General features: G+C 42.7%; 6 protein-coding genes across 7 annotated transcripts; 1 reads left to right on the top strand and 5 right to left on the bottom strand.

The window, feature by feature from the left end:
• Positions 1 to 7,730: 7,730 nt before the first annotated feature.
• Positions 7,731 to 23,431, bottom strand: wnt8b (wingless-type MMTV integration site family, member 8b; the record flags this gene model as incomplete). The annotated part of the gene is made up of 6 exons (XM_080781665.1): positions 7,731 to 8,462; positions 9,819 to 9,961; positions 11,017 to 11,142; positions 19,313 to 19,451; positions 22,325 to 22,358; positions 23,361 to 23,431. The coding sequence occupies 6 exons, from the start codon at positions 23,429 to 23,431 to the stop codon at positions 7,893 to 7,895; spliced, it is 1,083 nt and encodes a 360-aa protein (XP_080637791.1). The 3' UTR covers positions 7,731 to 7,892.
• Positions 23,432 to 26,808: 3,377 nt separating this feature from the next.
• On the bottom strand, positions 26,809 to 36,094 carry scdb (stearoyl-CoA desaturase b). Its single transcript, XM_080782215.1, has 6 exons — positions 35,827 to 36,094; positions 35,051 to 35,329; positions 33,276 to 33,406; positions 32,688 to 32,893; positions 30,099 to 30,331; positions 26,809 to 28,934 (listed from the first exon to the last, which is right to left on the bottom strand). Exons 2-6 carry the CDS (start codon positions 35,310 to 35,312, stop codon positions 28,735 to 28,737), a joined length of 1,032 nt encoding a protein of 343 aa, XP_080638341.1. The 5' UTR covers positions 35,313 to 35,329; positions 35,827 to 36,094; the 3' UTR covers positions 26,809 to 28,734.
• Positions 36,095 to 41,976: 5,882 nt separating this feature from the next.
• trmt2b (tRNA methyltransferase 2 homolog B) lies at positions 41,977 to 45,260 on the bottom strand. Its single transcript, XM_080781672.1, has 2 exons — positions 43,833 to 45,260; positions 41,977 to 43,346 (listed from the first exon to the last, which is right to left on the bottom strand). The coding sequence occupies exons 1-2, from the start codon at positions 44,721 to 44,723 to the stop codon at positions 42,720 to 42,722; spliced, it is 1,518 nt and encodes a 505-aa protein (XP_080637798.1). The 5' UTR covers positions 44,724 to 45,260; the 3' UTR covers positions 41,977 to 42,719.
• A 215-nt stretch (positions 45,261 to 45,475) lies between these two features.
• Positions 45,476 to 51,791, top strand: dnajb12a (DnaJ heat shock protein family (Hsp40) member B12a). Its single transcript, XM_080781649.1, has 9 exons — positions 45,476 to 45,692; positions 46,470 to 46,626; positions 47,477 to 47,622; positions 47,716 to 47,892; positions 48,340 to 48,425; positions 48,676 to 48,785; positions 49,925 to 50,097; positions 50,540 to 50,682; positions 50,931 to 51,791. Exons 1-8 carry the CDS (start codon positions 45,560 to 45,562, stop codon positions 50,659 to 50,661), a joined length of 1,104 nt encoding a protein of 367 aa, XP_080637775.1. The 5' UTR covers positions 45,476 to 45,559; the 3' UTR covers positions 50,662 to 50,682; positions 50,931 to 51,791.
• Positions 51,792 to 52,520: 729 nt separating this feature from the next.
• On the bottom strand, positions 52,521 to 54,554 carry LOC308327857 (DNA damage-inducible transcript 4 protein-like). Its single transcript, XM_080781425.1, has 2 exons — positions 54,307 to 54,554; positions 52,521 to 53,611 (listed from the first exon to the last, which is right to left on the bottom strand). Exons 1-2 carry the CDS (start codon positions 54,488 to 54,490, stop codon positions 53,085 to 53,087), a joined length of 711 nt encoding a protein of 236 aa, XP_080637551.1. The 5' UTR covers positions 54,491 to 54,554; the 3' UTR covers positions 52,521 to 53,084.
• Positions 54,555 to 62,639: 8,085 nt separating this feature from the next.
• On the bottom strand, positions 62,640 to 116,935 carry spock2 (SPARC (osteonectin), cwcv and kazal like domains proteoglycan 2). 2 transcript variants are annotated; one of them, XM_080781551.1, is made up of 10 exons: positions 116,563 to 116,935; positions 92,667 to 92,706; positions 80,922 to 81,036; positions 78,164 to 78,269; positions 73,998 to 74,112; positions 73,013 to 73,153; positions 72,419 to 72,640; positions 69,056 to 69,118; positions 65,783 to 65,914; positions 62,640 to 64,353 (listed from the first exon to the last, which is right to left on the bottom strand). In XM_080781551.1, the coding sequence occupies exons 1-10, from the start codon at positions 116,812 to 116,814 to the stop codon at positions 64,205 to 64,207; spliced, it is 1,335 nt and encodes a 444-aa protein (XP_080637677.1). In that variant the 5' UTR covers positions 116,815 to 116,935; the 3' UTR covers positions 62,640 to 64,204. The 2 variants fall into 2 exon arrangements, with proteins under 2 accessions (XP_080637677.1, XP_080637678.1); XM_080781552.1 differs by having other exon boundaries at positions 72,419 to 72,637.
• Positions 116,936 to 123,992: the final 7,057 nt, after the last annotated feature.

The raw sequence follows: 123,992 nt of genomic DNA, 5'->3' as shown, positions 1-123,992 counted from the left end.
TCCCAAACAGTACTGGACACATTTTTATGTGTCCCTTTATTCTTTGTTTCCTATATATACATAATTTCGTTTTTAATTATTTCAAGGCATTTTCAAAAGACATTACCCCAAAAAGCAAAAAACAATGGGAACTAAATTCAATATTTTTTTCCAGTAATTTCATGAAGAAATCAAAGAAAAAACATTTGAAAATAGCCATATCTACAAGCTCACAACGTGGTGGGAAGCGACGCGTTGTGAGCTTCTAGATCTGCTATTTTCACTAGTTTGGGTCTTTTGGGTCATGGGCTAAAAACTGTGGGAAAATCCACTGTTCTACACCACAGCATTGACAGACATGTCCTCACTTTTCACGTGGTGCATAATTTGTTTTGCAACGCGATTATTTCAGTGTATCAGAAGTAGCAGATCTATGTACAAGGTCGAATTCCAAGCTTGTTGATCTGCTACTTCTGATGCTTTTATGTGACACTGTAGTATGATCAAGGCCGTCCATTTGGACATAAGAGGCAACGATATTAGATATCTGTATAACAGCGGTTCTGTTAATAAGTTTAGTATTGTTATGTAGTATTGTTTTATCACAGTTTTATCCTTGTGACAATAGATCTCTTGAATCTACTTTAACCTTTTAATTTCAAGGACCCCCATAACTAAAGGCCCCTTTTCCAAGAAAATAACTTTGCTTTGCTGCATCTTCCACCTGAATGAAGTGACATATGCCCACCTTGGTTCCCACTTCAGGGCAAGAAGAAGAAGTATTTTTGCGGTTCCAGGTCCAAACCACCTGATTCGAACTCTGAGATAGGAAACAATTACTTTGGAAAAAATAACGGAACCGATTCAACCCCAGTGGAAAAGCGAAGTAGAGAGACTCTTACAACCTGTGTGTGTTTAATGTACGTCCACACCTGGTTGGATTGGACTTTCCATAACCTTTGTTGGATTGGACTTTCCATAACCTTTGTTGGATTGGACTTTCCATAACCTTTGTTGGATTGAACTTTCCATAACCTTTTATATAGCTCCATAAAATTTGATATACCGGTTGTTAATTACTTAATTGTGTCTGGGTAGCTCAGTCGGTAGAGCTCTCGCCTTGACCACAAGTTCATGGGTTCTATCCTGGGCACTGGTGCCAACTCAGCATATGAGTCATGGCTTGGGTGCAGAAAGTCACCTACCATCAGGTCCCAGTACTTACTGTAGTAAGTACTGGGACCTGATGGTAGGTGTGGCGCTCCACCTCAGCATCCATCTCCCAGGGGTCTAGCGCATTGTAAAGGGTATACCGACAATAACCACTCCCTGTTTGCTGGTAATTGGGATAGCACTTAGACATTACTGGTAAAGGTATAAGGACCAGGAGGATATAGTGTTTTTTTATTATTACTTTTTTTTTTCACAAGTCTATCAGGTTTCATTATGGCTCTCCCAGACCTGGTCTGTCTGTACAGTGTGTGTCTGTAAGGTGAAACTTGCGGTTCCACAGCAGGTGGCATGATGGGAGCCCGCTCTGGAGCCGTCTCTGGCGTTCTTTGCTGTGGAGAAGAACCTCCCACGGTACCACTTATCGGTGAGGACAGAGGTATCAGATGCTGACGATTTTGTCTCACCACCCCTTGAGGTATAGATCCACCAAGTAGGATCTCGGTGTGAAGTGGCTCTGGAGCACTGTTCCAGATTACTTTGCATCAAAGACAACAAGAGCTTTGGCACGGTGACGCCTGTTGTATCTTTCAACATCTGCCCTCGCCTTCTCCTTCCAAGCGAATGCGGTGCTGTCTGGCAGTGCAGTTGGCGCAGTGGCAAAGTGAGTTTAACGGAATCAGATATTGTCACAGTGAGCCAAGGGGGGGTAGGACCCAAATGCAGGACAGCGAGGCAGACGAGCTCAAATGCAAACAGTTTATTAATTCAACAAAGCTCTCACAGTCACAAGGAACTGAAAAGACAGGGGAGTATAAATACACACAGGGATAACAGGGCACAGGTGAACAAAACTTAAAATCAAGACAGGGATTGGCTAAGAGACTAACAGAACACAGGTGGAGCAAACTAATAATCACAGGTGGTGAGACAAGGCAGGAAAACAGTAACAAGGCATACAGGAAACAATACTACAAAATAAAAGCACACAAGGACAGAAAACATTAACCAAAACTAGGAACAAGGACCACTAGGGACCACGGATTGTGACAGATATAAGACTTTTCCTGTTTGGATGTATGGGCCGTCAAGACCCGAAAGTAGTTTTTTTGACACGTGGATCTGGAACTTCACGTGGCCATCCTGTGACGTCAGTAATTTATGATGTTATGTTTAAAACATATGTTTTATGATGGTACATTATTTATAAAACATATGTTTTATGATTGTATGAAGTTGGTATGACTGCACACACACACACACACGGCACTCAACTCAATGTGTACACAGTAGCCTACACACACATCACTCACACGCCACTCAATGTGTATGTACACACACACACACACACACACACACACACACACACACACAGTCTTATAGAGTGCCATGCCATACAAAAATAAATCAGATATTTTCAGAGGGGGGGTCTGCGTCCTTGACACATGACAATGTTTGAGAATCACAGACCTATATTACAGAAGTGAGACAGCCGTGAGAGAAAGTCCTGCCCTTTGGCGGTCTAATCTTCACCCCTCGTCCCTCTCTCTCTCTCTCTCTCTCTCTCTCTCTCTCCAGCACCCTGGCCTTCATGCTTCAGTACAAACTGGACCTGGCAGCCGCAGCACCCCCCACCCTGACCCCCACTGGGCTTCACATGGAGGGGAGACGGAAGTTCAGACCCCTCGGTCGGAGGTCGTGTCACTCTCTGAGCGAGGTAGGGGTGGTGGTGGGGGTCCGGGAACTGCGGTCGATCCTGCTGTTCTGTTGGTTGTTCGAGAGTCGTTCGACAGCTCTCTCATGTTTGATGTTGCACGCACATGACTGTGAGAGTGCAGGTGTGGGCGTAGGCTCATGTTCATGCAGAGAGTAAACGTCCTTCAGTGTGTGTGTGTGTGTGTGTGTGTGTGTGTGTGTGTGTGTGTGTGTGTGTGTGTGTGTGTGTGTGTGTGTGTGTGTGTGTGTGTGCGTGCGTGCGTGTGTGTGTGTGGGGAAAATGTGCAGGTGTGAAGATGTAGGCTACTGTGTAAATGTCTGTTTGTCTATCTATTTATGGGTGTGCGTGTGTGCATAGGAAAATGCAAGGTAATATGTTTTACATACTGAAAAACTGGTGTTTCCTGTGGTTTTCATATTAACATTCTGTTCTGCACACATGACACGCCTCAGCATTCTATAATCATCGTATCGGTCGTATCATAAATACTTATGGGATTTGGTAAGATGTAAAGTAAACTTTATACCCTTTATCTTATCAATCTCTCCCACACCAAAAGAAATTGGTAAGATATAAAGTGGCCTATAAACTTTATACCCTTTATCTTATCAATCTCTCCCACGCCACAAAACCTCAAGATGAACCCATAATGGGTCTGAGTTAACTGTTTAGCCTGTTGATTAGACAGATTATCTTGTGTGAAATGAGTATCGATCTGATATATACATGGCATAAAAGAGAGAACGGAATAATGAAATAAGCAAGGTGAATTGAAAAGAAAAAAGCCTTTGTGGTGCACTTGAGAATAGTTTTCCACAACTCGGTTCCCTTTGCAATGCATGGGCCCACAGCTGGAGGTGCAAAAATATTCATTTACACAAGTATTGTACCTAAAGTACGGTTTTGATGTCCATATTGCAATGATTCATACATCTACTCCACTATAACATGCAGGCAAATATTGTACTTTTTACTTTTTACGTATGTGTATATTTAGATTATTATTACAAAACACACGTTGACCTGCTAACCTATTTTATAAAGATTTTCACAAATCTTTCCAAATTTCAAAATGGGACATTCTGCATAAGGAGTGCTTTATACTTTAGGTATAGGCTACGTTTTGATGCCAATACTTTCTCAAGTAACATTTTGAATGGAGTAAAACAGTAACTCTGAGTACACTGCACTGCAGCTCATGTGCCACATGCTCATGACTATACAAGCCTGGCATTATAGGGCCCATAATATAGGTCAAATACATAAGAGAGAGAGAGAGAGAGAGAGACACAGAGAGAGAGAGAGAGAGAGAGAGAGAGAGAGAGAGAAATTGCCCCTCCTTTGTTCCCGATAAAAGATTTCTCTGTTCCTGATTAAAAAAAAAGAATTGATCCTGGCGGGCATATACACCACAAATAGTGTCACAGGTGTGTCTGTCTGTTGGATTCTAAGTGGTCCAAAACGTGAACACGTCACGAGAGAGGCACGTGGCCGCGAGTGACACACAAGTGCTGTATCAGCAGTATTGGCCCTGGAACAGCAGGTTTCTGTCTGTTCCGCTGTGTCGAGATAGGGGCATATGGGTGTTCTATGCTCACTGTACTGTACTGTGAGACAGACAGACACTAGTGGTGGCTGCATGGCAGTGGACTGGAGGCTATCATTGTGTTTATCCGGACAGTGTGGTTAAATGCTCAATGTCAAATATGTGTTATTAGGTAAACCATGGACCTCACCTAGCATATCAGTCTAAACAATATTCCAAATAATAATCGGTACATTGAAACTATATGATTATACAAGGTAAACACAAAACATTGTGGTCAAGAAAAACAAGCCTGAATTGAAATATCTCCATCCATCCATCCATCCATAACCGCTTATCCAGACTCGGGTCGTGGGGGCAACAGTTCCAGCAGAGAGCTCCAGACTTCCCTCTCCATTAGTTCAGTGTAAATTAAATAGCGTTTTACCTACAGTATAAGTATACATAAAAAATTGTGAGATAAATGTGTTAACAACTTAAACCCTTATATACTGTGACCGGAGTCCCCCAAGGCTCTATACCAGGATCCCCCCCCCCCTCCCTGAGCTTGTAAATCTGCTATTTTTGCTGAATGTTTGCCCCATAATAGGGACACTAAGGTTCAAGTGGTTGTAAGAATAAACAATCTTCATGATTCCACCTCTTTAAGTGTTGTACAGATTATTTCAGTGTGCTGGTGGTTCCAATGCTGTTGCTACACAGCAGAACTAGGCCACGGCACAACCCCCACCCACCACCCCATCTCAGAAAGGGGGACTTTTGATTATGATCATTATTTGATAAATAAGATGTCAACAAGGTGTTTCCTTGACACTTTATTAAGTGAAAAGGAGGAAGGTGAAGAAATGAACGCCCCCCCCCCCCCCCCCCCCACCCCGGCGTTCTCAATGGGATCGCTAATCTCTTCTTTCATGTGCCATCTCATCTGGAGGGCCCGTGTTGCTTTCGCCGGCCATGTGCCGCCGCTGCTGTGGCCTATAGCCCTGCACTTCTCACTCGCAGGTGGGGTGGTGGATATCCTGGCAAGCAAGCGTTTGTTTATAAAACCCACTTGTTTTGGGCACAATACTTGAACTAACTTCCATTGAGGGAACAGTGTGAATCTGTGCGAGGCCTTTTCCCAAAGCCCTTTGGAAAGGCGACGGCCCATTGAGAGCGAGAGGAGAGGGGATTACCTTCCCTTCGACAGCGGTGCATTTCCGAGGGAGCTGATTAGCTTCGGCATTCATTGTTAAATCGAGCAAAGGAAGGCTCTAGTGGAGTGAAAGGATCCAAATAGGTGGGCCCAGAAATAAAACAGCCGCAGGAAGCCCCTAGCTGCTCAAGGCAGCCCCGAAAGTTTTCCCAACACTTCTAACCCCCCCTCCCCCCCCCCCCCCCCCCACTCCTGAGGCTGGAGTTTTTGCGTGAAAAAGGAGATTAGCATACAAAATTAGAGGCGGGATGATTTTTTTTCTTTTTTTCTGTAAGGGGCAACTTGCCTCATGCCCTACATACCCCCCCCCCCCCTCCCCCGAGCCACCCACCCCCTACCCTGTCTGGACAAAGTTAATTAAACTAGTATTAAACAGTAAAGAAACTTCCAAGCGCTTTGGGAGTTAGGTGGCGGTGGGGGTGGCAGGGGGGTTGGGGGCTCTTTGAGGATTACAAAGATGAGGGAGAGAAAAGGAGGTATTTGAAGAGGCGAAATTGAGAAAGGCACGATGGAAGGCAGACGAAAAGATTTCTCTTTCTTGTTACTTTGCCCCCGGGGGAATCCCGTCCCTAATGGGATCAATGCTGTGTCTGTATTGTTTACTGGGTCCCGTCAGTGATTACTGTCTCTAAGAATGTGTCAGGGCATGTGTTTTTAAAACTGTTTTTATTCCAAGGTACATGCATTTAGAGGCCACGGACCACCACAACTCTGAGGGTGTACAAATGGAACCAAATGGACCAAATGGATGTACATTCTCTGAGTTAGAAACCTGTAAGGTCAAATTGGTTCCTACTTCCTATAAATGGTTTAGCTGGAGACACCCTGGAACCCCCTCCAAGGACCCCTGGTGGTCCCCGGACCCCACTTTGAGAACCACTGTGTTAAAGGACGATGAGATCGACTGAGGCTCTTCATATGTAAAAACTGTTCTTCGCTTACGGCCGGAGGACATAATCGAACACGTTTATTGTTCATCTTTAATTACATTTTTTGTTTTATAGAAAAGAAAAACTAAAGCAAAAACTAAGGAACAACTGTGCAATAAATTAACAATATACAGTACAAAGTGCTTCATTTTGTATATACAATTAAATACATCCATGGGGCCGAGATAGTCAGGGAAAGTCAAAGGGTTGCGGAGCACCGAAAACCAGTTAAAAAAAAAAAGAAAGAAACACCCTCAAAGGTACAGATTGACAGCGATGCTAAGCAGTGGTTTTCAACCCTTTTCATATCAGGGTCCATTATTTATTTGGCATTTGAGTCACGGACCACCATTTGATGAGATTTGGCCTCTCAGACACAAAACGTATATTTTGTTATCGGATAAGATTTTGTCCACAATTCCATGTTGTAGTGATGATGCAGATGTGGTACAAATTCTTCCACATTCTCTAATTGTGTAGATGTCTTGTAAATGTTCTTCTTGTAAAAGATGTTTAACAATAATTTAAAGAGCGTAAAATGAAACCAAATGGAAACTTATAGGGCTCCATTTTCGTCACCGCTAAACCCCTTATCTCTAAACTTCTTTGCCTTTTTTACTATTTTGAAAAACATTTTTGAATAGTTCAACTAGCCAATCTACATTGACGTTGTGAGCTTGTAGACTGGCCATTTTAACTATTCAAAAATATTTTGCAAAATAGTAAAAAGGTAAAAAAAGGCAAAGAAGTTTAGGGATAAGGGGTTTAGCGGCGACGGAAATGGAGCCCTTACACTCTCAAGAGTAAAAGATCTATAAGAGTTAATTTGGTTACCAACTCTTTCCATCATTTAGCTGGGGAGCACCTGGAACCCCCTCAAGGACCACTGGTGGTCCCTGGACCACTGGTTGAGAACCACTGCTAAACAGATATCAATGTACTCAAAAGTCATTTTAGAAATCAATTATGCCGATGATACTCAGGCTTCGCTATTAAGAAACCCATTTATTTTTTTTACTGCATGAGAATAAATAAAATGTAGTGTGTAGTAATCCAAGTTTGATAAATATTATTTTAAATGTTCAATGACTTTTTTCAAAATATTATTGTAACAAGTAAAAAAATATAGTTTTAAATATATTCAGACCGGTATTCTGAAAGATAACAAAAAATCGTATACTCTATAATGTAGTGTTATGCACCACGCCCTGCCATTACGCAAAACTGAGTCTAGTTAAGACGAATTTGAAAATGCATGTTTGTCCAAAACGCAAAAGATGGACAACAAGGCGCTTGCCAAGGCACATGGTAGTAAAAGTGAAGTGGAATCTACATGCGGGTGATGATGGTGGTAGCTTAGTGCTTCTTCCTCAGTCTGAGGGTCTTCTTGCGGCTGCCAGAACTCTCGTTCCTTCCCTTCTGACCGCCTTTCTTCACACAGAAATACTTGGTCACCGTCTTGCTGCACTGCTCGCACTTTACCGCGCAGCACCAGTGGAACTTACAGTTGCAGCTCGACACCATCTCGGCCTTGCGCTCCTCCACCGCCAGCCCGCACTCCCCGCACAGCCGCTTGCAGCTGCGCTTCTCCCACTTGCTCAGGCTCTTGCCTTTCTTGAGGCACTCACGGCCCTCCGTGCCGGGCAGGCCCAGAGTTCGGTTTTCCAGGCAGTAGTCGGGTGAGTCCTCCAGGTGGACCAGCTCCTTGCGAGAGATGAGACTGAAGGTCTCGGCGATGGCCCCCCGGCTGGCCGCGCTGTTCCCCGCTCCGCGGAGGAGGTCCACCTTCAGGGCCCGCTGGTACTTCTCCTTCAGGTAGTTGCCCACTTCCCGGAACTCTGGGAGCTGCAGCCAGCAGGTCTGTGTGGTGCAGCTTCCCGACACGCCGTGGCACTTACATGTCCGTTGCATGGTCCCCTTCACAGCCTGGACGTGGGAGGAGGAACAGACAGGGGGGAAATATGGAAAGACTTGTTTCATTCTGGTATATTTGGCCGTTGGCAGTTTACAGCGTTTGAAGCCCATCACATTTTGCACAGAAAGGCCACGAGATGCTTTGTCCGTTGATTGACGTGTTGTCAAATTCACTAATTGCATGCTCAGGGTGTTCCACTTAAAGCCTAAAAGGATGAATACGGTTAAAGACAGAAATATGGGGTTCAAGGTTTACATTCCTGAATTCCTTTGCCAGCTATTGTTGTGTCCATGTTGTTTCCTGACTTTGCCTAACACAAAACAGCTGTCAGTTGAAAAGGAGCGTTTCTTTTCGGCGAGGGGGTGAACTTTATGTCGAGATGAGGCTGAATCAAAGTTTCACATTGAGTACTATTGTCTCCCAGAAGAAAAAGGAGTATTTATTTAGCGTGTCCATTATCAACGTGTTTTCTACTGGGAGAAGACCCAATAGAGAGTCCCACTGAGTGGACAAATGTAAAAGGTTTTTTTTCCCCCCGTCTCTTTCTCTCCCCATTTTTTCTGTTACAATGATGCTCCAGGTGCCATGGGGATCCTGGAGCCCAACAGGAGGGCACACAGGCTGGGTAAACAAAGAGCACTTCAGCTGCATGCCTGTGGTCCCCTCAGACTCCTCTAGGGCCAAACAAAGACCAACATAAATGTGGGATCCGTATTGTAAGAATAAAACTAAACACTTTATTTAAAAAAAGAAAAGAAGAAGAACACAGCATAATGCAGGACACTGTGCAATGTCTGGCTCCCCAGGAGCTCTAATTAAGCTCGCACCAGTGATCCTGAGATTCTCAAGTTGAAGTATTGTCGTAAAGGGCATTCATCGTCGGTAAATAGGCCCTTCTGGTACACCGAACACACTGTTGTTATTGCGGACGAGTGGCACCTCACTTATTGGGAGGTGAAAGGGACGCTTGGGTGGCACACTCAGTAATTCTGAGCAGGGGAAAAATGATTCAAAAGGTACTTTACATTGTGAATTCAGCCGGGGTTCCGAGAGAGAGACAGATTTGCTTGAACCACAAGAGACCTCATGGTCACTCCACTGGTAGAACCCGCTACAGATATGGATACTGTGATGTGGTTATGGATCAGCTCTAAAATTATTCTGAAATTCAGTACCGTCCGAGCCAAACAGGCCTAGTCAGGGAGGCCCTTAATAAAATAGTGCCTGCATGTTGACTGTTTGCGTTGTGTGTGTGTGTGTGTGTGTGTGTGTGTGTGTGTGTGTGTGTGTGTGTGTGTGTGTGTGTGTGTGTGTGTGTGTGTGTGCGTGCGTGCGTGTGTGCGTGCGTGCGCCCCTGAGCACGGTACCTTGCGTCCGGCTTCATTGTTGTGGAGATTCATGGCCGCCCGTGCGTCTTGCCCGGTCTCCAAAGCGTCCACAAACTGCTTGGAGATCACCTCACCGAAGCCCACATTGTCACTGCAGCCTCCCCACAGCCACCCATGACCGCCTGGACGAGTGGAAAAGAATGAACCATATACAAACATGAATATTTCTCCTGCATGAAGTAAGTAGTCATGAGGAGGATGCATCGAATCAACGTGTGAACATGTGCATACTCAGCCCCAGAACTACAGATACTACGTACTCCTTGTCAAATATTACTCAACTTTAAGTGAAAGTTGCTCAGTCAAATTTGTACTTGAGTTAAAGTAACCTACTGTACTGAAGTTTAAAAAAACACAAAGTGTTCAAAAGTACATGCTTTAGAAAGAAATACTACAGTAGGCTATGATGGATAATTTTGAATTATTAAGACATTAAATGTTTGTGGATGTCGTAATCATATGCCCTATGACTTAATCAGGTGTCTTTGTATCTTCATGTCACACTGTCCCACTGATTTTAGCCAGCGTCAGCGTGTAGATAAAGAATTGTTTTTCTCCCATTTGCCACAGATTACATGTGTATCTGTGAAAACTGTTGTTTGAACCCTGTAGCAAGGCAGACTTCATGGTTTTCCCAATCTTGATTAAAATGCTATATTAACCGTGTCCATTTGGTGACACGGGGAGAGACATTTTGTAATTGCAGGCTGTATGTGGATTCATTCTTTGTGCTCTCCGAACTAAAGTGAACTGGCTGAAACATCATAAGCTCCTGACTGGAAAATCATTCATGTGGACTCATCTATTCTTTTGGTATTTAAAGGTATTTTTCTAAAAGTATTTTACTTTTCTGTACTCTGATTACTTTAACAAGTATTTTTTACATTTAAGGAGTTTCTTGCTCTGCTATCGAAGATAAAATATATACAGTCCTTTCTAATTAGCATTATTAATTACCTTAATTAGTAATTTATCCATTAGGCTATTCAACAGCACAAATCACAACGTCCATTTTCGTATTAGATGACCTTTCAGGTGACTAAAATACGACAAAAACTAAATGACATAGTATTCAAATACTACGACTAACACTACATCAACATGTGCTGTCAAAATCGACACTGAACGTAAGACATAAGCATCTTAAAAACAACACGCGTGCTGTGGCTCTTCTCACCGCGCTGCCCATTCCTGGTGTCATCACAGCCACAGTTGTCAAAGTCCCCCAGGCTGCAGTTCCTGGTGAGGGTGTACATCACCCCGGCTGAGCTGATGGCATGCACAAACGCTGTTTCCCGGTTCGCTGGAACACAGATACATATAACCTTTATTCAACCAGTAAAACATGCCTGACTACTCTACCAAACACCACTCAAGTGGGAGTCACTTAAAGATGGAGTGCCACAATTTCTTTCCACCCTAAAACATGATCATCAGGTATCCTGCTACCCTAATAGACAGGGGTGCATGAGCACCTGGCCGTTCATTCGTGCTCTATCTCCGACCAAGCCACACTTCCACCACACATCTCTCTATGCAAAATAAAACCTGCACACTCCCACAAAAGACATAGACTACATTGCATTCGCCAAAAATGTCTTCTTTACTGTTTAAATATTACTTTTCTGAAACACGCTATTCTTGCTCAACCTCAACAGCCTACGTCAGAATCGTCATGTTGGCGTCTACTACGCCAACTACGTTCACTTAATGGGGCCAGTCCTTCACAGTGACACACGCGTTACATCAACCACGCGACCGGGATGGTTTCTACCTCTCAATGTCGTGCCTACTCTACACTGCCATCCCAAGTCCCCTCCCCCTTTCACTGCTCCTGTGTGTGACCTGTGAACTACTCTCTGACTGCACTGTGGCTTGATTTATATGTGCGAGGTGGAAATGTAATGCACATAAATTAATTATAGGTCCAGCAAGCAAATCATGATTGTCTGTTTGTGCTCAATAGGTCACCATCACATTCCGATTTTAGGTGTTGTGTTTTTTATGACATTTATTTTGGCCAGTAGTTTCATATCTATCCTTTTCCCTTTCACCAACACAGACCATGCTAACGGTGTTAGCGCGTTAGCATCACACAGCTTACAGCGTCAGTGTTGCATGAATACTTTCAACCATGACAATGCCGACTACTTTTGCTACACACACTTCCCAAGGATTATGGAGATGTCTTTATTTATTTTTTAAGGTTGAGAAATGAAATAATTATGGTCGTTTCTAATCTCAGCATTTCACAAGAGAAAGACGTGGATGCCTTTCGCTGCTGTTGCCATGTCTCATAGAAACAAGTAAATAGGTCTATAAAAATAATCCCAAAACAAGCGCATATAACAGGGGTCTGTAACCTATTTTAAATGAAGTGCCATGTTTTCATTTTCTAGATAGTCAGTCAGCCACAAGCTCACATCACAACAATAATCCATGTAATAATCACAATAACAATACTAATAATAATAATCATAATAATAATAATAATAACAATAAACTTCTTTGTAAACTCACTCATTTACAAACAAGCTCACATCAGAACAATAATGCATGTAATAATAATAACAATAATAATAATAATCATTATAAGAAAAACAACAATAACAACACTAACAACAGTACAGTACAGTACAGTAAAGACGTACAGTAAAGTACAGTACAGAGGACAACATTACAGTACAGTGCAATACTAAGGAGTGCAGTACAGTATCCTGCTACCCTAATAGACAGGGGTACATAAGCACAGTGGCCGTTTATCCAACAGCTTTCTCCGACCGAACCACACTTTTACCACACATCTCTATATGCAAAATAAATTCGCCACACTCCCAGAATACATATAGGCTACATTTAATTGAAAGAAATGTCTTAATTACTCTATAAATATTGTTTTACATCACCACACGATCCCATGGGACAACTTTCTGTGACGTCAAAATCGTCATGTTTGCCAAACTCTCCACCAGCACAGAGCCTCCTCCCCCTTTCACTGCTCCTCTGTGCTGTGTGTGACCGACCCACTGTACTACTAAACGGACTCGCCCACTCTACAAACAACAACAACGTGAACAACAAAGTGAACAAACAAGACTCATGCTTGCCACCGCCAACAACTGGACTGGAATACATCATGCCACGACGAAAACGCTCCGCACTTTCTCAATACACGCCACACGCCAAACGTTTGCGAGCCAGTCACGCAAAAGAAACCAAAACAGGTCATCACAGCATGTTGCATGCGTGTGCTTCTCAGCTTCTCCAAACATTTGCCTGTGCGTGCTTCTGTGCGTGCTTAATCATTTGCACGCCCGTGCATCGTTTGTTCTTTCTGTGCTTTTCCCAAATCACATCATGTGTGTGTGTGTGTGTGTGTGTAAACATTTGCCTGTGCGTGCTTAATCGCTTGCACGCCCGTGCATCGTTTGTTCTTTCAGTGCTTTCCCCAAATCACATCGTGTGTGTGTGTGTGGCGCGTCGCCCTCCAGCTGCAATTGCGAGTGTGCGCAGATTTGAACCCAAACTCACGCACTATCCATGCACATTATTAATACTCGCCTATATTTACTACATCGCCCTGTGTGTGTGTGTGTGTGTGTGTGTGTGTGTGTGTGTGTCGCGTCGCCCTATACAATGCTGTAACGCCGTGCATTCTGTGCTTGCGTGCGCATTTCCCAAATCTCAGTGATTTATCCACACATCGCTCTGTGTGTGTGTGTGTGTGTGTGTGTGTGTGTGTGTCGCGTCGCCCTCCAGCTGCAATTGCGAGTGTGCGCTGAGTTTACAAACACAGCTGAAACATGAAGTGGAATCTTTTGTTTGTGTAAAAAAAAAAGGGAATATCAACAAAACATATCTGTTTATTGTACACAATGCAATATTGAATGCAATGATATGGTGTGTCCTGTAAGCCCATGTGGGCTGGGCGCCTTTGGTGCATGACACAAAAATAAAGAAATCTATCTATCGGGTGCATCCCTCCATTCCGACATGCTGCCATTCCGACATCCCCCCATTCCGACATGCCCCCATTCCGACATGTTGCCATTCCGACTTCCCCCCATTCCGACACATTTTAGTCCCACCATTCCGACACATTTTAGTCCCACCATTCCGACAGTCCGCAAATCTTAAATGTATTTTCAAGGCAATTTTTTAAGGGGTGTGTAGCAACTGTAAATAATGTAATAATCAGCTCATAATGTAATTAAAAGACGAGCACATAACTTAATAGATTTTTCTATAATGTAATAATGTGTTACATTAAGAACCTCCACATAGGCGACTCATACTGTGATAAAACTTCATAATGCAATAATGTCTTTATAATATATGAGCTGATTATTACATTATGAGTTTTATTACATTTTAGTCATATTGACCATGATACTGACATGACACTGACATGATACTGACCATGATACTGACATGATACTGACCATGACACTGACCATGACACTGACATGACACTGACCATGACACTAACATGATACTGACCATGACACTGACCATGACACTGACATGACACTGACCATGACACTGACATGGTACTGACCATGATACTGACCATGACACTGACATGATACTGACCATGATACTGACCATGACACTGACCATGACACTGACCATGACACTGAGACATGATACTGACATGACACTGACCATGACACTGACATGATACTGACCATGACACTGACCATGACACTGACATGATACTGACATGACACTGACCATGACACTGACATGATACTGACCATGATACTGACGATGACACTGACATGATACTGACATGACACTGACATGACACTGACCATGACACTGACATGACACTGACATGACACTGACATGACACTGACATGACACTGACCATGACACTGACATGATACTGACCGTGATACTGACCATGACACTGACATGATACTGACCATGATACTGACATGACACTGACCATGACACTGACCATGACACTGACCATGACACTGACATGATACTGACCATGATACTGACCATGACACTGACATGATACTGACCATGATACTGACATGACACTGACCATGACACTGACCATGACACTGACCATGACACTTAGACATGATACTGACATGACACTGACCATGACACTGACCATGACACTGACATAATACTGACCATGACACTGACCATGACACTGACATGACACTGACCATGACACTGACATGATACTGACCATGACACTGACCATGACACTGACATGACACTGACATGATACTGACCATGATACTGACATGACACTGACCATGACACTGACATGACACTGACATGATACTGACCATGATACTGACATGACACTGACCATGACACTGACCATGACACTGACATGATACTGACAACACTGACCATGACACTGACATGATACTGACCATGATACTGACCATGACACTGACATGATACTGACATACTGTATAGGCCTATCATCTTCAGAAATAATCAAATATAAGCAGGATAAACCATTTGTACTACTATAATCAATAAAAAATAAATAAATAATAATAAATAATAATATTTATATTAATATAAATAATAATAAATAATAAATAATAATAAATAAATAGTTGTAAACCATGTCATAATGGTCAGTATCATGTCAGTGTCATGTCAGTGTCATGTCAGTGTCATGGTCAGTATCATGTCAGTGTCATGGTCAGTGTCATGTCAGTGTCATGGTCAGTATCATGTCAGTGTCATGGTCAGTGTCATGGTCAGTATCATGTCAGTGTCATGGTCAGTGTCATGTCAGTGTCATGTCAGTGTCATGGTCAGTGTCATGGTCAGTATCATGTCAGTGTCATGTCAGTATCATGTCTCAGTGTCATGGTCAGTGTCATGGTCAGTGTCATGTCAGTGTCATGTCAGTGTCATGGTCAGTGTCATGTCAGTATCATGGTCAGTATCATGTCTCAGTGTCATGGTCAGTGTTTATATTCATATAAATAATAATAAATAAATAAATAAAATAAATAAAATAAATAAAATAAATAAAATAAATAAAATAAATAAAATAAATAAAATAAATAAAATAAATAAAATAAATAAAATAAATAAAATAAATAAAATAAATAAAATAAATAAAATAAATAAAATAAATAAAATAAATATAAATATAAATATAAATATAAATATAAATATAAATATAAATAATAATATTTATATAAATAATAAATAAATAGTGATCTGTCGGAATGCTGGGACTTTTTCTGCCACGGGTCCCTGTCGGAATGGTGGGACTTTTTCTGCCACGGGTCCCTGTCGGAATGGTGGGACTTTTTCCTGTCGGAATGGTGGAATGTTTAAAAATATGGAGCATACCACCATTCCGACAATTAGAAGTCAATGTAGGAGTGGCAGCATGTCAGAATGGAGAGTGAACACCCTATCTATCTATCTATTCAGGCCCATTCAATTAATCTATCACTACATTAGTTGCCTGTTCAAACTAAACTGTAACGCCCTTTATCATGGTATCCCCCAATCCGCTCTCAGACGACTCCAACTGGTACAAAATGCTGCTGCCCGCCTCCTCACCAGTACCAAAAAATATGACCACATCACACCAGTCTTAATTTCACTTCATTGGCTCCCCATTAAACAGAGAATCGATTTCAAGATTATTTTATTCACCTTCAAATCCCTCAACGGCCTGGCCCCCCCATATATGGCCCAACTCATCCATCAATACTACCCCACCAGAGCTCTGAGGTCTGCGGACCAGTCATTGCTGACCGTGCCAACGTCACGCACCCTCAGAACAAGAGGTGACCGCGCATTTGCGGTGGCAGCCCCTAAGCTCTGGAACAACCTCCCCCCCCATATTAGAGCCGCTCAATCTATCAATATATTCAAATCCCTTCTCAAAACGCACCTTTTTTCCCTTGCTTTTAATGTGAACTGATTTTAAACTTTTTAGCCACTGCATATTATTTGAATTTGTTTATTGTTGTTTTTGTTGTAAAGCACTTTGGTCAACTTCGGTTGTTTTATATGTGCTATATAAATAAAGTTTTGATTGATTGATTGATTGAAACTACACTTTATGAAATCATTGTTGCAGCCTACACACATATATTCAGGCCCATTCAGAACACATTTCCCAAATCTCAGTGATTTATCCACACATCGCTCTGTGTGTGTGTGTGTTGCCGTGTGTGTGTGTCGCGTCGCCCTCCAGCTGCAATTGCGAGTGTGCGCTGTGTGCAGGGCACATTACTGAGTTTAAAAACACAGCTGAAACATGAAGTGGAGTCTGTCAACTCCCGCTATTTCGTTCTTCCCATATTGCGCTGCAACGACACTGGGATGAGGCCCCCGAAGGGGGCCGAAATTCTAGTTATTATAATATAAGGAGGAAGAACTTTTTTCAAAACGTGTACAGTATGTGTTCAAATCATGCTTTTATGTGGACACGCCCACCAGTTCATTAAGTATGCTTGGTTTGCCTGGTGGGTGGTGTCAAGGGTTCAGCCTCCAGGAAGAAACCCTAAATAAGTTAATACACCATTGCACATAAAAACGACTCCAGGGTGTCTAATGAAGTACTGTCACCTCATAGACACATGAGAAACTGGAAAAACTACACTCCATCTTTAAGCCCAAACCACACCAACTTGCATCTACATGCATTTATTGATTTAACAGATTTCTAAACCACAGTGCTCCTTATATGGTCATTGGGACTGATGTGGCTAATTTATACACTGTAACGGTTGAAGAATATGTAATGACAAAGAACTGTCTCAAGTGGTCTTTATTACACCTATACGTGGATGTTATTTGACAGATGTGCTCGTGGCAAGATCTTCAAGCAACATAGAGATGAGAAAGCAGAACACAAGTATATTGTCTAAGTTCAACCCACTTCAGACAGAGAGAGAGGGGGGGGAGGGTAGAGGAGGTACAGATCAAGAGAGAGAGTGAGACAGGCAGAGAGGTGAGGGGGAGAAGAGAAGAGGAAGGAGAATGCAGGGAGGACCCCAACGCTATCTGTGCGCAAAGACCTTGACACGTTTCCCAGAGTCAGGGAGAAAAACATTAATATAATTGCACAAATAATGATCAACCGAGAGGAATAGTAAATCTTAGTGAATATAATTGGTTGAAGAAACGCACAGAACCAAAACAAAGTAAGACAAGCCCTCGAATAGCCATCAAGTCAACATGACTTGAACTCAAGGGGCCCTGTGGGTGCTACATGAAACAAACACAGTAGTATAGATGCAGGACATGCCAGGGGCGTGTGCAGTGCACTTATTTTTTACAGTATATTTATTCTCCTTGCAAGGAAAATAAATCAGCATAATTGCAAAGCTTTGGTTTGTCAATTCTGTCCACCTATAGCCCTCATCAAAACGAACTATTTTACACACAACAACCAAATAAATATGCCTAGTACAATAAAGTATGTTTTGCATTTGGGGTATATGTAATGTATACATATGTGTTACTATAAACTAAAAGGTATAGTAGTAAAGGACCATTAGGATTGGTCATGGATAGGCCTACTTGTTGTTGTAAGTGTTGGTAATTGAGCCATATATCTTTATGACACCCTCATCAACCCCGTAACACAATCCATTATCGTTTAGTCGTGCATCAAATCTACTGATATGCACTTGTTCTCATGTAGTGCATAACTTTTTCATGACCTACATTTGAAAATATTTTCTGCCACTCACTGCCACGAGAGAAGATTTTTGTTGTGTTGTTTTTCCACAAAAAAAAAATATATATATATATTTGTTTATGGCTTTTGTACCTTTATTGATAGTTACAGTGAAGACAGACAGGAAAGAGGGCGAGAGAGAAGGGGGAAGACATGCCGCAAAGGTAGTCATTAACGGGACTCGAACACGCGGCACGCTGTCAGGCAAGAGCCTACTGTATATGTGGTTTTTTTGCAACCCCCCGAAGGACCCCCCTTTGAGAACCTGTGCCGTAATGAACACTGGAGTGAGGGGCGCCCCCTGCAGCTGCCACATGACGTCACTGCTTAAAGCAAACAAAAGTCCATAGACTTGGCGTTTAATGTTTTGATGTTTAATTTACGTCATAATTAGCGGAATTAGTTTTGCCATCGTCCATGGCAAAACTTGAGACGGACAGGGACAAAAAAGGAAAATCAAGTAAGTGGTCCCCGGAACTTCCAGACACGCAGGAACACGCACTGTACTGTACTTTACTGTACTGTACTGTACTGAAACACCTGGAATCATCATATATACAGTTAATATGTATGTGTGTGTGTTAGGCTGCACAACAGTGACACTCAGTTCAGCTCAGACACAGGTAGCCAGCCAGCCAGGCACACACAAAGATGCTCAGACACAGGTAGCCAGCCAGCGCCAGCCAGGCACACACAAAGCTACTTAAGAAAGTGGTTGCACCACTTAAACATCTGAAGAAAAAAGAATGACTTAGTCAAGTGAAGAGTCTCTCACCGCTGCGCAGGCTGCTGTGTGTGGACAGCTGCAGGGCTCTCTCTGGGCAGTTCCATCGGTCCCATGCGAACTGGTGCTTGCATTCTTCTATGCCGCTCTGCGCCCCCGCTGCCACGCTGCTGGAGTAGATCAGGTACGCCTACCACAGAGGAGGAAGGTGTTTAGATCAGTGCTGCCTGCCTTTAAACAGCCCAATTACACTAACACAGTATATACTGTATCAAGCTGATAATTATTATTTTATTTCGTAAATAATGCCCTGCTTGATCATACTACAGTGTCATACAAAAGCATCAAAAGTGGCAGATCTGTAATCTGTATGATTATAGATCAGATCTGTAAGCTTGTAGATCTGCTACTTTTGCTATTTCAGAATTTGAGTCCTGTAAAAGTAACGGTTTTGGATATGTGAGGTTTCCACCCGATACTGCCGACAGAGACAATATACAGTAGATATATGTAGACTCAAAAAGAGTGGTCTGTAGACAATCACAGCCTGGAATTCACAGTGCTGATATCCACGGGCCCGGACACGGTTCCTAACTATCAACCATTTTGCTGGGAACCTCCTGGAATGCCCTAATTGCGAGAGCAGTTAAAAACAGCAGCGAGGAGCTAAAGATGGAAGAAAACACTGTAGGATGCACAGAAAAATAATCCAGATGCACTCATTTAAGTTATTAGGCCTATTCCTCAAACCAAGTAAACACGGTTTGTGGTCAACAGAAAATATGTCACTCCCACATCTCTCTGCCCATATGACCATGCACGGGTGACAAATTATAAGCGTCCCAGCTACGGTGAACCTAATGCCAGAGCAGAACCTAATGCCAGAGCAGTTACACTAAGAAAAATCACACCCGTGTGAAGTGAGATCATCTAATTCTGGCCGATCACAATTTGCGTCCTCACTTTTCCGTCTTCACTTCTCTGTCCTCACTTTTTAATCCTCAATACGTACTTTGCTCAGCTAATCAAATCATTGCTATGGTGTGCTCAGCCAATCAAATCATCGCTATGGGGTACACACAAACAGACAAAGCAGGGGCCAGCGCCCCATAACAAGTGAATTCATCAATCATGAGTCTTCAATTTGTCTGAACAGTCTGATTGGTGTAGAACTAATACATTTGTTTGCAACACCTGTTGGTCCCCACCATGGCAGGACTACATTTGAAACGCATGAATAGGCCTATACTTTGAATTGAATAATAAAAAATAAAATAAAAACACACAAGACTGTATACAAAAGTCACATATAGCTCCTACATCCTAGCCCCTATAATTCGTCTTTAGGACAAAAACATAAAAAATGTCCTTAGCTTAATAAAAAATATTTTCCACCCTCACAGTGTGTGACAGGTGTCAGTCTATGAAGGTCAAAGGTCAGCTGGACATATGCTGCTCCCTGTAGAAGGCAAACCTCGGTGGTATGGCCACATTTGCACTCCAAGGACTACAATGCAAATTAGCTAAAGCGTTTTTTGTGTTCTATCCTTTTGACAGATAGGTTAGAATACCTTTATAAAAGTGCCATAAAGTTCATCCAGTACCTATGCTATCTCAAGTCCCTGCAAGTTGATTTTCATACCGTACTGAAATGAATGGAACCGAGTGGCTTCATTGAAAACAAACTACGTGTTGTGAATGTATAGTTGACCCTTATGATTTGGTGGACTCTAACTAAGGGAGGTGAGTGAGGTTTCAGTTGAGTCGCATGCAAACAGAACAAGATGACACTGCAGGCCAGGCAGTATCACACAAAAAGTTCAGAAGTTTATTACACAAGACACGCAGGGATTTCCAGTATTGGACACATGACGTGACCAGAAGATATGAGACAACAAGGACAAGAACAGAATGAGTAGGAACAGAACATGCATCTGGTATCGTTGAGCACAGACGTCAGTCTATCTGATAAATGAGTTGAATTCCATGGCATCTAATGTATCAGTATGTGCGATGAGAGAGATTCAACGCATATACGTACTGGGTCGGTCAGATAAAGGTCAAGTCCCCTAATCATGACATTACGGTATTCTTTGGGAATTGGTTGGTAGTATAACTTGAGTCGTAGTCAATGGCATAAACATGCGATACCACCAGTATGGCCCTAGCTCTCTCTCTCTCTCCCCGTTGGCCCTGTCATTTGGGCTCTTCTTCAGACTGTGTGAACGACGACACAAACTAATACGTCTCAAGTGTACTGTTGGGGGGGGGGGAGATGGAGGCCGGAGTACCACCTCTTTCACAGGGGGCTGCTTCCCCTAATGATGACCACCCACTACAGCCGCGTCTACCCCTCTATCGCCTCTCATGGCTCTTTACACACTCCATCTCGGAGACACGCAGAGCCTGACGGAGGTCAAGTGTGTGAGAGGCACAAGGGGAATCACAAAGGACCAAGAATATCATTGATATATCATTAACGCCATTGTGGCCAGTGGTGGACAAACTAAGTACTCAACCCCTAGTACTTGAGTCAAAATACAGATACTCCTCCTGGTCATGTTACTCTACCACAAGTTGAAAGTTACTCGGCAACAAAATGCCTTCTAAATCAGCAGTTCTCACACTTAGAAATAAGTGTCGAAAATAGCGGATGTACAAGGTCGCAGTGTGGCACAAAGTTGCGCGTTGCTGTTTAGCCTATCTGATATTTTTGAATAGCCAAAGTAAAATTCTAAAATGATACAGATCCTTTCCCGGTTTTAATGGGTTAAGTATCCGAAGGTGCATGCTTTCAGAAATGCCTAGATAGATAGTATTCAAAAGCACAAATTACAAAGTAATTTTTCTGCGCGGTGAGCTTGTAAGACAATTTCATTTTGTATGTCCGTGCACATATAGGGGCCCATATGCATACCAATTTGGGGGTGCTTAATTGTCTCGACAGGATTTTATTTATTTTTAGAAAAGAACCACTGTGTTATACAGGACACCCATATAGGAAAGTTGTTCTTGCGTTCTTTTTGGGGAAGGGGATAAAAGATCAAAAGAATGCTGGCTTACCTTGGGTCCAGTCATCAAGAAATTATTCACTGACCTGGAAAAGGAGACAGCTTATTAAGTCAGGAAATGAAGTGTCCCTTCACAGGACTGAGGAATGCCCCTGTCTGCTTGCGCCCCAACATCTCTCATTAGTGCACTTAATAACAATTTAACTTTGTGTCATCACTGTGGACGACTGTGAATCTAAAACCATAAGGAAAACTTAAATGACCACAGCTAGAGGCCAAGTGCAGAGTCAAACTACGCTTTCATGTGATTTAAAATATGGGTTTCAATTATTTCTAATGCAAATAAAGAATAACACAACATGCATTCTAACTAAAATACACCCAAATAATTGGATAGATATTTATACAGACAGATCGATCCTGCAGGAGAAATTCAGTTGTCACAGCATGGCCCATGGCCGCAGTAAGCTAAGCTTCAAGAAGTCAAAAGATAGTAATAATTGCATATCAGCAATACAATAATAGCATAATTAACTACAGCGCATATTAATATTATGTAATAATTTGTTTTGTATTAGAAAATAATAAAACTTAATAAAACATGTACAATATATAATAATATAGATATTATATAGCTTGACTCTTACTCTTACATGTGCCTTACTTACCTGTGTGTCACTCTCCCTGCTGCTATGACACCTGGATTTCCCCACAGGGATTTGATTTTATCTTATAGGGTAACAAGCATTTCCCAGAAAGACGCTGTATAATATTTTATTACAGTTCAATTGTTAGTTTGCTCCATAACAACTCATCCTATCCTATTCTAAGTACTATGAGGTCACAATTAAGTCATATTGGGCTGTTGCCATACTTTGTGTAACATTTAAATGATAATTAAATAAGGGGGAAATAGTAGGGTCCATGCAACAATTTTAAAAGGAGAATCATTTAGGTCTATATAACTCCTTTAACTTATTTTCTACATCCCAGTTCATTCTAAATTTGCCATTGCCGTGAAATGCACTGGGGCTGGGGGGTGGGATAAAACATGTTATAGGCTAAGGATTTAAAATGCGAAAACTTACCAGCTACAACAACACCTCATGTGCGTCAACAGAATGAAAACGTAATAGAAAGTCTCCACGTGAAGGAACATCCTGACAGGTAGATGGATGGAATGAATGAATGGCGGGCAGCAACTCTATCCTCGCAGACTGACGGTCGACAGGACACTGAGCTATACCTACATATGAAACCTCACCCAGGGCTATACCCAAAGAGTCTGAACCCTCATTCGAGGAGAAGAGAAAGGGGGGGCTTCTGAAATGGACCCCATTCTCGTCCCCAACAAGAGATTATCTGCTTAATTAAAGATTTTCCCCCCTTCCGACTCTCTCGGCCAATCAGAACTATTGCACCGAGGAGGGACTGAAGTGATCAAAGAAGGCACCCTGGGCCTTGAGCCGCGGCCGGTGGAACCGGTGGCCTTTCCTCCTCCGAGGAGCAAAGGAAGATCCGCTTAATCCTTATGTGAAACTGTAACACTGATCTCTTTGCATTTTCAAGCCGGTGAAAAGTTTATTTAGGTAATACATTATACTCTTCATGTTGAAAGATGTGTTAACTGATTGCTTGGGGATTAGTAGTACAAGTTTGTTCCTTCCTGGATCATGATTTGTTGTTTTGATTAGCGGCAACAAAAAGGACACAGAGCAGTGGCTCTCGAACATTTTCATGTCAAGAACCTGAAGGGTTTGCCACGCGTTTATAGATTGGCTATTTTCAAATAGCCGAACCTCCTAAAGGACCTCAGAGGGTCCCCGGGCCCCACTTTGAGAACCACTCAAAGTTTTAGAGGGAATTAACATTGGGTTGGGTAAAGCAAATGTGTGATTAAATTCATGTTACCATCCTCTAAAAGATTACACTTAAATTAATTAAATCTTTGAGTACCGTATGTTGTCTAATAAGCATTGCACTAGGCCCGAGGCCACATCCATCTCACTGTTGTTGGTACTAAACATTGCTGGTGTGAAACTGCAGGGCTGTCACCCTTTCACTGCATCTCAAACCAAGGGAAATGGCTTCCACCATAACTCATTGCAAAGTGACTCTGATCTGATACTGAAATCGGGCAATCCATAATGAGACAATTATCAGTTAACAATTTACAGTTTAATCAAATGATTGATTTTGCGAAACGTTTTATGGCAATGCAGTGTTTTCTATTATGAAATTGCTTTAACAGACCCTTGAAAATGAGTTGTTGAAAAAGAATCACAGGCCTCATTCCTTCACACACCGGAAAGGAGTCAAACGTTTATCCAGGTTAATTTACTCTCAAAATAATAGGCATCGACACTGCATACAATATATTTACATTTCAACTACATAAAAGTCATAATGATGAATAAAAGTAAATGCACTCAATCTAATATAACCCTCATCAGAAAACTGATTTGACTAGATTGACAGCTAATGATTGATCAGATTATTGGGTGTTTGCATCACTAAGTCAGATGGGTCCCTACCTCACTTTGGTTTTAGCTTTATTACTAAATAACCCTGTGACCTCTAGGTGCCTTTCCTTTGGAATCCGTGCATCTTCTCGTGTGCAAATTAGGATTAGGGTGATTAAGGAGGCTTCCGTGAAGGATGTTTTTGGATTAAGGAAACACCAAGAGGAATGACAAATAGCCTAGAGGTTTATTCTAAAACTGTAAAATATTCAGTCAAAACAATCTAAATCATGCAATATAGCATAAACTACGTTTGCATCATACAAGAAAGACATTGCAAAAAGTTACACAAATCAATTTGCTGACAGATGAATACTTATATTCTTAGTTTAGATATACTAGGTTGGCTAGTATTTCCTTCCGATAGCTGATTTGCTGGTTTGTACCTAATGCAATATAGATAATTATAGGTTTCTAATGTTTCAAATGTTATATATGCCATTATGTAATGTCACATCTCAAACTCAAATATACGATCAGGGGCTCCACTCAGAAATATACCAGTTTGGCAACCGTTTCTAACCTACTTTGCGGTAGTATTTTCTACGTAGTCATTCGCCATCAGAATTATGAATTATATACACCGACATAACAATGTCAGCAGTGTGTTCATAACAGGCGAGCAGGATGTGGCTTCTTCAGTAGACTGAAGCATTCTGACAACACCAGACCACAAGTGCGTGACAGTGTGGTGGGAAGTAGCCAAGTACATTTACTCAACACAACAGCTATTTTCGAAAGGTTGACACATTTTGAATAAATTGCAAAATGGGACATTCTGTATTATTTTGCTTTTGGTATGTGCTTCAAGTGTATTTTGATGCCAATACGTTTGTGCTTTTAGTCAAACCTTTTAACAGAGTACTTTTTGCTTTCAAGATAATTTCTACATTAGTGGTATAGCTTCTTCCAGCACTGAGGGGTGTGCGTGTGTGTGTGTGTGTGTGAGAGACCACAGTGGGTTGTGACATGCCTTGGAGAGGATGGTCTGACAGTCAGCAGCCAATGGTGAGAAGGCTGAATGATGTCACCCCTGGGTTCTACAGAGATCCAGTTGTCCCGACAGTGCTGTGGTGCGACTGCAAAGCTTAGTGTCGAATTTGACAGCAATTTATTTTTTTGTCCGTTTAGAAATCAGTCTTTTGAATACAATTAATTTAGTTTGTCATGTTTCAGTCATCTGAAAGGTTTGAGTTAGTCTAGGTTTAGCCAATTAAATATAAGATTTTAGTCGACGCAATTGGCCGATTTTACACTTGGTCGCATGCTGAACACAGCAGATTCACAAGCTCACGTGTCGCAGCACATAAAATGTATTTTTCTACTGAACCAACATTTTAGTCCATTTTATTTGCTGACGAAATTATCACTAGCCTATGTTTAGTCTTATAGTCTAGTTTGTCAGTGAAAAAAAAATGTAGTCAAAGAAATAAACACTGCGCAGAGGATGCTAGTTTGACGTCTAAACGGCACGTCTTTCCACATTTACAAAGATCTACCAAGGATACATTACATAATAATTCATAACTAACCCAGTAAAAGAAAAAAGAGTCACCAGTAGATGGTGCAAGGGGGAGACATGCTCAGATTGTGGATAAGATAAGGACCAACAATGCAAGTGTTTATGCCTGTGCCCTGTGGGCATTGCATAGCACGGAGCCGTTTTACGACATTGTGTAACGTGTATGATAACGGCAGCTCTGCATGCCAAGAACCTGCCTTCAGGGTGCGCATTCCTGAGACAAATAAGATCAAAGACAAACTTCTCTAGGTCAAGGGACAGACAGTCATGAATAACCCTTCACCTAGAGAGATTGGTCGTCTTGATGCCGTCATGCTAATCAAGTTGTGTGCTAAATTCATGCCAACATGTACAGACGGATCAAAGTCATGCCAAGGAAGTAAGGAACATGCCGTGTTATTTTTTAGATTCCAAAACAAATTGACTAAAGCATTATGCCATTATAAAAGCCATGTATAGTAAACACAATTAGACATAAAGTTCAACTAAGGCAACGGTACAAAAATGGAATCAGAATCCATTTTTTATTCAGTTTAGGAATAGAGAGTATATTAGAGAAATGCCAACAAATGACAGCAAAACATACTTTCCTACAAATAGAAAATTTGGTTTATTCACGGAACATACAGTGGGTAAAACATTCCTTGAAAAAAAAATGTGCCAGTTTTTTTCTTTTCTTTTTTTAAGGCATTCAAACTTCAAGAAGTTAACACTGTAAAAAGTAATTGCACTGAAAAAGAGAGCAAGTGTGACAAATATTACAATGTCATTAATGAGATATACCAACAAGTTTGGATCATTTCCCCCCACCCCAGAGAAAAATATCTACCAACTTTATGCAAAAAAAGTAAATTCGTCACAATTGAGAATTTCAGATTCTACGTGTGATCTCTGATCCCATTCAGTATGTTATGAGGGCCATCAGTTATTCTCGTTTCTTCCATACAGTAAAGACAGTAACAACAAACAGCCAAGTTCTATGCTCTTTGTGTCCATGCGTCCATGCCCCCCCTCCCCCAACCCACATCCTTTCACAGGATGTCCGTTCTTAAACCCTGAAAGTCAGAATTTGCACTTTGATATCCGACGGACACGCAAGTGGAAAAAGTTAATTACCCTCATAAGGCATTTTGGCAAAGAGTCCTGGCTAACGTTGCGATTATTTACCATAAGACAACACGCACGGTAAATGCACCTGCTATAAATGTCTCGATGGCCTTATCTCGAGGGAGAGGGACAACAAGAGAGCCAACCACACCCATCTCCTTTTCAAACTGCAAGTAAGAAAATACAAAAGCAAATCTTTCCTTTCTTTCCCCCCCCCGCCCGCCCCATCGAGGCCGAGGAGTCCCGTTGTTTCCGTGTTTTCAGTGCAGAGGTGAAAGAGGGTGGATGAATACCCGGCACTTCAGATTATTATTTAGCTGAAGTCACAGGAGAAATCTCACTACACTCAAACAGAGGTGTAAAAATTGTGTTAAAAAAATAAACACAAATTACAAGATTCCAGAGAACGTGATCTCTCTGGCCAAGGTGTTGTTTAACGAGTGTCTTCTTACCTAGAGGTTGACTACCATGTAGTCACTAGTCATCATCGCTAAAATATACGTGCAGCAGGTCTGCAGTCACCAAGTGTTGTCTGGTATTATGATCAATGGTGTGACAGCTCAACGGTAGACTGGCTGTCTGGATGTTGTTGGCTGTCCAAAAAAAGAAAAAAAGAAGCAGTGCAGCTTTGTGGTTTAACAAGACTGCCGCTTCTAACAAAGATTATAAAGAAAACCTAATGAATAAATATCAGGATCATCTCCACCAAAGCGCTACTAATATCATTTGACACGTTAGAGCAAAAAAAGAAAAAAAAAAAAAAAAAAAAAAAAAAGGCTGGCTGGCCTAATTGAACAGACACGTTGATTAAACCTCACCCGCGTCACAATACAAAAAAACCTCACCACTACTAACATTTTATCTAATCAAAGTGCCAATGGGGATTGATGAATAAATAGCACATGAATAAATAGGTTAATATTTCTAATCGCTCTTTGACACACAGGCCACAGGCTATTTGGTTGGCATGTTCTGCTGGTTTTCATACTAGGGCCTGTTGGATGTTATGGCAGGTAATATAAAGCTGTGCTTACTTGTTCGGCCAGGTTACTGACTGAGACGAATGGTCGGTGAAGTCGTTTCAAAACATAAACACACTTTGTGGGGAAAAAAGGCCTAAAGACCGTTTGGAGCCAATATTAGTCCAAGAACAGGTTTTCAACTCACGAAAGAAAAAGGAGAAGATATGAGCCATGATGACCGCCACCACGCCACCACTGCCTTACCAAACTGCTGCCATTGCCATTTCTTGTTGCTACGTTCTTTCTTGGTTTGACCGGTCGGTATCTTAGTCCGTGGCTTCAGAGTAGCTCAGCCGCTTTTGTGGCTCCCGTCGCCCGTCCTCTTCTTCCGGGACATGATCAGCTCCTTGGAAACCTTTTTCCGGTCGGTCGCCAGACCCAGGAAGCACATGAGATCAATAAAGGCAGCGGTGATATTCAGCTTGTAGCCGAACTCGCTGGTGGCATAGTCATAGGGGAATGTATGGTGGTAGTTGTGGAAGCCTTCCCCTGCAAGTAAGAACAGACAAAGATGGATATAATTTTTTCTGCAAGTTGTATAACCAAAACATAATAATGCATCATATCATAATTTAAAATGTCATCATGAATCATCGTAAGCTAAGAACAGCACTATAGAGTGCCATGTCTACAAAAAATGTTACATAAGTTGAGCATTTGCATATGCCTGGTCGTCGAGGCTAGGGCAAGTGCTAAGATGGAGGAATCGGCAACCATTTGAGAGAAACACTTAATTGATCTTTTTTTCTTCATAAGTGCATGTGGTTGGATAATTTGGTTCTTGGAGAGCTTATTGAAATAGAAAATGGCATCTCAAAGCCCATCTCTGGAAAATAGGTACACAGTGCACACATAATTTCAAAGCAGACTGTTCTGTGTCCATACTAAAACCAGGATCTCCAGCACAAAGTAAACATTAGCCACTGGATTAGCAAGTTCCGCTCCACTATGAATGACAGGACACTGCTTCAGCTTTGTACAGTCCCGTCCACTGGACACGGCAATTATTAATCAATATTAAATATTTGAAAGGAAACAACTTTCAACCTGAAATCCCTATTTTCGGCATGTATAGGCAAAAACTCATCAAAAATGATGAAATATCCCATTACAACAAGTTCACAATACATTGCGAGTAACGACACGTTCTGAGCTTATAGATAGTCTATAGAGTGTCGCAGTCCCGCCCCCTTTCATGATGTCAGGCCCAGGAAATAGTTTCCAATGCATTTTTCCCATAGACATTTCAAAACGTATTTATTTAAAGACGTTATAAGCGTCGTACAAAGCCAACTCTTTTCGTGACAAATCATGACAACAAACAATATTTTGGACCAAACAAATAAGTGTTTTCTTCTTTCTAATTATTTGTTCAGCCCGAAAAATTGTGTTTGTTTTCATGATTTGTCACGACAAGAGTTGGCTTTGTCCTTGGCGTAAACGTCTTTAAATAAATACTTTCTGAAAAGTCTATGAGTCTTTTCCGGGTCTCTCGAGGGGGCGGGACTGCAACGCTCTATTTCCGCCACACACGTATAAAAATAGGGCTAACATTTTAAGTTTAAATCTTCACAAGCAAGTCTTGGCATACAGTTCTGCCAACAATAACCTTTAATAAAGAGGTTTCTTCTAACAAAACATGTCCCTCCTTACCCACGGCGCTGAACGCAACAAAGGCGTTCTCCCTGGGGTTGATGGTTTGGTCGTAAGGCCGGTTTCCCCACATGTGAGCGGCGCTGTTGACCAACCAGGTGGCGTTGAGGACCATGCAGTACCTCAGGAGACAGGGGACGAAGTAAGCTACCGCCAGGGACTCACCCCAGAAGTACCAGGGCACCACCGTGGGCACCCCGAAACATATGAGGAGCACAGAGAGTTTGTAGTGGCTGAGGAGAGGGGGATAATACAAACCTACAATTTAGGCATTCATCCAAAGCGAGTTACAGTAGGCAAGGCCAACACATGGTAAAACAAAGAAATAGTCATCAAGGATCATAACTAAGTAAGCTAAGAACCCAAGTCCAATAGTAGAATATGTACAATGAGTCTACACAATGACAATATCTAACACAATATCTACATCTAAATGACATACTTTTAGCCGTTGCATACTCCTACAAGGTTATCAAGGGTAGTGCAAGGTGAAGGCATTTGTATTAGTTATCAGATTTAGCGCAGGTAAGAATTTCAGCAATGCATGTCTGCATCTCCCGGACGATCAGGACTTTTGTAACGTCATTTTGTCGTCATGCGCATCCAAAAATATTTATTTATTCCTCCCACAAAGGAAGAGCTGACCTTTGGTCTAGACTCCACACGCTGGATTACCATACCTTACATTAGTACTTCCCTTTTAACGATGTGGCTTTACCCATGTTTTTTTAAATCTCGCTTCATGGCAGCACATTTATGGAAAAACACTTGCAGATGATGATAATGTTCCAAACATCATGTAGATACCAGCTACTACATACTATCTGTGTACAGTATGTATATTGAGAAAGCCCGGAGGGGCGAAACGTTGTCATAAAAAGGACGGGGGAACAGAAATATATCGTGTAGTCACTTTTTGGGTCCAGCACCGTATTCGGAAACTGGGATGTGCATATCGTTTTCCTTCTTTACAGTATGTATATCCATCTTTTTTATTTGACCCATTTCTATCTGTCACCTCTTAAAAATCGACCTATCAAGAAAACTACTAAATGGAGCGCACAAGGGAAAAACACATGTAAACCTGTGACCATAAAGCTTATTCTGATTATGTATCAAAAGGCAAATGTATAAATCCAGCACAACTACAGAGCAAGCTTAATTTTCTCCTGGCTTGTTCAATTAAGTGCATACGTCTTGTGAAATAAATTAAAAATATCAAACTAAGAGTGTAGGAAAATGGAAAATAAAGACCATTGGGACTGAGAGTAAAGTCTTAAAGGGATATTTAACTTTAAAAAAAAACTGCATTTCATCATCTACTTATGTAAACACCCCAGACAGTTTTTAAGTTGCTTGATTCAGTATTTAGATATTCATTTTAGCTGCCCCACCCCCTTCCTATTCAAACCGATTATAACTTAAAACTCCATTTTAACCATGATAGATTCATCAAAAACACCAGTCAACAGAAAAAAAAGTTTGTGTTTTCGATTAATCTATCATGGTTAAAATGGAGTTTGAAGCTATAATGGGTTTGTATAGGAAGGGGGCGGGGCAGTTAAAATTAATATCAAATATGAAAATACTGAATCGAGCAACTTAAGAACTGCCCAGGGTGTTCACATAAGCCTGATGGACGATGAAATGACCAAAAGTATTTTTGAAAGTGAAATATCCCTTTAAGTAAAAACTAAATGTACTGCAAGCTTTAAAAAGTTAAATTAGGTCATTACATGTGTTAAACTAGACCCTCTGATAAAACTGCTGTTGGGTGTCGACAAGCCCCAATCCACTGAGAATAGCAATGCAGACTGCTTTGGACTGCATCCAAAGGAAAAGACCTGTTGACAAAACGGCCAATGACTGTTCACTGTCTGAACATGGTGTGATGTGCTGCCTGGCACAGAAGGCAGGCCTTATCAGTGGATCTGTGACCTAGACAACAACTTCCTTGCCAGTGCAGATACATCTGTCATGTCAACATGTGCCACAGAATAGTTAAAGTTTAACCCGTTCAACTTATGCAATTAAAAAAAAAAAATCTATATATATATATAACTCTGCAAAAAGCCTAATAATTTCTATTGTCTAGACAGGTTTAATTCAATTTTGTTCATGTGCAATATGGCACATTGTAAAAAAAATAAAAGGAATTGGGTTGACTAAATATTCATGTAAATCATCGAATTGTTAATTTGTAATGGGATGGCATTCACAAAGTTATTGTGTGCCATGTAATGAAAGACCAGAGCCGTTAAGGGCTTTGAAAAGAATAACCAGAGCCGTTACGGGTTCAGGTTTAATGTAACGTCTCTCCAGCCTCCTGGGAACCGTTCATGGAGAATGAACTACACAAAGTCAAATGTCCCTTTTCTGGGCATGTCAATGCCCAGAAAAGGGACATTTCCCCGGGGGAAAAAGTTCCTCGTAGATACACACACGTAAAGCTTGTAGGTTGGGTATTTTTGGCGAAGAGATTTCTGTGTGTGTGTGCGATGAAGCCTAAGTATAGAACCCCAGGAGACCCTGGTCAACAAAGTATATAGAGTTTAAAACAGATGCTTGGAGTCATGCTCCTTTGCTCACTTTCTCTGAAACATGACCACTTCGTCCGCCTTAAGGTCTGTCAGCTCCAGCTTGCGGCCTTTCTCGATGACGTCGGGATGCTTGCGGACCAGCAGCCAGCCCACGTGAGAGAAGAAGAAGCCCCGTACGGCATTATGGGGGTCCGCGTCCGTCTCTGAGAACTTGTGGTGTACGCGGTGGTCCCTGGCCCACTCGTAGATGTCATTCTACACACACAAAAAAAGAGGATTACATAACACATTATATATGGCCATTGTAATGGCCAAAAGCAGATTCTGACTACTAGATAAAGCAGGCAAAAGGATTAAATGTACATCACTCAGATTAAATGGCTTCTTTGAAATCATAATTTGCACATGTGCTTATGCCAATAGTGCTGTGCAATGTGGCTAGCACTGTTGGCATAAGTGATTGGATCTCTCACTCTTTTTAATCAAACAATATATTACTACAAAATTAGACTGGTTTCAAATTCCTGATAGACTTGCACATATATTTCTGCAAAGGGACAAAAATAACACATGTCCCTTTCTTTATCACTCTGAACAATGGGACACTTGTTTTTCATGTCTCTATAGTAGTCTATACCTGGAAGGCCATGGAGTTGGCGAGAGCCAAGAACACTCGCAGAGGATAGGTAGCTTTGTAGGATCGGTGGCTCCAGAGCCTGTGTGCACCGGCGGTGATGCCCAGAGCACTGATGAGGAAGCACGCAGCAGCTGTAAAAAGAAAGCGAGGGGAAAGGACTTAGACACAGTTACAGACGAGCAGGGAAATCCCCTGTAACAAGATGCTGCGCACACACACACGCACACAATTACTAACATACCAGTCAATGGAAATGTATTACACAATGTTAACCACACACACACGCACACACTTAGTGAAAATATATGCACCCATTTGTCAAAGAAAGAGCATATTTAGAAGCTCACAACGCTGCCATTTTTAAACAATATCCCCTATAGACGAAGCCAGGGAGCAGCGTCCTGGCGGGCGCACCCATTACTGAGGCCCAGGGGTACCATTAAGCGCAGCTTTATGTTGCGTTCACACGGGCAGACTAAACGATGCGGTCTACCATTCATTGTCAAAGGACGCCAGCGACAGGACATTGTAGCTGCTCCAAATCAACTCACAACACGCCTTTGCATCATTTCATCTGCCCGTGTGAACGCACCATTACACCTCAGCACTGATTAGATACACCTGGCCTACAGGGCAGTGAGGGCATTGCTCCATGGATGAGTCTATAATGGGGTGGCTGACTAAGGAGGTAAAGTGGCCGCTTGGGAATCGGAAGTTTCCCGGTTCGATCTCCCGGATCCCCCTGTGTTACTGTCAAAAGTGTCCTCAAGCAAGGTACTGACTGAAACCCTAAATTGCTCCCGATGAGCAGGTGGGACTTGGTTCCTCTGCCGTGGTGTGTGTGAATGCAAAGCACATTGTAAAGAACCTTTGAGAAATAATGACATTATTCCATAATGACATTATGTGCTCCAGGTCAAAAAGTGGCTAATCCAACACCCAAAGACATGGCTGTCTGCTGGTTTTATCCACTGGACCGAGTGTTGGGGGGAGGGGGGGGGAGTTGTTTACGAACAGAGAGATATGTTCCAGTGGGAAGAGAGATGTACGTCTACTCTCTCACAACTTGTTCTCAAAAGTGCTGAATGTGTTTCTATGTTGCCGAGCCCACAGCACTGCCAAGGATGTGAGAACCGGGGGCAAAGGACGTTCTGTTTGCAGTGCCATGCAGCTCACAATGGGATGTCTATTGGAATGGTGATTGTGCTTTGTCTGCCCCAGTGAAATAATATGCAGTTCAGCATTGCAAAGAGAGGGGGAAATTATGCAAGTGCACCACAATAGAAACAAAGTTGAGACTGTTTATATAATTGAAGTCATGCTCCCAACAGTCTAACTATATTCACTGGGTTGAAATTCGAATTATTCTGAAAGTTTGGCATCTGCTAGTTTGTTTTTTTGCACTCATCCCAGCTAACTTAGGCTATCACATGAATTACATCTCAAATAGGTCAAGTTAGAGGACTTAGTTCCTCTCGTGGGTAGACTCAAAATCTGTATATGCCCGTTTGCACTGAACAAGTGAACAATCCCAGTACTAGTGGCCCATATTCAAACACGATTCCAAACGCCAGCAAGTCTGCACCTACTTTGCAATCATCACACTAGATCAGCACATTCTGTTCTTCTGTGTGTTTTTTTCCCTGGGCTGCCCAGCAGCGATGCAAAGGGAATTGTCAGAGTGAAAGAGGGGGAAAAACCCCCAATAAAATGCAGCGTAAGTTCTTCAGGCTTACTTTGAGTTCAGTTTTTATAGGAATTACTTTTTAACTTACACCAGGCAAGGGTTAACGCCTTTGCGGAAGGGACCCACGTCACTCCATAGAGCGCGGCACTGTGCAAGATGGACATCAGGATGATATTCCTCCACACCAGCCTCATCGGCGGCTTGGGCCCTAGCTTCTCCTTATACGTGTCGTCAAAAACATCGTCGCGAACCGTGGTTGTTGAATTTGTCACCGTGGTGGCGTCTCCATTCTGCTGTTTGTGCGACTGCTGCTTGTTGGCATTGTGGTCCCTGGTCTCAGTTTCCGTCATTTTTTAAAGAGAAGATTCTGGTGGCGCAGCAGCAAAGAAAAAGACATAGGGTTTAATCAGACAAATGAAAGACAAATATATCAATGTATTATTAGCGCGTGTAATCATGCACGTAAATTAAATCAATAAAAAACGCCCCAAAAGTTCAAGTTCGACAGCTGGAATTACAGTTGCAGCCAGCAACGGTTCTTTTTTTTAATGTTGCCCTCGGGCTGTACAGTGTAACGCTACGTTAAACAAAACCGTTGCTTTAACAAAATACTCAAGTCAAAACCAGGCCCACCTAAAAAATATCCGATCTCCAAGCTCACTGCGCCTAGGGTAAGCGACGCGGTGTGAGCTTGGAGATCGGCGCAACTATAGCTAGCAAAGCGAGCATTACACAACTTGGTTGGGGGAAGGAAAAAAAAGAGGAAGGGAGGGTTCGGCTGCCATACGACACATACGGTTAAATAATACAACATACATGAGGTCGCTACAAAGACACATCTGTACATGAAAAATAGAGACTCACCGTCTTTTACGCGTCGATTCAACCCGGCTTTCAGACGATTACGCACGGCGTTAAGAGTCCAAAGCAACCCCGTCCGTGTGACAGTCGGTGATAATGAATGGAAGATGTTTTTTTTTTAATGCAACGCTCGTGATGTTTAGCTCGAGTCCCACTCCCCGGCTGGCTGGCTTGCTGCTTGGCTTTGGCTGGTAGTTAGGTTTAGGTTCAGCCTCCTATACCTCAAAAAGCTTCTCTCCGATTCTCCTCTTCCGACGTCGTTTTAAAGCAATTGGTCGAGGGCAAATTGATGCCATGCGCCCCGGCGGTCTGATTGGCTGAGCCGCTTATCTGATGTTGTACGTTTCGCCATCCTGCTGGATGATGTGGTGAAAGTTAACGTCCCATCCCTCCCCGTGTCTGCTACCTTCTACCGCTATGTTTGTTTGATCAACATCATCATCATCATGATGGCAAGACTTTTTCTGAGTTTAATACGTGACGGTGAGCTCATACACACACAGCACTGTACTGTCACTGCTGTGGTGGAAAAAGAGCTCAATGTTTTACACAAGTATCAATACGGCAATGTAGAAATCATATTACATAAGTATCAATAATCACTCAGAATCATACAAAGTAGGCCCTGACTAGTTTTAAACTAAAGTTTTATTTTTGTACTAGTGGAGCAACAGTACAATATTTGTAATATTTGTATGTAGTGGAGTAGAAGTAAAAGTACTTGAGAAAAAGTACTTGGTTACTTACAGCACTGGAGTTGTGCATGAGCTCAATCATGCAGCACTGTCAGTGGTGGAAGAACTCCATGATTTACTTTTAGGCCTACGTATTGGCATCAAATTATACTCAAAAGTACCAAAAGCCTCCTCATTATGCAGAATGTTCCATTTCACAGCTATTCAAATGTATAAAATTAATACGAATCTTTAGAAAATAGACCTACAAGCGCATTGTGAGCTTGAACGAAATGCATATAGGATTTTGTAATAATAATCAAAATCTACAAAGTAACTACACCGGTAGTTAGTTTTAGTGGAGTAAAAGTACAATTATTTGCCTCTGAGATGTAGTGGGGTAGAAGTAAAAGCAGGCTACTGAAAATTGGATATACTCCAGTAAGGTAAAATTAAAAACAAATACCTCAAGTGTATTAAGTACAGTACTTGAGTAAATGTACTCAGTTACGTTATTACACCATTGGAGTTAGGTGAGCTAGCACTGTGAAGAAGCTGTGTCATCATAATCTTTGGTAAGTCAAAAACCCCCAGGTGACGTGTCATCTCTGTAAAATAATGCATGTCACTGGGATGACAACGTGTAGACGTTTTGTTTGCCGATGGGTTCACAGATTGCGTGTAATGTAGCAATTAACCAGTCAATCAATCAATGAAAATAGATTTCTGGGTGTATTACTGAACCACAAAATCTGCTGGAAACCCCATATAAGCTATGTAAGAACAAAGCTTAAACGGAGCATTGCAGTTCTAGGGAAAACCAAATACATTTTGGATCATAAATCACTATATATATTATATTGCTCGCTTGTCCTACCATATCTCAATTACTGTGTAGAAATTTGGGGAAACACCTATGAAAGTAATCTAAAACCACTATGCATCCTGCAATAAAAAGCAATCAGAATAGTTAACAAGGCAGGATATCTGGATCACACTAATACAATCTTTTTACAATCACATATCATGAAGTTTATGGACCTTGTTGAATACAAGACTGCACTAATTATGTTTAGAGCAAGGAAAATCTTTTACCAGGTAATGTACAAAACATGTTCAGTGATAGAGATTGATAGAGAGAGGGTTATAATTTAAGACGAGAACTTAATTTCAAAGTACACTGTGTTAAGTGGCAATCCAGCCCGTTGTGGGCCTAAGGTTTATACTTCACCCTACTCCTTTTCGGACATTGTTGGAGTATTTTCTTTTTTGTCTCAGTTTTGTTTTAATGTATTCATTCATTCATTCATTCATTCATTCATTCAAAAACATGTATCCTAAAGGTGGCAATCAATCAAGAGGCTAATGATAGCAGTAGTGGTTCTCAAAGTGGGGTCCTTGAGGGAGGGGTTCCAGGGGGGTATACAAGAAGAGTAGGGGCCCCTAAATATTGTGGGCACCTCAATGTGAAATTGACATTTGTTTTATTTTAACCAAAAAAAAAGAAATAAAGAATAAATGTATTATTTGAATGGAATGCGTGTGTCGAATTTGACATAGACTTGGTGCATTTAAAGTTTATAATTATCAGACCAAAGTTTACCCTTCAATGTCTTGCTTATGCCCCAAAAATGACAGGCTATCCACAGGTGTTTCTAGAAATATTCTCTTATCTCTCTTATCTGAATCTGAATCACTGAATCAATACATGATGTTGCTTTAGAGTAAAGTCCAATAAATGATTGTTACAAGAGTAGAGGTATTCTGAAGCAATCAGGATGCACTATGTTGAGAGTCATAGTCTTTCAAAGTTCAACACAGGTATTGCATGATATTACCTGAGGTCAGCCAGACATACAAGTCATGCACTGTACCTACCTAGCTGGCCAAAACAGATAATACTTTATGTCCTTACCAAGGTTTGGGCCCGTGCCTATGCAGCTTTTCCAAAGATTGAAACCCTGCTTGGCCAGGGGAGATACTGCACTCATGAGCTTTGTACATTACTACTTCTCACCTAGACACACTGTTCGACACACAATGGTCGAAACATCTCCAAGCTCTCCATCCACTGCGGATGCGAGCGAGTTAAAATATATTGTATTTTTATTTATTTAAAAGAAAATATATATAAATGATATATACGATACACCTTTATTTACCCAGGGTAGATTTGCTGAGCACTTGACACTTGACTAGTGGCTCTATTTCCTGCTTCACATTCACTAACACACACACACACACACACACACACACACTTGATTACAGCTTTTATGGTCATCAGACATGCATGTCTAGCCGGTTGATATCAACCATGTCATATAGGGTCATGTAGATTATCATTATGAGAGGAGTGTGTGCGATGCTAATCAGGTCATAAAGCCAACGATTAAATATGATTGCCCAGAACGGCCTGGCAAAACATGTCGTCAACATTATAGGACATCCGAACCCTGCCACGCCGTTATGGACATTGGCCTTGAGCAAGAGTTCAGCGGTTTAATGATGACAATGAGATATACAGACCGGGATGAGAGATTAACCAACCCACAGTGTTGTTAAAAATAATTCTATTAAAAATGTGTCAAAAAGGATAAAGATAAGCTCACAGCTCACATACTGCATCGCGAATCTATCAGCTCAATGTTAAAAATGTCAGCACTTGCGCAGGAAACCGGGTTCAAATCAGGGGTATAAGAGTGCTGCTTTAAAGTGATTCATTTTGATGCTGTATTACCGATCTGGTCTCCCCTTGGAGAAACACTGTTCTAACTTTACGTTCATTAAAAATGAACAGTGACAAGGAAGGGAGCGTGGCTGAGGTGTGGTGTCTTCAAGAAAGCCTAGGAGGGCGGCGAGGGCCCTGTGCATGTTCAATCCTGTTTTAATACCTATACACTGTAGTGCATGTACTGTATTATGCCTGCTTGTGTGTCTATTCATATCTACTGTGTTTTCATGAGTGTAATTCCATTTTTTTCCACGCCGTTGCTTCAGATGATCTGTTTACAATAAAACTTCTGTGGCCTGCACTTCTGTAAAAGTGCATTTGCACTTTACTGTGGCTAGCTACTGTATATATATACACGTTGTTTTTTACACATTTCCATTTAAACATAACATAACAAACATAATCCCTTCATTACAATAAGAAAGTACAGAGGACATATTTACGTTCTCAAACTTTACTACCGGTATTTAAGTAAAAAAATTGGCCAGATATCCATTGACATAGCAACAGATCAGTTAACTAACCAGGGGTCCTTGAGGGGGTTCCAGGTGGTCTCCAGCTAAATGGCACTCCATTTGCACACTCAGCGTTATGGGGTCTGTGGCCTCTAATGCAATACCAAACTGGAATACATTTTAAAAAAAGGACCACTGAACTGCCTCAAGCCGATGATTACATCAATTTAATTCTTGGGAAAGACGCATTGTTGTACATTTTGAGTCAATGCAATGTTAAATTGCTGTTCAATTACCGTTTGCCTGGTATCCTATTGATTGATTCATATCTTAATTGACAACATTTTCATACATAAACATACCTGTACGTTTGTAGTTTGCAGCATAAATCACAACAATTATATGTATTATAATATTTTTCATTGTGATCCTTTAATCCTTGTTACTCGACCTCTGCTTATTTACCCTGGGGGTTGTTGACCAGGGCTTATGCTATTTATCTTGACACGTTGTCTCCGAAATGAAACATAGGACCCAGTCTTCACCTTGCCTGGAGATGGCTATCATATTCCCAATGCATGTGCTCATGGGTTTTAGCCTCTGACGTCAGCAGATAATGGCATTAGTTGAATACCTCCACAATACGATACATCTGGTGATAAATTACAATCAGATGGAGCAGCAGCAGAGTGGAGCTCACCTGATCATGCATCTCTGACGGGCCTATGTCTGCAGTGTATGGGTCACTAAGTACATGTACTTAAGTATTGTACTAAAGTACAGTTTTGGTGGTACTTTATACTTTACTTGAGTATTGGCATTTCTCAATACTTTATGCTCCACTACACCACCGCAGAGGCAAATGTTGTGCTACAAGTTACGTTGTAGACTTTGAAGGCAGGATGCCGTGTCGCCTAAAAACAATAGTATTTCTACATGGTGGTATTGCAACTTTTACTTTCTTCCACCACTGCTGACAGGCCTAGTAGTGTCTGACCCAAGGCCATGAAGTTGCAAGAATTCAGTCCAAGAAAGTGTCCCCATGGCCCCCACCTGCATCTCATTCCTTTCCAAAAAAGACACTCTGTTGACTGTTCAATCTGCTCTGCCAGGCACAGCAGCACATGGTTTGGGGCCTAGACGACACTAGACCATCATTGTCATCCCATTACCTCATTCCAGAAGGGAAAAAAGGGAAAATCTCAAGACAAGGCCACCATATTGCAACATATAGTAATAACTGCCCATAAACGGTGGTAACCCCTCAGACACAAAACGATGCTGTCATAACCTACAGTACTCTGTCTGAACTGAAGTAAACTGAACCCAAAATATGAGACCACCATTATGTAATTGTGCAACAGTGAAGTAAAGGTTTAGCTGGAGCAGATTAAATAGCACAAAAAATACCACCATCTATTGGACAAATGCTACTACTGCAGTGTAAAGAAATTAAGAAGAAGATAATAAGAAAAGAAAGATAATAATGTTTCTTTTTAACCACACAAGTGCCATATTGTCATAAACGGTGTGATCTACACCTGGTGTGTCATTATAGGCATATAATGACACACCGGGTTCAAAGTTTGGTTTGACATCCAGCATACAGTAGGTGTTCTGGATTACTAATTGACCGTGTGGGGAAAAAAAAAAACATACTGTAGTACCTTTTGTTCTAGGACTAGCCATTACGTAACATATAGCAGGGCCTGCAGAGAGGTGCCCAAACCCCAGAAAAGGGCATGTGTGCGGACGTAGGGCACGTGATTTTTGAGGTGGCCTTTTTGTGGTGGTCCTTTTCACACACCGGAAATGGCACGAGGAAGTTCTTGAGAATCTCAAGAGTTACATTATTGTTAAACATCTGCATGTCTACACAATTAGAGAAGTCTACAGAATTCTACACATTTAGAGAATGTAGAAGAATTGCTATTTTGATCAACGCTTGCCTGTTATCTCTCCTATGGTACCACATCAACACAGCATGGAATTACAGACAAAATCTTATTCAACGATGACAAAATATTCGGTGTAGTTTTGGGTCTGAGGCTAAATTAAATGGTAGTCCGTGGCTCAATTGCCGAATAAATAATGGACCTTGATATGAAAAAGGTTGAAAACCACTGATGTAAAGCACGTCAAATTGCCTTGTTGGAATGTGCTTTACAAATAAACTTGTCATCCCATTATTTAAATCCAGAAAATAGGTAGTAATAATAATAATAATAATAATGGGTAAAAGGTTGCAAGTTGCAACACATAGTGTAACGTAACGACACATAAACTGTGGCAACTGTGACAAAAGTATGCCTGTCATACTCTGAACCAGAAAGTCTGCCATTGGTTCTGCAATGCTGTTATTTGTTTATTTTATTTGCAAATGGTCTCCACCCAGTATTAGCACATTCACTGGATTAAGATATCAGTAGGCGGAGATCTCTGTCTGGGATTGGGGCATATAGACATACATCTATGCTGGGGCAGATCAAATGGCACCATCTACTGTTCAAACATCACTACTGCAGTGAGAGAAAAATGATATCCGTGAGTTACTTACATATAACGGGTCTGTCATCCCTCCTGAATCCTGCAGGAGTCTTCTGGCAGACTGACTCCTCATCTCCTGGCAGACCCCTGGATTGGTATCAAACTCCACAAATTCACCAGAACAAAGGAAATTACTTCTATGTTAAAACGTTTCTGGGGAAGGACCTAGACCTAACTTATAACCACTTAAGCCCTTTTATACTAACTACATCTGATCATACACTGTGTCACATGGGGAACATAGGCAGTCCACAAGTAGATCTTTAAGACCCCCTCCACCCCCTTTATTCTTGAAAATAAATAAATTGAAAATCTTTGTTTTGAAGATTTTCTTTAATGATAAATTATGTATTGTGTGGTGTGACTGGTGTCATATTGTCACAGTTTATTTGGTAGAGTATATAGTGAACTTTTGCAGGCAAAAGTTTTCCACCCCTGATTCTGTTTAGTACATAGTCATGAATTCCTCCTGCAGTACAGAAGACTTTGCTATCTCTCAAAGAGCAACACCAGTTCACAGTGCGGTGTATGTGGAAACATATCCACCGGCACGGCCACTCTTGGGGAGAAGGCCTCCCCTGTGAGCTTCCTGCGTGGGTCCGGAGCACAACACAGCTCCATGAAGTTCCTCATGGCCTCTCCCTCCGGCTTACACGAGATGTAGACCAGTCTGCGAATGGCAGGCTGGTTCCGCAGAGCTCGGACCACGCGGTGGTGCAGACCGGCTCGGGCGGGGTTCACCACGGCTGTGAGGCCTCCTCCGTCCACCGTCGAGCTAAACAGAGGAGAGGTGAGCCCAGGGACGACAACCTCCGCTTTTCCAGCGAGAAACTCGCAGTTGTGCACGTTATTTAGGGCAGCGTTGTGCCGCGCGTCCTCCACCGCCTGTTCGATGAGCTCTACTCCGACGACCCTGTGCACTCGAGGAGACATGGTAATGCCAATGGCTCCTGTGCCACAGCAGATGTCCAGGAGAGTACCTCCTTGCCGTGCCTTTCCTCCCGTGTCTGCCTCGGGGAAGCACATGTCTCCAATAGCACTGTAGAGCAGCTCAGCTGCTCCCCGGTTCACCTGGAAAAAGGCGTCAGGAGAGATGCGGAACTTGAATCCCAGAACCTGTTGAATGACAGTACAACATGAGAGTAGGATAACTCTAAATGGTTGTCATTTCTTATCAGGGGCAGTCTGATAAGAGGCAAAAAAAGTTATCCTACAAGATTAAAAAGAGAGAGAGACAGAGACAATACCATTTATATGCTTTCACTAATAAAGACAAGACTAAAATAATACTTGTGTTTGACAACAATAACTACTAACAAAAATGTCCTAATGTTACTTCCAACTTCTATGAAGTTGGAACAGGAAGTTTCAGCGCTTTTCAGCGTTATACAAAATTAGTTACAACAAAGAAGGCTTTGTGCTAAAAGGTTACATTTCTATGCATGCTGCCGTGCCAACTAAATGAAAGTGCCCGAAAACAACTGTTCAGCTAGTGAAATTGTTGCTGGTCACTCTGAAGTACCAATATACAAAGTCAAATACTTTTACTGGATGTATCTGTATGTGTGCCATATGTTTTCTCTTGGAGGTGACTGTTGTTACCTCTTCGTATATGTGTGGCTGCCCGTGCAGAAGCTGGTACGGCGACTGCTCATGACTACAGCGGGTCATGGAGCTCTCCTGGAAGTACAGTGAGTGTAGCGGACAGGCCGCTCCGGGACCCTGGGTGAAGTAATCCACCAGGGCAGCTTTGTGAACGTCCCTCTCCGCTGGAGCCAGTGTCTGTGGGTGAAAGTACACTATGGCCATGGTGTGGCCCTCTGCGTTGCTCCTCACTGTGATCTCCCTCCAGTGGCCACCTTCGTGGAACAAGATGCAGGGTTGGAGTGGAGACAGGCGGATGAAGTCTTGGTAACACCTGGCCACCAGTTTGTGTTTCTCTGGCATGTTGAGGAGGTGATGGTTGCTGCTGACGCAAACAATGTTTTGCTTCCTGCCAGTGCCAACGTAATGGCCGACTGTCTTTGGGTTCCCATCGGCTCCAAGGTTGACAGAGAAACTGGACTTGTTGCGGTATCCTTCCCTGACTGGTGATGGTAGAATGGTCTGGACAGGGAAAGGCAGTTTAGGGCCCATAGTTAATGGTAATGAAGATAGCTGGGAGGAGGGGGTTCCTTTGGACAGCTGGTCAGAGAGGTGACACAGGACCTTTTCCACGTGCTTTTGTTTTAACTCAAGCTGTTCATCGTAGCTTAGTCTCCATAATGGGGTGACGACATCAGCCAGCCTTTCTTCCCAGGACAGGTGCTCATTTGATGGAGGCCTTGTCTTCTTTTTTCTCCAGTTTTTCTTTGACAGGGACTTGGCCTGGTCAGTTGAAACGGTAGAACCAACACTCTCAGCTGACAAACAGACTCTTGCCAGGAGGGAGCATTGAAGAAGCTCACGTTTGACGACCAGGAATGGTCTTTTATATGCCATCGTTAAAGCCATATATAATGATTACAACTGACTTGCCGTCTTGAGATTATGATATAATATGATATATAATATTTGTTAGAGACTCTCTGTTGCCTTAGCGGGAGAACATGTGTATCTATCTGGACTGTAAGGTAGATGATTTAGGTTCACTTGAATCCTATAGTTAGTATTTCTCGGATAGTCCATAATTAGATTAGATTCTTACTTACGTCATCATTCCTTATAATGTGGCGTCATCATGCTGTGACCGTGTGACGTCACGCTTTAATGCTGGGCCTCGTTCCCTGGCAACAATATTATTTTAATATTTCTTTATGTTCGCCTGACTCAAAATGACGAATCTTTAATTTTTCACCTGAAGACCTTGAGAGGGCTGAAAGGGGGGAAATGCCTGGTCTAAATGCAGCGCGTCCTTCTTCTGCTGTAGTAACTACTAAATCAAGAGACTCATAGTCATTTAGTGTAATCATATTTCAGGATTATAGTGGTAAACTAGGATTATGGGAGCTGAAGGGTAACAACAACAAAGCAGTGTCACCTCTAGATTTAATCTCCAGATAATAAGTGAGCTGAATGAAACTGGATAAACATGCACTTTCACGCGAACAGGAAGTCAACACACGATGGGGGGGAGGGTAACAGATCACAAGCCCACATAGCGTCGCAGAAGTGACGCTCTGTGGGCTTTTAGATCTGCTATTTCTTTTAAGTTAGCGTCGCGTTGAGATGACGTCACTTCTAAACGTCATCTTCCAGCGCCCGGGTAACGAGTAAACAGTTCCGCTGCCAGGCTGAGACTCGAGAGCGAGTCTAGAGAGAGAATCTGGCCTGGGAGAGTCGGAGTCGCGATGGAATCAAACAAGGACGAGGCGGAGCGGTGCATCAAGATCGCTCTCGTCGCGATCTGCAGCCAGCAGCCGGACAAAGCCAGGAGGTTCCTGGAGAAAGCGGAGCGGCTGTTTCCCACAGATAAGGCCAAGAGTACGTCGAGTTTATTTCATCATGGGGTTTATTTTGGTCTCTTGGGCCACCGATCGAGGCGAGCGACGCCTGCCTGTACTGCCAGAGCATAGCAGCAGAGCCCCAAACGAGCTAACGTTAGCATAACTTCTTATCGAATGGATACAGACAGTTGCTGCGACACTGACAGCTGCTATTTGGAGTTCCCCTCCCCCACCATCTCGTTGATTATCTTCATTTTCTTGTTTAATGGTTTGGTGCTGTTTATTTTTGGGTATATATTATATATCATATATGTCATGTTTAGCTACAGAGTGGCTAGTACTTGTACCGTTAGCTCTGCTAGCCGACAGCTGAGCTGGCTACAGGATAGGTGGGCACCTGTCCTTTTTGGACATCTGTCTGGGCACAAGACACCTCAATGTAAAATTGCCTATTTTGTCCAACCACAATGTCTTTAAGTAATGTATGTGAGTGAACAGGCATGGTACATCATTACCAGACTTACTTTTATCTTCCAACTTGTTTATTCCCCAAAATTAGTGGTTATACAGGTTTTGTAGCAATTACCGGTAGTTTAAGTATGTTCTAATCATTGTATTTGTATACTTTACTTTTAACATTTTAGTTGGACAAAATAGCCAATTCTTTTACATCAAGGTGCCCAGATGTCCAAATTGCCCACCTATGCTGTTACCGCTGAGGAGGATACGACTGGGGCTTGGTCGTCGTTGTTTCTTTAGCGTGCAAGAGCTGCAAACCTCTGATGCGAAAAACACTTCCCTTTGGTGTTCACAGACCTCCTGGAGTCGTTGTCACAGAACGGAAAGCCACCTGACGAGGACGACAGCAGCGCATCAATGAACGGAGATGGACCCAAGATGAGACACCGCGATCCACCTGCAGGAGAGACAGCCAAACCTTACACCTCAGACCAGCTGGATGCTGTCAAAAAGTCAGTATGAAAACGTATACAAGTCAACAAGACATGTATATATGTAGCATAGTGTCTCACAACCTCAGCCTGATGGCCTAAAAGTATAATATCTCCCCCGAATCACAGGTATATCCCTTTGGCTTAGTAGTGCTTTCCCGGTTGTTTCACGCACACATACACACACACCACGATTTTCAACCCTAGATTTCTTTATATTGGGTTCAATCTAGAGTTGCAATGATCAAATTTACGGTACATTTCCGATCTGCTTGTATTAAACATTAAACTCACCAATATTGCAGCTGTAGGGCAAGCTTGAATTATCCTCTTTCAATCTGCAAGACATTTGTTTCATTTGATCAATAGGCTGTCAATGGAAGGTATTGTAACTAGATTCATCCCATTATTTTAAAAAATCTAGTGTTGCAAATTGCGACTAGTGACATTACACTGTTATCTCTACATTCTACGTGTGTGATTATTTGCTCTTCACTCTGGACAAGAGAGGCTGACAAATTGTATACAATCATGCAGAATCCAGCCTTGGATGGCGAGATTAAGATTATAATGTGCATGTTGATTTCACAATGGCAGTAGTGACAAGTTATCGACTGGTAGAATTTAAAGTGCTATATCTCAATTCATTTCGTGATAAGATTTTGTTTGTATTTGTGCTGCCAGAGGGATGTGGGGGGGAAAGAATATATATGTCAATTGTTGAAAATACTTGTGTAATATAAAGAAAATTAATAAACATATGTTAAAAAAAAAGTGCTATATCAGCTCTGCAAGTTGTTAACGGTTAATGTTCAGAAATTATACCCGCCTCCCCAAAATAGATTCTAATGTCGGTTTCTTTTGTTTGTAGAATAAAGAGTTGCAAGGATTACTATGAAATTCTTGGAGTTGAAAAGGCTGCATCTGAGGAGGACCTTAAGAAGGCCTACAGAAAGTTGGCTCTGAAGTTCCATCCAGATAAAAACCATGCACCAGGAGCTACAGAAGCATTCAAAGGTATTTTGAAATTGACATTTCTCCGTTGCTATAGAATGGTATGCACTGCGTAAAAGAAATGGCCCAAAACTATTTGTTTCTGTGATGTTTCAGCTATTGGAAATGCCTACGCTGTATTGAGTAACACAGAGAAACGACGACAGTATGACCAGTATGGAGAGGAACGCGCTAACCCCAACAGACAGAGACAACAGCAGCGCCAAGAGTTCGAAGCTGACATCTCTCCAGAAGACCTCTTCAACATGTTCTTTGGAGGAGGATTCCCATCAAGTGTGTAGTCGAACATATATTTTATAATTTCAAAGATTAATACCAGAAGTGGACATAAGACATGGGCTTTTTTCCAGACTTTTTGATTCATATGCATTGGATAATTTGATATGCATTAGGCCACAGACCACCATAGTCTCTGTACCTCCGGGATGCCATTTCTATTTTATTTTTTTGACCCGCTGCAGGGGATTGTGGGAGGTGAACACGCCTTTTTCAATCTGACTGGTTTTTTTTTAAGCCTAATTCATATTCCGTAGAATGAGTTTTGAGTAGTTTTGAGCCTTGCATCGCAGCACGTTGTTTGCTCTAAGAACTGATCTTCAAGCTAAACAATGCATTGCAGCAAGTGGTTGGCTTGAAGATCGGTTATTTTTAGAAGGACACCGTTGGTTTCAACATAGCATCCTATTATTTGATTTGCATACATACCTTTCTTTTCCTCAGGCAATGTACACGTTTACAGAAATGGCAGAATGCATTTTGGCCATCAGGCGAGAGGCCAAGGCGAGAGGCGAGAACAACAGAGAGAAGTAAGTTCAACCTGTAATATGTAAACATTCATTATAAAATGCCACCATCATTCCACTCCACTTACAACCTGACGTCCCTATGATGGGTGAACAAGCTCACAACATGTCAGGATGCGACATTTGTGAGCTTGCAACATTTGTGAGCTTGTACGTTGGCTTTTTTTCCAGCATTTCCTGAAGTATAAAATGGGGCTTACGGGGTTAATTTGTGTCTGTTTATGAAATTGCTGTGATATGTTGTTTGCTGCAGGGCGGTCTGGCTCTGTTCGTCCAGTTGATGCCCATCCTCATTCTCATCGTGGTTTCTGCACTCAGCCAAATGATGGTGGCACAGCCCCCCTACAGCCTTAGCTACCGCCCGTAAGTGCAAACTCACTCGTTTATTCCAGGGTTTCTGCGCGTTATTAAAAAGTATTAACTCAGTTTTGCCAAACATTTAAGCCAGGCCTTCAAAAGCTTTTCGAAGGTCTGAGATGTGAATTGGTAGTGTTAAATTGTTTGCTTTCCAAAAAGAAAGCAAATGTGATTGGCAACTTAGAACGTATTTGCTTAGGTATGATTTAGGTTGTGCATTTTTCCACAAGCAAATTAATGTACAATGGCTGCCTCATTCCCTCTTTCACCATAACCTTTAGGAACTTTAGGAAGTCTTTAGCTTTAGTCGTCTTTGTTGATTGGTGTTTTGTGATTGTGTGTACTTGGGTTAGTTTGTATTGTGCATGGTCGGTTGAGTCTCCCCAAGCCATCATTGTTTGGAGAAAAAACAAAGTGCTAAGCTGGCCAAGAAAAGAGGAAAGACCATTGTTGTTTAAGAAGACAAAAACGGATGCACTGTATCTCTCACATCAACAGGTCATGTATGTCATGTATGACATACATGACATGTATGTCATTTATGTAGGTCATGCATATAATATATCTTCAGTAAAACTTTAAATTTGTACTTGCTTGTAGGTGCTCAGGGTTTCCTTCCTATACAAGCCAAACGCCCTTAATCTTGACTAAAACCACCCGAACTGGTATAAATCACCTTGTTAACATGCAACAACAGTACCTGAAAGTTGGCAACCTTGTACTGGCATTGCTATGGCATCAGTCATAGCAATGCCAGTTGCATCGTATAGCCGATGCCATTTAATAAAATGTAATTTTTACCAATTGTGTATGGTAGTATATGGAGGATTGATTCAATTCATCCCCTGAGCAAGCAGTCAGGCTTTAGTAGTGCAAAAATCAACCGGTTTAAAATTCAGGGTGGAAGAGGAAGGTTACTGTACATAGTGCAGCTTTAAATGTCCACTGTGGTATTAACTCATTAAAAATGTGTTCAAAATCTGTCTAACCTCATGTACTTTCTGCTTATTATGCTACTGTAGATATGTGTCTATATGTAGATATATACGTCTACATAGTACATACACCCACTGACGTACACCTGTAAACCTGTGATGTTGACAATAGAGCTGACACTGATTCTCTTTCACTCATTTGTGGCTCAGGTCAGTGGGTCATATTCACAAGAGGCATACGCCTGCCCTGAGGGTGCCTTTCTATGTGAGCGACCGTTTCAATGAAGAATACGCCGGAAGTAACTTAAGGAATGTTGAGAAAAGTGTGGAGGAGGACTACATCGGCAACCTTAGAAACAACTGTTGGAAGGAGAAGCAACAGAGTGAGTATTCCTGTACCACGGCACAGTTTTCTTTCATACTTTTTGTTGTGTTGGAAAAACGGATCTCTTGGTACAGCTTTTTTGTCCAACTTCCAAAACTGTTACTTTTCAGGAAATGGGGGAAAGAAAACCTACGTTCTTATTAAGCTCTTATTAATACCTTTTTGATTGGTAAAATATTTATAAATCCCACAGACTTAATCACTTAAGCCTGACATCCCCATTTTATTTTTTCATAGTTACAAAATGTTTCTAAAATAGCAGAGTCTTTCCTGCATGACTGAACTTCTCACCCTATCTCTAAGGGAGATGCCAGCCAAGAAAACTAATTTCGGCTGCTTGTATTCGTGACCTTATTCTTTCGGTCATGACCCACACTTCATGAGCATTGATTTGCTTGTGTAATTAGGCTCATTATTGCTTAAAATGCTCTTCTTTGCAGAGGAAGGATTACTGTACCGCGCCCGTTACTTTGGAGATTCTGACTTGTACCAAAGGGCACAGAGAATGGGAACGCCTAGCTGTTCTAGACTCTCAGAGATTCAGGTTATACTCCATGGTTAGATGTCACTGGCACACAAATGGGTGAGTTGTTGCAATGATTTAATGTAAAGCATTTGGCTACTGTGCATCATTTATTTCAGGATGCCAAGCTTGATGCCAATATAATTCACTACACTGATGTTTTTGCACAACCCTTTTTTAACCATAATTTACAGAATATTTTATAATGTTAGGAGCATGTGACAGATAAATTAAAGTCTTTGAATTTGAGCCCATGTAGAATTACTGCTGCGTTATTGTGCCACTGACACTAATTTCCTTTTTAATAGGTTCTCTGGTACTTGAATCTTAACCGGAAGAAATCTGTCAGAGCCCCACACTCAAATTGGAGCAAATTTACTGCAGCACCACCAAGAACATCAGAAATGCCTTACCCCCCCACGGTGGGCAACACATCACAGCAGGGAACCTCTCTGTAGATTGACTTCCTTGTAAAACAGTGGTTCTCAATTTTTTTTTTCTTTTTTCCTTTATTCAATTTCAAAGACAACCCATAACTCTGATAGTGTACGAATATAACCACACGGTCCGTTTGGTTACTTTTGTGCGTTTGCAGAGTTAAGAGACATGTATGGGTCCACTTGGAACCTGCCCCTTCAAGGACTCCCCTGAGGGGGTCCCTGGAGAACCACTGACTGTAGAACTCCGAGAAGGCTCGAGTCGACAGCTGGTATTTTCTCTAACACTTAGTGTCTTCAAAGATGGTAGCAGTTCAGGGGGAGTCGCAGCTGAGAGCATAAGGGCATAGTTGTCTTTTTTTTATGGTAAATGCAAAGCTGCTACGTGTTACCATTCTCTCTCCCCCAAATCCTTTGTTTTCCTGAATACTTTGAGAAACCTCAAGGGCCTTCTCATAGAGATTATCTGAGCCACTGACGAAGTGTGTAATTTTTATAGTTCATACCATGTGTAAATATTAAAAACTTACTTTTAACAGTTGCGGGATCTAACATGAGCAGATATCAGATATCATTTATCTTTTTAATTTAATCGTTATCCTGTGGATTTTGCTTGTAGCCTGTTTTGGATTAAGAAGCAGTGGAAATTATTGCACAGAACTAAAGTGAAACCATATTTATTAAATTAATCCTGCTAAAAGCTGTTTGTGTTTTTTATGAGTCATGTTTTCTAACTTTTATAGTTATAAAACTCTTGATTCGACATGGTAGACAATTGTTGACATTAAAAATGACAAGAATGGCTTACTCAAAATATTTTATTTGTTCAAGTTTTATGCCAGTACAAAAAGCACTGTCGTTAGCACATTGTTATGAATAGCAAATAGGACCGTCCAGGGTTCAGAATTTGCATTCAACAACTAATCAATGCATTAAGTCACACACACAAGTACCATCCCATATTTCTCCATGTGAAAATATTTAAAGATTACATTTTTTCACAGGCTCATACATGAATGTGCAGTTAAAAGGTTTGTAGCTGCCATTAAGACGTAGAAAGTTACTTCAACAGAAAACTAACATGGAAACATACAGTACATTTGTTTTGGTTTTCGGTAATCAGCAATACACATGTCTTTCCCCCCCCCCCCACTGACCATGGGCTCATCAAGCCACATAATCCTTGTCTGCAGTGCTGCTGATGCTGAAACGTTTGTTATGCCAGATGGTCCGTGTCAATTACGTTCAACCTACTGTTGAAAGTGCTTGATCGACAACACACCTAGATCCGTATCCCCCCCCCCCCCCCCCCCCCCCCCCCCGATACGATATGGGCTATAGCCCATGGTCCAAAATGATGAGAAACGAGGATAACTTTTTTTTCCAAAATTTAAAAAAACATGGGCTATAACCCATCGTTTTATTCATTTTTGTCAATTTGCAATTTCCGCAATTTTTGCTAATGTTTCTCATCCTCCGCAACACTCCGTAATTTGCTAATGTTTCTCATCCTCCGCAACACTCAATTTTTCCATAACGGGAATACATGCACACAATCCATAACACATCAAAACAGTACTTGGATGTTCTACTTAATTCAAAGTAGCAATATCACAACGCAGACATACTCTGTTACAAGTTTAAAAAAAAGTGTTCAAAAGTACTGGCATTGAAATTTTAAGTACCGTCCAAAAGTACTAATTATGCAGAAAGTTTATACTCAAGTAGTAATTGAGTATATGTACTTAGTCAATTTCAGTCACCTTGGTCTATATAACATCAAATCGATATAAGACACATAATTGAAGAGCTTGTCTTCAGTGCTGCTGGTTTAGATAAAGTGATTTAACATTCGTTTTACTAGACAGTCCACATCAGATTCAAGTGTTTAACCGCTTTAACCCCAGCATCCATAATATGGGGGGGGGGGCATTAGCCAAAACCCCTAACCCTATTTTTGGCAAAGAGATTTGGTGTTGATGGATAAAAAGCAGTTCTAAGTCTAGAGATGGTTCAAGTGCTCCATCAACAACACTCCTCAATCACTAGCTCCCCTGAGCAGTACAGTTTCCTTTTTATAGCCCTGAAGCCAGGACTGAGTGTGAGTGTGTTTTTATGCCTCGAAAAGACAGAAGAACCCTGGGTTTGCGGCTGCACCGGGGACTTTTTGCCCTTGAAGAGTTTCTGAACCTTGTGCCACAGCCCGGCTTCGGGCCTCAGCACCAGGGTTATGTGGAAGGTAGGCACCAGGCTGGCATCCACGGCGATTTCTTCAATATGGCACGGGTCCATGTTATCCCCCTGCTCCACGCATAGGTCGATGTGCGCCCCCCTGAGGCCGCACGGCTCACTGTCAGCCAGGTGCAGTAGTTCCTCCCTGATGTGCTGCAGTAACAGGTCAGGTAAGAGGAGTTTGGGGCAGCAGCCCATAATGTTGAGACGTGATTCGTCTCTGAGGCGTTGTGCTATGGTCGCCACAACCTCCGTAGCCAAAGTCTCTTCCAGAGGATGGCAGAGATAAGTGCTCTCTGACACCGATGTGTCCATGGAACCTAAAATAAAGAACACACACGTTAATCAAATCCTCAGTACAGTTAAGGACTCGTAAGGGTCCATTTGGACCCCTGGACTGGTCGTATGACATTTCTTTAGTTAAAACAGGTTTATAAAAAGAAGTAGATGGTAAAGCTCTCATACATAGTAATCGAGGCCTTAGTGTTTGTTCATTAACAGGGGTCTCTCAGAGTTATATAGGGGTCCCCCCCATCTCTTGCAGAAAATACATTCAGGAGGATTGCCAGTTTCAGCCAATCAGGACACACTTTCATTGCGTGCCAGTTCCCATTTTGTCATTTCTCTGAGTCATCACTTCCAATCTCATGTGCTAGTAGCCTACTCATGATGAAATTGGTAACACAAACTGAAAAATAAAATGCATTTTCTGTTTACTATAAAGAACCAGAGAGACCCTACTGATCAAACATATTAATGGTAATGGATATCTACTATCAGAATCTTTTAACACTTCAAATAGAATTGTTAATTCTAAAATAAATTATGCATGCATATTGCAGTTGATCAGAATAATGCAAATTATGTTTATTTTTTTTATATATATCTGACAGTCTGAGTGAAAGAGTGGGCTGAACATTCCCTATATGCCAGTGTTACTCTTGTGCAAAACATGATAACTTTTGCCCTGCCTAAACAACAGACAAATGCCGAGTCTCTTTGTGCAACAACTCACCAGTTTCACTGTATTGGTCCGAGTCCAGGCTGTGCCTGGAGCCCTTGTTGTTCAGGTCAGTCAGCTTCTGGAAGAGAACATTTCCCCAGGACAAGCGCGTTGATGAACCGCCGTGATGATGACCCTCCACCGGGGAGGGAGGAAAAGTGCTGCCATCCATGGAGTTGTCGCAAGAAAAAGACATTTTGATACAAAATGTAACAGCGCTTACTGTAGGCTACGACAGGACCACACCAGACCAGCTGGGAAAAGAGACAGTGGCTGGCAACACAATGGAACAATGCGTTAAATACCCAAGCCGAGAGACTCCTCCCAGTGCATATCCTGGCCAATGAGAGTGTGCCCAGCGTCCTACACTGCCTAGTAACATTTTTTGGGGGTCCATAATTTGTACACGCCACGGACAATACGTGCGGCGACGCCGACCCTCCTCCTCCACAGTCCACACCAACCAACCCCCACCACCACCACAATTCTCTCTCTCTCTCTCTCTCTCTCTCTCGCACTGTCGCACATAGTACTTCAAAGGGGTTTTATTGGCATGAGAAAACATAGAAAGCATTCGTTTTCACACTGCCAAAGAAAGCAGATATGAAACAAAGCAAACAAATCTATCACACACACTTTGAAGAACTATAGCCTACCCCCAAACTACTCCGATCGGTGTCCTAAATCCAAACCGATCCAAACTAGTAGGCTACCCAATAGCAGCTCCAGTTTTGACAAAGTGCGTCAAACTATTTTTCTCAAGAAAGGACAAAACACTTTTTGTCGTCATTAATAGCTAGGCTACCCACTGACATCTAGAAAATTACTTTCGTAAAGTCCCTGATGGAAGTCTCAAACTCTCAAAATGTAATCATCGGGAACATCTAGAACTGAACAGTACTGTGCACCACAATCAGCTTTTGCTTTATCAAATACCCTCCTGTGCTTGTCTTTGCAAACTGCTAATAAACTATTCAATCATTCAATCACGTATAGCCTACCCTACTTGACTGCTTCAAAGCTGGGCTATTCATGTTTGACAGATCTGTGCGCATTGCAATGACATGTAGTTAATTGATAGATTGACCACACGATATTGTCCACTCGATATAAGGAAGGTATTAAGTTATTATGATGAATTGAACATGGTGGGCCCTATATTGTGTAATACGTTATGGTGTCGTCCACAGTTCTGTATTGAGTTGCGCTTGAAATGTACTGTAATTCTCCAATCTGTTAATACATTCATCAATCAATCAAGATAGACTGCCTACAGGTTAATACAAAAAACTGCAAAAAAAAAAAAGGGAGGGCTTTTTCCTGGAGGCTGACTATAGGCTATTGCATTAATAATTCAACTGAAAATGCTAAGATTCCTGGACATTTGCATGCATGTCCACTTTGTCCAGTGGACATTGCACATTTCTGCAGTAGGCTTAGGGTGAATCCAGGACGGCTGGCCAATGTGTTGAGTACGTGCACGCATGCACGGGCCCCAGTTTTAGAGTCAGGTTACAGGTTAGCACCCCAGGCCATAACTCACCATGACACGTAGCCTAGTAGGCTACGTATCCGTTTGAGTAGTGAGCATGTTCTGGCAGACAGTGGCTGCTCAAACAAAAGTTTTTCCAATGATGACTGACTAGGGGCCTATACAGTGGAAAATTCCAATGCTCCTCCAAAATTGATTTACTTAGAAGTAGACGATGCCAGTTTTCAGTTCATGGTCTATTATCAAAAATGGATTAGGTCTGCCTACAAAGTTAAGCCTACAAGAAAATACTAGGCTATATGTACAATTGTAAATGCTATGTTGTTGTTTTTCAATCCTCGTCTCTAGATGATTTGTTTTGTTTTACTGTAACCAAAATTATGCAAAATAAAAAGAAAGAAATAAAGTCAGACTCAAAATGCAGTAAATGGTAAAAAATCTGCCAATGAATCCCTCAAAGGTGTAATACAATGCATCGCCAGGAGATGGCGTCAGTGAATCAGCTACTGTGTGTGTGTGTGTGTGTGTGTGTGTGTGTGTGTGTGTGTGTGTGTGTGTGTGTGTGTGTGTGTGTGTGTGTGTGACTGCGTGCGCGTGCAACTTTGCAAGTGTGTGTGTGTTTGTGTGTGTGTGTGTGTGTGTGTGTGTGTGTGTGTGTGTGTGTGCGCGTGTGTGCGTGTGTGTGTGTGAGAAGTGCTTTTACGTAAATACTCTTTATTTATTATTCATCCACAGGCTTTGGCTTTCCCTAAGGCAGTTAATTACATAAAGCCTTGCATCGATTCAGTACATGTTACATTTTGTAATAAGTGCTATCAATGATCACAGCTGCCTTCTCTGTTCACTTCATAGCATGCTTTTTTCAATCTGGAGATGGAATGGAGATCTCTCACGTTGGCTTGAATAGTTTTGTCTGGGGTAAAAGTTAATTTAGTTAATGAAAAAATGTGGGAGATATTCAGGGTCAGTGTCATTATCATTTCGCCTCGATTACGATCAATGAAGGATCACTTAAAAATATATAGTGAAAACATCTGATCTACAAGTTCACAATGCCACATAATGCAATGCATTGCAGTGATTTATGTGTTATTATTTTTGCAGTTTGCAGAATTACAGTACATTTCAAGCACAACTCAATACAAAGACTGTTAACTGTGAGTGGATGACCCAATAAAGCATTACACTTGTTTACAAGAGGGTCCACCTTGTTAAATTCATCAAAACATTTAGAGACTTACAAATACACTTCTATAATATAGAAGTGTATTTGTATTTCTATAGTCTAAGCTATATTATAGCCAAAGAACAGAACAGGAATTCATCATAAAATTCATCATTGTAACAGTGGTAATAAGTGGATAACCCGTAGCACTTGCCTTAGCCCCTTAGATAGCATTTTATGTCGACTTAGATAGTATTTTAGACAGACTTATAGCTCGTTACGTAGACAGCACTAAAATTGCATTTTATGTAGTCATAGCACTTTATAGTACACATGTATATTGTATAATATAGTATAGTATGTATAGTTGAAATAGATACTCCACTATTACGTTCTTAGTTTATACACGATTGACGATTCATGATAACTACTTTTTATATATGTTTGTTTTTGCTTAAATGTAAGTCGCTCTGGATCAACAGCGTCTGCTAAATGCCAAAATTGTAAATTGTAACCAGACAAATCCATTAAGTCGATGATAAGAAATCCATTATAATGTTTTCATGTTGATTTGTTGATATAAAAAGGCAATTTGATTAACCTACATGAGCAACATTAAGTCGGTTATTGGTGCTAAATATTGGTTTTGATATATTTTCGGTTAATTGCCCAGCTGAGCCTTAGGCAAATCATTAATTGTAACCTGTCATACAAAAGAGTTAATACTATGTGACAGCTCTTGTGTTCTACAATTCAAAGGGAACTAGGAGAGCTGTTAGGCTAGCCTGCCTCGGGCTATGTAAGACATGAATAATACATTTATCACCAAATGGTTGCTTAAGTATGGACCCAACCCTCCAACCCTCCCCCCCACAGGAACTTACATTAATCAGAGGTGCTTGGTAGTAAAACACAGAGTAATTTGTCTCACAGTGGTATGGAGATAATGAGGGAAACCAATTATCTCTATACGTGAAGTAATTGAGATTTTTACTTTTAAAATGTTCAAAACTAAACTGAAATACCGGTAAGCCCTTTTATTGGAAAAAATACTAAAGTATTGTGAATAATCTTATCACAAATCTTCTCAGATACCAAGAGCGACACATCAATGTGTAAAATGTTTGAGGACCGACTGGTCAGTAGTATTTCTGCCATGTTCTTGGTTTCTCCTCCTGTAGGTTATAAATACACTGACTAAACCACTCTTTCATGTCAAGGACCCCCAAATTGACACTAATTATCCTGCAGACCCCCATTTGAAAAGACATGCCAGGGACCCCCATAAGAGAATATACTTTTACGGCTCTAGCAGTGATTCTCAACCTGTTTAATTTCAAGGACCCCCAGTTTGACATGCATTAGTCTAGTACGGACCCCCATTTAATGGCATTTCTATCTCTGGGACCCCCAATTTAGATTGTAAAATCAATGTTAATTTAACTCTGAGATAACTCTGAGACAAATGTTCCATTTGTACACTCATAAGGGTCCATTTGGTTCCAAAATCCAAACTATCATTTAGCTGGGGACCCCCTGGAACTCCCTCAGGAACCCCTGGGCGTCCCCGGACCCCACTTTGGGAACCACTGGACTAAACAAACAAGGTTAATGAACAGGATAATCCAGGATTCACTTTAAAGATAATTCAGTCGTAACTAAAAACGGTCTACTCTCTCAAACTTCCTGGCTGCTCACACGGCATAATTTCCAAATTAATTAATTAGTCAAACTGGTAACACGTTATTATTTAAAATTCTTATAAAGGAAGTACAGAGATGACACCAGGCAATGTCACACGAAGTTCTGAAGGTCATTAAACTCATGGACAATACATTAACTAGCAATTGTCACTTAATGTGACTAGGTGTTATGAGAGATAAGAGATATAGTAATGAACAGAAAGTGACAAGTACACACGTCAGGTTTACTACTTGGATGAGTTGCATCTCGTATCTTTGGGCATACAGTGTCTGATAAAAGTATATCAGTATGCTAACGTGGATGAGAGTGAATCAGCCCAAAGTGACCACAGGGTCACAACTCACAAGTATCAAATGCATACATAGATGAGAGTGAATCAGTGCAAACAGATAAGGTTTAGGGCACGCCAAGCCTAAAATCATAACACCAATATGTATGCATACAGAACAATGGAGTGTAATCTATTATTAGTAGTACAGTATACAGAGTGATGAGTTTGTTACGGTAAAATGTGATGGTGTGTATCACATTTTAAATGTACTGTCACTGCAAAGGGTTCATTCTAAGGCTAAAAAAAGGAAAAACGTATTCATTACATCTTATGTTATCCATCCAGGTTTTTGAATAGAGCAGTCACAATCTATAATAATGATCGGTGGAATAATTGTGGTCCAGTTTTCATTCAATAGGCAGCTTCACCCCATTTGACTTCATTTGGAGAAAAAAATAAGTAGTGCTTGGACGTTCTACTTTGTTTTTATATAAAATTACACTAGAGAGACCTGAGTCCCAGCAGCCCAGCAGGTGATGAATCTCTTTCAGAAAGTTCAGGTGCCCATAATGCACTCCGAGATATCCATATCCTGGAACATGACAAGACAAATGGCACTCTTTCCAAATGCATAGTTTACATAACATGTGGTTTTATTCTAAAATGAGGCTTTAAAAGTTTGATATCGTCTTCTTTACTGGGCCCACCACTTCTGAGCTCATGGAAGAATTAATGTTCTCAACAGTTCCGACAAAAAGTAATTCCAGGGTCGGTTTGGTTAATTGTGCTCATAAAACAAAACAGATGTAATAAATGTCACATTGCGGATGATACTGCGCTTCTTTTCCCCCCGTAACTGAACACTTTTAGCCCCCCAAAAAAGTGGCCTTTAAAGAATCGATCTAATGCAAGCCCTGAAGAGTCCAATTACTCCACATTAAGCCTAAATGCACGTCTAAATCCAAAGTTGCTGTGTAAAGTGTTGGTGCTTTGATAGAGAACAGCAGATCTCAGCAGGATTTTCCAAACATCACGGTTTCTCCTGTCCCCCGTGGGAGTGAATATCCTTTTCTGCCTCCCTTAGCAATAAATCAAACCCTAAATGGAACACTGTCCCAACTCCAACTTCGGGAGACACAGACTCAGACACACACAATGGCAAAGATAGACACTGTTCTCTGCTCTGTCTGTGCTAAAGGGCTTTCAGATAAAGATGCAGCTCAAATGACTGAGGTGCTGCAGGCAGGGTGCCAACACATTTAGAGATGGACTGAAACTTTAGTCTCCTTTTAGGGGAGAAAAAAAGAAGCCTTTCATAGCTGCTGTCACAGCTTGGTTGGCAGCTTGGTTGGTTTGATGAAACGTGAGAAAAACATGATATATAATGCTGATATCACAGCGTTGCTCGCACTAAAGTGGTCCAAGTGGTAGAAATTGGGTTGCATATGCCTACTATCGCTGCCAGGTCAGGAAATATGTCCAAATATCAATGTCGATAATCTTTATCTGTTGCTTCTGTGACAAAATCTCAAAATCACATATGAAAGCTGCTATTTATCCTCATACTCGTTTTTATATTTATCCTCATACTCGTTTTTGTACTGTAGCATTGAGGCTGCAAGCCAAACAAAACAACAATACAATAGAACAACAAACTGCGTGGGTAGAGAAGGCTGTGGTCACTGAGCAAGACACTGAACCCCCTAACTGCTGCCCGGGTGCCTTATCCCAATGGTCACCTTGTGACTGGTCACTGAGCAAGACACTGAACCCCCTAACTGCTGCCCGGGTGCCTTATCCCACTGGTTCCCAAACAGTGAGTCGGGACCCATTCGCGGGTCACAGACCAATTATTTTGGGTCACGGCTCGAGTAAAAATCCCAATAAAAAACAATACCGTAATATTTAAAAAGATTTCCTCCGGGGAGGAGTTATTAATGGCAATCACTACTCCTAGGATGGATACATGCAGTGGGGGAAAAAATCCTCATGTGCAAATGTACTCTGGCAAAACCCCAAACAACAAATCTTAGGCTTGTCTTAGGCTACTGTACAGGTTTAGTGATTCTCAAACAATTTAATCTACAAGATCACAATAACATGTGTCACCTTGTGAGCTTGTAGATCTGCAGTTTTTGAATAGCCATTAGCCAACATATAAAAAAGGGTTAAAGTGATTTAAAACATTGAGAACCACTGATTTACATCACCACAATAAAAAGTATGGGGAAAACAGTAAAATGGTTCAAAACCTTAAATGAGCCTGACACAGATGACTGACAGCAGTGATATTATGTGTAATTCCATGAGTAATGTATTACAGAGCTGACTTACCATCACGTCTTCAGGGAGATGGAAGGGGTGAGGAGAGTATTAGGCTGTGGGAGAGCTGGCAGTCAACGCATGCACAGATGAACAGCAAAGTGGCCACCAATTCTACTGACATGGCTGAGCAGGGATGTGTCAGCAATAGCAAACTGGCTCTCGCCATTCAGTGGCACTACAGACTCTAAGAATAATGGGTTAATGTGTTTTTGATTTTGTTTTAAATTAGTTTCTGTTCTACTTGTCATGTCTCCCCAAACAGCCATTAGAACTGTATGGAGCTGAAATGACATGGCTGCATGGTACTCAAATCAAAGCATTACCAGCTATATGGTCAGCCTGCTTTGGACAATGTTTATGTTATTAGCACTAACCCTAACCCATAGGCTTTTAAGGTAAGACTTTAATCGTTTCACAAATTCTCTTGGTTTTGGAGAACAGAATTGGGGCTGTTCCCACAACAAAGTATTAGGATAACTTATTCTAATGCTAGGAACCAGAGCTAGGCTGAGGTATGCAATTACACCTGGCCTGAGGCAAAATAATTAGACATGCAGAGCTGGGTGTGATAGACACACCTGTTGTGCATCAAAACTAATCGATGCAGACAGCCTAAATCAAACCATATTCTGGATGGGGAATTAAAGATCATGGGTCACTAATACCAAAAATAACATTCAACAGACCGTAGACATTAATCACTTTACGAATTATCTTGGCTTTGGCGAACTGAATTGGGCCTGTTCCCACCAGAAAGTGAATGAACAAAACAGCTTTCACATATCTGAAACAGTGATGCACAACAATAGACCTTTGTCACAGCTGTACACCTGTATGAGTACAGTCAGCTACACATCTGCATCAGACGCAGAGGTGAAGAGAAAGGTGTCAGATGGTAATAAATAATATTAAAATCTTAGTGTGGTTGCAGATTATTTTGGGGGCCCACTTGCAGTATCCTCACGGCCCACCAGTGGAACCCCAGTCCACATGGACTCCGTATTGAATGGACTGCTGAGACGTGTACATGGACCCTCCCAGACTTTGACTTTATATGATGTTTTTTCACAGTGTTGTAAATATGTCTGTCATTAAATGTTTCGATGAATTGTTTTAAAATCCACTTAGCAGACAGTGTATTGAACTGTACTTTGCTGTGCTTCATCTTGCAAAATGCTAATCAATCAATCAATCCTTAATCCTATTCCTAATCTTAACCTCACAAAAACTATGCCAAAACGTAAGCCCTCAAATTAAAGCACGCCCATCAGAGGCAAAACACGCTGAGAAGAGTGAGAGCCAGGTAGGTGGACATGGACAGGCAGGATGGAACTGAACAGAAGACGGACAGAGAGATGTATGGTGGCCTTGCCGGGCCAACGTAGTCCAGTTTATTTTATTATTAAACACAGTAATTGATACACATTATGATACAATGGACACTGGTCAATCAAGCAGTATGTTTCTGCTAGCCTTTCAAGGGAAACACAGGGGAGTAATGGCTGACAGTCTGCCTTTCTGGTACACACAGTATATACAAGAGTTGAAGGGTGAGTGATGAGTGAGAAATGGTTTGTATATTGAAGCCTCCGGTGAGACGGCACTAACTGTCACAAAGCATATGAGATGGAAAAGGTCAGGGTTGCATCTCAATCGTGTAATCGCCTCCCTTTGTGGCTAAAACTATTCTGGTTGCATTGACCACTTTGAAGTTGGGCATGTCAGGCAAAAAAATTACAAAAATAAAAAAGGCAAAATCTTCAGAAATAGCACAAAGAAAATGCAGATCTACAAGCTGACGACGGGTCGCATCGCGACACGATGTGAGTATGTAGATTGGCTATTTTCCGTGTTCGTCGTACAACACAGAATATAAGGGCTTAAGGGGTTAACATAGTTGTGGGTCAAAATGGGTCAACGCGTAGCCAGTTTTTGACTATTGAAATGCACCCGAAAGGAAGGCGGTGTGTATCTGCATTCGTTACGCCAGCACATGACATGGGTAACCGGTACAGTGGGGCCCAACACCTCTGGCACCATTCTTTATTCTTTTAAATTAATTAGATTTATGTTTTATTTTGTATTTACATTTAGGGGGGGAGGGGGGCAATACATAATAATCATTTGTTTATGACATTCATAACATTTCTACAATTGCTACAAATCCTGTGGCTAGCCAGTCATTTTGGGACATAAACAAGAAGTTGATGCATGGGTATGGTGCACGTTCAAATCATGTACACTTTACATTATTTCCCACCATTTTCCAAAGCACAACTTTATTCTTTATTTTTTTTGGGAGCTAATTTAACAATGAGGTGCCCACAACGTTGGGGGGCCAACAACTTGACCTGTATCCCCACGACAAGCACCTGCGGCTGCTTAAGAGTCTCCGGTATGTTAAAACGGCTAAAAACTGCTCAAACGTAGTTCAAAGGACATACAGTATATAACAACAGAATAGAACAAAGATTCACAAGTATGAAGGACAACGTTCCCGACTGCTCAGTCAGAACGCATCGTTTTTTTCTTCTTTCTATAACATATCGATAATATTTCCCCCCTTTCCCATCCCCGTTTAGTTAGAAGCACACCCTATAAGCGTTGACTACTAATCTTTACTTACAGTATTTTGTTTTTTCCGTTTATCTCCCCACCTGTGCAATCCTTTTTTTTATTTCCCTCCTGTTTTGTCAATGATCCAGTGCTGATCCTATAGTGTAGCTTAAACATGTCCATCTCTTTACAGGATCCGTTTGTGTGTTTATGTAACGTGTGAGTGTGCGTGTGTATGTGTGTGTGTGTGTGTGTGTGTGTGTGTGTGTGTGTGTGTGTACACATGTGTGCATGTGTGCGCGTGTGTGCGTGTGTGGGAGAGAGAGAGAGGCAGAACAAGATAGATCGAGATCCTCCTGTGGTGATGTCGGACACACAGCCCCCTTTTTTATTTTCTTTACCAAATATATCCTCCATCGTCCACTTCTCCCACCTCCCCCTCCTCCTCCTCGGCCTCCTCTGCGTTCTCCTCTGCCTCCTTCTCCTGCTCCTCATCCTCCCAGCCTACCCCGCTGCCAAAATCACCTGAATACGCCACTTCATCATCTGCAGGGAGGAGAGGAGAGGAGAGGAGAGGAGAGGAGAGGAGAGGAGAGGAGAGGAGAGGAGAGGAGAGGAGAGGAGAGGAGAGGAGAGGGATTGAATGACCTGCTGTGATTGTCTCATACAGTATATTCAATTCTGTTTAATTGAGATGGTTATTCTTTCACTGAAGTTAGACCTGAGGCCGATTCTACAAAATGCCTTCTAAATCTTCTCAAAACGTTTTCGTGCCAAGGACCCCCAACATGATTATGTATATTGCCGCAGACCCCCACCTGAAAAAGGTTTCAGCGTCCTTTTTCAAAAATAGCAGATCAACAAGCTTACAGGACGTTGCATCACCACGTATTGTGAGTTTGTACAGCTATTTCTTTTTAAGGTATAACATACATTGGTTATTATAGGTTTTGTAATAATAATCTAAATCTACAACTAACTAGTAACTAAAGTTTTTAAATAATTACGGTGGAATAAAAACGACAATATTTGAGATGTAGTGGAGTAGAAGCATGACGTATTGAATAATGGACATACTCAAGTAAAGCAAAACAAAATCACTCAAAATTGTACTTAAGTACACTAGTACAGTAGCCTACTTGAGTAAACGTACTACTCAGTTACTTTCCATCACTAGACAGAACGGAAGGGGGGGAGGGGGGGTGAACAACCTGCTGTCAAAGCCTCATACGTTGCATAAAATTCTGTTCATTTCCATTCTACATATGTCTGCCTCCTCCACTTGGACGGAGACCTTCCTAATCCAATGATAAACGCCATAATCAATTTAAAAAACATTGACGGCAACGAGGAAAGAAAAGGGCACGTGTTTGACTTTGTCTGGAATTTAATAGCTATTTCTAAGACCTTGCCAGGGGAGCCATTCTTATCAGGCGCACAGGTTCCGTTCCAAACCGGCCCTCATTTATCTTGACAGACCTTTTTTTTTCTCAAAGCGACAAGCGAGTCCTTTTGGAATGCAAATGACCGCGGACACGTTGAATGTAGCACTGGTCCCTGCAGTGACTTATGCTCCAGCAGGCCTCTGAGCTCCTTTTAATATAAAGCCAAGCCTTGTGCAAAATGTGCAAGAATATAATATGGGTGGAGAGGGGTTGTGATGAAATGTCATGCAGTCAGTCACTGCGTAAAAAAAAGAAAAAGATTCTTGCTCATTGTCTTGTAACTTCAACATGCTGATTTCGATCATATCGAAAATGTTAAAACGTGAATGAACTAAATCATTCCGTCCAATTCTAAGCAAAGATGATGTTTTAGACGGCCCATCGCGGTCCCGCCGCTAGTCGCGTTAGAATTAATCATACCTCCCGTTGTTGTCGATCGCCTCGGGAGTGTTTTGGCTACTCAAAAATTAGTAAAAAGAAAATCGAGAGTGCACATGTCGATGCACTGACCGTTTGGAAACGTCACTCACCGCAGTCGGGCTTGCCACGAGTCCTGGAGGCCGCTACCTCCGTCCCGCGCTGGTCCACACACCAGCACTGCCCTCTGTCACACTGCTGCCTCCTGTAGTAGCCGTCCTCGTCACAGCTGGGAATGAACAGGCCTGGCAAACACACGACAGCAACATCACACTCCAGCACCAATAACTGACAATACGTTATTTCTGCTTGAAACTGCTTTGTCGAGAAAAGGCCTTGTGCACACCTACAAGGACAGGTGCGTAGGAGCCGGCAACCAAATGCGAATCGTGAGAAGAAAAGGGTCTTCACAGCAGTTTTATTCTGATGAAGGTCGTTTAGACCGAAACGCTGTCACTCTGAATAAAACTGCTGCTCTATAAGTGAAGACAGTGTGCGGGCGGACCCTTTTCTTCTAATGCTTGATACTGCTGAAAGATGTTGGGTTTTAACCACATGAAACCTATATTGTTGTGCTTTGCAGAAACCTCCTATCTCTAATATTCCAACTTTAGGGTTTTTTGTTGTGTAAATGTATTAATGCCGTACTACAGTGGTTTTCAACCTTCTCTAATTGCGTATAGACTTCTTGTAAATTAATGCAGATGTTTAACAATAATTTAACTCTTGGGAACGTAAAATGACACCAAATGGACGCGGGGACCTCCTTAAGGACCACTGGTTGAAAACCACTGCCCTACTTGATCATACTACAGAACCATCAAAAGTAGCAGAAACACAAGCTTGTAGACCTGCTGTACTTTAGCTGCTTTTGCATTTGACTCCTGAAAATAAACAGTTTTGGACATATGAGGTTTGCCACCCAACAGAGACGATATGCAAAATAATAGCAGGTCTACTGTGCAAGCTCGCAACGTGCTGCAACGTGCCACGCTGTGAGCTTGGAGATTTGTTCGTCTCATAAATAATAGGGACTCTAGGGGTTGAGTGGTTAAGGGCATATTTTATGCTACATCACTCCAACTGTACTCTCTCTCGCTATTATAACAGGCGCACACAGGTACACGCACACACACACACACGCACACGCACACGCACACACACACACACACACACACACACACACACACACACACACACACACACACACACACACACACACACACACAGTACACACAGTGTAACATGTCCCACGACATGTGGGACCAAGGCTAAGCGTAAATGAATGCACACAGCGGCGTCTTTCATTCCGTGATTCCATATTCATTGAATATAAATCAATTCATTGAGCGGCCCGAAGGACGGCGATGAATAAGTGTTTAGTCAGCGTTTCGCGCCAGGAGGCCCGGCTAATCTTCCTGGGACACAAAAGAAGGACGTTTGGGCTTTGAACCGCCTCTGCTTATTAACCTTTTACATGAATATGAATCGTTGCCGCCGCCCGCGATTCAACGCCAAGCTCGATGCGAGCCGAGGTGGCTGATGGCACCACACACTAAGATATGTATAGGTGTAGCAACCGGCGTGTAGCACTGCCATCAGAGGTGCAATCTTGTGGATATTTCTCATTACTTCTTGGCAGACGGATGGATTTGTCATAAAAAACAATGAATAGGTTGCCACAAAAACAAAGAAAAAATATGAATAGGTTACGCTTAGCTTATATACATCTAAAAATGCACAGAATCTGTGTTTGTGTGTGTGTCTTGCACATATCTCAAGGACCGCCTGGCTGATGGACTTGGTCGGACCGAAATTCCCCAAATCTCTTTATCGATCCGTCTGTCTCTCTCTGTATGTATTTATTCCCATACATACAGTACATTCTGTCTGTGTCCCTTTTATCCCCACAGATACTATGATAATGGGTATTAGTGTACCAAGTACACCAGGTATTGCCTAACCGGAGAGGCATGCGCTCCCAACGGGCATCGGCAATGATAGTGTAAAATAAGAACAGGAGGTGGCATCATGTAAAGCTTAAACTATACCCAATTGCACAATGCTATTGCTTGCTGAAAATAACAGATTTCCGAGCTTCATGCGACATATTGTTAGCCTGAAAATCTGTCATTATCAGCAAATGGCACCATGTCATTCTACAGAGTATAAATGACTTTGACTTTGACACAAATGAAACTGGAGCCCGACCGTGTTGTCTCTCCGCCGCAGTCTCTCTGGGAGACGGGCCTTAAAGGGAACATGTTAACATCTCAACCCCGGGCTGGCACGCTTCCCCCTGATCTCTGCACCGTGCCCACTCACTACGCCACAGCCTTGAAAAGTCCTGCATGATTCAGAGCCCAGAAGCCTGCCAAAACCTTCAGTGCCCATGAACGTGAACACACACATGCTCAAACAAACACGCACGCACACGTGGACACTCACATGCTCAAACAAACACGCACACACACGTGGACACTCACATGCTCAAACAAACACGCACGCACATGTGTAGTTGTGTACGCACGCACGCACGCAAGGGCTGCGCAAGCACTTAAAAAAAAAGATTCACACACGGAGCTTACGCACAACCTGCGCACCGCACCTGTGCTCGGTGTAGCTGGGCTCTATTGATTATAGTGACAGCAGGGGGCACGGTGGCACAGTCGGTAGTGCTGTAGCCTCACAGCTAGAAGGTCCTGGGTTCGATTCCCGCTTGGGACGCTGTGGGCTCTGGTGGTGTGTCCTCTCCTCCACGTCATCTGCTGTCTTGTCCTGTTTTGCACTTGTCCTAATGTGGTAAGTGCACTCTGCTGTCCACCAAACCAAATTCCTAACATGTTTACATGTCATCATGGCAATAAAGTCTTCTGATTCTGATCACTGCCCATACCCAATGCGGGGTTGGCAAAAGGGCCTTTCTGTGTGGAGTTTGCATGTTCTCCCTGTGTCCCCTGGGTAGGTACCCTCACAAAAACATGCAGTAATCCTGGTCTCTAAACTGCCTCACCCTGGCCAGCTGGGGCGCCTGATGGAGGGGAAAGGAACTGGTTGGAATAACGTGTTCCTTCCACTCGCTACCAACCAGGGAAACGTTGCTCTCCCCAGGTTGGCGGAGGGTGTGTAGAGCCTAGGATCACATTAGATAATTGACACAGGGGTGAAAAATGGGTTACAAAATCATTGAAGTCAAAGAAGTGACAGCGTACCGTTGCGGCCTCCCGCGGACTCCGCTCCAGAGCCATTTCTGCGGCCAGTGTAGCCCGGACGTAATTCTACACTCTCCGTGCTAAATCGCATGGCAGTTGTGGCAGAAGGGGAGTGACGACGTGTCTGTATAAAAGTGTGTTGACATGGTCCATTGTATACAGTGTGATACTTACCGAATTTCCTTTTGCCTCCTTCTTGCACCTGGATCCGCTCGAGCTCCGCCAGGCAGGGGGGCTCTGGGGGAGAAATTAAACGTTCCTTAGAACCCGATAATCACAGCAAATTACAGAGCACACAATGCGCGCGCACACACACACACACACACACACACACACACACACACACACACACACACACACACACACACACACACACACACACACACAGTGACAGTAGTCTGTCTTCTGAAGTCCTGAAATTGGAGAAGCAATTCACACAATTCCTTCATATTGTAGCACAGGATGAGAGACTCTTCCCAGCATGCCTCAGGGCCCGCACACAACTTTAGCGGTCTGTTATTATTCCGTTATTATTTTCTATGGGGAATATGTGGGGGTGTTTATGATTTATGTTGTTGGTTTGTGTTCCTTAATGATTGTTTTGTTTTTTAATATATATATTATATTCCTCCAATTTAGTCGTTATGCCAATTCCCACCCATGTGTATATTACTGGCTGGCAGTGGAAACCCATGATATTCTGTGCACTCAATTCTTATTTCAATCTTGGTGTCAGTAAAAAGGAACATCACAGATGTAGCATGTGGCATATCATGTTTGTGGGCAAAAGATGTTTAAGCAAATTCAACATAAACAAGGCGGAACCAGGGCGGAACAAGGCAGAAAGAGCCTGCTGGTTAGTCAGTCAGGGATCAGAAGGCTGACAAAGGGCGAATTGTCAAATTATATTAAAAAAAGTTTAATAGTTGAACGTGTAGATCGGCTATTTTCACAATATGTATCTGTGGAACTGAGACAAACTAAATTGAATGCCCCCATGCAGTTCAAATCATTATTTTGGGGGGCCATGGCCTGACATTTTTGAGAACCAGTGATAATACACTACACAATTAGTCTTAGACTATGTGTAGGGTAGGCAGACTACACACGTTTCTTTTCTCCTTTGAAACAAAACGCCTGTGGTCTCCGAGGCTAGGCAGACACAGACCCAACAACAGCCTCCTGCAGTCCCACTGTTATTTGCTATAGGCTAGCCGCTAGACAGTCTTTTCTCTCAGTGTTATTATTTTTGGCATGGCTTGGGGAAGGCCGGGCCTGGACCCCCCTCCATTCTTCCGGCATCTCAAGGCCCTTTTTGTTCTTTGCGGTAAAGTATCTACATGATCTACATTTGTTTTTCCTCAAAGATTTAAGTTTATTCTGTCGGGAAAAGAAAATGCCTTCAAACTTAATATCCTTTACGTTGGGGTCCCTATTCTTGAGTCACGTGTTATTTTGTTGCAAAACTTTGGGAGACCGTCCATAACACGCCTGACACTGAGCAGTTTCACGGGCGCAACGCATGTGGTTTTGACATATTTCTTTGTATTAATCTCGCAAAATTAGTAATTGCACGGAGCACACCCCTCTCCCCTCTGTGTTTAAGATTAAAGTCTGGCATTGCACAAAATAAAAGTGTGTACTCCTATGGGAGAAGTTGCCTGTGGTGTGCTTGCTCGCTTGAGTTCTGTCGGTCATTACAATATTGTGTATTGAAGCGGAGAACAGTGACGCTGGAAACTAGACATCGTTTCTGCCCCACTGGCTGCGTGACAGAGCCCATCTCTGAGGGCTGAGGGAGAAGCGGCCTGTCAACAAGTAGCACCGACGGGTTTAGTGCCCAATTTTACCTCCACAAGGGAACCAGAGGGACCGTGTGACGGACCGCCACATGACAGCGCTCCTCTTCACCTGAGGGAAGCTAAGTGCCCACAGTAAAACAGTACGACGCCCACAGTAAAATCCTCAGTGTTCGTCTATTTCATTTGTAACTCAAACTCTGAGGGGTGCAGCCATGTGTTCCGACATACCAAGAGTCCGACAGTCATTCGTCCGACACCCTACCCAAACACCAGAGTAATCTAGTAAGAGAGAGGCGACACTAGCGTTGACTCCCATTGTAGTGCTCATTCTATCTCAATGGGATAGTTCCAATGTTTGGAACTATAGCCCATAGCACCCCGCTTTGCGGCGAGATCAAAGCGTGTCGCCACTCTCTTAATATATTCCACTAACCTAACCCTAACTGCAACGCATGTCGGGAGCAACGGGTGATTTGCGCATGTCGAACTTTTGGTATGTCGGATAAACGTCTGCACTCCACTCTGAGAGTTACTTACTATGATTATTTGTGTGTCAGTGTCAGTGTATGGTATTGTGACTATCAGTGAATGAATGGTGCCCATGTCGCAACAACACCGTGATTGGGTGTATTTGCTAAGCATAGACACTATGTGTGTGTGTGTGTTGTGTGTGTGTTCTTCGCATGCATAGTGCTGGTTAACCCATTTAGGCCTGACCTAAATTAAAAAAAAAAAAAAAATCTTCTAAATCCTCGGTGGTGCGCTATAAGCTTGTAGATCTGCTATATTAGATTCAATATCTAAATTACAACATAATGTTTAAAACACCCGCCCAGAATGGGTTAATGACACTGGGTTTCTGCATAGTGCAGGTGCAAAGTGCGAAGCTCCACTGCAGTCATCGGGTGTCGCGTCAGTGTAAACGCAAGGAATGTTCCATTTTTTAAGTTGCATTGTCTAGCGCTGCTTTTTTTGGACGCCGTCCGAACGCAACGCAACACAGTAGATGAATCTTTGGCATTATACCATGTGTAGGGTTTATTCTGTCATAGAGGTGTTCAATGTTGTTGGTGTTTTTTTGTGATGTTCTTTTTTGGTTTCACTGCTCTTGCTCTATATCTGACTGTACTTCTCTTGCCCTGTGTCTGTACTTTAACTGCTGTGCTGCATCTACCCCTGAGCCCCTCGGTGTGTTGTTTCAGGTCATTGGGCGTTTGATCCACACGCTCAGTGAAATGCTTGACATTGTTTCGTTGAGACATAAACGGAATTTTTTGCCACATTATATCATTGATTTTCCGCGCCCCAGAACAATGGGAATGAAAATCGACAAAGTGTCCCTTCAACTCGGATATGGATTTGACCGAGTGTTCACTTGGTGAAATCACGCATCAATGCATACAGTGTATGCACACGCACGCACGCACAACAAAGGATCACCCCTCCCCCCCCCCATATACTGCAGTGGTTTTCAACTTGGGGTCTGGGGATCCGCAGGGGTCCTTGAGGGGGTTACAGGAGGTCCTCAACTAAATTCATGGACTGAAGAAGACCTTACGAGGTCGAAACATTGGTTTCCTCTTTTTAAACAAATCTTTGCATCGTGGCTATGAGTGTGGTGCCTTTTTCCTTATCTTCTATGATGTCACTGCTCTTTTTATGTGATATCACCAAATAAAGTCAGTCAATCAATCAATCAATCAATCAATCAATCAATGGTCTGCTGTGCACGTACTCTCTCTCCAGAAGCAGAGGCACCACTCCGCGGTGGACACCTTGCCGTCTCGGTAGGAGTCGCAGGAGTTGAAGAAGGGACGGATGCAGATCTCGTACTTGTCCAGGTTGATGGCGGCCAGCTCGGCCGCGTCCAGGTACAGGTCAGCATTGGTGTCCAGCTTGGAAAACATCCACCCTATGGAGTCCTTACAGCTGGCCACCATGCCCCTGTCCAGCACTGCTAGCACACACACAGGCACACACACACACACACACACACACACACACACACACACACACACACACAGGCACACACACACACAGGCACACGCACACACACACACACACACACACACACACACACACACACACACACACACACACACAGACACAGGCACACACACACACACACACACACACAGGCACACACACACACACACGTGGAAGTGAAATGACTGCCGCCGAAGTGAAAACATAGTGATACTGCGCTATACAACAACTTGGCTTTAAATGGTTATTTACCGTGGGCGGTTAAGACTGAGGTTAGGGTTAGAGTTAGAGTTAGGGTAAAGGGTTATATTTGGTTGCTTCTGGTGGGGGTGGTACTACTAACCTGACGCAGGGTTGCTCCTGGTGGGGGCGCTGTTGGCTCCAGGCTTGCTGTTATTGTTCTGCTTGGCGTTGCCCTGCAGCAGCTGGAACCAGTCCCTGAGCCGCTCGCCCAGGTCCGCCAGGTCCTGACCCGTACAGCTGTCTGCATGTGGACACAGAGCACGTCAGTGTTTGTGCGCGCGCGTGTGTGTGTCCGTGTGTCTGCGTGTGTGTGCGTACGTGTACATTGCTCGCCCACGACCGCATCGTTGACCTAGTGGCCGATGCAGTGCAAAAAATGCATGCCATCCATGCAGTGCAGCAATGTATAAACATTCAAGAGTGTTACCAGAATGGCTTATTTAAATACATGTGATGCCTTTGCTACTAGCATCCCGAATACACCCGATATTGTTTTTGTTGACACCGGTCACAATTCATCAAAAGGAGGTCCTGATTCTGGAGGTCTTTGATTTGTACATTGACCAGACATTTCAAGTTAAACATTCTAAGTACCGCAACCATTACGTACAGTAGAATCATAACAACCCTTGGGTGCAGACGTAGATTCTACATACTGATATTTGGAAGCCTAGCTAGGCCAAGTGACTCTTTTAAGGTTACCTTGAAAATTCTCTCTTATAAAGCGTCCTTGGGTTCATGAAAGGCGCTATATAAATTCAATATATTATTATTGCTATTATTAATAATAATAATAATGTATTGCTATATCTGTACATGAGGGCCAAATGTCCCCAACAGCAGACGAAACTAGACTAGAGAAATGTTTGTTGTTTTATGGTAAAAAAAATGTAAAAAGAGGCTGACAATTGGGAAAAGTTTCATGTTGGGGGTTAGGGTTTGGATTAGAAATGTCAAGGTTAGATTTATGGGCTGGGGTTGGAGTTATGCATGATTTAGTAATACAGTTCGTATGTGTGTGTGTGTGTGTGTGTGTGTGTGTGTGTGTGTGTGTGTGTGTGTGTGTGTGCGTGCGTGACCCTCACCATGTTTGGTCTCGACGGGGACGAGAACAGGCGCAGCAGTGGGACATGGACACAGGCCTGCACATTTCAGAGTGAGTTCCTTCCCAGTAAGACACGCCTGCTGTTCCAGCTTGCACTGGAAACACGTTAACAAGGAGACAAGGAGAGGACATTAAGTGATATATATCACCACATGATACAATTACAAATTTAGGCATTTAGCAGACACTCTTAATCCAGAGTGATTTACAGTAAGCAAAAACAACATATGGCAATACATCAAATGCATAGAAATAGTCATCAAGGATCATAAGTAAGCTAAGAACCTAATCTAACAGTAGAATATCTGTACAATGAGACTATAAGTACTGTATACAGTACACTATAGAATGCTATGTCTACGTAATATGCTATGCTATGCTATCTACAGATCCAATATGTATGAAGGTGATCGACTAGGCCTATGGGAAGTCATTTAAAATGTTATAGATTTAGCTCGTGAGCAGCAGTGGAAATATGTGACTAAGTACATTAAGTACTGTACTTACAATTTTGAGCCATTTGTACTTTACTTGAATATTTCCAATTTCGAATACTTTTACTTCTACTCCACTACATCTCGGATCCTAATATTGTACTCTTTTACTCCACACTGACAACTTTAGTTACTAGTTACTTTTTAGATTTTTTATTTTTTAAAGATTTCTTTTGTGACTTTTTCTGCCTTTATCGTTAGGTTGAAAGTAGACTGACAGGAATGGGGAGAGAGATGGGGGAAGACACGCTGCAAAGGCCGTCGGGATCGGGATTTGAACCCGTGGCACGCCGTCAGGCTGGCTTGGCAGCCCAGGTGCCCAGACGGTTGAGCTAACCATCTGGGCCACATAGATTTGGATTATTATTACAAAACATACACTAACCACTTCAGCCATACATTTCGGCCATTTGAAAATAGCCAATCTACAAGCTCCCAATGCGTCACGATGAGACGCATTTTGAGATTGTAGATCTGCTATTTTCAAAATAGTACATTTTGAAACCAATATTTTTGTACTTTTGTATTCCGGACTTTCACTTGTAACATAGCATTCCTACATTGCAGTATTGATCCTTTAACTTAAGTAAAACATGTGAGTACTTTTTCCCCCACCTCCGCTCAATTCAAACGTTATAGATTTTTCTGCTTGCTAGCCAGAGCCTTCCTCACCTCTACCTCTTAACAAGGTCGGAGAAGATGCTTCCCAAGAGACGAGTCAACCAGAACCGCTGACTGGTTGTTAAGCGGTTGCTAGATTGTGCTAGGCCAGCTAGGGTGTTGCTAGGGTGTTGCCAGGCAGTTGGAATGAGGTAGAGAGAAGCTGAAAACCGACCTTGAAAAGCCTATGTTGTCATTGTAAACATAACCTCGGAAACCGCAGGCGTTTTGTTAAAATAATGTTAAAAAAAAAAGCCTGGGTGAGCACAAGCTCCCAGAACGTCTGTGCAACGTTGAAGCTGCATGCCACTACCTACTGGCCAGAACTGGAACCGCAGCACGTTCATGGAGGTGGACGGACGTTCAGGGACGTCATGTGCATAACGCGCGTCAACAACCCTGACCTCAAATTGTAGACCGCTCTCAACTTCCACTCGCTCGAGCCATTGAGTTATAATCGTACTTCCGGCAGTCTTCCGGGTGCTTCAAAACGCCACTGAGCAACTTCTATTGAAATGAATAGCTATCACACGATTCGCACACGGTCCGCACTCTCCTTTATAACTCTACGGGTAGCAGAAACAGTGGCATAGGAGATTATAGGAGTGTTCTACTGGGGAGGGGAGGAGGAGGAGGGGAGCGGGGGGAAAGTAGGCGAGCTCATAGGTTGGTGAAATAATAGTAAGTCGGCGCTAGCCCCTCCTATACACAGGTTTAATGTTTGTCTTTAGTTCAATGTTTGTTTTGTAAACGCCATTGACAATGAAGAGAAAATGTACGTCATAATGTAACTCATTACGTCATATTGTCTCTTTTATTGTTAATGACATTTAATGTTTGTGTTGGCACCGTTTGTTTTACATCTCGATCAGGTCCTTGAGGGAGTTCCAGGGGGTCCCCAGCTAAATGATAGTTTGGAACCAAATGGACCCTTATGGTTCTGTAACTCTGAGAGTGTACAAATGGACCCTAACAGGTCCATTTGGTTCCATTTGTACACTCTCAGAGTTAAAATAACAATATAAATCAGGGTCTTAGAGATAAATAATTTTAAAAAGCCATTAAATGGGGGCCTGTAGACTCATGCATGTCAGTATGTATGTCACAGGAGCCTATCCCCATCCATGCTGATGCTGACTGAGTGCCAAGCAGGGAGGCAGTGGGTACCAGTTGCACAGTCTCTGGTATGATATGATTCGGCTGGGGAATTGAACGCCTGACCTCCCAATCTCAGGGCAGACACGTCACTGAGCTGGTAATATTATAGATAGACAGTACAGGATTTTACTTTATTACTTTCACAATCTGCGGCTTATGTGAGAAATATTTATTAGATTAAAAAATTCTTAACCATTACTTAACCATTCAGGGCGGGAACCCATTTTGTGTTTTAAACATTATGTTATACTTTAGCAATAGCTATTGACAAATAGCAGATCTACAAGCTCTGCTATTTTTTGAAAGATAGTGAAAATGTGGCTCAAATCTTTGAATATATATTCTTTCAGAGCGAACGCTTTTAACTCAAATCTTTGCTTCTGGGGGGGGGGGGGGTCCCTGAAACAACATATTTTCAGATGGGGGTTCAGTGGTCAATTACATATAGTTTTTGGGGTCCTTGACATGAAAAACGTTGAGAACCACTGAGAATCCTTTTTCTGAAAACTGTCAGGATTTAGACATTTTGTAGAATCATCCTCAAATGGGTTAAGCTACATGCACTGCTTTTACTCTGAGCTTCAAACGTGCTCAACGCATCGTCTCTGTCGGGTGGAAACCTCATAATAATAATAATTTCAGGATTCAAATTCAAAAGTAGCAGATCTCCAAGCTCTGAACACAGCGCGAAAGAGATTTGCAACTTCTCATGCTTTTGTGTGACGCTGTACTGTACTTAATGAACAAAGAAAGGGTCGTTGATTTACAGGGAAAAAAACCTAAAAGTTAGAATATGTAAATAAGAGGGTTTTGTCCACACAGATGAGGAGGTTGGCTGGCTTCTAAAAGAAGAAGCATTACAAAGGTGGCAGAATAAGAACAATAACAATGTGATGAACAACAACTGTGTGCTGGGTTATAGAGCCTAATAAACAGCCAGGCAGCACAGCAGACACCCGGCCCGGCGGCCCCAGCGAGCCCATTTATCATGAGCTCTGTGTGTCTCTGTCTGTCCCCGGAGAGACCCTTTACAATGCTGCCCTCCCAATGCACACACTGCACCATATGTGGCCATATGCTGCTCCACCGCCATCACACTGTTACGCACGCCAATGGCCTGTTTACGCTATGCAAATGACAAACTGTAAACATGTGCCGGGGTCTCACCGATGCACTGCAGGGAACTAATACGTTGCTTTATTTAAGTGTCAATACTACTACCGTTTTGTAATCATTTTAAAGAAATAGCGGATTTGTAGCGGACCTGGTGACGAGGCGGACGCGTTATGATGACGTAACTGGAAATCAACCGCCGCCTTGCAAGGGCTTCTGGGAAACTGAGTCCAATGCAAAGTGAACGAGGGTGTAGGGACAATCTTAGCTCGCTTTGCTCTTTGTCCGGATCACGGAAGTGGCTTTTTTGTCGGCTCAATAACAAATCAAATCATTGGAGAGTTTTCAAGCGGATTTTCATGGATCAAAGGTGCAAATACTTGCTCCAAAGGTAATTAAACAATCCCGGCAGCCTTCGTATATGTCATATATTAATATATATTAATATAATGTAACTTTTCAGGAATAGAAAGCCTGCAGTTTCTATTAGCTTGGATTCCCCATGTCTTTTTGCACGTTCTTTAATTCTGTGTGATCTCTCTTTGCCTGTTGTTGAAATGTGCCACACAAACACAATTTTGGTCAAGGCAAACCCATTTTTTGGAGAATGTTCGTTATTGGGTCATCCACTCACAGTTAACAGTCTTTGTATTGAGTTGTGCTTGAAATGTACTGTAATTCTGGGGTATCACAATTAAGGTTTGTGCGTGCGTGCGTGTACCTGCGAGGCGTAGTTGTGTCCATCGGACCCACACACGGGCCCAGTGGAGGAGATGGGGCAGGGGTGACAGTTCCCCTCAGCGGACCTCAGAGCTGGCTGCTTCAGCCTGCAAGAGAGGACGCACGCACACACGCACGCACGCCGCACACACACAGTTTTGTCAGAGCAGCAGCATTATTGGCTTGGGAATGGAACAAAAGGGGCAGGTATACGCTCCTGTATTTTAACATCAGTTATTATGGTGGTACATGGTGAGCCAAATATTTTCTGAGGCGGTACTTCAGTATAAAAATGTTGGGAACCAATGGGCTAGCCTAGGACTGGTTGACAAGTAGTACTGCCTGAAGCTAATGATGAGCACAACATCTCCCCAGTCCAAGTAGTACTGCCTGAAGCTAATGATGAGCACAACATCTCCCCAGTCCAAGTAGTACTGCCTGAAGCTAATGATGAGCACGACATCTCCCCAGTCCAAGTACCAGAACAGAAAAACAATATATAGGTGTAATTCGACCATAATTCCTCTTCATGGGTTCCCCGGGAAAAGTAGGCAGACTCTGAACACATAGGTGGGCGCTTGTAGCCTGGCATCAGGCTATCATCACTGCGTAGATATTAGTCTGGAAATTTGGCGTGGAAGATTTATTTCCAAAGGGACGGTTACAAACAGATTCCAACGTCACAGCAACAAAAGAAAAGTCTCACAATGTCAAGTGGGCTCTGATTGGTCACCCACAACTCTGGGGGTGAGCAAAATGTAATTCAAACTGAGGAGTGCCAGACCAATCTCCCCAGGGATTGATTTTTTCCTGTGGCAGACTAGTCTGGTTTCTAGGCTATAGGACCTTATCTGTAATTATATATCTAAGTGCAATATGTGTACAAATACTGGTGAAAAGAACATGTGTACCATACTTCTCTGCAGCCCGAATGGGTTTGAGATGATGCCTTCTTTGTATACTATTTACCTCCATGTCTTTATCTCTGTATACAGCCTTAACCCATTTAGGCCACCACCTGACGTCGAAATAAAAAAAAGTCTTCTAAATCATGACAGTTTTCTGAAATACCTCAATACCTATGTTTCTATATAAGTGGTACTCAATATTTCATGTCAAGGACCCCAAAAAGTGTATGTAATTGGCCGCCGACCCCCATCTGGAAATATGTTATTCCAGGAACCCCTCAGAAGCAAAGATTTGAGTTGAAATCGTTCGCTCTGAAAGAATATACATTCAAAGATTTTCATTTTCACGACTTTTCAAAAAATAGCAGATCTACAAGCTCGTAGCTCAATAGCTAACGTATAACATAATGCTTAAAACGCCAAAAGGAATTCCCATCCCAGAATGGGTTAAGAGTCAATACCACATGTGTCTCGCCTCGGATGCACGATTTTACTGTATTTCTTCAAACAATTGTACAAACAATGCGGGTGAACGAATGCTGGCTTTCTCAGTACTGTCTGTCAGAGCTATATATATTGGATTGAACCGAGGATTTCCTTCATGCTTCTACAATCTGTTGTGCATGCAATAACAATTGCAATTTAACCATGCGGTTTAGCAGATGCTCTAATCCGGAGCGACTTATAATAAACAGGGTAAATAATCACATACTGTAAATAGAATGCAGCGAGAAGGCAGACGATGAATCTAACATCCGAGTCCAACCCATTTAGACCTGAGGACGATTCTACAAATGCCTTCTAAATCCTGACAGTTTTCTGAAAAACCTATGTTTCTATGTCAGTCGTTTCTCAAACATTTTCAGGTCAAGGACCCCCAAAAATATATGTAATTGGCCGTCGACCAAGAAGCTAATCTAAATAAGGTGCTTTATTGATGGCAGGTAAACAATGGACCTAGCATCTGTCTAAAGTAAACAACATGCTATCTAAATAACGTTCTGTACATTGAAACCACAAGATAACAGGTAAACAAACAATGAGCCTAGAATCTGTCAAAATGGAATGCGTGTGCGATGAAGAAAGTCAGTATATCAGAAACCGATCTTTCTGCTACAAGGTTTATACGCCGAGTATAAGTTGAGCATAGTCGAGGTCGGTGTGATAAAGAATAGGGGAGACATCTCAAACCGTGGTCCAGGGATCCTCAGGGGGTTCCAAATGCAACTAAGAGTGTACAAAATGCACACACTCTCAGAATTATGGAGGTCATTGAAATGTGGGTCGAGACCCATTTGAGGGTCATGGACTCACGGACCAATTTTTATGGGTCACGACTTGAGTGAATCCCATTTTCTTTTCCTACATTTAAAGGATTTTTTAATATATATATATATATTTTTTTTTAAAAGAATTGTTAGTATATTAAAACCATGGATAAAAAAATAAAGATATACAAGCTTGCAACGCGGTGCAAAGCTGTTTTCACTAGCTTGGCTCCCGGCCGGGCAATAGTCTAATTTCTCTTTTGGGTCTCTCTCGACCTGAACATTTTTCAGAACCACTGCTCTAGAGGATACAAAGAAGAGTAGCTTCTTAGAGCCTGTTGCCATTGACCCCGACGAGAGACAAACCACAGATCCTTGTAAGGAATTGAATGAATACAAGGTGTTGTTGACCTTGCAACAGTATGCACTAATAACACACACACACACACACACACACACACACACACACACACACACACACACACACACACACACACACACACACACACACACACACACACACACACACACACACACACACACACACACACACACACACACACACACACACACTCTCTCTCACCTGTGTTCCAGTTTCTTGCGGTTGACGCACACAGCTCTCTGGTAGCCCTGGGCGATACACACCTTGTGTCGGCTGCACTTAACCTTCTGGCACGGGTCCTTGGTGGTATCTACATCTGGGAGCATAATAATGGAGAAGTGAGTCATCCCTGCTTTTCATAAATACATACATTCATATTCTCTCTCTCTCTCTCTCTCTCTCTCTCTCTCGCTTGTCTTGCCTTCTATTCCATCTCCACTACCTCTGTGGACCACAAAACCGATGTGTTTTTGGCCCTCACTTCACACTTGTGTACGGAAGAAATGTTATCATAAAAAGTCCATAGACATACAAATTACATACATTGTAAACATTAACCCATTTTCCCATGGGGACACCCTGCACCCTGAGGTCCCCAGACCTCACCTTGACAACCGCCTGCTTCTATACGTCCCTCTCCTGCGAGCCACCTCCATGCACTCTTTCAGCAATGAGACCTAATGGTCGTTATTCAGTGTATGTGTGTGTGCCGTGCCGTGGTGGAAGCCAGCCAGCCGGCAGGCAGGCAGGCAGGCAATCACCAGCACTGGGCTAAAGGCTCCGCAGATAGCTACCCCCTCCCCATCCATCACCTTCTTCTTGGCTAGAGGCTAATGTTCCACCGTGTGTCATCCTCACGCACACACTCATATGTCACCGCTGTCTTCGCCTTAGCGGGCCCCCCCCCCCCCTCTCTCATTCTCTCTCTCTCTCCAACCCGGCCCGATTGCCCCCCGGACAGCCTCTTCTTCCCCTCCCCATTCACCTATACGCTATCCATCAGCACGGCTCAGCAAGAACACTGCTTATTTACAGAGAAAACCCTGCATGCACCATCTACAAGATAGAGACGCCCCGGTGAAGCGTCTGCATGTAAAAATGTGTTCCGAATGCATTTGGTTTAATAGATTTCGGGACAAGGCAAAAAGGTCTTGCCATCGGCTCGTATCCTGTCGTCTCCATCAGCCGGGGTGTGTGTGTGTGTGTGTGTTTGTGGGGGGGCATTAGTCATGGCTGTGTCCCAGGATTTAGAAGCGGAAAAAGAGGGATATCTGATTTGAGAAGGAAAATCAAAACAATAGACCTCCCTGTCACGGTTGGGTTGGTTTTTGTAACACACTGTGACTGCAACTGCTCAGCTCCGGGGAGAGAGGAGAGAAGAGGAGAGAAGCCAGGGTACGGAGGCATCGTCATCATCATCAGCACCCATCATCCATTGGACTGTCACCAGCATGTCCCTTACAGCAGTTGTTTCTAAGCTGTGGGCCCGGGACACACTGGTGGGTGGGACACACTGGTGGGTGGGACACACTGGTGGGTGGGACACACTGGTGGGTTGGGACACACTGGTGGGTGGGACACACTGGTGGGTGGGACACACTGGTGGGCTGGGTGGGCTATATATATTATTTTTAAGTCACACCCGTGTGAAGTTTCTGTCTGTCCGTCCGTCCGTCCGTAATCCACGTAACTCAAGAACCGTTCACCCCACCGACTTCAAATTTGACACACACGTTCCACACCCCCACAGGGGTTGCAGTGGCCGGTGTCAAGTCATTCGGACCCACGGTTGTCCAGAACCGCCACAAAAAGGTCACTGCCCGTGCCCCATAATATCTGGGTGGGGTATCCATTTCCAACTTGCATCGTTCCAAGTAGGCCAGTGCCCAACGGGCACCGCTGTAGAGGCTCCAACGCATTATATCTGGGTGGGGCATTCATTTCCCACTTGCATCGTTCCAAGTGGGCCAGTGCCCAACTAGCACCGCTCTAGTATGACGTAAATTCTCCATTCCTTGTCAATGGGAATTTAATGTTTATGTAAGACGAAGATCTACACTTATAGCTGAATATAGGAGGGGCTAGCGCCCCCTCAAAAATGTACCGTAAGCAAAATTGTGATATCGAGCGCCAAAATAGGAACATAAACTACTTTATATACAATACTATGTTGATCCAAGCTGGAACACAATAGATTAATTGATCATTAAATTGAACATGCTTTGAAACTTTATATATTTATTAAACAATGACGAGACGGGATGTGAAAAACAAGAAACGTGTGGCTGTACTCTCTTGGCCTATAGTGTGCAGGAGGATGAAGGTGACATGACAAAGTATTGAAGAGGGAACGGGGAACAGGGTAGAGTGGAGGGAAAAGAGGAGGTATAATGAGTCCAGGTGGAGGGTGTAAATGTAGACATACTGTAGGAAGGTGTCCACTGTAAAGCTGTGTCAGCAAAAAAAAAAAAAAAAACATTTTGCAGAATCATACTTTATTAAACCCTATATACTTTGGGGGTTTACACTATAGAGGTCTTCTCTTTTTTCCCCTCTTCGGCAAATCTCTGGGATATTATATTCCTCAGCCCTAGTAGGAAAGTCAGTGAAAGATTTCACGTAAATTGCACGCTGCGTTCATGATCTGAGGCTTTTTGTTCAAAACGGGCCAATCCTGCAAACTTTAAAAGCCGATGTTAGCCAATTAGGATGGAATATGAAATATCGGACAGATCCGTCTTGAACATATGACTATAGAGATACTGTATAACGATTTATGGGATTTTTGGACAGAATCTGGAGGAGTAATATAAAATAAATTGTTTTACAAAAGTCGGTCTCCTGGTGGCGCTATAACATGCTGTTCTGGAAAAAATTGGGGCAGAGGTTCATCGTTGGCATCCAGGGAGTGTGTGTGCAAAATTTGGCATCGAACCGGGTTAACGGTGCCGGAGATTAGCTGTACACAGACAGACGGACGCACGCACGCACACACACACACACACACACACACACACACACACACACACACACACACACACACACACACACACACACACACACACACACACACACACACACACACACACACACACACACACACACACACACACACACACACACACACACACACACACACACACACACACACACACACACACACACACACACACACACACACACACACACACACACACACACACACACACACACACACACACGGACGGAGGGAGTGCAAAACATACTCTCTCCCCATGCCTTCGGCCTGGTGGAGACAATAATAAATCTAGTAGCATAGGTTAGCACTTAGCAGGCAGCCACAATGTAGCGTGGTGCTGTTGTGGCTAGAGAAGCATAAGGTGGCTGCGTTTGTTGTGCTCTTGTTGTATGTATAGAAGCATTATGGTGGTGTTGTTACAGTGTGGGTATACTGTAGATTGTAGAAGCATAAGGTGTTGTGTGTACACTGTAGTTCAGAGGTCTTCAACAGGGGGTCCGGGACCCATAGGGGGTCCTTCTCAGAGATACCAGGGTTGTCACAATTATTACATTACATCGTCTCTGATCGCAATTATTTTATTATCATAATCGATTCCATGTTGAAAGATATTCCTACACCATCATCACACATCATCATACATCACATTCCGTGCTCAGCCAATCAAATCATTTCCGTGGTACAAACACACAAAGCTGGGCATAGCAGCCCCTCAAAAAGCAGAGATAGCCGATCTACAAGCTTACAGGGCGTCATGATGTGGTAGAAACAACATGGTATACTGTAGAGAGAGAAACATGCTGCATGTCTCAGCCTCACGTCAACTTTAACAGGCTTCCACGGATTAATAAAGCAGCGCCTGCCCTGCATAGCGCTGCAATGATGACGTTCCCATGGCAACAGACTCACTCACGGTGGTCCGGGAATCATTTCTGGAATGAGCCGTGTGATTTGCAGCTCAATCTGCCTTTTTTTATTTTTTTCCTTTTTCTTCTTTTCTGGGAAATCACAATCACTCTTCCTCTCACGCTCCCTCCCTCCCTCCCTCCCTCCCTCCCTCCCTCCCTCCCTGTCTGTCTGTCTGTCTGTCTGTCTGTCTGTCTGTCCCTCCCTCCCTCCCCGGTCGGTCGTTCAATCACATCGGTCTCTCCTTCCCCTTAACTCATTCACTGCATGCCGGAGTAAATAGATTCATAAAAGATTCACCTCCTGCCAGCGAACCTTTCAAGTAGTCACAGAATATTTATCTCCACTACGATCGAGCCCACGTGATCGCTGATATACACGCAGGTTTTCTCTGTGCTTTGGCTTTTTTAATTCATATTTTCTCAAAGCGACCATGCGTTCAATAGGTATAGGGTCCATTGAAAATAGCACGCTGGCTGACGCAGAAGAGGACAGACAACGAAGCCAACATGGCAACAGGCGGCATTTCTAAGTACAGTAACGTGGGAGCGGACGGCAGCTGTTTGGGTTTTTTTAGGAACCCCTTACGTCCAGCTTTGAGTGTTTAAGACTTTTGTCTTCAATGTGTGTAAACACAAACATTGAAGGGTTAGGAGGACGCAAATTGTGATTGGCCAGAATAAGATGATGTATGTGAGAAACTTTGAATATGCAGAGGACCACTATAGTTCCACACTCACTCCAGAGGGCCACTATAGCTCCACACTCACTCCAGAGGGCCACTATAGTTCCACACTCACTCCAGAGGGCCACTATAGTTCCACACTCACTCCAGAGGGCCAATATAGTTCCACACTCACTCCAGAGGGCCACTATAGCTTCACATTCACTCCAGAGGGCCACTATAGTTCCACACTCACTCCAGTGGGCCACTATAGCTCCACACTCACTCCAGAGGGCCACTATACTGTAGTTCCACACTCACTCCAGAGTGCCACATTGCAAATTTCTGTCATAGCAAAAATAGCCTATCTACAAGTTCAAAACGCGTACCACTGCAACGAGTTTTGAGCTTGTAGATCAGATATTTTTGCTATATTTGAATTGAAATCCTGAATTACTTTTTTCTATTTTTGAATTGGAATCCTGTAAAGTTACCTTTTTATTTAATTTCCAATGCATTTAGTTATAGCTAGTTATGTTAACTTTATGAACTAAATACATTGGACATAAAAACAGACAATACCATTTTAATACTAGTCATTAAACTACATAGATGAATGGCCCAGCAGATGGCGTGATGGCCACTGAAAGGAGGGATGCTTGTAGGTGGTCGGACCAACATCCTAGCGGATCTAGGCATCGGTGGAACGGCACTAAAGTGGTTCTCCTCCTACCTCACCGAACGGACCTACCAGGTTTCCTGGAAAGGTCTGTTATCATCCCCCCGAACCCTCCAAACTGGGGTCCCACAGGGATCTGTACTTGGTCCCCTCCTTTTCTCACTGTACACTAAATCCCTTGGCACTATCATCTCTGCCCACAATATATCCTATCACTGCTACGCCGATGACACACAACTGTTTCTATCCTTCCCCCCTTCTGCCACTCAGGTGGAAGAGCGCATCACGGCATGCCTGGCTGACATCTCACAGTGGATGTCCTCCAACCACCTCAAGCTGAACCCAGACAAGACTGAGCTTCTCTTCTTCCCAGCTAAGTCCTGCCCTATGCGGGAGTTAACTATTTCCGTAGACAACGCCCTGGTAACGTCTGTCCCAACAGCCAGGAATCTTGGTGTTGTCCTGGACAGTCAGCTCTCGTTCAAAGCTCACATCACAGCTGTCACTCGATCCTGTAGGTTCACACTCTATAACATACGACGAATTAGACCGTTCCTCACCCAGGAATCAGCCCAGCTCCTAATCCAGACAACAGTCTTGTCAAAACTTGACTATTGTAACTCCCTCCTTACTGGCCTACCAGCATGTGCACTTAAGCCTCTCCAGCTGATCCAAAATGCCGCAGCTCGCTTGGTCTTCAACCAGCCAAAATTCTCACATGTCTCCCCCCTGCTCCGCTCCCTCCACTGGCTCCCGGTCGCTGCCCGCACAGAATACAAAACTCTGATGCTGGCATTCAAAGCAACCAAAGGTATGGCTCCCCCATATCTTGCAAGTATGATTGAACCCTACAAACCCTCCCGCGCACTCAGATCAGCTAACGCAGGGAAGCTGGAAGTACCCTCACTAAAAACGCCGGGACAACGCTCCACACGTCCCAAACTCTTCTCCCTTCTGGCTCCAAAACTGTGGAATGCACTTCCCATGGCAGTCAGAACTGCAGCATCACTCCCAATCTTCCGCCGTAGTCTGAAAACCCACCTTTTCAGACTCCATCATGGCCCATAGCACTTACTCTACCCTAGATAGCACTTCTGTAGACTTAGATAGCATTTGAAACAGACTTATAGCATGTTATGTAGACAGCACTAGAATTGCATTGTATATAGTCATAGCACGCCATAGTACATATGTATAGCATAGTAGTATATATGTAAAGTTTATATGTATAAATTTCATTATATAGATATTCCACTGTTACTTTCTTAGCTTACGCATGTTTCATGATGAATGTTTTTATGTGATGTATTCCCATGCTTTTGTTCTTGCTTAATGTAAGTCGCTCTGGATTAAGAGCGTCTGCTAAATGCCTAAATTGTAAATTGTAAATTACTGTCTGCATTACTATCCACTTGCTGTTAAAACTTTAATATAAAAGGTCAAATGCAATGACGTGACATGATATGTCACGTCATGATATCACGTCAGATATGATATATCTTCCAAAAAGCGTATCGCAACGATTTATACATATCTATTGATTACTAATCATTATTAATCAACAGAACAACAGCTGAGGACATAATGGATAGTTGCGTCCCTGCAATCAAAGTCTGCCCTGCACCTCTGTGCCTACAGTGTGATAACAGTAAGCAGCTCCTATATGCCGTTGTCACAGAAAAGCTGGCTGCCACAAAGCCCTGTTAATTAGCCTCCCCATGCTCCAGTCTAATCCAATTCAGATTAGCATGCGGCTAATCCCCACAGGCAGCGGACATCCTCATCATCGCCAACCATCTTATCCCCCATTTACAAAGTCACAACCTCTAATGTCATCAGAGCTATCTCAGCTTACTCATCACTGTGTGTGTGTGTGTGTGTGTGTGTGTGTGTGTGTGTGTGTGTGTGTGTGTGCGTGCGTGCGCATGCATCTCACAGTTAGGCTACGGATGTCAACTTTTAGTTTTTATTTGGGTATAGCCTAGGCCCTATAGGCACAAGTTGGTTGTGACTGTGAGGGACCTTCAAATGGCCCAAACAGTTAGCAACGTACTGCTCAGTATCAGCCATTACAGGAAGCCCCTCAACTGTATTGTCTGTAGCAATGTTCCGTCTTATATGTACTGTTTTCCTATTGTCTGACTGCACTGGCAGTGTTTATGTCCTTTGCACAGTTTTTGCAAGGTATTCCTGTACTTCTGATTATGTGGACATAAATAAATATTTCAAATTGTGTGTGTGCGTTCAGCCCAGGACTGATATCCCTTATCAATAAAGTCCAGTATAGGTGTTAAAACGCTAGACCTCCTGGGCTGCTGAGCCAGCAGATAATGTGATCTGCTCACAGTTGACCATTGATTAAATTATTGATTATTGATTGGTGAGAAAGTGTCCACACTCTCCCCTGACCTCTCTGCTCCAAGCCTCTGCCTTAACTTGACTCTACAACCAATACAATGAATTCAAGGATTAAGTCAGGGGTTTTCAAATGATTGTGTGTGTGTGTGTGCGTGCGTGCGTGCGTGGCGCGCGCGCACACACACACACACACACACACACACACACACACACACACACACACACACACACAATCATTTGAAAACCTACTTTGTGTACACAAAGTACACAAACTTTGTCCTAACACAAACATTAAATGCTATTGATAATGAGTGTCCACTCAGTAGTAACCAAGATTTTGACAATTTTGTTGCGTAAACACAAACATTGCGTAACACAAATATTGAAGACGAAGGTGAGGACGCAAATTCTGAATGGCCGGAATGAGATGATGTATGAGGATGTATGTACGATGATAAGAGTGCCCCTCACTTCACACGGTTACTGTTAAACTGTTACGTTTAAATCTTTAACGACACCTTGGAACTAGATCTTCCGCACTGAAGTTCCACATATTAGTTCCTAATATCTACGCAGTGATATATCTGGCCATGCCAAGCTATGACGTACTCACATACGTTCAGTACAGTATGTATGCGTATGTATATACGACGTACGTATATGCATTGCACAGTACAGGTGGAAATAAGTAAAGGAAATAAGTAAGAAAGTAAGTAAATACGTAAGAAAGTACTCTACAGCAGTGGTTCCCTAAGGTGGGATGTGGGGACCCCTAGGGGTCCTTGAGGGACTTCCAGGAGGTCCCCAGCTAAATGATAGAGTAACCAAATGGACCCTTATGGGTCTGTACACTCTCAGAGTTAAATCAACTTTTGATTTTACAATATACATTGGGGGTCCCAGAGATAGAAATGCCATTAAATAGGGGGCCGTAGCCTAATTCAGGTCAAACCGAGGAGGGCCCTTGAAATGAAAATCACTGCTAGAGCCGTAGAAAATCTTCTCTTATGGGGGCATACATTTTCAAATGGGGGGGGGGGTCCCCACAGGGCTAATTAGTGTCATTTAGGGGGTTCTTGACATGAACAGGTCTATGTGTGAGTGTGTGCACACACATTGAAGTGCACGGACGTGTGCTTGCTTGCATGTGCCTAAATTGCAGCTGTTCTCTCCTGCCAGCCATTTATCTGGAGAGGATGTTGATTAAATCATTGAACAGGGGGGGGTGTTGGACTGACAAACTGACCTGCAAACTGCCCTGACCTCTGCCCGACAGTCCACCACCACCACTGGTGGAAACTTAAGTAACTAAGTACGTTTACTTAAGTACTGTACAACAATTTTGAGGTATTTCTACTTTATTGGAATATTTATTTCCAATACGTTTGAATATTTATTTCCAATACTTTTACTTATACTCCACTACATCTTGGATCCAAATATTGTACTTTTACTCTGCTAAATTTATTTGAAAACTTTAGTTATTTACTTTGTAGATTTTGATTATAATTACAAAACATACATTAACTACTTCAACCCTATACATTCGGCCATTCGAAAATAGCAGATCTACAAGCTTCCCTGTGAGCTTGTATGTACATCTGCTATTTTCAAAAGATCTTTATACATTAAAAAAGTTGAAATGGGACACTTTGCACAATGAATAGTTTTACATTTTGGTAGTTTAAGTACGTTTTGATGCCAATACTTTTGTACTTTTACTCAAGTACATTTTGAATTCCAGGCTTTTACTTAAAGAGAGTAGTTCTACATTGAAGTATTGATACTTTTACTTAAGTAAAACATTTCAGTACTTTTCCCACACACTACACGCTTCAGTGCAGAGCTGTGACGTGTGAATGTAATCAGTGGTGGAAAAAGTACTCAAGGTTCCATTAATGGCCTGTATTCAAAAGTTTTGTTGCGTAAAAGTACATTATTGGTATCAAATCAATATACTTAAAGAACCAAAAGTCAAGTATTCATTGTGCAAAATGTATCAAATTCTTTCTAATCATCCGATCTACGTACTGTACAAGCTCACAATGCAACGGATCGCATCCCGACTCATTGTGAGTTTGCACTAAAATAGGACTTAAATGTTTTGAAATAATAATCTAAATCTACAAAGTAACCTGCAACTAAAGGTAAAAAGTAAAAGATATTTGATTTGTATAGTATAACGTATAGAAAGAAAGGCAGTACCTCAAAATTGTACTTAAAGCACAGTACTTGAGTGAGTGTGTTTAGTTGCTTTCCACTTCTGGTAATGATAATTGCATCAGTTGCAGAGCTCTGTCTTGCTCCATGCATTGAGTATTGACTGTGCTGGGCTGTGGGAGTCATTCAGCCAGCCAGGCAGCCAGGCAGCCAGCCAGCCAGCCAGCCAGCCAGCCAGGCAGCCAGGCAGGCAGCCGCAGGCTCCACAGTGAAGACATATCAGTGATTTAGTGACGTTTCAGATTGACACATGTCGTCTGATGGCTCCTATGGCTCATTAACCCCCTTGCAAAGACAGTCAGATCAATGCAGGGTCTGCACACGCACACACATAAGCCCACGCACGCACGCATGCACGCACACGCACACACACACACACACACACACACACACACACACACACACACACACACACACGATCACGTGATCGGAAATCAGAGCAGAACATGTCATTTTCAAATGATCGGAATTGGATTGGGAGCTATTATCAATTATATCCATATCCTGATGTTAGACTGGATATTGTCTGTGATTTTGGATATTGTACCATTGTGATATGGCATGAGCGACAGCGTTCTATAAAAAAGTATAAATATCGGATCGGATGTGATATATTTATCACATATATTATTACGGTATCAATATAATAATCCTATAAATGAACGTGTGTCTGTAGTTCCTGTAACTCGAGAACCATCAGACCGACCGACTTTAAACTAGGTGTCACCGACGACCAGAGGGAGCGCTGTGGCCGGAGTCCAGCCGGTCGATTCGGTGGTCGTCCAGAATCGCCGATCCGATCATATGATAGATCATATTTCTGACCGTTGACCATTGATTGAAAGGCCATTGATCGGTAGAGAAAGTGTCCACACTCTCCCCTGACCTCTCTGTTCCAAGCTTCTGCTTTAACTTGACTCTATATATAACCAATACAACGAATTCAAGGATTAAGGAGATGGTATTATTGCATTGCATTTTACAGTTCCACTTCCGACATATTTACAGTAGCTGCACATTGATGGAATGTATTTGTGTCTTTGTGTCAGCAGCGTATCCTCCCTGCAGTCTTTACTGCTACCACAGTACAGACACTTTGTTCCCTCCAGCACCATCCATCATCTTTCTGTCTGGTCGCTCTGTCCTACAGCACCAGAATTATCCTCAACGCTTAATGGATTTACATTTGGCAGGAATAATGTTAACATTACGTCACTTTACACTTAATTAAACCACATTAGACCCCCCCCCCCAATCTATTTCTTCTTTCCACTCACCCCCTTCTCTCTCTCTCTCTCTCTCTCTCTCTCTCTCTCTCTCTCTACTTTCTCTCTCAATGTTTTCATTTTAAGCCATAATTAGGCCTTCATTAAACCGTGGGATATCGTGCTAATGGACTCTGTGATTCAGACAGCTTCATTTAAGCTGCAAATCAAGGGACAATGGCTGGGGCAGACGACTCTGTAGCGTGTCATGATTTCATCTGCCAGAGACTCAATTACTGCCGCAGTCATCGCTGGAGTCAAGGAGAGGCCTGCAGGGTCTAAATAGAGCATCTCTGCCGCTTAAAAGCAAAATGAAGGAATGTAGAACATAGTCGGGGAGTGGGAGGTCAGGCTGTTGACAGGAAAAAGGCCACACACGAGTTCGTAGTCATGATGCAAGAATTATTTTAAAAGAAACCAATGTTTTGACCTAGCAGCAAGGTCTTCTTCAGGGAATGAAGTATGAGTATGCAGCCAAACAGCAGATACAACACAGAGTACTAGTGTCTGTCTATTGTACTCTGTGTCTGTCGACCTTTTCTCAGGGAAAGCACACAAGTGCCACACAAGAATGCGAAAATACGGAGCAGCCCATCACCAAATTGGAATCACTCAGTACAGCTACAGGTCTGGTTTTCACGCTATACAACATATAAGGAGCAAATATATGACACACATATGACACCTTCACATGTGCTTCTCGTTCAAATCTCCTGCAGAGCCAGTCAAACAAAGCTATGGGAACAGGTGTGCCACCTCCTTGGAAGCTGGGACTACATTTATGCACATAGCCTATTGATATACACAGTATGCAAAGAGAGCAGAACTTATAAGGTTAAGTGAGTGTGAGACTTACTTTCATTCGAGCCTTGGTCCTCGGTGCGGACATAGTCATCCTGCAGAAAAACACGCAGAGAGAGAGAGTGTGAGAGAGAGAGAGAGACCTCATTGAAGCATCCGTCATTTATTAAACATTATGTTAATGCTTGAGACACGAGTGCACGCGACATGTTTGAATTATACAGAGATGCTAGCATAAGTCACATCCCTGGAAGATTAGCCTACGTGTTACTCCGCCACGATGGCAATAACGTGAGCAATAACACCTGCAGTTAGTGTGATTCATGGGTTAAGTGAATCACAGGGAACACAGATGGATGTGCGCAGTGACTGCGCTATAGCTATAGCTGCTCCTGCATGGAAATGAGTCCATCTCTATCTGCACCGCGCGGCGCCTGCAGTATGCTGTGCATGCCAGACATACATATGGTGTTATGGCCCTGCTTTCAACGTGGCTCCTCTCCCTATTGCCGACTTAATTAGAACATTCATTGTGCTAATCGAAATCAAAAGACACCGAGTAGAGGGGAAGGCGGCTGGGGTGGAGGACAGGGCATGATAAAAGCAAGGCAGGAAAGAGCAGTGAAAATGAGTTATTAATGACAAGGATTCACGCACACGTGCATGCACACACTCGCGCACGCACACGCACACGCACACGCACACGCACACGCACACGCACACGCACACGCACACGCACACACACACACACACACACACACACACACACACACACACACACACACACACACACACACACACACACACACACGGAGTGTTTGTGCGTATGAGAGTAACTGACCTCTACCTCCTGGGGAAACGAAAGGCAGAGGAAAGAGAAAGAAAAAGAAAGTTCAGAGTCAGTGGAGAAGAAAAGAGTAAGTTCAGATGCACGTCATTAAGCTGCACTCGATAAACATTGAGAATCCACACAACATATCATATGAGTTCTTCACAAAAGACTGTTCGTTTCAGTGTTAAATGCCCGACACTAATGCGTCAAGTGAAGGAAGGAAAATAACAGCCTCTCGTTGCATACAGTAGTGTGAACTGTAGGGATGGGGGTAATAGTTATCGCTAGCGGTCTAGTACAGATCAAAAATAACTGGATCTGATATTGGGAATACTATATCCGACACACGACCCATTAATAGATGTAACCTGAAACATCACATAATGTGAAATGCGAGTTCATTACTTCATTATCCATTCATAGGCAAGCGTATTCAAAGTTCAAACGCCCTCGGAGGACTGTGAATTTCAGTATTAAATACAAACTAATGTGTGTCAAAGACAGAACTAGATCGTTGACTATAATCTAAGCCTGATCCGTCACACATAAATATGTGTAAATGTCGGTGGCTGGCGCGGTGGCTCAGCGCACTGCAGGGTGCTTCACAAGAGACGGTTGTGTGACGTTTTTGCAAGTTCTCCCCATGTTCACGAGGCTTTCGTCAAAGTGCATACATGAGTTGGTTCCCAGCAGGGGCCACTTGAACTTCTGGAACGTGTGGGACGCCAGGGAATGGCTGGCATACATTGCTTAGTAATAATCAGCCTACACTTCAGAAATAAAGGTTTGACACTTCTCTCTGTGAGAAAGAAGTAGCAGTAGCAACTCATTTCTACAGTACGTGGCTATCTTTAAACTAAAATCCACACATTTTATGTCCGCTGTCTCCCTCTCCCGACAGAGAAGCAGAGGTAACTGCAATGATACTGCAATAATGATGGTGGCGCATCTGGCGTCCAATCCGGTGTGCTTCAAATTACTTTATTGTCTGCCCCGAGTTTGGGAAGTCAGGATTTAATCCCTGGCTGGGTCATACCAAAGACTGATGCCTCCCTGCTTGGCACTCAGAATCAAGGGCTGGATTGGGGGTACATAAAGCCGCCTCGCGCTAAGGAAACAGGAGATAGGCTCCTGCCCTATGGCCCACATGAGGCTACTTACTTACAATGCAATCAATAGGTGTCCTTCCTACCTGACACAGTGGGATGTAAATCTAGACCAATTCCAACCACTGCAGATGTACTATTATACTCTTCGACTTCTACCATAACGTTCGGTAGAAACGATCAGTTGTCCACCACACCATGGGGTCTACCAGCACTGCCTGATAACACTGCATTTTTACCCTCTATTCTATTCAGTTACCCCAGGTCTGCAAAAAGGTTGTCAAGTATAGACGAAGCGACCGGTTCTTCTTTAGCAGGTGAAACGCTGCTCGCCCTGTTCGCTCATGCGCAGCGTGGTTAGGACAAGTCGATTGAGTGTTGGATCAATGGCTTGACCCTGTCGTATATGTTACAATTAGGTGTTATTGTGGCGCCTGGATGGGTCAGCGTCATTATTCCGAGGGCACGTCGGTACGACTATAACACTGGACCTGAAAATAATAATAAACGTATACTATACTACTTACAGTACTAAACTACTACGCGAAATACAGATGCAGCATTTTCTGTAGACATCATGGAATAATAAAAGTAAACAATGATAAAGCCTTATTGACACTTTGCTGTGTCTGAAACAATAAATGCTAGTCCTCTCGTATATTCACAAGCCGGGCTCCTTAGTGAAGATATACTCCGTAAAGCATTCATCACCGTAAACATTTTACTGTACCGAAAGGCCATGCCAAACGTCTCTCTGCTTAGGTGATATAAACTCCCGACACAACACGGTGAAATGAGAAGCGCCCATAAACAAAGCTCTCTACACCCGGTTCTATTTCACATGGAGGTAAATATTTTCACAGTTTGGCAAGGATTCAACTATTTAAAATCCTCCCCCGGTCCACACACCACTGTTCCGCTGTGCTGCGCACTGCAGGGGCCTCATCAGTTCATTTTCTCTCAGACCCATCTCTCTGCCCAGCTGCGTCTGTCACAACAAAATCAACTTACAGTAAACTGCGTGGTGTCTATAATGACGGGAGGGGAGGGCTCCGAAACATGAGACTCAGCACACGCCCCTTACGTATGATGAATGATGATCTGAGATGTACACACACACACACACACATATGTATTGCTTTGAAATGTTGTATTATGTTGTATCTCGACGACACTGCAAATGAGGTTGACCTCAATGTCTTTCGAGAATAAATAAAGGTTTGAATTAATTAATTCAAACCATTCACTAATAAAAATGGTTCTTTAGTAGGTGATTGTTCTTGGTGGTGGTGGGACCATAAAACCTTTTTAAAAACAGCCCTCTCTTCTATTTCTGTCTGTGTGTGACATGTCGTGAATGAATGGTGATCGGCGATGTAGTTCAACCTTGTCGAAGCGTGACGGGAGTCACACTTATTCAGGGCAGCGTCCCGGGAGTGTACAACCATTAATCTGACGCCTCTCATGTCATGTCCCCCTTATTGATGGTCCAGCTGTTGCATTATTTAGCAGCCTATCTGTATTTGTGTTTCTGCCAAGACCAATGGGGAAAAGTGTCCCGCCGAGCGACTGCACCGCGACGGGAAATCAATGACTTTTATGAAGAAAAGGTCACAGAGAAAAACATTTGGCGGGGGAAATGTATCATCCTGAGACGCGTCTGCGGAAAATCTGTAGCGTGGATTGGAAACGGGGTGCCGTGGCAGATTTGGCACAACGGTGGTAAAAAATGACCACATTTGAGCGTAATGTATGCTGTCAGCCAATGTGTTGGTGACAAGATGTCTTGTAATACTAGAGGAGATTAGAGAGAGGGTTTTGAACCACGTTCAAGCTGGCATCCATCTTTTGGGCATTGGCATCCTGGGCAAACAGCCAATTCTACAAGCTCTGCATTGCATTGCATTGCATTGAAAGATTTTCAATTATGCCTAACATAGGGATTATGAATCGATTATCTCACTGTTTCCCAAACAGTGGGTTAGAGTAACTACATTTATAAATTATATATTTCAAATAGTTTTTTGTAATAATTTCATGAATTTTAAAACAAAATCTAAGACATTCCATAATTAAATTAAATATATAAATAAGAAATAGTGAAAGCTCGCTACGCAGCGCGTTGTGTGCTTGTAGATCTGCTATTTTCACTAGTTGGGGCCCCGGGCAAACATCTAATCTCTCTTGTCTCTTTTGGGTCTCGACCTGAAAAGTTTGGTAACCACTGGATTATCTTATTAAATGATCTATTCTTTTTCAGTCACACCCCTAGTCAGTGGGCCAGATTCCAAATATGTGCACATTCAAGACCACACTGTTTTCTTTCCTGACATCTTTGGAAACACTCTCAGGGGCAGTCCATCCATACTAGTCTTCTTTGATTAGCAATCACATGTTATGCAACGCTGACACTCTCCGGATCTTTCTCACACTGTTCTTCTTCTCACCTCAAACGTGGGTTTTAATTGGCTAGGAGGCGGGAGAGGTTGAACCTGATTATTTGTACATGACGGCCAGTGGCGGACAGTAATGAAGTACAGTACTTGAGTTCGGCACTTAAGTACGTTTTTTTGAGTATTTGTAATTTTTGGTTCACACAGCAATGCATTGATATTTAAAATAAAACGTACTTTGTCATTTGTACTTTGGAGTACTTACACATTTACGTATACTCCAGTACAAATTTGACTGAGCAACTTATTTCACTAGTAGTAGTTGAGTAATATTTTGAGCAGCAGACAGACCGTCTATACTTTGTACTGGGGTTTAGAGTACGTTGTCCATCACTGCCGTCGGTATATGTGGACAGGAGATTTCAATAGAATAGAATAGAATAATCCACACTCCTGTGGGGTATTTTCTGCCACATTATATGTATATATAGTATTCGTCCTCTACATTTACCCCATCCTATAACAACTAAGCACAGTGAGCAGCCATTCTATGGTGCTCGGTAGCAATTTGGGGTTAAGAGTCTTGCTCAGGGATACACCATCGACACATTGCTGGCCTGGTACCTGGGACAACCACAGGCTCTAGCTGGCTCCCCAGGCGGAATCTCTAACCACTCAGCTATTGCCGCCACCCCTCAAGGACACCCACCATAACTCTGACAGTGTACAAATGGAACCAAATGCACCCGTCAGGGTTCATTAAGGTTCACTGTCTGAGATACAGACTTGTAAGGGTCAATTTAGAACCCCCTCACGGAACCCTTAAGCTGTTTCCAGTCTGCTGCGTTCACGACCCGAATATCTGAGTGAATTTCTGCCTTTTTTACTTTCTTTTTGAGAAATGCAACGGTGTGCAAGCTCTGGTAGAGTCCCTGGATCACCTCACTTTGAGAACTGCATTAGTACGTTGCATCAGCAGCAGCCAGCAGGTAGCAGCAGTCTACTCTACTCTGCTGGTGGCTGGGAGAGCTCGACAACAAAGGAGAGCCGGCGAGATAGAAAGTTTAAGGTGGGAGGGGGGGCGGGGGGGGTTAGTGCCTCTGTGTGGTACTGGGTACTACTACTGAGTAGAGGTGACTCAGAGCCAGAGTGACGGAAGCATGACTCATGACTCATGATGGTGATGAAAGGAGGGGAGACTGCATGGGGAAAACAAGAGGAATAGAAGAGTAGAGCATGGAAGTGAAAGTAAAATGTATCTGAATTCAAGGATGTACTATATTTCCACGTCAAGAGAGCAGCAGCCTTTTTAAGGGACTTAAACGCTGCAGGAAGGCAAGGGAAGGCCGGGAAATATGTTAAAAAAACGAAATCAAGAGTGGCTGCCTGTGACACACAACGTGTTGTTTGCATTTGCATTAGGCTAAATGGCCAAAGCCTTCAGCGCTACATAAATTCCTGCACTTTCAAGAAATGTACGCTCGTTTCGCCGCTCACTCAGAAATATTGACGGAGCCCCGAGAGCAACCTGCAATCAATTATATTAGACAGACATTCTATAATTGCATGGAGGGGGGAGGGGGGGCAAAAATAATACAAAACCCTTGATGAAAAATGAAGCACTTTGGGGGATTTTACAATTGAATTGTGTAAGCCTCCTCTAAATCCAAAAGGGCCCATGGGGTGACTGGTGAGGGAGAGAATTGGACTGCAAACACATACTGTATTTTGGTCATCTAAAGCTATGACGAAAACGACTACCTTTTTTCACTGACGAAAACAAAATAAATACTAAGCTACAATGACTACATCTATACTATGACTAAATACTGAAAATGTCATCAACAAATACAAATTAGACTAAAATGTTTGGAGGGGGGGGGACTATTGGAGGTGAGATCCAGTAGAACTAAAAGAGTGTGTACGATGGCAAAATAATAAATATTAGCCAAAAAAAAAGAAGAAGAAAAGACTTGCTGTTGGAAATAAATAAACATCCCATAATCCACAAGGCTGTGTCTGGTACAAGCAGAGTAGCAAACTTTGTAACAAGGGAAATCAATAATTCAGAGGAATTACCAGGCAGCGCTCACGGTATCCTTCAGGTACTTTTATTTTATGAGCACGAGCAGCAAACAATAAATAAAAAAACCCTTCATCTTCTTCTTTGATATGGCTCAAGAAAGCTTTGTGCTGCAGACTCGTACAGAGATCGTTTGCTGCAGTAAGTAACAGTGCTGCTGGTCACCCCTCAGACTGTGGCGCACCCACTATGAGATTCTACTACGATACGTTTGAGCTGTACGCAAAACCCTACAAACTAAGGGAATCAGATTGTATTACACTGTCCTGTCAGTGTCAACGACCGAGAAAGTGGCATCTACTAGTGGACAGAACCTACCGGTATGTTCCTTGAATAGTGATTATAGAGTACATTTGTCTAAATTATAGAATAAATTGGAGTCAATGGGGGTTGGACTGGGATGAAACTTTCATTTTTCATACCGTTTGCAATGTAATTGGCTTCCAACATTAGTGGAAGGAAAAAATAGTCCCCTTATGAATAACCCATTTTGGGCGGGAACCCCTTTTGGTATTAGCATTACGTTATGCTTTATCTATTGAAAAATAGCAGATCTACAAGCTCTGCTATTTTTGAAAAATGGAAGAACCACTGACATAGGGGCCTCCATTAGAGCGCACCACCTCCACAGGAGGGTATACGTTGCACATAGACTGAGGGTGCCACAAACCCCAAAAGCAGCTCCCTCGGTTCCAGCTGCAACCCATGACTTACAACGTCTTATTCCTTATACGAACGTGAAATACTTTGAGCACACAACAATAAAAGAGATTGATCATGGCACACTGTACCATAATGCAGAGACTCGTCTCTGGCTTGCCTCCAGACAGAGGAAATAAGACTTCCAGTGCAGTGGCATTTATGGAGTGTGGCTCTAGCCTGCCACCGTCACTTGAGACTTATTGTTGGTTTTACATGCAGGTTTTGGTAAGATTCACTGGGAGCTGTCATCACTGTCACCGCGCCTCGGTGTTAAGCCTGCGATACAATGGACACCCATAATCCCATAATAATTCCACCACTTTCAACCTGGCGTACGTCCCTATTTTGGGAGCATGCTATTATAGGCGAACACGAAAGAAAAATCTAAAATGTTCAGCTCTAAGTACATGGAGCAGCAGTGGTTCTGAAAGTATAGGGTCCAGGGAGGGACCCTCAGCGTTCCTTTGACGTCCAAATGGACCCTTACAGTCGAGGTCTTATGACTCGTACAAAATGGAACCAAATGGACCCGTACGGGTCCACTGGGTTCCATTTGTACACGCTCAGAGTTATGGAGCTCCTTGAATTGTAAAAGTTTGAAAAACCTCTGACATAAGAGGTTTAAGGCACGGCGGGCATTGTGATCTGACTCGAGACAGTTTATGACATAACACATTTTTCAACCGAAGAGAGCCGAACATCACAAATACATTTCTAAGAAAAGTATCACAGGAATGTCTTTGCATTCCATGCCTGATAATTAGGCTTATTCTGTGGGAGGCAGGGTGCAGCGTGCTACTGGAGGAGATGGAGGAGGACATGTACTCACTGAATTCCACAAAGAGCTCATTATAGACACATTCCTGGATGTCAGTTGGTGCTGGAGACTTCAACCTATTTGGCTCTGACTGACTCCCAGGTGACACCCCCCCCCACCCCCCAACACACACACACACACACACACACACACACACACACACACACACACACACACACACACACACAACCAGCCTGAGCCAACCAACTAACCGACCGACCGACCAACCGGGTCACACAACCATCCCACGAGTCTGAGTCTGATGCAGACTTTATCCTGCATCATCGTATTGCGCGTGTATAGATTTAATACCTTTCAACCTGGTGTCCCTATTTTGGGTATGTATAGCTGTCATGATCTTTGACCTCATCTGACTGCTTGAGACCCAGTCCCAGTGTGAAACGACCATCTGCGTAAGCATATATTGATGTACGTGACGATGAACATCCTCTACTTTATCAGAGAGACTGGACGTCTGTGCACGGTGATATGAGATGCAATGTCTGTTCCTGTTCATTTCTGTTCTTATCCTTGTTTACATATCTTCTAGGCCAGTGGTTTTCAACCCTTTTGATAGCAAGGCCCATTATTTATTCAGCATTTGAGCCACGGACCACCATCTCTCAGACCCAAAACGAACCCATTCCATGCTGTATTGATGTTGCTTCCATAGGAGAGATAAGGCAGACGTTGATCAAAATAACGATTATTAATTGTCTAGACTTCTTATAAATTAAGTAGCCTAATGTAGGTGTTTAACAATCATTTCACTCTTGAGAGCGTAAAATGAAACCGTGGTTTCATTTTACACAGTTAAAGATCTAATAAGGGTCCATTTGGTTCCCAATTCTCCATCATTTAGCTGGGGACCACCTGGAACCTCCTCAAGGACAGCTGGTGGTCCCTGGACCACTGGTTGAGAACCACTGTTCTAGGCACGTCATGTATCCATTGTCCAATACTGTATGTTATTTCTCTGTTGTCTGTAATAAACTAGAATGTGTCGTGCAATGCCGCCTGATGTTGTCATGTTCTCTTCCCGTGCGTCTCTGCTGAATCCTCACTCACCAACCCTTGTTAAGGCTCATTCATAGTCTGGATTTTCGGTGGTCACCTCACCACCAGTCCAACTCTGGTCCAACTCGCCGATACTATCCCTAACCCTAACTCTAAACCTAACCGCACACAAAGCCAGATATAGTCGGAGTAATGCAATGTCGTAATTATAGGCAGTCCCTGCAGTGAGAACTACAGACTCACTCCCAATCTCCCATCTCAACCTTGCTATCGCTCTGGATTAACAGCGTCCGATAAATGCCTAAATTGTAAATTGTAAACGGCAACTATTTTCCAAAAATGTCAAAACAAAAACTAGGAAAGTGCTATGTTCACTATTCGCTATATAGATTAGGGCTTAAGTGGCTAACAGGCCCTATACTGTATATGTAAGGAGACGGCTCCTTCTGGCTTCAATGTCAAAGTGTCCTTGAGCAAGACCAGAACCCCTAAACTGCCCCCCGTGAGGCGTGAGCAGACCGGTGGCTGGCATGGTTTAATTCCTCCACCGTCGGTGCGAACAGCATGTAATGCACATCGTGAAGGTCAACGGCACCACATAAATGCGCCCTTTACCATTTTAAGACGTTCTCTGCGGACAAGAAGAACACCATCAATTTTGCTGTTCAAATATTTGCCGAACAAATAGTTTTGAAACACCCAAAGACAGGACGGTGCTATAATATTATGACAGGCATTAACAGCGCTGAAAACAAAGATCGATGACTTATATCACCGTTCTTTATATTACACCGTTCAGAGCAAAACCACATCTCGTCCGCCTCCTTCAACCTATATTAGCTTATTGCACAGCAGTGTGTAGGCTACACACTACGCACTACACACTACGCACTACACACTACGCACTACACACTACGCACTACACACTACGCACTACACACTACACACTAAACACTACACACTAACTAACCTACAGCTGTGGCAGAACCATACAGGCAGTGGTGGAAAAAGCACTCGCATGTTTTACTTCAGTAAAAGTATCAATACTGCAATGTAGAAATGCTGTTACTTGAGGAAAAGTACAAAGGCATTGGTATAAAAAAGTACAGTAAAAGTTGTGTGTGTGGAGTAGAAGTACTGAAAATTGGAATTACTCTAGTAAAAATGGTATTCAAGTACAGTACGTAACTAAATGTACTTTAGTTACTTTCCACCAATGCCAGCAGGGCTATGATGAAAGGCTTCTCTCTCTCTCTCTCTCTCTCTCCTCTCTCTCTCTCTGCAGGGGTTCAGACACCAGGCCCGCTCCCACATAAAGCTGTACTTTACAGCTTTACACATCTAGGTGCACTGCATCTGCATTTGGATGTTGGCTGCATGGCGCCCTCACCGCCCTGGGGGGGGTCTTTGCCATCTCAGCATGCAAAAACAACATGGCGCACAGCGACAATAGCAGATCTACAAGCTCCCGTCAGCTTGTAGGCAGGTGACGCCGTCAGACTACAAAGCTACATAAACAGGGCCGGCATAGTTTTACTGAGGCCAGGGTTAAGGTTAGGTTTAGGACGGTATATAACGAGAACTGTCAATCACAGCGATAATGCACCAGGCGGCTATATAGGGAACGAGGCGTGCCCTGTCCAAACAAGAACTTCATACGACCATGTCCAAAACTGTGACTTTTCAGCAGGATTCAAATTCAAAAGTATCAGATCGACAAGCTCGAAGGGTGTCAGTCCGCCTCACATTTGGAGCTTGTGGATCTGGTACTTTTGATGTGACACTGTCACACTTTGTGTGTGACACTGACTGTAGTATGTTCAAGTACAGGGCGTTAATGTACGAACAAACACAAACAGTTCAAATATGGAGATAAGAGGTTTCTGGCTGCCGACAGCAGAGACTAATGGCCTGATAAAAAGAAAGAGCTGTTATCAACGTGCATAACCTCATTGTAACATCATCAGCAGGGCTATTATAACGTCAGGAAGACAGCCATGGGTTTTTTTGTGCAACGTCAGTCGAGGAGGACACACAAGCTGCCGCGAGATATGATCGCCAGAGACCGAGGGGGAGCAGCATCTGTTGATGATAAATTCCCTGGCACGCCGTTCCGCATTCGCCTGAATAGGACGGTCTTTAATGGAGTATTTGGCTGCGGTATTACGAATGCCATTATCCATAATTATGTTCCATATGCTCCAGTGAAGTGATGATAGCACGGGGAATCGCGGCGAGGCACGAACTGACGATCGCAGGGACTCCGAGTCGAGGGTTGGACGAGGGCAATTATGAGAAGTCACGTGCAACCCCACACCTTAACGTCTACTGTCACACACACACACACACACACACACACACACACACACACACACACACACACACACACACACACACACACACACACACACACACACACACACACACACACACACACAGGCTACACACTACAGAATCATGTGTGTTCATTTAATTAAAAGGGCTGTTAAAAGGGATTATTATAATGATTTTCTTTAATATATATGGTAAGCTCTATATTCTGATAGTAATCATTGTCATAAGACTGTTTGTTCAGTGACAGGGGTCTCCCCGTCTCTCCAGGCTCTTTAACAGAAGATATTTAATATTTAATTTCGGGATACCAATTATATCCAATCGGGAGGCAGAACTTATAAAGGACATAGGATACACAAGTGAAACTGGAATCGATGAAACAAAAACGAGTAGACAAGGTTGGCACTAAAAATAAAACACTCTATAGCAATGATGACTATTGGATTTTTAAAAATAATTTTGTTTTTGTTCACAAAAACATATCACTTACACCCCCTTTAAAGTATGAGAATCATTTTTTCCATGAAAATATTTATAAAATAAAAAGCATAAGGACACTAAAATGAATTGGACAGCCAGCTATATAATAAGTGCTGCACGATTCTTCACAATTCTTCACAAAATGAGAATGCATAGGTGTCATAGCATAGTTCCATAGCAGAGCTTTCACTTGGAGGGGTGCACAAATGGGCCCCGTCTCTTTCGGGGGTCCATTTGGTATCCACTCTCAGAGTTAGAATTAATTAACATTCGGGAGTTTACCATGTTTGTTTTGAATATCACATTATATACACTGAGAGCTTCCCAAAACCTGCGGTGCACCCACCCAACTCCATATGGTTGTGCATTATTTAATCCACTCCTGCTGACTGGGAATGTGGAGACGCAGTTTGGGTTCCGTCACGGAACATTTTCTGTTCATTAAAAATGTAGTGAAAGGATAACAGGTGAAGGAGGAGGCAGCTGGTACAGAGATAACTGGTTCTCAATGTCAGGTCCGGGGACCACCAGCGGGTCAACAATGGCCCCCCACAGGGTAACTCCGAGAGTGCACAAATGGAAGGTTGGATGGTTGAGAGCTTGTAGATCAGCTCTATTTCCGGGGCGTAACCTCAAACTCTTATCTTAGCTACTGAAGATGTGGCGTACGCCGTACGACATAGATTTCTACAAAGACAAATGACTAATTTATTTCAACGCAAAATGCTGTGTTCACGTTCAGGAGAGTTCAGAAAAAATGCAATTACCCTGAAGGCTGCCTTCGGGTATGGCATGGTAAATAGGGAAGCATTTGCATTTCTTTCACCATAGTAAATGCAGCATTCATGGTCTGGAGAGGGCAGTTTTTTTTACAGACGGGTAAAAAGGCAGGGGGCTGAAACCCCCTTTGATGTCTATGAGTGCCTGGTGACGAACTGTTCCACAATCTGTGAATGCTATACAGACTGTGAGTCAGCACCCACCCCCGGTAAAAGTTGAGGACAGAAAGCTTTTATCAATAAAGACATGGCACTCACAGAAAGTAATTTTAAAATATAATTTAAAAGTATATTTTAATTGCCATTCCTTCAGCAACTATCTATTCTAGATAGATAGGTTTCGACCAATTTGCTTTCCAGTAGGAGTTATTATTGATGCTGGGATGGAGCGGGACATCCGCTTAGTTTTTTAGACTACATTTTCAGAGCTTCCAGACAGACTGCTTGACGCCTGCGGAAAGCATTGTGACAACCGTAGTGGGAGCAAAACAACACATCATGTCTGCTGAAAGACTGATGGTACAGTTACTACAGTACAGTACACACACAGCAGCGGAAACGGAAAGAATACCGACGCAAATTAATGGAGTCACAAAAACAAAACTGCACCCGGGTCTGAAGAGAGAAGCAGACAAATGAGCGGCAAACGCCAGAAGCCAAATGATCCCCGAAGCCACTTGAGTGCCGTCGTTTCGTTTTCTCTCTGTGCATCGGTTTGATAGATAGGAAGCAGAAAACATCCATTAATATGCTCAGCTCCCCGAAGTTCACCTTGAGTCAATAGAAAGGAAACATCAGAGAGAGATTTCATGGCAAGGCTTTTGGTGGATAATATCACTTTAACGAGGGAAGTTGAGCAGAAAATTGGATTCACTGTGGATTTGCCTTTCCATTATGCATAATGCACTGCAGTGGCTCAGACGTTTCCTTTGCTGCTGAAAGAAACATAGACAGAGAGGGAATTTGACCGGTGACGTGATCCAGGCTGATGTCTTATCATACCGATAATTGAGTCTCTCTGAATTTCTACCTTATTTGACCTGTATGTAATTGTAATACAAGAGGGGGGAGAATTGAGCGCGACATATGGGTGCATGATGTGGACGCATATGCGACGCGTTGAGCGTGAATAGCCACGCTTGCATAAATTATAATTAGCCCTATTTTTTCATTGAGACGCATATGCAGATCAGGGGGGGCATAGCCATTGTTGTATGGTATCGTTCCTTGTCCGATCGCAAAACTATGGTTACATATTGTGATTTATCAGTGCAGGGATGAAGAACAACCTCCCTCCGTCCTATATGGAAAATGAAGACACGACATATAAATAAATGATTTGCAAGTTCCCGAGTCATGAAAAGGAGCCAAATATATCTATGCAAGAAGTACCTTTGTTTGGAACGCCAACATACTCCTACTAGGGCATGACGTCACTGTACCTAGAACATACTCCTACTAGGACATGACGTCACTGTAGCTAGAACATACTCCTACTAGGACATGACGTCACTGTAGCTAGAACATACTCCTACTAGGACATGACGTCACTGTATCTAGAACACTCCTACTAGGACATGACGTCACTGTACCTAGAACATACTCCTACTAGGACATGACGTCACTGTACCTAGAACATACTCCTACTAGGACAGGACGTCACTGTACCTAGAACATACTCCTACTAGGACAGGACGTCACTGTACCTAGAACATACACCTACTAGGACGTCACTGTATCTAGAACATACTCCTACTAGGGCATGACGTCACTGTAACTAGAACATACTCCTACTAGGACATGACGTCACTGTACCTAGAACATACTCCTACTAGGACATGACGTCACTGTATCTAGAACATACTCCTACTAGGGCATGACGTCACTGTAACTAGAACATACTCCTACTAGAACATGACGTCACTGTAGCTAGAACATACTCCTACTAGGACAGGACGTCACTGTACCTAGAACATACACCTACTAGGACGTCACTGTATCTAGAACATACTCCTACTAGGGCATGACGTCACTGTAGCTAGAACATACTCCTACTAGGACATGACGTCACTGTATCTAGAACACTCCTACTAGGACATGACGTCACTGTACCTAGAACATTCTCCTACTAGGGCATGACGTCACTGTACCTAGAACATACTCCTACTAGGACATGACGTCACTGTACCTAGAACATACTCCTACTAGGACGTCACTGTACCTAGAACATTCTCCTACTAGGACGTCACTGTACCTAGAACATACTCCTACTAGGACAGGACGTCACTGTACCTAGAACATACTCCTACTAGGACAGGACGTCACTGTACCTAGAACATACTCCTACTAGGACAGGACGTCACTGTACCTAGAACATACTCCTACTAGGACATGACGTCACTGTACCTAGAACATACTCCTACTAGGACATGACGTCACTGTACCTAGAACATACTCCTACTAGGACGTCACTGTACCTAGAACATACTCCTACTAGGACATGACGTCACTGTACCTAGAACATACTCCTACTAGGACATGACGTCACTGTACCTAGAACATACTCCTACTAGGACATGACGTCACTGTACCTAGAACATACTCCTACTAGGACATGACGTCACTGTACCTAGAACATACTCCTACTAGGACATGACGTCACTGTACCTAGAACATACTCCTACTAGGACATGACGTCACTGTACCTAGAACATACTCCTACTAGGACATGACGTCACTGTACCTAGAACATACTCCTACTAGGACATGACGTCACTGTACCTAGAACATACTCCTACTAGGACATGACGTCACTGTACCTAGAACATACTCCTACTAGGACATGACGTCACTGTACCTAGAACATTCTCCTACTAGGATGTCACTGTACCTAGAACATACTCTTACTAGGACATGACGTCACTGTACCTAGAACATACTCCTACTAGGACATGACGTCACTGTACTGTAGCTAAAATAGTTTTTTTTTGTAGTGCTGTGAAAATAGACGAAATGCCAGCTCACTGTGAGCTTGGAGATGGCCTATTTTGCTAGAAAAATATTTAAGAATTGTAGAAGACTTTTTGAAGGGATGCCCAAAATAGAGATGCCATGTTGAAAATGGTAAAAATCCTCTGAAAGTGAACATGAGCATCTTCTAATTGAATATATATTGTCAGTATTTCAGATTCCAATATAAAATTTCATTGGCTGATTTCCGAGGTCTTTTTCCACAAATGGATCCAACTTTGGCCGTGAAAACCATACCGACGGTTGCATTATCGAGCACAATAATCTCCCAGCAAACCGCACAAGGACGCAGGCAGGGCTTTTCATCCCTCTGCCTCGTAACCCAACGATGTAACTAAATCTTCTCCTAAACAACAGAGCAAAGACCACGGTGGATCTCTGTAAAGCTACACTGAAGCAAAACCGCATTCAATCGCCATTACCGAGTATTTATACCCAGTTTGTTCTTTAATTTCCGTATATCCGATGCATTAGAGGAATGAAACGTTGAGTGCACCTGTCAGATTAAGGGATTGTAAGGTATTCCGTGGTGTTATGTGTTGACTGTAACAGTTACATGTAATCGCATTCTCCTGTCAGATGGATTGAAGTGCGGGATTCTATTTTTATTGGGGGCGAAAGGGCCTCTTATCCCCAAAGCGTGCACAACATCACATCCCTTCCACATCCTAGATTTTATATTTGGATAGGGAAGAGAATGCAGATTAAATATTTACATGTTTTGCATTCTTTGCATGTGTGCGTGTGTTTGCGCGTGCATGCACAGCACACATGCATTTACACACACAGATGCTTGCATTTATACAGGGGAGATAATGAAACAGATCCTCTTTCATGTTGCACAGCTTTGATTATTGCTTTCCAGTGTTGCATTAATATTCAACATTCTGCACTCAAAGGACCGTCTGAGTCAACATCAATTTGTGCGATCTGAACAGCTACAGTGGAACTGGTCACAGTGCCTACAGTACCATTGTTTTCTGTCTGTTGACCCCTCCTCTGTCTGTCTGTGTCTGTGTCTGTGTGTGTGTGTGTGTGTGTGTGTGTGTGTCTGTGTGTGTGTGTGTGTGTGTGTGTGTGTGTGTGTGTGTGTGTTTGTGGTGAAAAAAGTACTCACATGTTTTACTTCAGTATCAATACTGCAATGTAGAAATACTCTACTGGACCAGTATAAATCTGGAATAAAAAAATTACTTGAGTAAAAGTACAAAAGTATTGGTATCAAAATGTACTTAAAGTACCAAGAGTAGAAAGTACTCATTGTGCAGAATGTCCCATTTCACAAGTTTTCAAATGCATAAATTGCAAAATACAAATATTTTGAAATGATCAGATCTACAAGCTCACAATGCGTTGGAGGTTAGGGTTAGGATTAGCGGCCTTTCAAACAGGAAGTGAGGAATGCAAGCGTTGTTGCCTGGATCAACGACAGGTCTGCTGGAGAGGGACTCAACAACGCAAGCGTAAAAAAAAACTAAAAAAGCTAAACAAAATTCAGGTCTGGTGAGTCGCGGGCGTGTGCACGTAACGAGCATGCACGCAACAAATTCACGGGGCCGCGCTCACATAAATACGCTTGCGTAAAAACGTGCTAAAACTCTCAGGTCTCATTGAAAATGAACTATAGGCGCGTTAAATCGCTTCACGTAAGAAAGGCCCTTTTGAGGTTAGATTTAGGGGCTGGGCTTAAATACCTCTACCTGATTTGTATGTTGTCGTGTGTCAGTGTCGCACACCAAGAATAGCTGCTATTTTCAGAAATAGGGTCAAGGTTATGAATGGCAAGAGGAAATTGTTAAAATGAAATTCCCCAAACCTCATGTACTGTAACCTCAAATATCCTCACAAGTATATAACCCATTAAGAACTGAGGACCTGATTCTACAAATGTATTCTAAATCCTAACCTAATCCTATGTTTCTATGTCACTGGTTCTCAAACCTTCTTCATGTCAACTTGTCAAGGTCCCCAAAAATTATATGTATTTGGCCGTGAACCCCCATTTCAGATTGTAGATAGAGTTGTCCCGATACCGATACTGGTATCGGTTACTCGGGCCGATACCACCCTCAAGTACTCGCTACTCTGAACCGGCCCCTTTACTCTGACCCGAGTACCAAAACATCCAATTGACACTAGGCTGAACGAATGCAACGGCAGCAATTCTGCCCCAACACTGCAGCAAATTGCCAAAAACAGCCGATCTACAAGCATAAATGACAACTGACAAGTGTATGCATGAAAAAGGGGGTAAAATAAGTGGTTACTCAACGAAAATACTATACTATACTTGCGCACTTGAGACCAAGGAAGCTGAACGCGGAAGTGTTGGCTGCATATAGCCCATTGCGCATGTTTCTTTCCTTCCAGGGAGCAACATGGAGTCCACCGTACGCTCTTCGCTTCCTGGCTTCCTGTCCTCTTTTAATAGTCCTTGGGTCTGTGCACTGTGCAGGTCCTGCAGCTCATTCCCCTGGTTCCTTTCTACACACCTGCCTTCAGTCACATGATCATCACCTTCTCTCAGCCAACACACCTGGCACCCGTTAGTTGTATGAACCCTGTCTGGCTCTGAGCTACTTTACTGCTGTCTGCTGCACCATTCTGGCTCAAATGTGACTCGATTGTCCTCCACAAGAATTGAGAATCACACATCTGTAGTTGCTGAACGTTACTACACTCAAAATATGGCACCTGGAGCCAACTACCGTACAGCTTTAAACAGACAACATCAAAGTGTTTGGCTTAAACCTCTCTTAAAGTCTCTCACTATCAAAAGCATAATTTAAAAATGAGTCTGAATCTAGATCTCAATCTTTTTTTTTGATTAATCGTGCAGCAATAGACTCTGATCCCGTTCATCGTCACATTGTTGTTTCAGCTTCAGAGGTTCAAGGCTTTATTGATTAGGTCTTTGTTTGTGTCCTACAGTAGATTGTACTAACGTCCTTTTCTTTTGTTCAGGATCCTTCCTGTGAATCCTGCCTGACCTTCAGTGGTGGAAAGTACAGTTTACTAAAGTACTAGTACTTAAGTACAAAATCGAGGTACTTATACTGTACTTGTAGCTGTACTACAAGCTCACAATGCGTTGCAGCAGATCTGTTCTATTTTCAAATGATTTGTATACATGTGAAAACACATTCTGCATAATGAGTACTATATTACATTTGGAACTTTAAGTACATTTTGATGCCAATACTTTTGTACTTTTACTCCAGACTTTTACTTAAGACACTTTCTATATTGCAGTAAAGTAAGTAAAACATTTGAGTAGCCTACTTTTCCCACCACTGTTGCCCTTCCTGCCTGTCCATATTCACATCGCTCCTCAAGCCACATTTGTCATGCTGCTACAACAACCTTCTTCATCACTTCATATACACTATACGTCGTTGTCCGGGGTGCCCCTGGGATCTACACCCACCTTCTTTTTCCCCCTCTATATACACTTAAATCTAGGGATGCACCGATATGGAACTTCTTGGCCGATACCAATATCAATTGGTATTGTTATTGATAACAATAACAAATTTAGCAGATAGCCGATACTGATATATATGTTCATTTAGTTTTTGTTGTTTTTATTTCAATTTGTGTAACTATACATCTTCAATACAATAAATTTAATGTTCAGAATAGTCAACGCAAAATGTATGCTTGCTAATCAGATAAACATCGGCTACCGCCATCGGTTAATGTCAGTTTTATTTGCCGATACCGATCTTGACCACTAACAGCAAATATGTGGCCGATACATTGATGCATCACTACTTAAATCTCTTAGACCGAAAATAGCGAATCTTCTGGATGTTTGCCTATATTATTATGGCAACGTCACCTTACTTTCCCGTGTCTGCGTTCTACATGTGGATTTGCTCTTCTGAACTTCATAACAATAATAAATGGGGGGCGGGGGGGTTATCGTCGCCAATAAGTGAAGACATTTCATTTGAGTACAGAGTGAACTTGTACCCTTAAATACGCCTCGAAACGAAAAGAACAAAAACTAAACAAAAAGAAGAAACTGTGCAGATGTGAGGACGATTAGTCTCTCTGACACTTCGCAACCCTTTCGCAGATGAAAAAGCCTGTCTGAGAGAGGTAGTCAATGTTTCATTTAATACGTTTCACAAGAACAATTTCAGTGGGTTTTCTTTTTTTTTGGGGGGGGGGGGCACAGTATTGCTGTAAGCGATGTTCCAACCCTCTTTGTTCATCCACCAGCCCATATTGTGACAGTTAAGGGGGATGGAGTCATCCAACTCCCAGGGAAACGTGCTCCATTTCAGTACCACAACACTCACAGAGCCTCGCTGTTGCTACGGCAGCAAACTGAAATCAAAGCAGCTTCTATTGGCGATCCCCGGGGAGGGTGTGTGTGTGATGCGCTCCCTCGCTTCTTCTCTGATGCTTCTTGTCCTGTCATCATCACCACCACAGAGACCAGTACAGCGCTCTGCCTCTCTGCTGCCCTTTGCGCGTGTGCGCGCGCACACTCACACAAACACACGTACACCTCCCCGCGGGAGCACATGCCAACAAGAAACTAGAAAAACACAATCGCCAAGCTATCAGTTTGTAGAGGTACAGTATATGGACGTGTAGTCACACGTGCATACATGTACACGCACACGTTTGTATTACTAGTACTTACTAGTATTTTTATTAAACCCAACAGAGATTAATTGCTAGCCATTGTCACACTCCCAAAATAGGTGATCTACAAGCTCAAAAGCCATTGCCCTGCAACACATTGTGAGCTTGTAGATAATTTCTGTGTGGACCAGGTAAATTGTCCTCAAAACTTCTATTTCTCAAATGTAATGTAATTGTGGCCCTCACACGAATGGTAATACACACACACACACACACACACACACACGTCACACACACACACACACACACACTGTGAAATGTTCTCTATAAATGAAATGTACTTACTTAATTACTTACACACACACACGCACGCAAGCAAAATATACAGTATGCCCACGTATAGAGAATCATTTCAGGGAATAATAATGGCCATGAAAAGACTACATATATTATAAGATTTCATGCGCTGTTTATGTATCTTTGAGAGCTTTGATCTCAAATTGAAGGGAAAAAAGTGATATCTTTATACCGTAAGTCAGTGAAAAGCCTGCAGCGAGGAAACTGATCCTGGGCAGGGGGGGGGACGGGACTGGGGGGGGGGGGGGGGGTATTTTGATGGAAGGAATTGCTTTTGTCAAAAAGTGCGAAAGCAATTCCAGCCTTCTTGAAACCTTAGATATGACACAAAAACAGAGAACATTTTAAAATACAAGCTCCCACATTGTAGGTCAGCAAATGTTGACCTTTCCTTTTTTTATTTGAAAATGTTCACCTACAATGACATGCCCAGAATAGACAAATTATTACTTGTTGCATGTAACTGCCGATGTCATATAATGTCATATAATGTCTAATAATATATCGTCCAAACCTAAATACCTCGGTTTGGACGATTGAGTGTGTGTGTGTGTGTGTGTGTGTGTGTGTGTGTGTGTGTGTGTGTGTGTGCGTGCGTGGCTGCGTGCGTGTGTGTGTGTGCAATGCATGCTTGTGTGTCTCTGCATATCTTTGCTTTTCAGAGCAGCAGGGCATTTATTAACTACACAGCTTGATGTTTTATTCAAATGTGCACGTTGGTTTTACATGAGCAGCAGCCACTGCCAGTCAACAATACAAATACTGATTTAAAAACAGGGGCGATGCTTGAGCCAACGTCTTCCATCTAAGCTATAGCTGTGACTGTGTGTAAAGAAAGACCCCGGTCTTTGTGACTTTGACTGCAGTGTGCATAAAGGCCCCCGTCGTTCAGTCACACTCCCACTATAATTCACACTTTAATCTTTTCGTGGCCACTGTATTTCATTACTTGCCTTAAATATACGGCCTCGGCAGCCATGCTCTTAAATAATAAACAGAAGCCAGTCGTATACTTATAATCCTTCCCGAGTGGGAGGAGAGGGAAATCTGGCAGGAGGGACGGCGAGCCATTTTCACATGCACTCACCTTTCCTCCGGGGACAATGATAGGGACAACATGATTCAAAGAGGCTTATGTATGCTAATCAAGCAGGACACCCTCTGCTGTGGGAAGTGCCCTATATGCACGGGGAAGGCTCATTTTCATGTCTTAATATGCTATATGGCACTGTGCATGTGCCATAGCATGCATCAACACACGCACGCACGCACGCGCGCACGCACGCGCGCACGCACGCGCGCACGCACGCACGCACACACACACACACACACACACACACACACACACACACACACACACACACACACACACACACACACACACACACACACACACACACACACACACACACACACACACACACACACACACACACACACACACACACACACACACACACACACACACACACACACACACACACACACACACACACACACACACACAGAAGCCTTTTTGTGCTTGTTTTCATATCCAATTATGACACCCCCCTTGCATGCAGCCAGAGTCAGCAGCACCCAGCAGGCCCAGATCGATTGGAATCCTATTAACGAGATTCACGTGGAAAATAATCTCTGAGTGTTCTCCATACTGTAGGTCTAAATCCATCCTGTAATCATTGATAATCATTTCACTGAGCTGGAGGTGTATAGAGCGCCATCCATGCATTCATACACACAGACATGGCAATATATCAGCTTGCATACCCTATGGGCTTTAATCAATCCTCGCAACCCCATTCAGTCTAATGCTATACGCAGCAATCAATCAGCTCACCTTCTATCCTATAATTGCTTAATTTCCTTGTTTGTAATAGCATCCATGGCATGTTATTAGAGCTATGGGATCTGAAAGTAGAGCCAATATTAACATCAATGTGGGTGAAATAGCCCAACTTGACCGAGGCTATGCATTATGCATTTAGCCTACACTTTTTAATCTGACTACAAAGAATCCCTATTCTAACTCAAAACGCAGGGTTTATTTATTTACTAGACCTATATGTGCCTGTCGGGCACCAGCCTACTTGGGAATGATGCAAGTTGGGAACAATGAAAATCGGGAATACATACCCCCACCCTAGTATGCAATACCAATACCCATTATATCCGTTGTCATAGCACCCGTCTGTCTGTCTGTCTGTCTGTCTGTGTAAGTGCTTGTGCAGTGGTATGGTAAACGTCTGTGGAGAATCTCTGAAGAGTGCAAACTGACTATAGACTGTGAAAATTGGACTGACTAAGCAATCAAATGGCAGGTGTGGAGAATAAGGCTGGCGTTGCCATGGCAATCAATTGGCTCATGAGGCAGAGGCTGGACACAGGTGTGGGAGTTTACAACACACAATATCACAATTGCCTTTGCTATGGGGAGTTCTAAAAATAACTGATTGTCATCTGGCATATGTGGGTAGCCTACATCTCCCTTTTTAATTAAGACTCCCTCAGTCTCTCTCCTAACCCAGAAATGTCTACACGTAAAACAATAGAGGTGAGAGTCATAGGATGTTTGCTATATGCCTGAATGAATTTAATAGGAGCCACCAGTCTACTAAACAACATAAGGCGAACAATATGGACATATGGTGCAGGTGTATAGTACATTATGCTAAATGTGTATGCTTGTTATTATTAGGCCTATTATTATTACAAGTGGTGTAAGTAACGTTTGAGTAAAGTACATTTACTCAAGTACTGTACTTAAGCTACTATAATTTTGAGGTATTTGTTCCTTGAGAATTTTCAGTATACTTTTACTTCTACTCCACTACATCTCAGATCCAACTATTGTACTTTTACTTAAATAAAATTATATGAAAACTTTAGTTACTATTACTAATAGTTCGCCTACTAGTTTGTACTTTTTTTGGGACATTCTGCATGAGTACTTTCTACTTTTGAGTAGATTTTGATACCAATACGTCACCTTTTATTGAATTCCATACTATTACTTGTAACAGAGTATAATTTCTACAGTATATTGCCGTATTGATAGTGATACTTTTACTTAGTAAAGTAAGTAGAATCACTAGTGAATAGCCCAGAAGAAGCCACCAACAGAAGAGAAACAATATGTTGTAGTTAGTACATTTACTGCATTATGCTAAATGTGTAGCATTATTATTATTTTCTTTATATTATTATTATTATTACCTACAGTCCTACACCAACATGCATGCCTGGGGGCCGGGGGGCGACTCCCCCCTCCCTCCCCAGCCAAGCTTGCCTGCCAGCCAGCCTGCCGGGGTAGCCTACTAGCCTGGCAGCTGTTTCCCCATTAACACGCACAGCACAGCTTAATAATAATACCGCATTAAACACCGCATATCTCTCAATCAAATCAACCAAACAAAACGACTTACGTCTCTGAAGCGGTTCCAGTGCTTGATCTTACGGCTGTACTGCGAGATGGTCGACAGCCACTGCTCGTCCTCCATGAAATTCCCCCCCGGCTTGTCCGCCGCGTCTTTAACGGCGCCGCTCTGTTTCTTCGCCGCGTCGCTCTCCAAGGTAGACCCCTGCACCGCAGCCGCCACCACCATCACCACCATCACCACCGCCGCCGTGAAGGGGACAAGAAGAGGCTTGGACCCGACGTCCATCGTTGCCACCATATCGTGTAGCGGACGATACGAGACGCCCTGGTGTTGGTAGGCTAATGTATGTACTAGTGGGGCTGCTGGAGGATGAGGTTTGGTTTAGTTTAGGTAGGATGATGCTGGCTGCTCGGTGCTCGCTCTCTCTCTCAGACCCAGAATGAGATGTGACCTGATTAGCCTACCCTACTCTGATGCTGCTGCTGCTGCTGCTGCTGTGGCTGCTACTGCCTGAGAGAGAGACAGGGGGGGGAGAGAGAGAGAGAGAGAGAGAGAGAGAGAGAGAGAGAGAGAGAGAGAGATTTTAAGTGGGGGGGGGGGGGGGGACGCTTTAGATGGGGAGGGAGGTAAGAGGGAGAGAGAGGGGGGGGGGGGAGATTTTAAGGGGGTGGACGTTCAGTTCTCAAACTCACCAACCTGGCTGGTCTCTGTAGCAAACACCATCTTATAGTTGTCGATTGGTCAACAAGTTCCTATGATTGATGATGACTACATGTAGGTTTACCATGGATTCCTTTAGTCGAGGTCCTAATTAAGTCCTAATTAATACAAACACAATGCAGAAGCCATGCCACGCAAAGACACACCCCCTCTCCACTGAAGGTAAACATATACAGGCATAATGTTTTATGCAAATTCTGAAAATGAAATGAGAACTAGGCCAGCACTCAATAATGCAAATAGCTAACTAATGCAAATGCTGCCACACATGCAAGACACCTAGGAGGAGCAAAGGTTATTCAAAGCGTGTGTGTCTGGTTGATTAGTTAATATACGTAGCCCTATAGTACATGGCAACCTTCAGCATAAAACATCTAGACAACACAGAGACATACAGGGGATTGTTTGTGATTAAGCAGTGGTTTTCAAACTGCGGTCTGAGGACTCCCTGCAGCTGGCCAGAGGATCCAGGATCTCGTTTTAAAGTCAATTCATTTTATTATATTATTGATGCAGTGACCAGTGACGTGTGACGTGACTTATTTTGAATAGTCGTCTAGCACATTTTTTCTTTTCATGTAATATTATGAAAGCAGAAAATCATAGCAAAATAACTGAAGTAAAGTTAAAATTCCGTATATAAGTAGAAAAATCAATACTACCATGAATCTATTTCTCTGGAGAGACATTCGGATAAATAAAAAAATGTAATCCCCAAAACACATTTAATCTGTTTAGCGTAGAACAGGACTATTTATATCCTTCTCAAAGGAAGATAGATATGTTTGCTTGCCATGCACTTGTTTTTTCCTCTAACGTTGACCCAAACAGATCGGAGTCAATAAGGGACAACAGTGATAAGGACTCTAGAGATCATGCTTGTATTTTCAATAGATCTTTGTTTTGCAGTGTTCAGATGTCCCACAGATAATGGCAGTGTTTGGTGTGATTGCACACAGCATCACTGGGCCACCCTATCTATCAACGCTGAAGGAAGAAGTACTCACATTTGTTTGGACTTAGTATGAGTACTGGCATCAAAAATATACTTCAATACCAAAAGCAAAAGTACCGGTACTCATTATTTTCAAAATGTGTCAAAAGCAATCTATCAAAAATAGCTGATCCACAAGTTCACAACACGTCACCTTGACGCCTTGTGACATTGTAGATTGGTTATTTTTGAATAGCCAAAGTTGTATAATGTATATTTTGTAATAATAAAAGTTATAGAAACTAAAGCTGTAACTACAAACTAGTTTTCAAAGTAGAGATGTAGTGGAGTAGACGTTTAACATAAAATATCGAAAAATGGAAATAGCCTACTCAAGTCAAAGTCAGTGTTTTACTTAAAGCTGCTCCTCTTCTACCCTGGCAAGTGTGACATTTTTATACCATTGAGCTAATAGAGCCTATACCTGCTTGCTCAGGGGATAAATTGAATCTTGACCATCAGGTCAAAATTTCACGTCAGATCCTGTGTCTAGGTGAGACATGACCTTTGACACAACCCAAAGGTTTCAATAGAAGAGCAGGGAGACTAAATACAACCACCCCGGTCAAGTGTACTGAACCCTCCTAACTGGGGTCCCATAGGGATCTGTACTTGGTCCCCCCATTTTCTCCCTGTACACTAAATCTCTTGGCACTATCATCTCGGCTCACAATCTATGTCGATGACACTCAGGTGGAAGAGTGCATCACTGCATGCCTGGCTGACATCTCACAGTGGATGTCTTCTATAACCACCTCAAGCTGAACCAAGACAAGACTGAGCTTCTCCTGTCCCATTGAGGAGCTAACTAGGTGTTGTCCTGGACAGTCAGCTCTCGTTCAAAGCACACATTACAGCAGTCACTTGAACTTGAACAGTCACTTGATCCTGTAGTTTTACAACATTCGACGAATTAGACCGTTCCTCACCCAGGAGTCAGCCCAGCTCCTTATCCAGACATCAGTCATGTCAAAACTGGACTGTTGTAACTCCCTATTTACTGGCCTACCGGCATCGGCATGCACCCTTAAGCCTCTTAAATTGATGATCCAAAATGCCGCAGCAAGCCTGGTCTTCAACCAGCCAAAAGTCTCACATGTCTCCTCCCTTCTCCGCTCCTTCCATTGGCTTCCGGGCGCTGCCCGCACAGAATACAAAACTCAGTATGATGCTGGCATTCAAAGCAATTAACCAAAGGTATATGGTACCCCCATATCTTGCAAGTCTGATCGAACCCTACAAACCCTCCCGGGCACACGGATCAGCCAACGCAGGGAAACTAAAAACACAGGGACAACGCTTCACACGTCCCATACTCTTCTCCCTTCTGGCTCCAAAACTATATGAATGCACTTCCCATTACAATCAGAACTGCAGACTCACTCCCAATCTTCCGCCGTAGTCTGAAAACCCACCTCTTCTCCATATTGGCCCGTAGCACCTTACAAGCGAATGCAAAGGCTCAATTTATGTAACTTAGATAGCATTTTCTGTAGACATAGTACTATATAGTACAGTATATATGGATAGTTTCATTATATAGATATTCCACTATTACGTTCTTAGCTTACGTATGATTCATGATAACAATTCTTTATGTACAGTATATGATGTATTGCCATGTTTTTGGTCTTGCTTAATGTAAATCGCTCTGGATTAAGAGCGTCTGCTAAATGCAAAAAAACGTTACATAGCAAGGCTTTCAGTAGTTGAGTACATGTACTTTGTTACTTTTCTCACCACTGATAGGGCCACCCTATCACTTGCCTGCCTTGCCTGCTATATCTGCTATAACAGACTCATCCTAGTCCCCAGAGGGATGCCGTGAATGACGGCTTGTAATTGAAATGCTGGATTAACTGATGCCATCGTTATTACAGCCTGAAAAGACTGTTTTTAAAGGCCTCCCCCCTTCTAAAGACAGACACGAGTCTGGGTGTAACCTAATCTCTGAGCCGAATGCAATCAAGTTCACCACAAAAGATAAACAGGGAGTTGTTGAGATTGAAAATGACAAATACAAAAGCACACACGCACAGGCACACACGTACGCACAGGCACGCACGCGCGCACACACACACACACACACACACACACACACACACACACACACACACACACACACACACACACACACACACACTAATACACAAACCTCAACTTCAAGATCAGTGTCTGATGATGACAACAACTTGAACATGTTTTTATTGAAAATAATTGCTTTATCTCTGATATCAAGCCATGTGATGTGTAGATCATATCCACACTGATAACACAACAAACACGAACACAATACGTCATTCAGTCAAAACATTGCTTGTGTGGTAACCGCAAGAAACCAAAAAAAGACATGATCTGTAAATGTACTACAAACAAATCCACATGCAATTCCCATGTGGGATGTACAGTGCAGAGCTGTGACAGCAGCCTGTTAAGTGTACCCGTTGTGGGACTTACTTACTGTACTGTATAATAATAACCACTCATATCTTTATTGTTGTTTGTTTATTGTATATTCATTCATTCATCCATTCCAGATCATCACGGTTGAAAAGAGCAGACCTGTTAAGCTCACAAAGTGTTGCATTGCATGTCGTGCTATAGCTGCACTTTGTGAGCTTGTAGAACGGCTATTTTTGCAGAAGAGATTTGGTATAGATAGAGGGGTGGAAAGAAGTAGATCAAGTGGGTTTACGTGGAAAAAGGGCAATTATAAATAATAACCAAAATCTCTCCTCTATGCTTACATTAGGCATTCAGTGCTCACTATACTGTAGAGACTGATTGTTTGATGTAGCTAGTTAGACGTAAAACTGCTGCAGTCAGACTGCACTTGGATTTCTTATTTCCAGAGCGACTTTAGTCGAACACAGCGAGAGCAGATGATAATGATGACGAAAGTTGGCAAAGCGATTAGCATACTGCACTGAAAAAGCGGTTGTGAGGGCGACATGGCCTGCTCTCTCTCATCAGGCCCTGGCACTGACCGTGGGCAGATCTGACGTGACAACCACCATCGACCATTAGAACATTCAGAGAAAAAGGGGAGATTCTTGGCAGCAGGGGCCCCAAATCTGTTCATGTCAAAAACAGTCAGAGGAAAAAATGTCTGAGTAATCCTAGAATCACAGAGCCACAGGGGGTTTCAGGTAATCTCCTTATAGAAGCCGAGAATAAACCCTGATGGGTCCTCGGTGTCGGCGACGATCACGTGACTTTCTTTTCCCAAGGTCCCGTTCTTTTGTCGAGCAAACTAAGGGTTGAGAAAGCGATTGTGATGGTGGAATGTAAGCGTAAAGGTGTAAGTGTAAAGGCTGCAGGGCACAGTGTCACGATCAGATGATTCTTATTAAAGAGGGAGTGCCACAATTTTTGTATTTTTCCAGTTTTTCATGTGTCTATGAGGTGACCGTACTTCATTAGACACCCTGGAGTCGTTTTTATGTGCAATGGTGTATTCACTTTGTATTTAGGGTTTCTTCCTGGAGGCTGAACCCTTGACAGTCAAACGGGCCAATGAAATAAACAGTAATATAGTGACATCACACTATCAGCCCCTCCCCTAACCCCCCCATTTATCATACAACTACAGCTGTGGGTGTGGCTTCAGACAGTTCAGGTGGATCACCGCCCATCACCACCCACCAGACAAACCAGGCATACTTAATGAACTGGTGGGCGTGTCCACATAAAAACAACATTTTAACAAATACTGTACACATTTTTGGAAAAATTATACCTCCTTATATAACCTGATGATCATGTTTTAGGGTGGAAAAAAATCACGGCACTCCATCTTTATACAAATGTGTGTAATGTCATAATGAACAACAACAGCACTGCAAGCCTTGACAGTGGCGAGGAAAGACTGCAGAGGAAACAAAGGTTTTTATCTCAATCGATGGCTATATATGTAATTTGCTGTGCGCCTTCTTGCTCACCAGAACAGGGGTCTTCAACAGGGGGTCCAGAACCTCAGATTGAATACAGGGGGTCGCCAAATCTATGATGTATGATAAAGATAGATAAAAGATTTTAAATATATATATGCACATTAACCACTTGAACCGCATAGCATCACTATTCTGGTGCCAATCTATTAGCCAAATAGCAGATCTACAAGCTCACACTGCCTCTTGGGCAAGGCAAGGCATTGTGAGCTAGTAGATTGTATTTTTGGCAAAGAGTTTGGTATAGAGGGGGAGGGGGGAGTACAGAGTCAAAGTCTGTGTTTAAATGTGTGAAAACACAATTTAACATGAAGCCAACAGAAGGATTAATGTGTAAACAAACAACACAAAACAAGCACTGATGACAGCGCTGTCACAACAAGTCTATGAAGCTATTAATGAAATGAAATATGAAATACTTCAAGGCCTACTTAGAGCTTCCTCGACTACAGTATGTGGAAACAACAACAAATTCACATACAAAGAAGATTCAAAAACAGAATAGTAAAAAAAAAAAGCAATACAAACAGTACAGTGAAGATAAAGAAGAGGATCCAAGGCACTCTGTTCCAGTGAAGTGAAAAAGCCTTTATTATATGTTTCATGGCATGGCAAAGATCATTACAAAAAGGGAGGACCAATGCGTTTCGGCTATAAGCCTTCGTCCCACTATGGGACCCTGACGAAGGCTTATAGCCGAAACGCGTTGTACAGTATTTAGGCTATATCAACAGGCATGCATAAGGTAACAACTGCACGCATGGCATCTGTACAACTGCACATTTGTGAGGCCAACATGTACATGTAACCAACTATACTGTAGTCATATAACAAGTGACTGCAATAATAATGGCAAAATGAGCAGTAGGCCTATAATACTGAATGAGTGTGACAGTATCTTGTATGCTACGTGCACACAAGATGTTCCTAAATCGAACAGGCGGATTACCATGAAATTGTTTTAATTTGTTTATTAGTTTTTCTTGCTAGTGGCGAGGAACGTCAACTGTAAATGGTTGTTTTTTTTAGCCCATTATTTAGGTGCAGGATTTTACACTCTTTTAGTTTCTTCTTGTTTTTATTAGTGGGGTCTGAGTACCCCCAGCAGTCCCTGAGGGTGTACCAGGGGGTCCCCAGATAAATGTGTAAATAAAATATAGCATCAATATCAGTTTAACATTGCATTTTTCCAAACAAATCAAAAAGCTGATGTTCAAGCTCACATTTTTGAGAGATTTTAAATCATGCCACACATAATGATATCTTCCCCTACTACTCTACTGTGTTTGGCGTTATGTTTGAAATAGCTCAAATGAAATAAGTCATTCATTGTATTATCAAACTCCCCACACACCCCCAGTGTTCCCACCCACCCATGTATTGATTGTGAATACAATAAGTTACATCTTACTTAAAACGCACAAAATATGCAGTGCCTGTGATACTCACAGTGATTTATGATTACATCTGCAGTCACACTGCAGTGTCTGCATTAATTCTGATGAAGAAAAAGAGAGGAAATCTACAGTGTTGCTAAATAATGCATTATGGTGCATAGAGTGAGATACTGTATAACGTCCATTGGACAGCTCGGGGAAACAGCAAGGTATGGACACAGAGATATTGACCATGCAGGTCTCGTTCAGGGCTCCTGGTGCAATATATCAGGTACGGACGGTCTTCAATGTTTCTTATTTATTTTTATGGGCCAAGGACCCGTTAGCTGAGAGACAGATGAGGCGGGGATACCACCCACTATGTAGTATGAAATTGGGTTGCAAATATAAAACCTTTTCATAGATAGCTTCATC

This window comes from Protomyctophum bolini, assembly GCF_963924005.1.
Source record: "Protomyctophum bolini genome assembly, chromosome: 14".
Taxonomy (NCBI): Eukaryota; Metazoa; Chordata; class Actinopteri; order Myctophiformes; family Myctophidae; genus Protomyctophum; species Protomyctophum bolini.
This window is presented reverse-complemented; position numbering and strand designations above follow the sequence as displayed.

Coding starts and splice junctions, on each gene's coding strand:
- scdb (XM_080782215.1), bottom strand. CDS start 35,312: ATGACGGAAACTGAGACCAGGGACCACAATGCCAACAAGCAGCAGTCG. Junction 33,407..35,050: donor GGCGTTAACCCTTGCCTGGT/GTAAGTTAAAAA, acceptor TTCTTTTTACAG/CTGCTGCGTGCTTCCTCATC. Junction 30,332..32,687: donor GTGGTCATGTTTCAGAGAAA/GTGAGCAAAGGA, acceptor CCCTCTCCTCAG/CCACTACAAACTCTCTGTGC.
- trmt2b (XM_080781672.1), bottom strand. CDS start 44,723: ATGGCTTTAACGATGGCATATAAAAGACCATTCCTGGTCGTCAAACGT. Junction 43,347..43,832: donor AGCCACACATATACGAAGAG/GTAACAACAGTC, acceptor GTCATTCAACAG/GTTCTGGGATTCAAGTTCCG.
- dnajb12a (XM_080781649.1), top strand. CDS start 45,560: ATGGAATCAAACAAGGACGAGGCGGAGCGGTGCATCAAGATCGCTCTC. Junction 47,893..48,339: donor TGGAGGAGGATTCCCATCAA/GTGTGTAGTCGA, acceptor TCTTTTCCTCAG/GCAATGTACACGTTTACAGA. Junction 50,098..50,539: donor TTGGAAGGAGAAGCAACAGA/GTGAGTATTCCT, acceptor TCTTCTTTGCAG/AGGAAGGATTACTGTACCGC.
- LOC308327857 (XM_080781425.1), bottom strand. CDS start 54,490: ATGTCTTTTTCTTGCGACAACTCCATGGATGGCAGCACTTTTCCTCCC. Junction 53,612..54,306: donor GGACCAATACAGTGAAACTG/GTGAGTTGTTGC, acceptor TCTTTATTTTAG/GTTCCATGGACACATCGGTG.
- spock2 (XM_080781551.1), bottom strand. CDS start 116,814: ATGGTGGCAACGATGGACGTCGGGTCCAAGCCTCTTCTTGTCCCCTTC. Junction 81,037..92,666: donor GGACCAAGGCTCGAATGAAA/GTAAGTCTCACA, acceptor TTATGCTCCCAG/ATGTAGATACCACCAAGGAC. Junction 64,354..65,782: donor TCGTGGCAAGCCCGACTGCG/GTGAGTGACGTT, acceptor TCCTCCCTGCAG/ATGATGAAGTGGCGTATTCA.